The sequence below is a fragment of the Coptis chinensis genome, chromosome 6, assembly GCF_015680905.1.
Source record: "Coptis chinensis isolate HL-2020 chromosome 6, ASM1568090v1, whole genome shotgun sequence".
Lineage (NCBI taxonomy): Eukaryota > Viridiplantae > Streptophyta > Magnoliopsida > Ranunculales > Ranunculaceae > Coptis > Coptis chinensis.
Genome location: NC_141461.1, coordinates 42,092,822 through 42,237,000, shown reverse-complemented (window position 1 = coordinate 42,237,000; position 144,179 = coordinate 42,092,822). Strand labels below are relative to the sequence as shown.

Here is a 144,179-nt window from a genome sequence, read left to right as displayed (position 1 = left end):
TGCAGTACATCTTGGAGCAATACACACGGACCCTTGTCTGATGAGTGGCCTCGATTGACATACACACGTACAGCCTGCGCACATTAGATTTTTGTATTATTTATTTGTGGAAGAAATTGGCAGTTACAAATAAAGGGGTAAAAAGAGAAATAAAAAGTTTTAAAAACAGTTAATACACCCAAAAAGTGACGTGTTGCTAAAATTGGAGTAGAATCAAAAGATAATATTGGTCTTTCTCTAAACAAAAAACACACCAAAGAAAGTGTCTAGAACCCAATTTCTAGTTTTTGTTTGTCTTCAATCAAGAAAAAAAGCTCAAAAATGGTGAAACTTCCGCACTTTTATGACTTTGTTTTGGTTTATGGTGTTACATGGGGTGTTATGTGTTATTTAGGGCGAGGAAAAAAATAACAGAAGCAGTTCTGGAATTAAGTAAAACATAAACCAGATATTTAAGTCTAATGATTTAAACAATATGGGGTTTAATCTAAACGAATACATATTTTGGGGGGTTTAGTCTAATTAACCCCTGATCTTGCTTTTGGGTGGTTTAGTCTAATTAACCCCTGATCTTGCCAATTTAGAAGTAGATGGATCACCGCTTGTAGAAAAAATTAGGAATACTGGTTGCACACAAGTTTGCTGTAGGCATGGATCAAGGAGAATCCTACAGGAGTACTGGCAAACCTGATTTTGATCACAGGCTTGAATTGCCATATAGGATTTACCATCACTTTCATTGATACTTCTATTTCAAGATGTAACGGGTGGAGGCTTCAATGCCGCACAAACTCTTGTTTTTAAGGTCAAAATACTTTATATTGGACTTCACCACAGAGGGAACTCGAATAGCACGAGTGTTCTGTACTTCAGGTGGGTCATTCTACTGGCAAATATAGTGAAAACAAGAAGCAATACAGCGCAAACCAAGTATATGAGATACCCAAAAATGTACTAATGACAGTGATGCTTTTTATGCCAAATAACTCTCGGAACCTTATGAACCACTCTGTTTTTTGTCCAGGCATATAAGATGTAAATTCTACACCCAAATGGATGCTGTAGTGGTAAATGGGTATGAAGTTAAGCTCTTTCATCCCACGTACCCACAAAGACATTCAGAGGGATTAGTAAATGCAACTTTCGTATTTCAGAACAAATAGCTCTCCACAAATAAGTCTCTAGGTTCAAAAGACAATCCAACCGGTTTCACATCTCAAATGAACGAGTTGCTACATTCCTGTTTGTTGTATGTCTGATCTGTCTTGAAAACTATATCAAACTCTTTTCTCGCTTCTACTACCCTCCGTACACCTGATTTTTCTTGCTAGAAGAGAAGGTTTTTATCATTATTCTTTCTTCCATTTCAAATTTGTGGAGAAATCTCTTAAGTTTCGGCTTTATTTTCTTCCTTTACATCCTTATTGCTCTTTTGTTCCCTCTCTTCTCCTCCACCTGGTCGATTACCACTTTCCAGTGACGTACTATCCGTGATGAGTTCACTCCAGGTATACTTTTGTTCAGATTGGTCAAGAAATATCTGCTACCAAACCTCTAAACGATTAGATCACTATGACATTGGTATTACATCCTATAAATCTGCCTCCATAGGGAATCCTCCTAGACTGCCTTCACAAACCAAATTTATCAATGGCGATATAGTCTTCGTGGTTACACACACCAATACCATTAGACAATCCCAACAATAGAATACATTTACCACAAAGCTTTTTCACGTCATGATTAACTCTACGGACACTTAGTACCTTCCAAGTGCTTTGTCCAGGTTATGAGGGTTTAAACAGCATATGATTGTTCAGGTTACCATATCCGTACTTGCATTAACTCAAGATGTTGAATATCTTGCGAAAGCAATTAGAACTGCAGTTTTATTTTCTCACAAGACAAGGGGAAAATACTCCTTTGTTCATGCCCTCAAAAGCACTGCAAATGTTCTCCCTCAATCTGAAAATCTTTGTGTACATTCAAATTCCTAGAATAGGAAACATAATGAAATAGATGCATAGCTCTAATTTTGCTTACAATCTATTGGTACCTGAAGCTTTAAGAACCTCATAGCATAAGGATATGGTTGAAGAAGAACGTGTTGAGTTGGTTGTTAGTCAAAAAGCAGTCATCCCCAAGACTGATAAGACTGATAGTATAAGATTTAGTTAAAAGTGAAGTGACCAAGACCTGAAATAACAGAACATTCCCTTAGGAATCGACTTTTCAGACACCATAGAGTGGGAGTAAACGAGTTGCTAAGAGCATATATTAGAAATGGGAACAAGCAATCCACAGTCAAAATAAATCAGTGTTGTTAAAAGCTTTAACTAGAAATGCAACAGATTGAGTTTTATAAAGATTAAGAGATCAAGCTCTCCTTCATGTATAATGTGAGAAAACGGGTCAAGAACAAAAGGATGTGTAATCACTTCACAACATATTATTCCAAGGATATACCTCTTACAGAAGGGCACAAGTGACGATCAAACAAACCAAAAATTTATAATGCACACTGCACAGTTGAATAAATTGGTAGGTTAACACACAAGGTATTTATGAAACTCCCTGACTGCAGCTTCTAGAATGCAAATTTAAGATAGTGCACTTATCTTTAATTGCTTCAGCCTCATTCCCATACTCTTTGAAGCTATACTCAACCAACTTGATGGCAGACGGCACCTTCCCTTCACTGTAGCATTTACTACATAGATTGAAGTGAGATTTTGTTTCCTTGAAGCAGGACCCAGTAATAGGGTAGTGGCACACAGAGCAAGAAAAGTTGCAGTAACGGATTCTGTCTCCATTTTCAAGATTCACCAGGGTGTCCATGATCCCAAATCCACAATCCGGATTATCAAACATCTCCAGGAACTTGGAAAAAGAAACTGTTGAAACATCAACTTCTCCATAAAATTCCGACATTCTATTGGTCGACTGAGAAGGAAGGTAAACTGCTCTAAGCAATTCGATATATCTCATGGCATCTACTTTCTTAACCACTGAACTACCTTCACCAACATATCGCCACAGGAGAGCATCAAAAACTGTCCGCTTGCGCTGCTCTGGGGGACCACTGCAAATGGGAGCAAGAAGAGCACATAACATGCCCAAGTCCACCTTACTTGATTCCCAACTATTCAATACAGATAGAATTCTCTTGTTAATAGCTTTTACTGCCCCTTGGAACGTTTCAGGCTTCAAAAAATGAAGCAGATTGCGGAGGATTGCCTCCAGTGCAGACTCCCGGACATATTTCTCAAGGCCAACGGTGCGAGCATAGGAAACTGGAACCTTCATTTCGCTTATTTCCTTCATCAAAAAATCTACATGGCAGAAACCCAATCTGGTGAGCCTCTGAAAGGCTCTGATCTCAAGGGCATTGGCCAAGTCTTCCCTACTTGTAGTCTCTTCATTCCCCCTCTTAAAATTTGATGGCTCCACAACAACAAAATCCTTCCCCTTGGCAGGCTTCTTCTGCATTTGCTTCATATGAGCAATTGCATCATGCAACTCAACCCTGTTAGTCATCTTAAAAGCCTCTTTCAAGGCTTTTTCCGCTTCCTTCACCTCATTAGCCCCTAACAAAGCTACAGCTTTGTTAAGCTGTGCCCGCCAATGATTCGGCAAAACAGCTAGAACCCTGGTATACATCTCGGAAGCTCTTTGATACCTCCCCATATCCATATAAAGTCCACCCAAATTGTACAATGCGTCAATATGCCCAGGCTTCAAATCAATTGCCTTCTGAAGCTCCTGAATGGCTCTCTCATCTTCTCCGATTGCATGCAAAGTAGACCCTAGATCACAGTGTGCATCGGCATAATCTGACTTCAAGAAAATAGCCTCTTCCAAAGCCTTTTCAGCTGCCTTATACTCCCCTACTCCAAAAAGCGCACTACCTAAAAGCTTCATAGCCCTGAAATGAGTTGGACAAAGAGCTACAGCCTCTCTATAATGCTCACAAGCACTTAAAGCCATACCTTCCCCTTCCAGCGAAATCCCGAGATTAACATGAATTTGAGGAAGAAGGTAAGATGAGTGATTACCACCGCTTTGCGCCGCTTCTAAAGCCAACAGAAATTCCTCCTTTCCTTCTCCACACTTCCCAAGAATATACAAACAATTCCCAGCACGAAAATGCGGTCTAAAGTTCTCCAGTTGAAGCTCACAAGACCTCTTGAAACTCACTAAAGCATCTTTAAACAAATGGTGCTCATACAAAACCCTGCCAATTGCCATATGCCCATCAAACATCTCATCTTCCGACTTTGCGTCTTCTGCTCTCCCTCTCAAAACCACCAGCTTCTTCATAAAACCACTATAATCCTTCCCAGATTCATCCCAAACAACCCCTATATCTGAAAATTCAGTAGATGGTCTAAATTCAGAAGACCAACCTGGTTCAGAAAATGTATCAAAATCATCCCCTTTCACTTTCAACCTCCCATCTTTTAACTGTTTCCCTTTTAACCTCTTGATCAAAATTTCCAATTCCTCAACTATCTTCCTTGTACTCCCAAACACAACTTCCTGATCCGGCGACACGCCCCACTTATACTTCTTAGGCTGTTCTGCAACTGTAACACAATCCTCGTTTACCAACGACGAAGAAGAAGAGGCTTGCCCAGTGCCAGATAAGTCTTGAACATCAAGTTTAAGCTCAAGGGCATCAAAATCTCTATCGACATCGCCGGCCCCATCATCATAAGTTCTAAGAAGACCTTCAAATGAAAGTCCTTTATTAACATCAATGAACTCATGATATGTTCTAAAAACTTCTTCAAGGATGGCAGTGATTTGTTCATCACTGAATTGAACTCTTGGGTTTACAGAGATTACCAGAGATGACATTTCTTTTGTGTTGAGTCCTCCGTCTTTGTTCTTGTCAAACTTTTGGAATATCTTCTTCACTTTCTCCACTCTCATTTCTCTTAAAGCCATTGTTACTATAACAGTTTGTAAAGCAACAAAAGTGGAGAAAATGAGGCAATATAAAGAGTGAGTTTGCTTCTGGTTGAAAGATTCATGTTTTTGAAAGAAGACTGAACAGAGAGAGAGAAGTTGTTTGGGTTGTTTGTTATGGTTGTTTGGAAATGAGTTACTTGGTTAGTTAGTTACGTTTCTATTGGCCAATTGTTATTTTTTTGGTTAGCTCAAATTATTTTAATTTTGTTTTGGACTTGAAAACAACTTTGTTCTATCATTACTGAATGATTGTGTTTTTTTTTATCATTTCATTACTGTACTTCGTTTCCCCATACTTGAAGGTTGTCTGTTCCTTGTGGATTATTCAAGTTGATAGACAAATTATGAGCTGGTTGGTATGGACTTTGACTGTTTCCTAGAAAGCATTACATATGTTTTATCTACAGTATAAACCTAACATTGATTATTTGTATTAGTTAACTAACTTAGAGTACTAATTTAAATTCGATCGCAAAGCGGCCGAAATATAGTCAGGCAGATATAGTTTGTATTTGACTGTTGTCAAAATCCCAATTAGCTAGTCTAAAAGTTCTTTAGTTACGTTCCAATTAATTTTTATATGCTCTATAAAAATTATCCATGTCCATTGTGTTGGAGGTTTGGAGCTTGTCTTCCTTGTAGTATATGGAGATAATTCCACCTGTTAAGTGTTTTAAAATGATACTCCATCTGCTGGTGATATTAGATGATGACTGCTAGTTCTGCACTTCTACTGCCTTTAGTCTTGTTTCTATTAGGAATATACAATTTAATTGTACTTACTCTTTACCAATTACCAAACTATACAAACTTTTTGTCTTGTAATTGTCTTGTACTTCTTAATTAAATCCGCGCCTAGTGTATATACACTATATCTTTAAGACAGATTTTTCCCCTCACGGTGCTTGAAGGTTGATGGGAAACAGTCTCCCAAGATAGAATGGATTTCATTCTATAGAAAGCTAGCACTTCAATTTTATAGAATCAGCAAACACAACATAGTATTTGACTAAGAACAGAGGGAGAAGAGAAAGATCGAGGAACTCGTGATGATCGGTTTTTTTTCTCTCCAAATTCATCCACTATTTATAGGTGAGTGGTGCTTCTTGAAACAATACGGTGACTCTTGAAAAAAGTAAACAACTCTTTGAAAAGTCACATGTTTGAAAAAGACACACCATTTCGGCATAAAGATCTTTGTTTCGAACCGGTGCCTATTTGAAAGGTCACACCTTTTCGGCATGATACTAATTGTTTTGAACCCGGTGCACATTTGAAAAGGTCGCACCTTTTCGGCATAATGCAATTGTTTGAACAAGTGCATCATTTTTAAAAGGTTTTTTTCTCACATTACGTCATTGTTTCAAGAAAAACTCATTTCATCTCAAGTGGGGTAACTTGGGAGACAAACTACTCATTCATATTTTAATGGATTTGTGCAAATTCATTTTTTTTTTCTAACAATCCCCCACATGAATGAAAATTTGGCTTCTTCTATCATAAACATCGGATTTCTGTTCTTTTACAAATGAAAAGATACCGCATCAGGTCAAGTAGTATGGGAGGCCTTGAACTTGCCTTAGTGAAAGACGATCGGATTTAATTGGACGATCAGTAGACTTCAATTAATGTCCTTAAACTGTCAGCCGTTTGTATAAACCTAGACAATCATCTTCACGCAATATCTTCTCGAATACTGTTGGTTCTCACGTTTGTGTTCATTTTGGCCTTGAACACTTCTTGGTTTCAGATAGTGCTTTTGAGACATTTGCTTTTAAAATTCTCATAGAAGCAGCCCCACTTCGCACTAACATAGGTGATTTCTATAAAGAGTATCCTGCAATACTCCACTTGGATAACATAACTTTCCACTTGGATAACATAACTTTCTATCATAAACATCGGATTTCTATTACTTTTACAAATGAAAAGATACCGCATCAGGTCAAGTAGCATGGGAGGCCTTGAACTTGCCTTAGTGAAATATGATCGGATTTAATTGGACGATCAGTAGACTTCAATTAATGTTCTTGAACTGTAAGCCGTTTGTATAAACCTAGACAATCATCTTCACGCAATACCTTCTCGAATATTGTTGGTTCTCACGTTTGTGTTCATTTTGGCCTTGAACACTTATTGGTTTCAGATAGTGCTTTTGAGACATTTGCCTTTAAAATTCTCATAGAAGCGGCCCCACTTCGTACTAACATAGGTGATTTCTATAAAGAGTATCCTGCAATACTCCACTTGGATAACATAACTTTCCAAGATATAGTAAATCATTAAAAGCTTGACTTATCACGGTTCTCACGGCCGGATATGTTTGTCTTATATAGGAATGGGTTAGAGTATAATATTACTCTCCAGTGCTAACTGAGTCACAAACATAATTTAGTTGGCCCATTGAACCTAGATCTTGGGATCTCCAGTCAACTAGGTTGGTTTTTCTATTATGAGGACTCTTGGTTGATTATCTTAAAGGCTTTAAGCACATTCCCCTTGATAATCTTTCTACTTGCTCTCTTGTTAAACCTTTTGTAAGCGGATCCGCAATGTTATCTTTTGACCTTACATAGTCGATTGAGATAACTCCATTTGAGAGCAATTGTCTAACGGCATTATGTCTACGACGTATGTGTCGAGACTTCCCGTTATACATGCTATTCTGTGCTCTACTAATAGCAAATTGGCTGTCACAGTGTATGCGCACTGCTGGCACAGGTTGAGCCCAGTTTGGAATACCCTCTAAGAAATTTCGAAGCCACTCAGCTTCTTCTCCAGCCTTGTCCAACGCTATGAATTTTGATTCCATAGTGGACCTTGCTATGCACGTTTGCTTTGAGGATTTCCAAGAAATTTATGCATCTCTCCTAGAGTAAAACACCACATTTGATGTTTTTTGAGTAATGCTTCAACAAATTTCCAATTTTGAATTAATTAATTCAAGGAGATTCATAATCCCCCACATTTTCCCAATTTCTCATGACAAAGTCAATAAATTGGAAAACCATTTAAATATATGTTTAGCAAGTGAGGCGTCTTGTTAAAGAATGTCACATATCATTCATATAATGTCGAAACACTTCTAAGACCTCAATTTTGCTTATAAGTATGCTTACAGAACAATATCTTAAACAATCTTTTTATTGGCACTCTTTGGTACAATAGTAAAATGCATACATCTTACAAATAATATAATATTTTTAGAACCCTTTTAGCACCAGTCATTCCTAACATCTGGAATGAAGCAAGGATTCTCGGAATCTTAAATCATAATTCTCTCCAAGTGTGGCATTACCACCACCTTGTTTGCTTTCAAGAAGTCCATTCCAAGAATGACTTGAAAATGGTCTAAGCGAGCTACCATCAGGTCCACCTTTCCTCGCCAGTTGTGCATCTTAATGTCAACTTCCAAAGCGGAGTCCTTTCACGGTTCACTTCTTGGTTCAAGCCTCTCATAGAGCACAGTACATTCTACGAAGTTTCAATCCAATAGCCTCGGATACATACTCAGAGATTAACGTATGAGTTGAACCAGTATCCACCATTGCTAGTAGACACCCGTAGTTGTTGAGTTCCACTTCTACGAACATAAGGTCATCATCGGGGACCAAAATGTTCATACCATTCAACGAACTAGTAGGGATAACAAATGAAATAGGAACAACATGAATAGGAGAACCTGGTGGTATTGTCATTTCTATTCTGAAATAGAAACACACTTTGTTATTCTTTAAAACCAAAAAAATAAACAAATTATATTCACTAAAGAAGATACACTCACAAATTCAACGAACCTTATTTTCATTTGTTCTCAAGAGGCTTTCTTGTTATTTTGCTTTCGCAAAGAGGCTTGAACGTCCCTGTGTGTATAGACCAAGCGATTGTTTGCGTAAGTTATTAAAATAACAGTCAATTTTAAGCACCTTTTGCAAACCAAAATCATGAAAAGCCGCCACTTATATGTTTTTTTAAAAAAAAAAACTGGAACTTCAAGACACCAAGCACAAACATTTGCCTTGTGTACGTGTTTAAACCAAACGGTTTAAACCATTAACCATTTCTTGCCAACAGGTGGTACCGTGTTTTGCCTTTTAAATATCCGCTTCTTGCCAACTGATGCCTTATATAAGATATAACTACCATATACTCCATGCACTGATTCAAACATTAATTCTCCAAAGTCAATATTTTACCAAATGACCAGGTGTCAATCCAAAAAACATATATCTAAAAATCTTGAAAAATCAAATTGAGTCCTAAACAGGCCCAATAAGTAATTGAAATCTTCTTGACCATGCTTCGGAATCTACTTGACCATGCTTTGAAATCTCTAAATGTGCACTTGACCATGCGTTGATTCCCTATCCCACCTTTTTCTTCACCAATAAAATCGTGCGACTTCAGTGACCAACATATCTATATTAACCCATTGCGTTTTTGATTCCTCCGCTTTTTTAATGAGATGTGAACAAAAATTCTTTTCAAAATTGTTAGTGCATTTGTATTAAACAATAAGTATAACAAAAATTAATTCAACCAAATTAATTCAAGGAAAAAGAAATCTGTCTTAAGTTGTTAGTGTATTTACACTAGGCTCGGATTTAATTAAGAAGTACAAGACACTTACAAGACAAAATGTTTGTATAGTTTGGTAATTGGTAAAGAGTAAGTACAATTAAGTTGTATATTCCTAAGTTGAAAAAAAAATCTGTCTTAAGTTTGTAGGAAACTTATTCCAAAAATATACTTATTGTTAAGTAAAACAAGAAATCAAATTGATATAACAAATATATCATGAACAAACCTTCGAAACATGTGACTTTTCAAAGAGTTGCTTACTTTTTTCCAAGAGTCACTTTGTTGTTTCGAAGAGGAACCACTCACCTATAAATAGTGGATGAATTTGGAGAGAAAAATACACCAGATCACACAGAGTTCTGATCTTTCTCTTCTCCCTCTGTTCTTAGTCAAATACTATGTTGTGTTGACTGATTCTATAGAATTGAAGTGCTAGCTTTCTACAGAAGGAAATCCGTTCTATCTTGGGAGACAGTTTCCCATCAACCTTCAAGCACCGTGAGGGGGAAAATCTGTCTTAAGGACATAGTGATCATCACTAGGCTCGAATTTAATCATTAGTAAATTAAGTTCCTTTGTTGAACTAAAATGTTTGTTTGTTTGTTGAAATTAAAGGTTTGTTCATGATATATTTTTTATATCAATTTGATTTCTTGTTTTACTTAACAATAAGTATATTTTTGGAATAAGTTTCCTACAAACTTAAGACAGATTTTTTTGATTGCCTTATATTAATTTGGTTGAATTAATTTTGGCTATACTTATTTTAATGAACTAACATTTTTAAAAGTGTTTTGTTCACGTTTCGTTGAAAAGCGGTGGTCCAAATATTGATATGTCGCAGACACGTTTTTTGTAACTGGGGCAGGTATGTATTATTGTATTTCTAGTTAATTGCATGCCCTTGGAGCGCACCCATAGACCAAAAGGCAAAGACAAGTAAGCAAACAGTTTTAATTATGGCTTGGGCCCTTCTGAGGCAGTAACATCGAAAAGGTTCGTATGTTCGGAATAACGCATGTTCGAAAGGACACATGCCTTTATTGTACACATGTTCTAAAAATTAATTGATATTGATTCGAACGGACATTGTACACAGTAAAGCCAAAATTATCCCATATTGATATGACGAAAGGACACATGTTCGAAAAGTGAATTTGAAAAGGCAAAACACGGTACCACCTGTTGGCAAGAAATGGTTAATGGTTTAAACCGTTTGGTTTAAACACGTACACAAGGCAACTGTTGGTGCTTGGTGTCTTGAAGTTCAGTTTTTTTTTTTTTTTTAAACATATAAGTGGCGGCTTTTCATGATTTTGGTTTGCAAAAGGTGCTTAAAATTGACTGTGTTATTTTAATAACTTACGCAAACAATCACTTGGTCTATACACAGAGGGAAGTTCAAGCCTCTTGAGAGCAGCGAATAGTAAAGCCTCTTGAGAACAGCAAACAACGAAGGTTCGTTGAATTTGTGAGTGTATCCTCTTTAGTGAATATAATTTGTTTATGCTTTTTGGTTTTCATGAATAACAAAGTGGGTTTCTATTTCAGAATAGAAATGACAACACCACCAGGTTCTCCTATTCATGTTGTTCCTATTTCATTTGCTTTACCTACTAGTTCGTTGAATGGTATGAACATTTTGGTCCCCGATGATGACCTTATGTTCGTAGAAGTGGAACTTAACAACTACGGGTGTCTACTTGCAATGGTGGATCTTGGTTCAACTCATCGTTAATCTCTCGAGTATGTATCCGAGGCTATTGGATTGAAACTCGCGAAAATGTACGCTCTAAAAGGCTTGAACCAAGTAGCCGAACCGGTGAAAGCTCGCTTTGGAAGTTGATGAGAGGAAAGGTTGCTTAGACCATTTTCAAGTCATTCTTGGAATGGACTTCTTGAAAGCAAACAAGGTGGTGGTAATGCCACACTTGAGGGAATTATGATCCAAGGATGTTAGGAATGGTCGGTGCTAAAAGGGTTCTAAAAAATATTGTATTATTTGTAAGATGTATGCATTTTACTATTGCGCCAAAGAGTGCCAATAAAGAAAATTGTTTAAGATATTGTTCTGTAAGCATACTTATAAGCAAAATTGAGGTCTTAGAAGTGTTTCGACACTATATGAATGATATGTGACATTCTTTAACAAGACGTCTCACTTGCTAAACATATATCTAAATGGTTTTCCAATTTATTGACTTTGTCATGAGAAATTGGGAAAAATGTGGGGGATTATGTATCTTATTGAATTAATCAATTCAAAATTGGAAATTTGTTGAAGCATTATTCAAAAGACATCAAATGTGGTGTTTTGCTCTAGGAGAGATGCATAAATTTCAAGGAAATCCTTATAGCAAACGTGCATAGCAAAGTCCACTATGGAATTAGAATTCATAGCGTTGGACAAGGCTGTAGACGAAACTGAGTGACTTCGAAATTTCTTAGAGGATATTCCAAACTGGGCTCAACTGTGCCAGCAGTGTGTATACACTGTGACATCAATCTGCTATTGGTAGAGCACAGAGTAGCATGTATAACGGGAAGTCTCGACACATACGTCGTAGACATAATACCGTTAGACAATTGCTCTCAAATAGAGTTATCTCAATCGACTATGTAAAGTCAAAAGATAACATTGCGGATCCGCTTACAAAAGGTTTAACAAGAGAGCAAGTAGAAATATTATCAAGGGGAATGGGCTTAAAGCCTTTGAGATAATCAACCAAGAGTCATCATAATGGAAAAACCAACCTAGTTGACTGGAGATCCCAAGATCTAGGTTCAATGGGCCAACTAAATTATGTTTGTGACTCAGTTAGCACTGGAGAGTAATATTATACTCTAACCCATTCCTATATAAAGAAAAGTGCATATCCGGGCCGCGGAGAACGAGGATAAGTCAAGCTTTAAATGATTTACTATATCTTGGAAAGTTATGTTATCCAAGTAGAGTATTGCAGGATACTCTTTATAGAAATCACCTATGTTAGTGCGAAGTGGGGTCGCTTCTATGAAAATTTTAAAGGCAAATGTCTCAAAAGCACTATCTGAAACCAAGAAGTGTTCAAGGCCAAAATGAACACAAACGTGAGAACCAACAGTATTCGAGAAGGTATTGCGTGAAGATGATTGTCTAGGTTTATACAAACGGCTGACAGTTCAAGGACATTAATTGAAGTCTACTGATCGTCCAATTAAATTCGATCGTCCTTCACTAAGACAAGTTCAAGGCCTCCCATGCTACTTGACCTGATGCGGTATTTTTTCATTTGTAAAAGAGCAGAAATCTAATGTTTATGATAGAAGAAGCCAAATTTTCATTCATGTGGGGGATTGTTAAAAAAAAAATGAATTTGCACAAATCCATTAAAATATGAATGAGTAGTTTGTCTCCTAAGTTACCCCACTTGAGATAAAATGGGTTTTTTCTTGAAACAGTACGTAATGTGAGAAAAACCTTTTAAAAATGATGCACTTGTTCGAAACAGTGCATTATGCCAAAAAGGTGCAACCTTTCGAAATGTGCACTGGTTCGAAACAGTGCATCATACCAAAAAGGTGTGACTTTTCGAAATAGGCACTGGTTCGAAACAATGCTTTATGCCAAAATGGTGGGTCTTTTCGAAACATGTGACTTTTCAAAGAGTTGCTTACTTTTTTCCAAGAGTCACTGTGTTGTTTCGAAGAGGCACCACTCACCTATAAATAGTGGATGAATTTGGAGAGAAAAATACACCAGATCACACAGAGTTCTGATCTTTCTCTTCTCCCTCTGTTCTTAGTCAAATACTATGTTGTGTTCGCTGATTCTATAGAATTGAAGTGCTAGCTTTCTATAGAAGGAAATCCGTTCTATCTTGGGAGACAGTTTCCCATCAACCTTTGTATCTTCCTAGCTTTCAAAGCATAGGAATAAGGTTTGTTCTAATGAACTGGTTCGCTTAGACCTCTATCTTAAGTTTGTACGAAACTTATTCCAAAAAAATATACTTATTGTTAAGTAAACAAGAAAATCAAATTGATATAACAAATATATCATGAACAAACCTTTAGTTCAACTAATGAACTTAATTTACCAATTATTAAATCCGAGCCTAGTGAAGATTCACTATGTCCTTAAGACAGATTTTCCCCCTCACGGTGCTTGAAGGTTGATGGAAAACTATCTCCCAAGATAGAATGGATTTCCTTCTATAGAAAGCTAGCACTTCAATTCTATACACTCAGCGAACACAACATAGTATTTGACTAGGAACAGGGGGAGAAAAGAAAGATCAGAACTCTGTGTGATCTGGTGTATTTTTCTCTCCAAATTCATCCATATTTATAGGTGAGTGGTGCCTCTTCGAAACAACACAGTGACTCTTGGGAAAAAATAAGCAACTCTTTGAAAAGGCACATGTTTCGAAATGACACACCATTTCGGCATAAAGCACTGTTTCGAACCAGTGCCTATTTCGAAAGGTCACACATTTTCGGCATGATGCACTGTTTCGAACCAGTGCACATTTCGAAAGGTCGCACCTTTTCAGCATAATGCACTCTTTCGAACAAGTGCATCATTTTTAAATGGTTTTTCTCACATTACGTACTGTTTCAAGAAAAAACTCATTTCATCTCAAGTGGGGTAACTTGGGAGACAAACTACTCATTCATATTTTAATGGATTTGTGCAAATTAATTTTTTTTTCTAACAATCCCCCACATGAATGAAAATATGGCTTCTTCTATCATAAACATCGGATTTTTGTTCTTTTACAAATGAAAAGATACCGCATCAGGTCAAGTAGCATGGGAGGCCTTGAACTTGCCTTAGTGAAAGACGATCGGATTTAATTGGACGATCAGTAGACTTCAATTAATGTCTTTGAATTGTCAGCCGTTTGTATAAACCTAGACAATCATCTTCACGCAATACCTTCTCGAATACTGTTGGTTCTCACGTTTATGTTCATTTTGGCCTTGAACACTTCTTGGTTTCAGATAGTGCTTTTGAGACATTTGCCTTTAATTTTGCGTAAGTTATTAAAATAACAGTCAATTTTAAGCACCTTTTGCAAACCAAAATCATGAAAAGCCGCCGCTTATATGTTTTTTTTTAAAAAAAAAACTGGAACTTCAAGACATCAACCACCAACAGTTGCCTTGTGTACGTGTTTAAACCAAACGGTTTAAACCATTAACCATTTCTTGCCAACAGGTGGTACCGTGTTTTGCCTTTTCAAATATCCGCTTCTTGCCAACTGATGCCTTATATAAGATATAACTATCATATACTCCATGCACCGATTCAAACATTTCTCCAAAGTCAATATTTTACCAAATGACCAGGTGTCAATCCAAAAAACATATATCTAAAAATCTTGAAAAATCAAATTGAGTCCTAAATAGGCCCAATAAGTAATTGAAATCTTCTTGACCATGCTTCGGAATCTACTTGACCATGCTTTGAAATCTCTAAATGTGCACTTGACCATGCTTTGATTCCCTATCCCACCTTTTTCTTCACCAATAAAACCGTGCGACTTCAGTGACCAACATATCTATATTAACCCTTTGCGTTTTTGATTCCTCCACTTTTTTAATGAGATGTGAACAAAAATTCTTTTCAAAATTGTTAGTGCATTTGTACTAAACAATAAGTATAACCAAAATTAATTCAAGGAAAAAGAAATCTGGCTTAAGTTGTTAGGAATATACAACTTAATTGTACTTACTCTTTACCAATTACCAAACTATACAAACCTTTTGTCTTGTAAGTGTCTTGTACTTCTTAATTAAATCCGAGCCTAGTGTAGATACATTATGTCCTTAAGACAAATTTTCCCCCTCACGGTGCTTGAAGGTTGATGGGAAACTGTCTCCCAAGATAGAACATATTTCCTTTTATAGAAAGCTAGCACTTCAATTCTATAGAATCAGCGAACACAACATATTATTTGACTAAGAACAGAGGGAGAAGAGAAAGATCAGAACTCTGTGTGATCTGGTGTTTTTTTCTCTCCAAATTCATCCACTATTTATAGGTGAGTGGTGCCTCTTCGAAACAACACAGTGACTCTTGGGAAAAAGTAAGCAACTCTTTAAAAAGTCACATGTTTCGAAAAGACACCATTTCGGCATAAAGCACTGTTTCGAACTAGTGCCTATTTCGAAAGGTCACACCTTTTCGGCATGATGCACTGTTTCGAACCAGTGCACATTTCGAAAGGTCGTACCTTTTTGGCATAATGCACTATTTCGAACAAGTGCATCATTTTTAAAAAGTTTTTCTCACATTACGTACTGTTTTAAGAAAAAACCCATTTCATCTCAAGTGGGGTAACTTGGGAGACAAACTACTCATTCATATTTTAATGGATTTGTGCAAATTCATTTTTTTTTCTAACAGTTTCTGCCACGTGAGTTTGCTCCTCCTCTCTCAGTTGCCGCAATTTCCACTTCTCCTTAATGATTCATGAGAGTATGAGCCGGCACATGAGTCACCACACCCAAGTAAGCAATTTTCACTATTTTTTTGTTTTTTAAACACTACTTTCTAGTAATGGAAGACCCTATATTAATTTTTGGATTTTTTGTATTTTGGTCTTACTAATAATAGTGATATTAGGATTTGGTTTACAATTACAGGGAACGACTCTAGAGGACAAATCGGCTGAAAGAGAAACTCTAGAGGACACGTTATTTTTGTAATCATTCACAAGAACTGGGTGGATGAAAGTTCAAGTTTACCCTTGACGCGAAATAAGAACGGCTCGAGTAGATGAAAAGTCAAGTATACCCCTAAAGAAAAAAAAAACGGCCCGACCCAACTGAAATAACCCGGTTATGAACATTGATTGTTCATACCCATAATAGGTATGTTCATACCTATCCATGTATGAACAATAGCTATAAACATTGATTGTTCATACCCGCAATTATGAACATTAGCTATGAACAATGAGTGTTCATACCTATTTGAGCTATGAACAAGCATTGTTCATACCTATCCATGTATGAACATTGATCCAGTTATGAACATTGATTGTTCATATCTACCCATGTTGAACATCAGCTATGAATATTGATTGTGGCTATGAAAACATGAACCCAAAACAGATATGAACAATAACTGTTCATACCCCAAATTATGAACATTAGTTATGAACAATAGGTATGAACAAAATAGATATGAACAATAAATGTTCACACTCAAAACAGATATGAACATTGATTGTTCATACCTTCTTATACCTTCTTTAGGTATGAACAATCCGTGTTCATATCCAAAAAAAACATGAACCCAAAACAGATATGAACATTGATTGTTCATACCCAAAACATATATGAACAATAAATGCTCATACCCAAAATAGACATGAACATTGATTGTTCATACCCAAAACATATATGAACAATAAATGTTCATACCCAAAACATATATGAACATTGATTGTTCATACCTACTTAAAAAAAACATGAACCCAAAACAGATATGAATATTGATTATTCATATCCAAAACATATATGAACATTGATTGTTCATACCCAAAACAGATATGAAAAATACGTGTTCATACCAACAAAAAAACATGAACCCAAAGTAGATATAAACAATAAATGTTTATTTCCAAAACAGATATGAACAATACGTATTCATACTTAAAGTAGGTATGAACAATACGTGTTTAACAGTAAAAAATGAGCAATCATTGTTTGATTAACATTAAAATTTTAGAGAATCTTGGTGGAATCGAACCACCATCACCTTTGGATATAACTTTTACCCAAATTTGAATAAGTTATTCACATTAGCTATGAACATTGATTGTTCATACCCCCAATTATGAACATTAGCTATGAACAATGAATGTTCATACCTATTGGAGCTATGAATACTATTTTGTTTGATAATTAGTCTAGTGCCGCTATCTCTAGCTTTGTTTGATAATTAGCCATTGATATTATCGTATAAAAAGGGTTATTCTTCGCAAGGAGGTGTTATTATCGTCTAAAAAGGGTTTGGTTGGTTGGAGAAGAAGGAGTTTTGGCCTTTTGGGTTTTCTCTCTCATAGTTTTGTTTTATTCACATAAGGGTAAAAGGGGAAATAAAATAAAAAATTAAAAACCGGGCCAACTTATTTTGTCTTTGAGGGTTATTTTAATTAAAAGACTGAGTCCGTAAGTGATTAAAACATGGAATTTGGTTTTGTGAGTGGTTTCTAAAATAGGTTGTCCTCTATCGTGATTTTGGCTCAAAATTGGTCCTCTGGACCAATTTCTTGTTACAATCGTTTAGTGCACTTTGATCTAAAATTACCGTTAGCCTATATCTATTTTAGCCTATCTATTTGTCCTAACACGTGTACTGCACATGAATAAATCAATGGTCATCAATTAATCACCTGCTTTGAATCTAATAGTTCATTTTCAACCACTTGCATGCATTTCGATCAATTGATGATATCACCTCCAACATAACAAATAAGAACACTACTACTCTTTTTATGAGATTTGTATGTTCTCATCTTCGTCAGGGCCGGCCCTTTGTTTCAAAGGCCCGATGCAAAATATGAAAAATTGGGCTTTTGTTTGGGTTTCTAACACTATAGTGGGTTTTTAAGAGCTTCACGGGGGCCTTTTTCTTTTGTTTATATTGGGGGCCCTATGCAAAGCCTTAGACAACATAGGCCTAGGCCCGCCCTTGATCTTTGTCAACCAATAATCCTACAAAACATCCTTTCAACACGGAGAAATCAACAAAAAGAGATTTGAGTTCCAATTTAAACTTACGATTGTTAGCAAGGTTGGCTCAACCCTATAGCAAAATATGCAATTGTTTAGAGCTCTGCTTGAAAAATGGCCCCGTACTACTCTTCCCAAATAAATCTTATGGATAAAAATTATAGATAAAAAAGGGTGCGGTATTGACAACCCACTTTATGGGATTGACACCCCTTTGACAAAAAGTATAACAATAATGGTTATTCCTTATATGTCTTTTTATACCCCCATATGCCTGATGGTTCTACGACATCGGGTTACCGCGAGATCCTATATCCCATGGTAGGCAGTTGCTGCGAGATCGCACATTCCACGGCATCGGGTTGCCACGGAGGATTTTTTTGTGTTTTTTGTTTTTTTTTCTACTCACGACATATGGATACCTCATTTTCTTCTTTAAAATTTCTTTATACACTCCAAGACACAACACCAAAATCATGAAAAAAAAAAAGTACAATCGAAGTATAATTTTACTATCTCGCGACAAATATTTTCATATGCTATAAGAGAAAATTTGTGATCAAATTAATGAAGAAAAGTTTTGATAATTAACACAAGCAAAGACTCCATTTTAGTGAACACAACCATCTCGCGACAACTAACTTTTTTTATGGTGGCTATTAAAAAAAATTTAAAACAAAAAAAGACTCACGGCAACAACCTTCCTTGGGATATGGGATCTCGCAGCAACCCGATGTCGTGGATTATGTGATATCACGGCAAATTTCTTGCCGTGAGTTTTTTTTTTTGTAATTAATAGAGGGGTGCCAATACCTTGAAATTGGTCAAAGGGGTGCCAATCCCATAAACTGCGAGTGTCAATACTGCGACCCGATAAAAAAGACCATGTGTTGCTATTATAAAAAAAATGAAAAAGTCCAATCCAAATTATACATAGTTAACCAAACTAAAGATCCACTTAGTTCTATTTGTTTTGGGCCTTTGTGAATTGTGATTACTCCAAAGTCTCCAATTCATTTGAGTTTAACATAAAAACAACAAGATAAATTTACAATAAATACCATTACTCCGTGCTGCTATGTTTTTCTTCATAAAAATAAAAGAAATGCACATGAATTTGCGTACAAAATATAATTAAGTCCTTTATACATATTTATCCATAATTTTATTTTCAATATGATTGGCAAAGTTTTACGTTTCCATAGAAAAAATTGATACGCACAGTGCATACAAAATTTAATTTATTGATATGAGAAGTCTATTTTTAACTTTCGCTTAGGGCCACGGATTGGCTTGAGCCGCCTAATTGTTAGTACTTAGTAGTGAGTCTTTGAATGAACGCCTAATTGTTAATCGTGTACCAAGTCCTAATTTCAGTATTAATAGTAGGACCAAAATGTAAAAATCCTGAAGTTGATAGAGTCTAAACAAATGGCATTACGAGCCAAAAATTACATGTGGGCTAGCTGCTGAGCCGGTCTGCAAGTTTTTGTTTGTCCTATTCATCAACTAGTGAATGCCCGTGCCAGTCGGCACTCTAGACACATTGCTTTTGAACAACACCCCAAGAGAGACCATCTCTATGGTAGCATTGTATCGATGATATAACCATTTCCAACAGTTTTATACTTCATAATCATTTCATACGCATACTCAAGTGAGTTTAATTATTGCAATTCTATGCATTTCATTTCTCACAAACCAACTCATTACACATACTCTTATACATTCATTAATTTAATACATATCAGAATGAGAATGATGAAAATAAAGGGAGAGAGTCTTCAATTAAGAGCATCATCATTTTTTAAAAAAAAAATAAAAAAATCCAACAGAGTCTCCTTTGTATTTTCAACATTTCAAAAACCTAAATCCTGTCATAACCTGAAAATCAAACAATACAATTCTCATAGATCAACCATACCAAAATATATAACTTCATATTTATACATAACACAAATTACTTCTAAAACTAAAAGACAACTCATTAAACATTAAAGAAGACTTTGCATAATTTTTTTCACGGGGCTAATTCTAGTGAAAAATAAAATAAAATAAATACTCCACGCCCACTTATCGAGTTCCTCATTTCTCTCATTCTCCTCTCTATGCATACTGTTCACACCATTCTGCTACCATATGGATAAATCCGCCATGGAGCAAAGACTACAATCATGTCGCTGAAAAATTATGGCAATTTAACTTGGTACCGCAAAACAAACCACATACACATGATGATTTTTAGACTTGATACATTTAGCACAAAAGAGATGGTTTTCAAAATAAAATAATCTCTATTCTTATTTTTTGAGTATCCACGCTTATCATCAACAAAAAAACTATCATAAAACTTACATAGCATATATATGGATACAATATATTATTTATTTTCTAAATCAATAAAAGTAACATTCTTTAATTTCTCACTTGCCTTTTCTCATTGGTATCGATGTCCTTAGAGAAGAACTTCGGGTATCGACATTTGTAGTACAATTTCTTGCATTAGGTGGAAGAAAACGGATATTCTTTTTGAAGAAGTACATCTGGACATGGCCACATAGAGTTGCCCATGACTGAAAACCGGTGTCCTCAAATCAATGCCAACATATTTCACTGACTGGCCTTGCGACTTATTAATTGTCATGGTATAAGCTAGTCGAACAGGGAATTGTCGTCTTGATAGTTTGAAAGGCAACTCTGCATTTGAGGGAGCCAGAGATATTCTTGGGATGAGTACCGGATTTCCAGCTTTCTCTCCAGTCAAAATTTTGGCTTGAAGGACTTTACTCGCACATTGAAGCACCATAAGTCGTGTCCCATTGCAAAGCCCATCTTTAGGTGCTATGTTCCTGAGCAACATTATAGGGCATCCAGGTTTTAACTTGAGATTGAAAGGTGGTAAGCTAGAAGGGTCGAGGGAGTTCAGAAACTCGGTGGGATAGTGAGCCCCACTTGGATTATCAATATCATCTTCGATGATTTTATCTGCCGCCAAATACTCAAGCGCTTCACCAGGAAACAAATTCAGTGCAACCTCATTAATTGCACTCACATCATCATTACAGGCAGCAAGAATAGTGCGATCAGTTAAGAAATTTGGAGACGGTGTGTCCATAACATCCAATTGGGGATAGACAGAGAAGATGAGTTCTTGGATATTGGTACACTTGCGTATTCCATTCGGCAATTGTACGCATTCTTTGGGATTTGAACCAATCTAAATGAATCAAAGCAAAAAATGAATTCATTAGTTTCTAAAATAGTTCGTTTATATATGGAACTAATGGAGAAAAAAACATTCTAATTAGAAGGCATTAGTAGCACACCTCCAACAAAAAATCGGCGAATTCGACATTCTTGGACTCTGCCATTTCAAGCCGCATGTTCTCGTATCAAGTGCAAAACTTCTAAATAACTCCAAAGGAAAGAGCGCGTAGTGATGCACCAACAAATTGCTCTCTCCGCCTAACGTATATAGCAAGTAGGTGTTTGTCGAAAATCACCACCAAGAACCTGTAGTGATACCACCAAATATCTTCTTGTTTCCACAAATATCTTGAAGTGTTCTATCCACGGCCTCAACACAAGTATCTATGTTGCATGGGCACCTCGTCCCCAAACAATTAGTTTTGTTTCTTTAAATAGGTCGACAAAGGTCGAAGAATGTTTAGTGAAGCCGCAAAAAGTGGTATCCATCACATCAATTGGAATTTTAAATGTAGAATGAGCAAAGGTCGTCCACCGCATAATAACAGAGATGCAATTCGATGATGCCACCATGATGACAATAAGACCCGTCTTTGCGGCAAGCCTTTGCAATTGTATTATACAAAAAGTTTTCCCTGCACAATTTTGCTCCATTCAAAAAGAAAAGTTTGCCCTTGTCACCATATCTTGAATCGATCCGCAGCAGATAAGCATGAAGTTGTTAGGCATTAAGGCGACTCACATCAACTGCAGCCTCTTCTCCTATGCCTTCATCTTTGAAGTTGGCGTTGCTCCCAAATGAGCCTATTGCCAACAATTTTGCTCCAATCCTCCTTTTGCTTTGGCATGGGCGGAAATCTTCCAATGTCTTCCCCATTCTAAAAGGATTTGTTCCACGGATATAAGCCGTAATCTGTTATTTGCTCATCGGTTGGATCTCGGGATGTCGTGGCTTTGTTGAAGCCGATTGTCCAAGATCATCACATATACTCGATGCAAATTTGCTCCAAAGTATATCTGGTCGTAACGGATGACACTCTAAAAGAATTACACAAAACAACCTCCGTGAGTTGATATCCGGTTTTCATTATCGCCTCTTCTAGGCATTGTATCCACTCATCATCAGCTTCCAACAGCCCACGGGCAATACATGCTTCTTTGTATGTGCTGTACACGGTATCACCGACTTTATAAAGATATGCAAAGGAGGTAGGCCCTTTTACAACAGTAAGTAGCAAGCGTAGATAAAACCGCTCCCCGGCATTAGGGCTTGCAAAATACATCCTACCAATGGAAGGTCCCTGAGTCCTAGGAGTCCACTCTTGAGAGTCTTTGTGGAAAACATAGTGTCGTGGAAACTCTTGATAGGTATATGCACGTGCATCTAGATCTTCAGCACAACGCTTAAAGAAAGCTGTCAGTGTTGAAGTTTGCTCTCTTGCTCGGGCAAGAATTGCATCCATGGGCTCTTTGCTATTGAAAACAACCCTATGCATACCTTCCAAATGAAGCGCCAATCGTTGGACACTTGGAAACTCTTTATGCATTGGATTTTGAAATAGATGCCATGCAGCTTCTGTTGGTCCAATGTACCTTGCATCGATATATTGCTGAATCTCATCATTTGTTCCTGCCGCTACCACTGTTGCTTTGTCATAGCCTTTGTAGATGTACTTGTTAATATATTTAACAGCTTGACACGATGCACAAACTTCAACATTGATATGGCAGTCAAACATTTCAGACAGATATGCATTGTAGGGAACAACATCTCCATTATCAACTTTAACCATTTTATTCTTCCTCTTCACAAAATATTTATTGCCAGTGTCGCGCCTTCGGTAAATGGAGTACCCTTTTTTATCCATAATTGTTTCCTCCACAAACTCTTTTGGATAGCTTTTAGTGCATCGACCATTTTCCATACATGAAGCACTCGGATCTCGATCACCACAGGGGCCATGAACCATGCACTTCTTCCTTTGTTTCAAACAATGCGGGGTGGGTGTCGAGTGCGGGAATCAAGCACATACAAATTCATCAACTTGCTCATCTGTTTGGGATCTTGTCATCATGCTAAAGAAATAAAAGGCAATGCATGTGTGGAAGACCGCTCTGAAATTCAATGGTATAGACATATGCAACCACCGACCCGAAGATATCATTCTTCAAGATTTCTTTCATAATTGCTTTTCGTTTTATTTCGAATACCCGTGCAACTATTTCAGGCCGGTGTCAAGTTTGGTGTTCCTTGAGCGCATCTTTAATTTCCTCGCCAATTAGGATTTGCGATCCACCGTAAGAAAAATATCCGGGTGCTTATAGTGCCGGGTGATAGCCATTGAATCTGAAAAATCTCGTGACATGTGCCTTGGACTTCCAACATGCGAGGAAGGCAAAATGAACCGTTGGCCAATTTGATCAGGACTTAATCCCTCAAGTGCAACATCTGTCAAGCACTTGTACACATCCGAACGGATGGTGTCTTGATTTAGTCTAATGTATCGCAGACGGTTATGCTCATATGCAGCCCAAGCATCAACTAAAAATTCATGCAACAATTTACACCCCAGCAAGATGGATGAGTACTCTGTGGGTCGTTCAAACAAACGGTAGGCGTAATACAATAATTGGGTGAGTCTTGCATTGCTTGGAGCATTTCTCTTGACGTCCCACAACTTCAAATCAGGTGACCAACCCAAATCCCCATAAGGAAACAGAAGAACATAATGCAAAGGCAAATAAGCGGGATGACATTCGCTTATCCGTTCCAACTCATGCCCTCCTCTCAAGCGAAGTACAATATCACGCATGGCATCAACCTTACTCCCATCTCCAGGCAATATCACTGCAATCTCATCAGTTGTCGGAAGGTTGTACCTTCGTCTATCCGAACGCGGATCATAGTGTAGATGGACCGGAACATTGTTATTCTCAAAAGCATTTTCAGTTAAAACCTCAAATGCTTGCTTATAGATATCACAAAACTTGTGGGTCTGTAGAAGAGTTTCTTGTACAGTTTTCAACACTTCCCTTGACAAATTCGGATTACGATTGTGGCGGTGATCCAAAGCAGCTAGGGGATCATAAATATAAAGTTGTGAAAACTTAGGTTCCATCCCTGGATCAGGCAACAATGAACCGATTTGATGCCGCAACTCTCCATGAACAGTGAATGAGGTAGGACCACGTCCATGTAACACACGATCGTTAAATTTACAACCAAGACTGGTAAAGGCATTACACACATTGTATTGCCGAATGCGCTCCACGGAATAATCTTGCACGCGTTTATTAGATCCTTGAATAAAGATTTAAGTGCGAGGCAGTGGAGAAAGAAGCGGTAGCTTAACTTTTCCTTGTAAACAGCAAGTTCCAAATAAAGGTCGGTTGCGCCTTGATTTCGATAACTGTTCATCTTTCCAATGAAGGGCCGAACAAAATGGACAAAGAACATCCATCTTTCCCAAAAAGTGACGGCGATTTGGAACTGGAAGCGCATGACCTCTATGAGGATTAAGAATTTCTTCTTCACTTTCGTCAAATCCAATCATATCATGATCACTGCAAAAATAGACCTATGATATATCACGCTTTACGGTATGTTGAAATTTAACATAAGAGTGAGAATTTAAGTACTTGACTTACATAGTGTTATTCTCACAACTTTGCATTGTTACATCTTTTGTGAATGGAGGCTGGTTTTCTCTGTGAGAGATATCATACATTGATGAAGAGGACCCAACTTCGTACGTTGACCTCGTCTTCTTAAAGGAATCTGCTGTGTAATCAGACATAACATCTTTTTCTCTCTGTCTCCGATTTTGTTGTGCTATAGTCATTTGATCGTGATCTAGAGGCACTTGCATTTCCCTTTCTCTTCGAAGACGTTGTGCAACAGATCTCCGATTAGGAGGTGCAATAGATCTTTGACTGGGAGGCACAACAGATAACATATTGGGAACCGCAATAGAACTTCGATTAGGAGGTATAACAGATAGCCTAGTGGGAACTGCAGTGGATCTTCGATTAGGAAGCACAACAGATAGCCTATTGTGAGCTGCAGTAAATTTTCGATTAGGAGGCACAACAGATAGCCTATTAGGAGCTGCATTACATCTTCGATTAGGAGGCACAACAGATGGAGAAGGAGTAGATCTTCGATTATGAGGCACAACAGATGGAGAAGGAGTAGACCTTCGATTATGAAGCACATCAGATGGAGGAGTAGATCTTCGATTAGGAGGCACATATACCAGATTCGGGGGCGTAGCATATCTTCGATGGGGAGGCACATATATCGGATTGGGAGGCGTAATAGGATGTCGTGCTATGGAATTGACTGTGTGAATTAACGACTCCTTTCCCCTCTCTTTCATTTCTCCAGTTTGTGGTAATGAAGTCGCGACCTAAGATACTCCCGTTAATATGTTGATATAGTTGTACTCGTAAATAACAAACAATCAATATAATAATATATATGGAACTATGGAACTGGACAAATATATATATGTGTGTAGGTGTGTGTAAATCTATGTAAAAAAAAAATCAATTTCGTTACTCGGGACTATGTTCAAGTGATATTTAAAAGTGGTTATGACACAAAGTGAAATCACATAATAGTATTTCATCTTGTCAAGGTAATTTGCTCTTGCACAGCCTGAATTCGCTCTTTCACCATGATTGCCTAGAAAAGAAATTATGCAGAAAGTTAAATGGTATCATAACTGAAATGATGGTTTAATAAGGAGAGTTTTAAGAACAAAAGCGGGTGAAATATTATACCTAGAATATTGGTTTAGGGGAGCTCTGACCAACTTCTTGGAAACTCAAGAGAAGCTCATGAATATCCTCTGAACAAAAATGGGATTTGAAATACTACAAATCCTTATTGTAAGCTATTGACTCCAATCCTCTCACTTGGAAGTAAAAAATAAATTTCAAATACTACCTAAAATAACATGAAGTAAACCCGGTTTGCCAAATATCTAACTTAAAGGCACCAATATCATACAATACATCATACAAAATAAAGCAACAGTAAATAGGAAAATGGTATATGGAGATTGCAAAGCTGTCGTGAGAAGAAGAAAAGTGATGGAAGGAGTACTTTCGGTTAAAGCTTTCCTATTTCACAAGAAGTCTCAGGAATCACATCGTAACTTCCCACCATTCACTTACCTCAAGTTTACCCGAGTTGACATAAAGTAGCAAAAATTACTAAAATTCTTGCCTAAAGACATCAAAACTGAACCTAGACAAAAAGTATAAAACCTTCTCCCAATTCAGAATTGTAAACCATGGGAGTGAGTTATCGATGTTCACCAGTAAATGGTCTACCAGAGACAAAAGTCTACCAGAGTTTACATAAAGTAGCATAAATTACTAAAATTATTCATCAAAAGGTAGCAATACTCTGAAACATAAGTTTAGTATTAGAAGTGACCGATGGAAAAAACTATTACTGCTAAGGCTTTGACTGTTACCAAAAGTGACCGATGAATGTGTATAAACAAATAAAATAGAGGCCAGCCCACATGATACTTGAAGTACATTAACTAAACATAGAGCGATATAACCAAAATTGCATTATACACACCATCTATGATGTATAAACTAAGGAAAGAAAAAAGGCATGCACCAAAGGATCATACTGCCTTACTGTTTATGGCTTTCAATCATCAAAGTATAAAAACCAAAATGTATAAGGAGAAAACAGTCTGAAGCAGTCTCGAGACTAATAAAGTCAGTGAAGTTCTTAACTATGAAAGCTCAATATGTTTCCATCAAAGTATAAAAACCAAAATGTATAAGGAGAAAACAGTCTGAAGCAGTCTCGAGACTATGAAAGCTCAATGTTTCCAAAACTAAACTATTTAAACTCCAACCAATAAATTCAAATCAAACAACAGGAGCCATTACACCATTAAATATAACTCTACAATCAAAAACAACAGGCCAATTGATCAAAAACAACTTTGCGCCATTATACAATCAAAAGTCAAAACTCTACAACTCTAAATCAAACCAATGGCACTTCGTAGATGGCACTTCGTATACAAAAGTCAAAACTCTACAACTCTAAATCAATGTTAGATATGTAACTCTAAATCAAACCAATGGCAATCATAGGACAGAGAATTACCTGTATATTGAGATAATCAAGACAGCTCAAACATTCTTTGCTGCCTTCTTTGCTGTTAGGATTTGGGGATTTTGGAGTTCGAGTGCTCGACGTTGAGGTGAGAACCCAGCGACAATGAGGTGAGAAGTTCCCCAGCAATGAGGTGAGAAGTTTTTTTTTGGTAAGAAAAATCGAAACTAAAAAATCAATCAAGACAGCTCAAACATTCTTTGCTGCCTTCTTTGCTGTTAGGATTTGGGGATTTTGGAGTTCGAGTGCTCGACGTTGAGGTGAGAAGATGGGTAAACCCAGCGACAATGAGGTGAGAAGTTCCCCAGCGATGAGGTGAGAAGTTTTTTTTTGGTAAGAAAAATCGAAACTAAAAAATCGAAACTAATGTTTCTTGGGTTCAAACTCAACAGCCGTTAGATTTTCTCAAAATAGATCTAGACCGTCCTTTGTTTGTAATTTTGTCTTTTAGTGCTAAAAAAAACCTTAGCTTATTATATAGATACGTTCATCCTGATACGGGGTAATTTTCTTTTTTGATCTATTTCTCTATATTGAATTATTCTTCCATAAAACCCATGCCATTTGATAGTAGATTAGTATTATGAAACACACTAAACACGATCACCTTCTTATTTCTTCCATATATCTTTTAGTAATGTGTTTATTCATGTTTCTCGTTTTGAAATGTCTTGTGTAGGACAACAAAGATAATTAGTAATTAAATAACCAAGAACTGGGTAGCACTAATAAGGGACAGATCTTACCAACCATTGATTAGGAAAGTGTAAAGTTGCTTCTTTTGCTAGAAGGGGGATTTCTATATAAGAAATGCCAAGGTGAGATTGGCTGTTGAGGACAAACAATTTACTATTATTTGACACAGAATGACTTGAAAATTATTTGGATTTTGGAGTGCCTTTGGATTCATGGTAGAGAGATCAGAAGGAAGGGCATCTTAGTGGTGTTATATTGTTAATGTATCCTTGCTCCCCCCTCTCTCCAAACCTCTGGTATCATCACCCAAAGATTTTACCGAATTTGTTCGGCACCTGCAATTGAAGCTTGCTTTAAGGGACCACTTATCACATCACATATCTTCCCATAATAGGATCTTCTCTCCATTCCCAATTTTGAACTTGATGAGCGTAGAAATGTCTTTCTTGTGCCACATTATCCCATTCTGCAGAGGTCAGAAACTTGTGGTGGAATCACCTACTTAGTGTACCAGCCTAAGCCCATAGTCCTTCCAAGACCTCTTCATTACCAATATTGCCATGGCCTTTTACAAGAAAAGTATTTGTTCACATCTTTGATTTTCTAAGTTCAAAGACCAGGCCAAAAAAATAACAAAAAGAGAAAATCTTTTGTAGAATGCACTTTATCACGTCAGACGAGGTGATATCTTCTAGCCTCAGTAGAAGATACGAAGTGAGAGCTCGTATGAATTTCTCTAAGGTGTTGGGTATGCTTATAGGAATAGTGGTGAGGGAAAGGTGAAAGAGAGGGAGGTTAGCTAGAACGGTTTCATAAGTGCAGTTCTTCCTTCTTAGAAAGATATTTCTTTTTCCAAAGGTCCAATCTCTTGTTAAAATTTTCACTAATGGATACCAAATGGACTTGAGCAGTTGAGCTGAGCTTGTACGATGTATCAAGAGGAAGTCCGAGGTAATTAGGCGGAAGCTTGTGAGTTTTGCATCCAAAATCAGCCATGTGTAGGAAGCTTGGGATGTAGCTGAGTCCAAATGCCATTCTTTTCCGGTAATTCACTTCCAGCTCTGTAATGGCCTCAAACCGCATACAGACTGCCTTGATAATCGGCATGCATTCATCTTTAAGTTCCACAAAGAGAGTGTATCATCAGCATATTGAAGAATTGGATTGAGGTGTTTCCAATTTTGTAACAGTTAATGTAATTTTTTTTTTATCAGTAAAAATAAAATTTTATTAGATCCACCAACTTAAATTGAAACAGGTAATGTAACCCTTTGCTTCCCGAGATCCACCAACTTTTGAAGGCTTTCTCAACAGGCCCATTATTATGAACAACTATGATCTACCAAGTCATAATTATCGAGCTTAATCCAACTTTTAATGGATCCATTGCAAATGTGAAAAATCTATGGTACATCAAGTTCCACCACATATATATATATATATATATATATATATATATATATATATATATATCGGTTTTTGTCTAGGTGCCACTCTTTATAGTGACACCCTTATCTCACTCTTCTCTTGAGCCGTCGGATCCGACCTCTAGATCTGAAGATCTCAATGAGGGTAAATATGTATTTTCCTCATCATCTTCTCAAAAAAGAAAAAAAAAACCGATCTAACAAAAAAAACCAACCGATCTAACAAAAAAAAAACCGAAATTCAAGTTCTCTCTCTCTACGGCTCTCTCGGCTTCTTCTTCTCATCATTTGGCAATTAGGTTTCTTCATTTGGTTTCTTCTTCTCCTGCGACGGTATCATTTGGCACTTCAACTATAGTGCACTTTTGGTTATGGTGCTTGCCTATTGAACGCGTTTTAATTGACACTTGGATTGTCATTATACCATAAAACTTGAATTTTGATTTAATTTAGGTTGCTATGATTATAGTTATGATTAATACCCTCGTTTAAAGGCGGCGACAATTTCGGTGAACTACGATTCTTCATGCAAGATTTTGTCGAGTTTTGAACTCATCGAGTTCGTGAACTCGTCAGATTCTTCGCCGTTCGAGTTGATATTTAAGGAGTTTTGAACTCTTTCGGAGTTTTGAACTCTTTTCAGAGTTTTGAACTCTGTCGAGTTCGTTGAAGTAGCATATTCGGTGAACTTCGAGGAGTTTTGAACTGAATTTCGCCGTAGAGTTCAAAACTCTTTCGAGTTCGGTGAACTCTGTCGATTCTTCATTTGAGTTTTGAACTCTCGAGGAGTTCGATGAACTCTATCGAGTTTTGAACTCTGTCGAGTTCGTTGAAATAGCATATTCGGTAAACTCGCCGAATTTGGTGAACTCTGTCAAAGTTTTGAACTCGTCGTGATTCGGGCCGAGTTCAAAACTCTTCGAGTTCGGTGAACTCGTCAGATTCTTCATGCCGTATTCTCGTCAGAGTTTTGAACTCGGTCGGAGTTCGATGAACTTTATCGAGTTTTGAACTCGTCGGAGTTCGTGAAGTATCATATTCGGTGAACTTTGACTGGCGTCGAAGTTTTTGAACTCTCGTCGTATTCTTCATGCGTTCATCCGAGTTCATTGAACTCTGTCGAGTTTTGAACTCTTCGAGTTGGTGAACTCTGTCCAGATTCTTCATGAGATCTCGCCGGGAGTTTGAACTCTGTCGAGTTTTGAACTCTTTTAGAGTTCGTGAACTCGTCGTATTCTTCATGTCGTGATTCGTCAGAGTTTTGAACTCTGTCGAGTTTGGTGAACTCTATCGAGTTTTGAACTCTTTTCGAGTTTTGAACTCTGTCGAGTTCGTTGAAGTAGCATATTCGGTGAACTTTGTCGAGTTTTGAACTCGCTGTATTGATATTCGCCGAGTTCAAAACTCTTCCAGAGTTCGGTGAACTCGTCGTATTCTTCATCCGTATTCTTCGTCGAGTTTTGAACTCGCCGAGTTCGATGAACTCTATCGAGTTTTGAACTCTTCGAGTTTTGAACTTTTCGAGTTCGTTGAAGTAGCATATTCGGTGAATCTTGCCGAGTTTTGAACTCATTCTCGCCGAGTTCAAAACTCTTTCGAGTTCGTGAACTGTCGTATTTCTTCATGCCGTGATACGTCGAGTTTTGAACTCGTCGAGTTCGTGAACTATCGAGTTTTGAACTCTTTCGAGTTTTGAACTCTGTCGAGTTCGTTGAAGTAGCATATTCGTAAACTCGTCGAGTTTGGTGAACTGTCAAAGTTTTGAACTCGTCATGAGTATTTTGTCGGAGTTCAAAACTTTTCGAGAAGTCGGTGAACTCGCCTTTATTCTTCATGCCGATGATACGTCCGAGTTTTGAACTCTGTCGAGTTCGATGAACTTTATCGAGTTTTGAACTCGAAGTTGATGAAGTATCATATTCGGTGAACTTTGACTCTGTCAGAGTTTTGAACTCTGTCGTATTCTTCATGCCGTATTCTGTCAAAGTTCGTTGAACTCTGTCAGAGTTTTGAACTCTTTCAGAGTTCGGTGAACTCTGTCATTATTCTTCATGCCGTGATTCGTGGGAGTTTTGAACTCTGTCGAGTTTTGAACTCTTCGAGTTCGGTGAACTCGCCGTATTCTTCATGCCGTGTATTCTCGTCGGGGTTGTGAACTTTCGAGTTCGTGAACTCTATCGAGTTTGGTGAAGCATATTCGTGAACTTTATTCTTCATGCCGTGATACATCGGGAGTTCGGTGAACTCTGTCGAGTTTTGAACTCTTTCGAGTTCGTGAACTGTCGTATTCTTCATAAAGTATTCTTTTCGGAGTTTATTCTTTCGGAGTTTTGAACTCTGTTAGAGTTCGGTGAACTCTATCAGAGTTTTGAACTCTGTCAGAGTTCGGTGAACTAACATATTCGGTGAACTTTGTCAGAGTTTTGAACTCTGTCAGAGTTCGGTGAACTTACAGAGTTCGGTGAACTAGCATATTCGAGTTTTGAACTCGGCCGAGTTGATTGAAGTAGCATATTTGGTTAACTCTGTCGAGTTCGATGTTTAAGTTATTTACCTTTGTTTATGTACATTGGGATTTTGATTTGTTTAAGTTATTTATATTTTTAATTTTTCGATTTATAGAAATGGAGACAGAGACATCAATCAATATCGAAGAAGGCGTGGTTGGGTCTTCGTCTACTAAAGCCCTCGTTCAAGGCACGCAAACATTAGTTGCTCCTTATATAGGAATGACTTTTACAAGTGTTGTGAGGCAAAGACTTATTACAAAGAGTATGGTCAACAAGAGGGATTTGAGACTCATGTTGGATGACTTCTAAGCAACAAAATCAGGTGGATTTGGTTAGTGGTTGTTTTCTTGGTTTGCTCCGTGAAGGGGGTTAAGACTCTAAGAGATGAAGTCCGATCAAGAAATACATCAACTATCGGTGTGGTTGCCAAGCTAGAATTAAGTATTAAGAAAAGAATACATGAAGAGATATATGAGGTCGGCGTTGCTCATAATGACCATAGTTACGGTCACGGTGACCCCATCGAAGAGAATTTGCATGAAAACTAACAAACATATGCACGAAGCGGTGAAGTGCTTGACCGAGATATTTAGTGATAACGGTTTATCCGTTGGGAAAGTGGCATCTGTTTTCCATGGAGAGGAAGTTGGGTTTACATAGAAAGATTGTTGGAACCATTATTATGGTTTGATTTAAAGATGCCTAAAGAAGGTGATGCAACCGCCGTCTTTGCAATATTTTATGCAAGAAGAGTCTTTGAGGATCCCCGGTTCTATTACGCTATTGATTTAGATGAAAATGGGATCATGCGGTGAACTTTTTCCGGGTTCATGGGAGGTCTCGATGCCGGTATGAATATTTGAGGAGATGTTGTGTCTTTTGATACCACATATCGTACCAATGCATATTCCATGCCTTTTGCCCCTTTTTATTGGAGTCAACCATCATTATCGGTCGATTCAGTTTGGTTTGCGATTGTTGCTTGATGAGACGAGAAGATACATTCATATGGCTATTTAAGGCGGCTTGCGACCATGGGTGGTCGTCGTTTAACCGCAATCATCATCGACCGGGATAGAAGCGATGGCAGCAGCCATTGCCAAAGTGTTTCCTAATACTCGTCATCGTTCTTGTCTTTGGCATATTATGCAGAAATTCAAGAGAAGATGTCATTTACCAAATTTGAGACATTGGTGGCGAGTTGAAGAACACTATTTCTTTTTAGTATAGGATTGTTGATTTTGAGAGAAGATGGTGTACAATCATTGAGAAGTATGAGTTGTCCGAAAATCCTTGGTTGACAGAGATATATTCAATCGCGGGAGAAATGGGTTCCTTGTTATCTCGGTGGCACCTTTTTCTTTGGTATGCACCACCGAAGTGAAGTGAATCGATGAATGCTCATTATGACCCGGTTTGTCAATTCGACGACTACGCTTTATCACGTTTGTACATGGTAATGAGAAGTCTTTGGCTTTGCTTGCTAGGAAAAAAAAGAGATTCGATTACGCACCGAGCATAGTTCACGGATTGTGCCTAACGATGCTTTCATCCTTATGCATGCCTTGAAGGTCTATCGATCTCAATATTCAATAAATTTAAAGAGCAACTAGAAAAGGCAAAGATGGAGTACAAAATTGATGGGGAACAAATTGGCGTGTATGGAACCGGAAGCTACATGGTGAAATGGAGAGACCCCTGAAGAATTCAGTTTGGAGAGTGAGTTTCGATAGAGGAACCTTAGAGGAGATGCGAATGCAAGTACTTTCAGTTTATGGGTTTGCTTTGTGGTCATATCTTAAAAAGGTTTTATGCTTCTGAGATTGAAGAGATTCCAAACCATTTTAGATTGACGGTGGATGCAAAAGTCTAACACTTATAGAGCCGGAGTTTGATCTTTGGATTTGTGGTTGGGAATGTCTCAAATGAACCTTTGAGAGTGGCTCATTCTATCAAGGTTGCTTCTCAAGTGAAACTACGATCGTCGCATACTTTTGAGGGTTATTCATATTTTATTGAAAAGATTGGTGAAATGGCTATTGAAATTTCAAAGTTTAATAAGACTTCCTACAAAGGAGACCTTGAAGTTCTTGAGCCTCCAATTCAGAGCCGATACCTTCGGTTAATACATCCACGAGTTTTTTATTTGAATGTTTAATTTGATATAAATTTAGTGTTTAATTGGTGTTTAATTTGATATAAATATTTATTTTAATTAGGTCTTTATTTCAGCTATTGATTTTGAATCCCAACATTTCTCAAACAAAAGGGAGGGAAGAAGAAAGCGGATAGATGGAAATCCCCAAAGAGATAGCCCTAAACAATTCGGGAAGAAAGTGTCACGGATGTGGAATGATTGCTAACCATGACTCGAGAAATTGTGGGAGAAAAAAATATCGTAATCATGTCGATTGTAAGTATAGATTTATTCAAAACTCTTTGATTCTAAATGTTCACTAGTTCTAATGATTTTTTTATCTCAAGCGTCATGGACTTCATTGATGTCCGGACTTGTTAAGAGTGGTTTAGATATGGCAGCCTTGTTAGAGTTTTATCAAGTGTTGTTAAGTTGAACTGTGGTCGAGGGTTGTGTTCCATTGCATCATTATGTCCATTGGATAGTATCTAATGTTGTCCGCTAGCTAGGCTCTAGATAGGAAACATCATAATGATAGACCCGGTGCTTTTTTGATAACTTCTTTTCTCCTTTTTATTTTCAAATTTTAATATTCTTTGGTTTAGGTTACATTTGGGGAGTTTAATTAGACTGAGTTCTAATCTCATTGATATTGTAGAAAAAGAAGTATGGCTCAAGGAGAAATGGAGAATCTGGAGGCAAAGCTTTGCTTTAGGTAAAAATCTCGCCTACTCATCCGTTCGTTTCCAGCCCCTCGACTTTGCATCAATCGATCTTGATCTTTTCATCATTTCTGCGGTTATGTTTACGACCGCTACAGTTCCACAAGATGCCCGCGAGTATCACCGCCACCTTGACTATGCATCATTGAAGAAAGTGCGTCAAAATTGAGTTATTAGCTATAAGCGGGAGAAATTGTCGTGAAAAGAGCGAGAGAAGAAGCGAAGTGTTGAAAGAAGGTGGAGAAGTTGAAGAGAGCTGAAACTTGAGTGAAAGGCTTGAACAAGCCAAAGCTAGGTCTTGGCGAGGCTATACTTGTTGCTAATTCATTCGATGTGCTTAAATGTTTAATCTGAGAACAATAATATTTGGGATTGCATAAAGCATTTTGATGTGCTTATTATAAATGTTCTTGTTGTTACACAAGTGTGCCCACTTGCAATTTTGTTAAAGTAAGTTGATATGATGTATTGATGCGAGATACTATACCACCCGATTATAATGCCAACGTTTGTCAACAACAAATTTACCTCAACTCATATGATCATCAATGAACATCAACACAAACAAACCAAACCGATAAATTGCCAAAACATCAACATCAACGATATGGACTTAATGCGGCGATATCGTTTGGATTTGAATTTGGATAAAAAAAATGGCGTGTGTCTGTTTGGACTTTGTCCCAAAGCGGCATGGCCAAACCGTTTGGACTTAGTCCCAAAGCGGCATATTACCGTTTGGACCGTTGGGACTAAGTCCAAACGTTTGGGACTAAGTCCGTTTGGGGACATGCCGTTTGGGACAAAGTCCAAACAGACTCCATTTTTTGCAAGTTCAAAGTCCAAACGACATGGCGAACCGTTTGGCCTTAGTCTCCAAAGCGGCATGGCCACACCGTTTGGAACTAAGGCCAAGCGATGCGGCCATGCCGTTTGGACTTTGAACTTGCAAAAATGGTGTGTCTGTTTGGACTTTGTCCTTTTTGGACCGTTTGGACTTAAAACGGCGGCATGGCCACACCGTTTGGGACTAAGTCCAAGCGGTTTGGCCATGCCGTTTGGGACAAAGTCCAAACAGACCGCCATTTTTGCAAGTTCAAAGTCCAACGGCATGGCCGCGCCGTCCGACTTTGACTTTGTCCCAAACGGCATGGCCACCGTTTGGCCTTAGTTCCAAAGCGGTGTGGCCATGCCGTTTGGGACAAACTCCAAACGATGCGCCATGCCGCGTTTTGGGACAAAGTCTAAACAAACACACGCCATTTTTTGCAAGTTCAAAGTCCAAACGGCATGGCGGAACCGTTTGGGACCGTTTGGACTTTGTCCCCAACGGCATGGCCACACCGTTTGGCCTTACTTTGGCCATGCCGTTTGGGACAAAGCGGTGTGGCCACGCCATTTTTTTGCAAGTTCAAAGTCCAAACGGCATGGCGGGCCGTTTTGGACTTTTTCAAAAATGGCCCACCGTTTGGCCTTAGTTCCAAGCGGTGTGGCCATGCCGTTTGGGACAAAGTCCAAATTGAAGTTCAATTTTCAAGCCAGTTCAAAGTCAAACGGCATGGCGGCATGGACCGTTTGGCCTTAGTCTCAAACGGCATGGCCACACCGTTTTGGAACTAAAGGCCAAGCGTTTGCAGTTTCCATGCAAATTTTGAATTTTTTTGCAACTTTTTTCTGTTTGACTTTGTCCCAACGGCATGGCCAGACCGTTTGGACTTTGTCCATGGCGGGCCACACCGTTTGGAACTAAGGCCAAACGGTGTGGCTATGCCGTTTGGGACAAAGTCCAAACGGTTTGGCCATGCCGTTTGGGACAAAGTCCAAACAGACACCATTTTTTTTTGCAAGTTCAAAGTCCAAACGGCATGGCCTACGAGTCTGACCTACGAGTCTCGAGTGAAGCTCGACTGCTCGAGCTCGAGACTCGTAGGTCATGAGCTTGCATCTGGAAACAGTGGCCATGCCGTTTGGGACTAAGTCCAAACGGTTTGGCCATGCCGTTTGGGACAAAGTCCAAACAGACACGCCATTTTTGACGCAAGTTCAAAGTCCAAACAGACACGCCATGCCGTTTGGGACAAAGTCTGAACAGACACGCCATTTTTTTTGCAAGTTCAAATCCAAACGATATGGCCACACCGTTTTGGTGTGACCACCGTTCAAGAGGCAAAAAAACAGATCTTTTGTGTTTTGGCAAAAACATTGCGTACTGCATTAGATTTTTGTGTTTTGGTAAATAACATTGGGATTTTTGTGTTCTGCATTAGAGATACTAATAGAGATAACATTGGGACATTAGAGATAACATTGGGACAATGTTCTGCATTAGATTATTAATAGAGATACTTCGATGTGACAAATTAAAATGCGCAAATTGTCGGAGAGCACAAGAAGAGCCATTGAATGGGTATAAACTGAGATCTAAGCAATGCACATACGCGCAGCCCTGGTAAGTAGTATAACTGTTTACTCCACTGACAGCAGACATCCTATTAAAATCAATGCCTGCTAATAGCAGAAACATAACCAAAGGCAATGTGACATGAAATACATGAAACCCTAGGATCTTAGGTGAACATGAAAAGAATGACAAGTCCAAAGCAAGATCACTATCATTTCATATTTCAACAATGTGAAATACATTGTCTGAATTACATTGTCTGAATTACTGAACATAAAGCTATACATTGCCATGTGAAATACATTGTCTGAATTACTGAACATAAAGCTAAGTTGCTACATATCAACAACTTGCACTTACAAAAGAGTCCTAACATAACATTTTTTTACTACAAAGAGATTTCCAATCTAACTTTCTGACTTTATCTCCTTCCTGCAAAACAAAAAAAATTGAATAAACAGATCAGTCAAGCAAAGTTAAATCAAACCTGCTTTATTAAGGTATGACAGAAAAACTAACCTCTCCACTTGCTTCCTCATGTTCACCATCTTCCGCCACCACCATTTGCCTAATTACCCCCAATAAAACACATGAATCAAGTATAAATAGTACCACATATGTCAAATCCAACACCAAATCTAGAAACCTCATTGGTGGAAAACTCTTGAACTTAAGTCATGATCAATCAAAAGAACAAAGAAAGACAAATGCCAATAAACACTCCCGCATCATCTCAACTAACACAAACTGAAAAGTAAAGCAAAACCCGCGATCATCTCAAATGCCAATAAACACTCCCCCGCATCATCTCAACTAACACAAACAAACCATTTCCATTTCCAACACTCGTCCCCAACACAAGATAAAAGGAGGTAAACTAACCAAACTAACCACTAAACCCTAAACCCTAAACTAACCAAACTCAACATACCTAAATCCTATGCTCCTTCGCGATATCGTCGCCAATGAACTTGCACGGGTCAAATTGTATGCCTCCATGAAACTCGTTTCGTGCATCCTCGGAATCGCATGATCCCACCCAATTGCGGGCCTTGATTGAGCAAGCGAGAAATTTCATCGACGACGGTCTTTGTCAAAATTAAAACACAAAACTACATTAGTATATACATTTACATTTATAAAATACCAAAACAAAACAAAACAAAACAAAATTAACGTTGTAAGATATTAACTCACGGATTATGATATGGAAGACTCGTAGGGAGTAGTGACTAAGATGATCGGGGTTTATCATTGAATATGACTATTGTTTTTCGTACCAACTCATGTATCTACTAACACACTCCCATGGATAAGACGGAATGGGTCCGCGTTGTTCAAGTTGAATCAAGTGATTTACGCCAATTACTCGATGGGAAGGCCAATATTAAATTTCACATCATACCAGCGTCCGAAGTAGTTGGCGTCGAGGTCTTTGGTTTTGGGGGATCCGAGGGGTACAAACTGCATATGACCTTAACCGATGCGACAACCCTCGTAACATTTATCTCGCTTTCGACATTATCAAGAAAGCATATAAATCCCTCGAAAAATGCTATTTCATCCACCGCCGTGTAGCTCGGACTTCAACATAGGGATACCATTCAACCTGTCAAATAGCATATGATCGAGGAAATTAATCATTAATCACATACTAATAATATTAATTAATAAATAAAACTATTTACATACAAAAATGCTTACATCGGTACAAGTCATATTATCAATGGTGGCTCGGGTATACTTCAATGTTTGTTATTGCTAGCATAAAAAAAAAATGGCGAGTACCTATTAGCGGGACATGCTCAAATGATAGTCCTCATTTGGGTATGGCCTGAATTTCTTAAGGAAGTACTCATAAATCCATGCCTACATTAATATAGACACCGAAGTTAATATTGTAATAGATAGATAAAATTGACATTGAAAAGAAAAAAAAAAAACTAATACGTAGGAGAGTGAAATAGCACGAAACACCCTTCACCTTGGCACTTGTGGCAGTCCAAGAACCCCTGCATACAAGTAAGCGGTAAAGAAGGCTGCACCCACGCGTAGTCTCGATCTCGGCAAATTTCGAAAAGCGATCTCGGATAACAAAGCGGAACTGCAGTTCAGGGCGATGTCGGTGAAGGCGGTACATCAAAGAAAAATAACGGATAAGCTCTCACAAAGAAACTGCACCTCTTTTTGGGTTGGCGCCTTCTTCACAACAACCCCATTTTCATCACGTAAATCTTCATCTCTTACCTTCCCAAAGACAAAACTGCTTCATCAAGAAATCCATCCTAACTTTGGAAGTGAACTTATTGGATTTCATCTCCAAGATCTATCTTATCCATGGGTATGCCAAGATTTTTGTGGAGAGTCTTTTTGTTCTGTTCAAGGTCAAATCGGTGTCCCCGATCCACCGCTTTGCCTGATCGGAACTCCTAAGAGTTGGGAAACATCGTCAACGTGATTGTCATCTCGCCCACGACATATGAAACGTGTTGGTCTCACGGATGCCACCTCTCCACAAACGCAGAGACCAACACGGGATCGATGCCTCATATACACCTAAGACCCGAGCACATAAGCCGGTCCTTTGAAGCTCCACGTGAAAAGTAGAACAAGATGAACACTCTCCTCTAATATCCCATTGTACCAACTTGTTGAGGTGCCCATGGCACTTCAACACCCTCGCCCTAAAAAACAACAAAAACTTAGTATTAATGTATGCACAAGTTTAAGTAATACAAAATTTAAATACTAATAGACACTATATGATAATATTACCCTCTCCCAAACATCGCGAGCCGCGTGCCTTTGCATAGTCATACAATAGATGTGACACACAAGGGCCACCTCCATAAACACCTCTCTTGAACTCCAAGTCATTGTTAGACTTTCTCACAATATTCACTGGAGGTACAGGTACATGGACTTCCTCGTCATCCTCCTCCTCCTCCGCGTCCTCCGCGTCCTCTTCCTCCTCGTCAGTCTCCTCTTCTGCATCATCAACACCCTCTTCTTCACTATCAGCATGACTTAGAACTACACTCTTCCCACGATCCATATTTCGTCATGGTCATGGTCATCTACATCTACATCTACATCTAAATCTACATCTACATCTACATCTCACATCATCATCTCTCCCCTTTCTTCTCTTTTGATTTCCTAACTCTACACCACTTACAACATTCTTTGGGATCATCCGCTTTCCGATCCCCTCTACTTAACTGATGCGAAGTGGTTGTTCTCCTTCCTCTCTTTTTTCGGGCTCCTCATCGCGACCGAACTACTACTCCCCCTACCTAACAACTTCTTAGCACCCATGAAAACACTTTTCTTTGCATTCTTCACATTCAGATTCTTTGTTCGAGGCATTGCTACAAAATAAATAGGAGTTAAAAATAAGACATTCAACTAATTCAAATTGTTGCAATACCAACGTGAAAAACAAAAGAACGAAATAAAGGCGGTGTGCATGCCAATCTATATCTAAGGTGTGCATGTATCTAGGCAAACTATACTCCTCTATTAAATCCCCCTCCACACACTAACAAAAAACCCAATCTAATTCAAGCATCACGAAATCGACTAGGAAAACTTTGCGAGAACGACTCATGTAAAACTTTAAAGCCGCCATGGAGATAATGAACATCGAAAAAAGAAGCACATTTGTAAAATGAAAATAGTCGACGTAGCGCATAAGAGAAAGACAATATAAGACATCGTGATTCGGAAAACTAGCAAGTCGGGTAACCTTTTAGTTTGTATGCGGCGTGTGAGTTGAAATTTTACAACATCTAAACTTAAAAGAATTTCTTAGGCCATAAGCTTTTATTAAGGGGTGGGACTTTTCAAAGCCTTTAAAGCTTTGTGGAATATCGCTGCTAGCAATCAAGGTATGTCATCAAGCATCAATAAACCAACTTTGAAAAGCTGCGGCGAAGTTCAGTTATTTCTTTGAAAGCCTGCCTAATCACTTGAGATCTTTGGGGGTGCCCTTAGAATAGAATTCTAAACCAGCGTGGCGCTTTTGATCAATAGGAAGAGGATCACTCCGCCATGGTGAGCGTAACTCTTGGCAACTTCCATCTGCGTGAAGCAAATGACCTTCCAAGACAAGATAAGAAATAGGGTCCGGCCAACATCGTCATTCCTCTTAATTGAATGGGACTATACTTGGTCATTGCCGTACAAAATCCGGATGGATGGAACATTTGTCTACCCGACTCATAAGTTTAAAGTGATAAATGTTAAAGCGGAATCTCAGATTCCTAGATAACATAGGCGCACAGTAAATAGGCGCGTTGACTCAGTCTAAGAAGCATGGCGACGGTCGAGCGCTCTCTCCAACACGAACAACTGGCCTCGCCGCCTTATAGTGACACCCTTATGATACTACTGAATGAGAAACCAGGGCTATTTGAATCTGAAAGCACTCGCAGTTAGCTACTTGCCTCAGGTTTCACTATCGAGCTATCAAAAGAAAAAGTAGATCATACTCTTAGACGTTACGCTCCTCCCTCTAGATAGAGGGGGACCTCGCTTCACTCCTTAGAGAACGCAAGCTAGTTACGGAAGTGAGGCTACATCCTACTTCCCAAAAGGGAAAGCCCAATCTAATACATTCTTGTCTTTCCTTATCTGTTATAAACTTAAAAAGAGAAACTACAGCAAACTCAAGGAAGTTAATCTAAGTACTACAACTCACTAGGAACATCCATTTAAGAAGGAATAACCACCTTAGAGAGCTTCTGGGCAATATAACTAAGGAGGAAAGAAGAAGCGAAAATCCATAGGAAGATAGGTTGCATCTCCTTCTAGAATAGATGCAGGAAGGAAATGAAGCTACAAACTACACAGACTATAGGGAAGATAGAGAGATTCTCCTTCCCTATAGTCTCTCTATATAGTTTTGTAGTTGTTCAAGTGTGTCAAAACCCATCCTCCCACATCCTTTGCATAAATTTAACTTACTACAAAACTTCGAATTTTTCAAATCACCCACAGATTAAAACCCCTCAGCTTTGCAATTTTTTTTTTTTTTAAACTTATTTTAGGGTTATGCAGGACCATGACCATCATTAAAATCTAACATATATCTTGCCTTCTTTGTCCTCCATTACATATTGAGCACAAGACTAGCTAAAGCAACTCTGCTAGTCTCTCTATATACATGGGTAAACTGAATTTGGTAATGTCATTTAAGTTCAGACACACATTGATAGCAATGGGAGTGGACAACAAAATTCTGAATGGAAACACATTGGGGAGAGATATAAAAAATAGGACAAAAAAACCCATCAAAGCTAGCTTGAAACAAAGATATGACCACTAGATCTACAATTCAGTAGAACATCAAAATTGCTAAATTATTTGAAACATCAATTTTTTTATAAACACAGTATGAATCCTAACTTAACAAGGTCTAACCACAAAATCAGAATGGACGTAATAGTAGCACACTTATTGGATCCATAAAAAATTGCAAAATGCATTATATAAAATTGCTTGCATACCCTTTCTTACTTCTTTTCCTTTCTTACGCTCTTCGATAGCTGCAATCTTGGATTACAGGAAGAACCAGATGGCTACATCTAATAGGTTAGAATCTATCCTAGCTTCCTATAAACCTACCTATAGGAGGAAGATCTTGCTCTCTCCTAGGGTGAGGAAGCAGGGAAGAAGTCTGTCAACAAGAAGAGATTCGATCCTTCATGCGCCTAGCTACGAGGACCTGCGCCCAACCAATTCTACAAGGACCTGCGCCCTATCTCAATCAGTACTTATCTCTCCAAGGAGGAGCCTACTAGGCCCTTCACTCCTGAATGGGTATAGAGATGTCTTCAACAAAGTATGTCCCGAAAGACGACTTTCTGCACCTACCCCGCCCCTGCCTAAATTAGATATAAGTTGGTGCGGGTTGGGGGTAAAAGCTAAGCCAAACTACCACCTACCCTCGCTTGAGGGATGTTGTGAAGGTAGTACCCCTTCTTGGCGAGAGCGTACATAAATGATGTGGTCCCCGGATTACGAATATTAGTAACAAGAGATTGGTCTTTTGTAGTGTGATGAGTAACTATAGAGATCGAGGTTGAGATCAAATCACATATCTTGTTTTACTAAGGCTTGGCGCTTCAACCCGTAAAGCAGCTCTTTCCCTCTTTTGTTTTCATCCCGCATCTTTGGTATGTCCGCAAGACCTAGCTAAAAGCGAATATAATCCTAATCAAGTTCATCAGGGGACTCTCTCTTTACTTGTAGTTAAGTAACTTTTAAGGCAAGCGACAAACCGCCGGTGTAAGCACCGGTTCTAATGTGACTTAGAATCAGACCTTGGTTACATTTTTAGGAATTTTTGTACTTAAATCATACAAAAATGGGGTTTATTCAACAATTTTGAGTATATATGCCACTATTTCTAGATGCAAGCTCATGACCTACGAGTCTCGAGCTCGAGCAGTCGAGCTTCACTCGAGCTCGTTTTGTAAAATGAGTTGAGCTCGAGCTCGAGCTAATTATAATTCAAATCGAGTCGAGTTTGAGCACAAAGTGGAGCTCGACATTGAGTTTGACCTCGGCTCGAACTCGACTCGAAAACTCACGAGCCGAATCTGAGCATGCCAATACTCGGCTCGCTCGACTCGATGACCACCCCTAATCAAAGGGGAACAACTGTCGATACTCGATCTTAAGTCTCTAACTCAAAAACTAAATTGAATCAAACATAACATTATATATATAAAAAAAAAAAGATAGAAAGATATAACAGTTACCTGAAACAGAGCTATATATTTATTTTGAATCAAGCAAGCAGTACTCCAGTCGATATGGCCTCAAATAAAAATCTAGTGATACACATACACACACAAAAGAGAAAAAGGAAACTGAATAACTCTTCTATTAATTAGTGTATTTAGCTTCTGACTTTGGAAAACTCAATTTTCTGCACTTTGTTGCTAAATAGTGGGATATTATGTATCAAGATTGTATTGTGTGGATAAGATTTTTGGGGTGTTTGCTTAGTTGGATCTGCTATTGGATTTTCTCTTGTTTCTCTATGTGTGAGTTACCTAAATCTACTTTGCTTAACAAACGTTTTCTTTACTAATAATGTACTAACATAAAAGAATGAGTGTTTACATTTGGTGTGTGAAAAGGATCTTTGTTCCATGATATCCTTCCTCGCCATGAATGCCGACCTATAACTGTCAGTGCGCTTTGCTAGAATGCTACCCTACATTACTGAAAATATCCCAAATAAATAATATATGTGATGTCGAATTAGTGCTCAAGTGGTGTCTTGTCATCTTTTCACCTTTGATCGATCTGTATGAACTCTATGTTGAATTTGGTATCGTTTCTACATTTCTCTTGATCGCATCTTTGTTGGAAGATTTAGACTTTGGATTCGGTTAGCTTTTTGAGAAATATTTCGGAATAAGGTTTGTGACTTTGTACAACTTAAAGATTTAATTTAGTTGACTGAGATCGGTACCATAAACTAGTAATCTGATGAGAATTTGAAGAGTAGTAACTTCTGATTAGTTACCTTTGAGAGTTTATCGGCGTTGAAGTGTTCGATTTACTATGTATTGGTGCCGATCGGTTAACTGAAACACAATAAGCATCTAAGTATATTGGTTGTATATAAAGCACAGACGCTTTGGCTTGATTCAGGACAATGAATTGGTCATTAGTTCACATAAGGGTTTGTTGTACTCGTAGTACCTAGCTTTATTCACCGTTCCTGAGAAGGAAGTACGCCCAAGTAGCAGGATTGACTCCTCACGATAAGCCAAAGTGATGACGAAACATTCAATCGAAAGTCCAAGATATAGCCCAAATAAGTCTAATTTGGATTGGCAGTTCAGTTTGACAACATACGACAAAATGATCATAACTTTCTCTAGAAACCTTTGTTTTGCGAACCGTAAATTTGGTTGGAAACTAGACTTCATGAGCTTTCTAGTGGTGTGTGTTATGTATGGAGAAACGTCCTGTTCAGATTCAAGTTTGACTTTGAACTTAGAAGAAAATCAGGAATAGTTTTAATGCTTGTCTCTTCGCATCCGAAGTTTGTATTTAGCTATAAATTCTCTAAGACTTGTAATGGAAGTAGAGCAGTATTTGAATGAAGATATAGGACTTTTATTGAGAAGAAGTGGTTCTTCTTGGTGAAACAACTCTTATCTCTTTGGTGGATTCCATAGAGTGGTGAGTTCTAGTAACACAACTCTTATCCCTTTGGTGGATTTCCATAGGCGTGAGTTCTTTGTTTTCTCTTAGTTTGTGCTTGTATTTACTTCCTATTACACCATTCTAAATGGTGTCACAAAGAGCTTGTCTAACTTCACTTCTCGATTATCAACTGATTTATCCTTCCGAGTTTGGTGAATGCAAAACTTCGATATCATTTGATGTGGATCTTACGGAACGTATCTATATATATATCGCTATACTTGAAAATATAAATTTTGTTATACTTTCGAAATCTTGTGAAACTTGTGTTAGATGGATGACCACTAGCTAGGTTCAGCTTTATTTTTGGTTTTCATGCATTCTTAACTTCATTTTAAGAATGGGTGATATCAACGAGAATGGGTGATATCAACGAGGGAAAGTACAAAATGGGTGTCTAGAATTCAAAAGAATTGAATCAAACATAACATTATATATATAAAAAAAAAAGATAGAAAGATAGAACAGTTACTCAAAAAGCGAGCTATATATTTATTTTGAATCAAGCAAAAGCAAATTACTCGGTCGATATGGCCTCAAATAAAAATCTAGTGATATCAACAGGAGAGACAATAAGTTCATAAGTTCATTGTTTGATTTAATGATTTATTTATTTTGAACTTGGATAAACATAACATTGATGTCTCTGTTTCCATTTCTATAAATCGAAAAAATTAAAAATATAAATAACTTAAACAGTCAAAAATCCCAATGTACATAAACGGTGTAAATAACTTAAACATCGAAACTCGACAGAGTTTCAAAACTCGGACGAGTTAACCAAATATGCTACTTCACCGAACTTAAGTTTTTAGTTCACCGAACTTCACAGAAATTTAGAACTCGACAGAGTTCAAAACTCTCGACAATTCACCGAACTCGGAATTTAGAACTCGACAGAGTTCAAAACTCGACAGAAATTCAATCGAACTCTCCGGAGAGTTCAAAACTCGACGACAATTCAAAACTCGACGAGTTCACCGAACTTCTCGACAGAATTTAGAACTCGACGAGAGTTCAAAAACTCGACAATTCAAAACTCGACAGAGTTCACCGAACTCGGCAGAATTTAGAACTCGGCGAGTTCAAAACTCGACAGAATTCAAAACTCGACGAAGTTCACCAAACTCGACAGAGTTCAGAACTCGACAAAGTTCAAAACTCGACGAGAATTCAAAACTCGACGAAATTCACGAACTTCGGCGAATTTAAATTTAGAACGAAATTCATTCGAACTTCGGCGAATAATTTAGAACTCGACGAGAATTCACGAACTCGACGAGTTCAAAACTCGGCAATTCAAAACTTCGCGAAATTCACGAACTTCGACAGAATTTAGAACTCAAAGAATTTAAAACTCGACAAATTCACCGAACTTCGACAGAGTTCAAAACTCCGACGAAATCAAAAAACTCGACGAATTTTAAACTCTCGACAGAGTTCAGAACTCGACAGAATTTAGAACTCGAGCTCAAAACTCGACGAAATTCAAAACTTTGACCGAGTTCACCGAACTCGACGAATTCAAAACTCGACGAGAATTCAAAACTCGACAGAGTTCAAAAAGAACTCGACAGAGAATTCAAAACTCGATTGAATTCACCGAAACTCGACAGAATTTAGAACTCGACGAATTCACCGAACTCGATAGAGTTCAAAACTCGACAATTCACCGAACTCGACAGAGTTCATCAAATATGCTAACACCTAATTAAACACATTTAGCTCCTTGAACGGACTTGCACCAACACCTAATTAAACACATTTAGCTCCTTGAACCGCTAAGACGCGATTTGAAGTTAAAACGACTCTAAAGCTAATACAAATAGGGGTGGTGTTGAAAGTATTCAAGGATATTGGATAGGTTAGTTGTTGCTTCTAGTCATATTGCATTTGGATCTTCCAAATAATCGAAGAAGCAAAATGCTCGAATCCAATATTTCTATCGGTTATTAGTTGTTGCTTCTAGTCATATGACATAGATGCAAGTTAAATCACATCCACTTCATAAGCAAATTTTCATTCTTAAAACAAAAAGAATATTACCGGGTTTAATTTTATTACGAATAAGGTTCAGTTTAATATAAGTTAAAGATATATGAAATGCTATCAGAAAAAGGAAGTATCAGTACCGCTTCTATCCTTTTGATTTCAACGCGAGCATACTGAGCCACCAAATATACCGCTGCAACAAAAAATAACCTTTTTAGAACCTAACAACATAAACGGAAAACATTTCTTAAATTAGATGTGGTGAATTAGACCAGTAAGTTCACATACCCAGTGAAGGCATGCAGCAAAAGAAGAGTCGCACGAGATGGAAATCAAATCTGACAAAGCAATATATGTATTCTTGCTTGCTTGAATACCACCACAACACCAAAGATTAATAACCGGTACTAAACAAATCCACGACCAAACCTTAATAACAATTCCGGGGTGGAAAGCTTAAGGAACTGATTTATATTTGTAGATCTGGTTTTTTTTCTTTTGTTTTTGAGAAAATGAGATGTAACGACACTCCAAAAGCAAAGTCAGGTTGGTTGTTTTTGTAGATCCCTCAGATTAGTCGATCCCTCTCTTTTTTTGGTAGATCTGTTTTTTTTTCTTTTTTTGAGAAGATGAGAAAGAAAAGACGTTTTTACCCCCACTTGATTGGTTAGAATTTGAAGTGTTAGATCATGAGATCTTGAGGTGGATCCGACGGCTCAAGAGGAGAGTGAGATAAGGGTGGCACTCTAAGAGTGGCACCCTAGACAAACGTATATATATATATATATATATATATATATATATATATATATATATATATATATATATATATATATATATATATATATATATATATAAGAACATATATATATTTGTCTTGTTGATTGCAATGAATCTCAGATTTTGAAACTTTTCTTACTCTTAAATCTTTTTGTAACATATCTTATTCGTCTTATACTTCATTTATGAAATAGAAATGATGTATCTTCACAAATCATTTTGTCTTATATGCACGCTATGCGTCTTTTGATAGGTGGCCTGGTCGATGTGAGCAGATTGCTGAAGTACACCCCAGTGGAGATGCCGTCAGTAAAGATGACCACTTCAAAGGAGATGCAAATGGTGATTTCTTTATCATGTTATCATTTTTTCAATAAACATTGGGTTTTAATTATCTTGAGTGGAAATTATAAAGCTAAGTCACATTGACACGGATACGCGTGTTGGTATCCGACACGGACGCGGAGTGTTTGACACGACAACCTATATGAAATAGATACCGGGACACAACTATTCAAAACAAAACTATTATTGTTCTTTAGTTATACAACTAATTTTTGGGCTCAAGACCTTACAAAGTGCCTCCTTACAAATAAATAACTATGAAAGTGACATATCATAGGGTTGTAACTGTATTAATAGATCATTTTCTTCGTCTTTTTGGGTATAAAAAATTCTAGTTTGAAACCGTTTGCACAATGTGTCGTGTTCAACAAGAGTGTTTGTGTGTCTGACACTGATTTTTACAATGATATGAAGTGTCCATGTTATTTAGATAAAAAATAAACTCAACCAACAACATGCACACTATGCACTTTTGATAGGTGGTAATTGTTAACAGATTTTTAAAGTACGCCCTAGAGGAGACGCCGTCATTAAAGCTGACCACTTCAGAGGAGATGAACATGGTGATTTCTTTATCATTTTATCATCTTTTGCTATACACATTGGTTTCACTTACCTAGAGCAGAAATATAAAGTAAACTCAACCAACATAACACCTAAGTGTATTAACTCGAAGTTTTTAGTGGATACGTAATGATGACCCCTAAATATCAAGTTATTGTAAAAGCTTCCAATGCTTCACTTATCTTCCAGATGCATAAATAATATAACCGAAAGATGCACTAATTACAACAGGTGGGTGGGGTTATTCAATAATAAGTTTGTTAATGAAAACTACTATAGACATGCATCTTGATGTTATTGTTGTGGTTTTGGTTCCTTTTTAAGCTCTTATACTTTTGGGGGCTAGAACTTGGCAGATTTTATATGTAGTTTTACTAAATAAGTAGATTAAACTTTGTTGGGAAGAAGCTAAGGCTAACAATTTTCTAGTGATAAAAATGGTGGGATTGAACATAAACCTTATGTGCTCCCAGGCTCCCACATATTGATTATATTTCCCATTTTACAACATTTTAATGCTGAACTTGATGAAATGGTAAAACCAACTTTTTCATGTGTTATAGTTAACCCGATGCCTTGCTAGTCACATTGATTGTTTTGGAGAGTGGATATGACGCTAGAACACTAATCCCCTTGAAGTTCGAGTTGATGTGGTTTGAGGGTCCTAATTTTATTGACTATGTTAAAAATTCGTGGAATTTGCCTTTCAAATTTGAAATGATGTGGTTAAGAGATGATAGTTTTCTTCCTTTGATTGAGGATTAGTGGGATATTTTTCAATTTCATTCAAAATGCGGGTTTCATGCTATGGAAAAAAATGAATAGCCTTAAAGAAAAATTTAAGGTGTGGAACAAGGAGATCTTTGAAAGGTGGACATAAAAATAAGAGTGACGTTGGAAGAGTTGGCCGAGATTGGTCCTTAAGGTGAATCCATTATCTAGTGAGGAGGTTGAGAAAAATTTATCTTAAGAAAGAGCTTGATAGTCTTCTTGATTGTCACATATGATCAAGATATGACTTTGAAACCAAATTCCAAAGTATGGGTTTGACAATCTTATTCCTCAAGAAGAACACAAAGAAATTAACACAAAGAATTTAACTGAGAAAACCTTTTTCTAAACTCTCTAAACTTTATCAATTTTCAACTTTGAATAATTGGCCAACGGTGTACAACTCTATTTATAGACTCCAACAACAATTGAATTATGAAGTTAGACTTCTAATTCGATTAGGAAACTAAAACACCTAATTTTCGGAGTTAAAATTCAACCTAAAAGTAGCCTACGCCTAAAAACATAAAAATAGCAATCAAACATGCTTCTAACAATCACTTAATGTATAGACCAATATGAATAAAAGTTTAGAATATTATATGCATCACATTTTCTTATGGAGGAGACTTGTTGGAGGCAAAAGTTAAGGGTGGAGGATGTGAAGGAAGGAGAGAAAAATACTAAATATTTTCACGACATGGCCAAGGAAAAAAGGGGAGAATACACTATTTATCTAATCTTCTTTTTGAGTTGTGGAGGATGGTACGACCATTGCTTGTCATGTTGTGGACTATTATAAAAAATTGTACCACGAACCAAATAGATGGAGACCAATAGTGGATGGGGTACACTTTGATAGAGTTTCAAGTGAAGAGTGGAAGCTCCTATACTTGAAGAAAAGGTGCAGGAGGCGGTGGATATAACAAGGGTGACAAGGCGCTGGGACCAAACAGTTTTCCTATTTCTTCTTTTCAAAAGATGTTGTCATTTTTGTTAGAGTTGAGGTAATAAGAGTATTGGAGGAATTATTTGACCAAGGCTTTCTTGATTGGCGGGTTAATACAGCTTTTGTCACTTTAATCCCCAAAAGGAAGGCGCCGAAGATCTCAAGGATTATAGACCTATTAGTCTCCTTGGGTCTATTTATAATATTATTACTAAAGTGCTAGCTTTGAGATTGAAAGGCGTAATGGGAGGCATTATATCCAATTTTCAAAATGCTATTGTGAGGAAAAGGCAAAGTCTTGATTGTTGCTTAATTGCAAATGAGCTAGTGGACGCACAGAGGAAAATGGGTGGTGGAGGCATGTTATTCAAAGCGGTCTTCACGAAGTTATATGATGTTTACTGAAGTGGTCTTCACGAAGTTATATTATGTTTATTGAAGTTTCCTTGATTTCGTGATGGAGAAGATGGGTTTTGGAGTAGTATGGAGAAAATGGGTTAGGGTTTGCATCTCGATGGCTCTTATCAATGGTGTCCCACATGGTTTCTTCGTAGCTCAAGAAGATTAAGACAAGGAGATCCTCTTTCACCTTTCTTGTTCATTATGGGTACTGAAATTTTTAGTCGGATGATTAATTGCTTGGTGGATGAGGGTCTTCTTAATGGGTTTAAGGCTGCAAATAGGGAAGATCTCCTTGGGAATGCCTTTGGGAGGTAAAAGTAGGTCTGAAGCAATTTGGAGGAAGGTGATTGAGAAGGTCGCTTCAAGGCTTACAGGGAGGAAACCTAAGTGCCTTTATATGGGTAGAATATGTACTTTGGTCAAATCCACTTTGAGTGACTTTCCTAATTATTCCATCTCTTTGTTTTCAATTCCTATGTGAGTGGTAAAAAAACTTGAGAAGTTGTTTAGGGGTTTCATTTGGGGGAGTGTGGGAGAGAAGAGAAAAATGCACCTTGTCAAGTGGGATAGACTTTCCATTTGAAGGAGTGTTAGAATGTAAACATCTTTCGCCCATTAATAAATATGGAGAAGTGGTTGTCAAGGTATGGGGAGGAAGAGGAGAAATTATCTTTATTGTCTATATCCATTGCCTTGGTGTACCTGTGCTTCAATCAAATCTGAACCAACAACAAATGAAAGTTTTATATCTTAAAATTTATTTGTTGCTTTTCACCCACAAACAAATAATAGCCACACAGAGGTTGTTAGTTATAGTCTCGGCGATTTATTTCGTTGTTTAGCAGGTGATAACTTTAAAACTAGGGATGTTAGACATATTGAGATTGCATATAACAACTCTGTAAATCGATCTAGACGGTTGTCACCATTTGTGATAGTTCAAGGTGTTGGACTCTTGAATGAAACTGTGTCCTCATGGGTTTGAACCCATGACCTTACGTCTCTACTACTCTCTAATGTGGGGGGCTTTAGTCCCACATTGGTTACTAAACTTAAGTCACTTGAGTTTATATTGCTTTGTGCCCTTATGGAGGGATAGTGTAGAGAGATATAAGGAGGTGCTCGCGTGCACACAAGGCCACCTTGGTTTGGGGGCTCTCGGGAGGTGGGAGCTCCAGAAAACCTTAGTGCGCGTGTGCCCACACACGTCGTGCGCAGGGTGGGGGGTGCAAATCCACCCATTTGGGGTGCGAGTGGGCTTGTTTTTGCAAATCTCTTTTTGTTGGTTTCACGCTTTTCTTGCCCTAGGATAATGCGTGCGTGATTCTTGCCTTGCCTTCAGTTGCGCAGTTGCAACTTCAAGTTTCTATAAACCAAAACGTTTTTCCGTTTTCAAAGCATGAAAAATAGATCTGATTTCTCTTCTCAAAAAACCATGTCTGGAGTACTAAGAGTTCCAAGGGTTGTCATTTGATGGTGACTTACCCTTCCATTGTTGTATCCTGGGAGGCGTGCGCTTGAGGCTTGGCAGCTACGTTACCGGCGGCGTTTTTAGTCTTAAGGAAATTGTGCCGAGCACAATCCTCAGTGATAAGTTTTATTTGAATTCTTATTACTTTTTTGCTTTACTAGTTAATACAATCGTAAGACAAAAAAACTATTATCTAGTATTGTATTTGTGCTCGTTTGTTCTTTATACTGCTGAAATGGAGAAACCCAGTGGTAAGTCTGTCAAACCTGAGATTTTTGATGGCAGAAATTTCAAGCGATGGCAAATGAAAATGTGCTTTTATCTGACTACTCTGAAACTGGTTGAATGGATTTCGATTGAGAAACCCATTTCAAATGACGATGAAGAAGAACCTGGTCGTTCTGGTGGTGTGGAAAGATGGGAAAATAAGGATTATTTATGTCAAAATTACATACTTGACTGTCTTTCTCTTGAATTATATGATGTCTATGCTGTGTGTCCGACTGCTATAGAGTTATGGAATTTGCTTGATAAAAAATATGCTACTGAAGATGCAGGTTCGAAAAAATTTCTTGTAGGAAAGTTTATGGACTTCAAAATGGAAGATGGGAAATCTGTTGTTTCTCAAGTGGAGGAGCTGCAAATCATTGTTCATGAGATTTTGCAGGAAGGGTATAAAATCTATAAAGGTTTCCAGGTTACTGCTATCATTGAGAAACTCCCTTCTTCGTGGAAGGAGTACAAAAACAGTCTTAAACATAAGAGGAAAGAAACGGCCTTAGAAGATCTGATCGTCAACCTTCGTCATCGAGGAGGATAACAGGAAGGCTGAACTCAATGTGGAGACTTCAGAAATGAAGGCTAAGGCTAACTTGGTTGAAAGTAACGCTGCTAGCTCTTCTAAGTCTAAATCATCTAAATTCCAAGCCAAAAAGAAACCATATGTGAACAAGAATAAACAGTCCCAACCTCACTTTAAAAAGAAAACTTACAATTATGAAATTCATTGCTATGTGTGCGGATCACGAGGTCATATAGCCCCGGACTGTAAATTCAAAAAAGGTCCAAATGATGGGAAGAAAGATAAGGCACAAGCAAATGTAGTTCAGGATGGTAACTTTTCTGCTATGGTTACTGAGGTTAACTTGGTGAGTAACATGATATTTGGTGGGTGAACCTTTGGGGCTACCAAACACATCTGTGGCACTAAAAGTGCATTTGCGTCCTTCACTCCTTTGGGAGAAGGAGAAAGTCTGTTCATGGGTAACTCATCTGCTTCTAAAGTTGAAGGAAAAGGGACTGTTAATTTGAAGTTCACTTCTAGAAATGTTCTTAATTTGAAGGATGTTTTTTATGTTCTTGATATTAGGAAAATCTGGTTTCTGGTTCCCTTTTAAGTAAGAAGGGGTTCAAACTTGTCTTTGAGTCAGACAAATTTGTTCTGACTAAGGGGGGAACTTTTGTGGGTAAAGGTTATTTAGATGAAGGCTTGTTTAAGCTCAATGTAACTGATTTTGAATTTAATAAAGCATCTTCTTCCATCTTCTTATATGGTTGAGTCCTTTGATCTGTGGCATAGTAGACTTGGACACGTTAATAATGTTTCGATTAAAAAACTGATGCATCTAGACAACATATCAAAGAATACTATTTCTGAAAACAAGAGATGTGAAGTATGTGTAGAATCTAAATATGCTAGGAAACCTTTTAAAAAGGTAGAAAGAGACACTGAGTTGTTGGCATTGATTCACACTGACTTATGTGATTTTAAAGGTTACATGACTAGAAGAGGTAATAAATATTTTGTTACATTCATTGATGATGCTTCAAGTTTCTGCCATGTTTATCTTCTTAAAAGTAAGGATGATAGCTTAGCTAGATTTATTTCCTTTAAAACTGAAGTTGAGAACCAGTCAGACAAGAAAATAAAAATAGTTAGGTCCGATATAGGAGGTGAATATTCTGGTCCTTTCAATAAATTTTGTGAAGATAATGGTATTGTACATGAGACCACTGCCCCTTATGCTCCCCAATCAAATGGGATAGTAGAGAGGAAAAATAGGACTCTCAAAGATATGATCAATAGCTCTAGAGCTTCTATGAACCTATGGGGGGAGGCTTTGCCAACGGCCTGTTATATTCTGAATAAGATACCTTTTAAAGAAACAGATAAAACTCCATATGAGATGTGGAAAAATAGGACACCGTCTTATAAATATTTTAAAGTGTGGGGGTGTTTGGCTAAGGTGTCTATACCAACACCCAAGAGGACTAAACTTGGCCTTAAAACTGTAGATTGTGTCTTTATTGGGTATGCACAGAATAGAAGCGCCTACAGGTTTTTAGTTTTCAAATCTAAAAATAAATTTGTTGATGATAATACCATTATTGAGTCTAGGGATGCTGTCTTTTTTTAGGATAAATTTCCATTTATTGAGAGATCTGGAGGGACTCCGAGTTCTTTAAGACTTGCTCCTAGAGTTCGAGAAGATTCTTCTGCTGAAGATGAAATTGAACTCAGGAGGAGCAAGAGACCTAGGACTAACACCTCTTTTGGACCTGATTTCCTTACTTTCTTGGTAGAGGATGATCCTCAAACCTATTCAGAGGCCATGTCATCTTCTGATGCTATATTTTGGAGGGAGGCCATTCTAAGTGAATATGAGTCCATTATAACCAATAACACTTGGGAGCTAGTTGAGTTGCCCCCTGGTTGTAAAACTATTGGAAATAAATGGTTATTTAGAAAGAAACTTAAGGCAGATGGATCTATTGATAAATATAAAGCGAGATTAGTAGCAAAAGGCTATAAACAGAGAGAAGGGTTTGATTTCTTTGATACTTACTCTTCTGTGACAAGGATTAAACCTATATGAGTGAGGAAGTAAAGCCGCTTCCTATGAGAACTTATAGGTTTGTTCTCTAGAACACTCATGAAACCTGGGAAGCTCATGGCTATACGAGCACAACTGAGGGAACTCTATGATGATTTTTGAAGTTATGTGTGTTACCTGTTGACTTGGATTACATATATGTTGAACAGTTCAAGACTAAGGTCACTGGTCAACTAGTAATCCTGACAGACAAACACCAAGCGAAGGTTCAAGTTGTATGACACCTTCAGCCCATTCATAACTTCTTCATACTCTAGGCATTCTTGTTTTTTTTTTTTTTTATAATTTCATTCATGTGGAGGATTGTTGGACTCTTGAATGAAACTGTGTCCTCATGGGTTTGAACCCATGACCTTATGTCTCTACTACTCTCTAATGTGGGGGCTTTAGTCCTACATTGGTTACTAAACTTAAGTCACTTGAGTTTATATTGCTTTGTGTCTTTATGGAGGGATAGTGTAGAGAAATATAAGGAGGTGCTCGCGCGCACACAAGGCCACCTTGGTTTGGGGGCTCTCGGGAGGTGGGAGCTCCAGAAAACCTTAGTGTACGACGCGCGCAGGGGGGGTGGGGGTGCAAATCCACCCATTTGGGCTTCGCGTGGGTGCGAGTATTGGGCTCGTTTTTGCAAATCTCTTTTTGTTGGTTTCAAAAACAGTTGTTTCAAGAAAAACCACGCTTTTCTTGCCTTAGGATAGTGCGTGCGTGATTCTTGCCTTGCCTTCAGTTGCGCAGTTGCGACTTCAAATTTCTATAAACCAAAACGTTTTCCCGTTTTCAAACCATGAAAAATAGATCTGATTTCTCTTCTAAAAAAACTATGTCTGGAGTACTAAGAGTTCCAAGGGTTGTCATTTGCTGGTGACTTACCCTTTCACTGTTGTATCCTGGGAGGCGTGCGCTTGAGGCTGGCAGCTACGTTACCGGCGGTGTTTTTCGTCTTAAGGAAATTGTGCCGAGCACAATCCTCAGTGATAAGTTTTATTTGAATTCTTATTACTTTTTTGCTTTACTAGTTAATACACAAGGTTGTCCTCCTACAGTTAGATTTGTCATCTTTTTCGTCAACAACAGCTTTTGCTAAACATTTTCTTTCTCCTTGTGAGGAAGTTGCAAGCAACTTTTCAGAAATTATGCTAACCAACACACCTCATTTTCACTTATCACCATTATCACGGTATAGCTTATCAACATCATCATATCAAGAATTCAAGACTTTTGGAGTTGGTAATTTTATCATGGTTTACTATTTTCATCTTCTTTGAAAAGGAAAATTACATATGCGCTAAACTAGACCTCTCCCTCTAGATCAATGTTTGAATGATGCTTATGAGGTTCTACAAAGCATTTTTTTATGGACAGCGTTGAGGGTACACAGTGTAGAGTGACTTTTAGTTTGGATCTGTAAGCCATATTGCATTTAGTGAAATGGAAGGTAAGCCTCATTCTAATGTGAATCAACTTTTCATAACGTCATTTCTCTTCTCTGAATTCAATGGTTATAACTGAAAGAATCAGATCGACGTTTTAAGATATGAAAATTAGACCGTTGGAGCAAAAAAATTCACAACAAATACTGGCTTTGTCCTTCTTCAGCAATGCTAGTTCTATCTGAACTGCCTCCTGCTTGTGACCACCATTATTGCTCATGTTAGGCGAGACGAATAGCTGTGACAACCATTACTGGTTGAATCCAGTGAGATTAGAAGTACCACGAAGAAGACGTAATCTTCAAATCACCATATCAGTTTTTCAACCTCATTCTGGCAAATTAAAGTAATGGGTCGTATCTAAACCTTTTTTTGGCTGGTATGTTGTATCTAAAACTTGTTTGTGGCTTTAACGTGCTTTTAAGAGGATAATTTGAAAAGGTGACAGGGGGGGCGGGGGGTGGTGTTATTTCAATCGTTATAAATGTCAAGTGTGTAGTTAGTGTTGTGTTATTCCATTAATGACCTACCATGGTATTTTTCTTTCTCAGGTTAAATGTCAAATTTGTGAGCAACTTGGACACTCAGCTATTGAGTGTGAGTTTGTGTACAGTTCTTGCAAACAACCTAACTGTGATGGGTTGCGAATGCTCGGAATCTCACATACAACAGCCAATCCTGGAAGGAAGTACCTAAAGTGCCAACATGAATCATGTCCAAGTGTCCAAGTGATTTGCAATGGCTGGATCAAGCTATTTCTGAAAACCTATATGGTGTTGGATCAAGCTCATCCACCAATACATGATTTAAGTGGTGGAACTGGACATTGCATGAGAGAATGCCCTTGGGTGGAATGCCAATGCATAACCAAGGATTTTGGGGAAGGAGGACAGTTGAGACTTGAGAGTACTAAGAATGGGGGGAATTCTGGGAGAAAATGCTTAAGGCTCTGTTTGGCAGTAACAACTTATGCTGTACTAGGTGGTACTTAGCCAAATTTGGAGTATCCAATTCTCGTGGTTCATGTCCCAGAGATGATCAATAACACAAGTTGTTTGGTTCTTTTGCCTACTCTTCCTCAAAACTTATTGCACCAGAAACACACAAAATAATCATGAAAAACTTCAAATAGAAAACCCAATACAATGTAATCTTAAAACATATTGTTAATCAAACTCCCAAATTAATATACCAAAACAACCACATATATATTTCTATTTTCTTGAAAGAAATTTACAAAGAAATATTACATAAACTTCTTTAGTAGCAACAATTTGGAAATCGCAAAAATCAAGTGGGTTTCATTTTGTATCTTCAAAATTGGAGAAATCAAGAGATGATATGAGTAGAGAGATGTTCAAATTTGAGAAAATAGAGATTTTGTGTGATGAAAACGGTGGGTTTTGCTTTGAGATATTGCACTTTTCTTTTTTGTTTAAGTAAGAGAAACAAGGTGTGGAGAGAAGATGGGGAATAAATTGTTGAAGTGGTGAAGAAGAAGAGAGTACGGCTGTGTTTTCTCATTTTTTTTTTTATTTGTCGGTCCTTTTCTTATTTAGTATGATGTAGATTGAAATCCAACCTTTTCCAATGGATACCGTTATTCATACTTTTGTGGTTGGGCCAACCAACTAGTAGCTTAAGGTCTACAGGCTTGGGCTCAAAAAATAGGAACCAAACATAAAAATCGGGATAGTGCACCCTAACCCATGAATGGGTTGGGCAATACAGGCTACCAAACAGGGCCTAAAGGAAGAACTACGTATGGCTTGATCCCTAAAAGGGTATGTAGGCAGCCACCTGGCACAGCCGCTTCCATAGGTAGATACCCACCCCATAGAGTTCTTTGTTTCTAATGTTCGATCGTTATTTTATTTTGTAACCATATATGTTAGAGTGTGTTTAGTGTAGTGTGATATGTTTAATATCGAATCCTTACGTATTTTGCTTAGATGAACTAAAATTTAGCGATTCAATTTTAATGTTTTACGTATGTCATTTGGTTACAAATAGACAGATGCGGAAATGGCACTGAGAGTAAGTTTTATTATAACTTAAACATTTATTGCTATGAGTGTCATTATTTCTAGTTGTGTTTGTGTTTACCCGGTTGGTATATTAGAGATATCTTTATTTGTTTAGGTTGTTTAGTCGATATTAGTTTGGTAATCCAGTGATCTGACACTTGTCAAGATGCCTTAGTATCTTTCTCTTTTAGAAAGTTTTATAGTAAGTACTTATTGTTAAGGGCGTAAACTTTTTGATGGTTATAGGACTTGGATGTATTTATTAAACTTGTGTTTTCGATAATGACTTGGTACGAGGTGCTTGGATGATCTGGCATTAGTCGAGACATTCAAGTACTTTGGCGTACTAAGTCTCAATGTTAAAGTGATCTCATTTTTGTAAGCCGATTACTTAATTTCTCTGGCATTGGTCAAGATGGTTAAGTAGTTGGGTTAACCAATGTGAAATATATTATTGTGATTTTTAGGTCATGACAGGTTATTGTATTTATGAAATGTTGAAAATACAGAGGAGACTCTGCCGAAATTTTTTTCCAGAAAGGTCACGAATCCTAGGTATATAATTGTCTTGGATTTAGGGCATTACAAAGTGGTATCAGAGCTTTAAGTTCAAGTGTCCTAGCAAGCTTGGGTATCCTAAATATCTCCTAACCACATTTAGGTTTAAACTTTGGGTTAATAAATGAGTGAGGACGTTTAACTATATTGTTGGTTTATAAAGTTGTTAATGATTTATTGGTTTGCATTTTATCCGTGTTTGTTAAATGTATTTAAATTGGAGGGTGACGATCACCTCTTTTATGTCTGACAGTAGACATTTGATTTGTTTGTGCTTATTGTGCAAAATTTGTTTATATGATAAGTTTGTAAATACTTTTTCTACATAGGTTGTGTGGATGAGATTTGTAGTGTGTATTGTAATGTGGGCTTATGAATGAAATGAAATGTTTTTATTATGGTTGATATGTTGTTGGTCATTGGATCCCAACTTGTTGATAATGATAGTCATTAAGATGTTGATTTTATTTTTCAAATTTTATCGAATTAGAATTTTATTGAATAGTGCATTCCTTAAGAGTTTTTGATCATTTTATAATTCTGGTTGTATAATTGTGGGTAGATTTAATTCACCTTGCCTCGAGGGATTAATTTGTGTGGTTGTATGATAGTTTTAAGTTGAAGGATTGTGATATATATGGTTAGTTGTGTGTTGAGTCTCTTGTATTATTTTGACTTGTTTGTGTCGTAGCTATTCTATACGCGTTTTTCGTAATTGTTCTTCATGTTGAACCCATGTCGCTCAAGGGGCGTACCACTTTAACGAAAGTGGCACCTTCGATCATGTTGAACCCATGGGTTAGAGTGGCGGTAGGTTTGGGACTACCATGTTGAACCCACTGCTAAATGTGGTGATTGATGCCTTGAGTGAATGGTGAAGAACTTATCATGTGACTAGTGGAGTTATGACCACGTTGAACCCATGATGTTGGAATGGCGGTTGATGTACTTAACCATGTTGAACCCATGATGTTGGCATGGCAGTTAAGGCATGCAACCACATTGAACCCATAATCCACATGGCGGTCAAACTCATTGAGTACATGACGAATAACTTATAGGGTGTCATAAAATTGAATTGTGGAGCACTGGTAGTTGAAAGGACTTTTGCTTGAACTTGAGTATGTTGGATTCTTCGATTGACTCGTATTGATTGTTCTTTTCAATTTGTTTGTTGTTGTGATGTTTTAAACATCTCCTTTGAGATGGTATGCCTTGGTGCAAGAGCAAGATATGTGATTAATTATGTGCCTTAGTGAGTATTGTGTGTTGATTCTACCTTGGTGCTAGATAATTGTAGCTAATTGTGGGTGGTAATTACGATGACTGTCCTTGTGCTCTGTTAGATAGAGTTTGAATGGCAGGGTTTTTAATATGGTTTGATTGTTAAGCTTAGTGAAATTAGTTCGTAGAAATGAATTCATGAGAAACTCATTATTAATTTAAGGCCTAACGGCAATTATGCTTTACCTCGTGTTTATTATGTTTTGAAGAAATTAATTACTTGTCTAACTCTCACTTTAAGTTTTGTTTTATTGAATTATCGTTTTCTCTCAAAATTGAGTATATGGCTTGCAAATGGAAGTTTATGCTAGGGAAAGAAGTAGTTTCCCAATATTTTTGGTGTTATTACATTTGCTGTGTTTATGGTATGTTCCACCCTCGAGTATATATATGGGTGTTTCTTTATATGGTTGGTTTCCTTCTGCGCTAATAAGTTACTAATTCTCTTAGTGTAATCTTTAATACGTGTTTGTGTTTTAAACTTTGGGCCTCATGTCGCATGTCTCGTTTGGTAACTCGAAGTTATTGAATTTCGGGACGAAATTCTTTTAAGAGTAGAAGTAATATGTAAAACCCCATACTATGGGCTTTTTAGTGTATGGCCCAGGATCTCTCAAAAGAAAAAAGAGAAAGGAGAGGATGGGAAGAATTAAGAAGGGGTTCGGAAAGGAATCTCGCCCTTTCAGCTCTTGGTTCTCAGTGGCACCTAGTGGATCTCTTTTTCTGGGTGAAATGGAAATTAGTGTGAGAGCCAAATTTAATGAGGAGAATTAGGGGTTTTGGCAACCTACACTTTTCAGAATCATCTTGGAACGTCAAAGGAAAGAGAGATTCCTCTTGGAGGATGAATTCTATTTAAAGCATTCTTATTTAAGGGAATTCATGTGCAAATTGAAAGTGAGTAAATCTTATCTCTATCCCTCAAGTCTAATTTAGGTTTGGTCATTGAATTTTACTGATTTGGTGTGTGTCTAAACCTTTTGAGTTGCTAGAGTGTTTGATTATGTTATTAAGATGGGATGATAGATTAAGTTGCTTTATGTATTTAGCTAACTATTTGGAAGACAGAGGACCTTGGTGATTATTTTATGTATGACCATAACTAGTTTAATCTTATAATTTGATTCTTCAAAGGTATTCAAGTGTGTGTAATCTCGAGTACGTTGAATTTTGAGGGCGAAATTCTTTTCAGGGTGGAAGAATGTAAAACCCCACATTTTTGGGCTTTGATATGAGTTGGGCCATTACTTCCAGTAATGGGCCTAAGGTGGATTTCTAGCATGCAATAGAACCCACGGGATTATGGGGGGATTGGGGCTGGAAAATAGAGACACGGTATGGGGTTTTCTCTCTCGGTCTACCTCTCTCAATTGGGGGATTCATCTCGTTCTTCCCAATTAGCAAACCAAGGTTACCAAGGAGGTTAATAAATCATCTTGTTCATCGACTTTGAGTTTAGTAGCCCCATTTATTTGAGGAAAATCAGTTAGGACTCCATTGATTGGAGCTATCATCTATGGTGGAGGAATAGCCAACCAAAGATGGGTCGCTGGAATTCGATACCAAGAGTGCTAAATGCAAGTACATCTACCCCTCCTCTTCACTAGTTTAAGTGAATGTTTGTAGTTTGAGTAGAAATTGTAGTTTATGTGAAAATTGGACTTTCTATCATGTGTATATGTTCCCTTACTCTCTCCTCACTATGAATTGCATGTTTAGTGTAGCAATTACCTTCTAGAGATTGTTAGTATGTTGTGATATCACTCTCTACGACTTTTCTAGCGAATTGGAATGGTTTTGTTTCATTATTTGTGGTATTTGCTGTTATTATATATTGGGAGTTGAAGCCGTAACCTTGTGTTCCATGAGGTACACTTTCGAGTAAACCTTGTTGCAGGAAATCTGGATATGTCATGCACGTTGATAAAACGTAAAAATGATATTTCTACCTATGAATAAATGATAAAACTTAAACGCAAGTAAAACTAAAACTTTACGAAGACTAATTTATCAAAGATTATTATACTCTCGAATCTATCGAAATAGAGTGGAGTAAAAGATTTGTTCCACTCCTAGTTCTTTAGCATTCAAAGTTTTCTATATATTATCAATCCTAGCCAAAGTTAATGAGAGTAATGGTGGGATTATACTATGATGCAAATTCAAATAACAAGATACTAACTATAATAATTCAACTACGAAATGCTACGGAATACTAAGGTTTGAATCTAGATAAAGAATTAGGGGGGATTGAATCCACCTTAACCCTAATTTAATCAACTAACAAAGATTCGTAAGTGATCCAAATTTCAATGTTTCAAGATATCAAAATGGTAATTCTAATCCCTAATTATATATGGCATCTCTACCAATTAATAACTAGCATGTGAAGCAACCAAACCCATTCTCATAGTGAACTAATTACTTTCTAGAATTGAATAGATTATCACGACGATTTCTAAGTTAACAAAGATTAAGCTTCATCAAGGCTTCTTCAACCCCCTCTAATGGAGGTTTAGCCTAGAATCATTATGTTATCATTTCCATATGAAATTGAATTACACATAATATAAAGATTCTAACTTTATTAAATTCAACTAAACAATAATTGAAATCTAAATTAGCAACTAAGAAATCATTAAATAACAAGAATTTAAATTAGATCTAAGCAATTTTAAATAACAAAATTGAAATTATCAAGAACTAACTATTTTATTTATCTAATGAATGATAAACAATGATTCCAATAACTAATCTAAGATAAGGAATGAAACTAATTAATGGAATGAAAACTAATTAATTAACTAATTCAAAAACTCAAAACTAGATCTAGATTATTCTATAATGGCTACTTTATATCCTCACCTAATTCATACTTAATAGCTAAGTCTTGTGTGTGGAAATGGAGGAGACCAGATCCACATTTTCGTGCATAAGCTGAGGATCCATGTTTTGGGCCAGAAAATCGAGCCCAAAGCCCAATTTCTTCAGTCCACAGGGCCCTTTTCAGCTGGCTTTGATTTCAACAGACTTTTCGTCCACTTTTTCTTCTCTGATTGGGTCAAGGTTTGAACGATTGTAAAACTCTTTCCGAGCCGGTTGTTTTGACATAAAGATGCGACAATTCGAGGCTTGAGTCCAAAGATACGGTCTTCGGAAGTTTTACTGACTTTTGTATGATGTTTCTGCCCGCGTTGACTTTGACTTTTCAGTTTTTGACCGGGCTTTACAAAGGCTTTTTCTCCTTGAATTTTGGCCTTTAATCACAGAACTTCTTAGCAACCAACCCTTGCTCCTTTATCTCGCCAAAGTGGCATATTTCTGCATATAATAAAAGCACGTAATCAGCATTAACTCTTATTTATTACTCGCATAATTGGTCTAAAAGTATTATTGTTAAAGGGTTAAAACTACAGTTTTTGGCTCTTATCACACGTACTTTTTAATAATTTTGTAAAGCTTGATAAACAATTCAACTATAATGCTTGTATGCATTATTTGTGTGTTTTATGGTGTGATCCTAATGGACGTTGTATTTGATGAATGAATGGAGTTTTGAGTGTTGTCACAGTAAAAGACAGTCCTTTTGTTAGATGTTGCATGGTAAAGCAGGTTTGTCCTACGCTTAATTAATTAGCGATAATACTTTCTTGGTTTACACTAGTGCTCTTATTCCATATATAATGCTTACTGTCATAGATAGTATCCAATGGCAGAGATGGGTTACGTACTTGATAATGTCTTACGTGTTTGGTATGGTTAGTATTGAACTGTTTAGTTCTAATGTTGAACTGTCGAGCTCTAAAGGAAGAACTATGTATGGCTTGATCCCAAAAAAGGTACATAGGCAGCCACTTGGCATAGCCGCTTCCATAGAGTTTTTTGTTTCTAATGTTCGATCGTTATTTTATTTCGTAACCATATATGTTAGAGCGTGTTTAGTGTAGTGTGATCTGTTTAATATCGAATCCTTACGTATTTTGCTTAGATAAACTAAAATTTAGCGATTCAAGTTTAATGTTTTACGTATGTCATTTGGTTGCAAATAGACAGATGCAGAAATGGCACTGAGAGTAAGTTTTATTATAACTTAAACATCTATTGCTATGAGTGTCATTATTTCTAATTGTGTTTGTGTCTACCCGGTTGGTATATTAGAGATATCTTTATTTGTTTAGATTGTTTAGTCGATATTCGTTTGGTAATCCGGTGATCGACAACTTGTCAAGACGCCTTTAGTATCTTTCTCTTTTAGAAAGTTTTATAGTAAGTACTTATTGTTAAGGGCGTAAACCTTTTGATGGTTATGGGACTTGGATGTATGTATTAAACTTGTGTTTTCGATAATGACTTGGTACGAGGTGCTTGGATGATCTGGCATTAGTCGAGACATTCAAGTACTTTGGCGTACTAGGTCTCAATGTTGAAGTGATCTCAATTTTGTAAGTCGGTTACTTAACTGCTTTGGCATTGGTTGAGACGGTTAAGTAGTTGGGTTAACCAATGTGAAATATATTATTGTGATTTTCAGGTCATGACAAAAGGTTATTGTATTTATGAAATGTTGAAAATCTGAGAGGAGACTCTGCCGAAAAAAAAATTTCGGAAAGGTCACGGATCCTAGGTATATAATTGTCTTGGATTTGGGCGTAAAGATTATAAGTACCCTCCGTTCTACATTACATATCACTACAGCACACATGTCCACAACCCAGGTCGTACCAATCCATCAACTCATACCTATCCATCAGAGCATACCAACGACCTAAACTCTCAGTCGCCCCCAACATCGATTCTGACCATTTAAGAAAGCAAATCAACTAGCGCAATCCTGGAGCTCAATCAACACAACAATCAAAGAGACATTTATTTTGTAACATCAGGGTAATGGCGAATCATCAAGATAGCACACAAGGTGGATCTACACTTCATAATGGCCTAGAGCGAATAAAAAGTCAGCTCAAACATCTATAAGTAGAGAGAGATGAACTACGTAAGGCTTGATTCAAGTTTACCCGTAGAAACTTGATACGTAGGCAACTCTTGTCCCAAGGAGAGTGCAGCTATTCCCAACCATCCACAACATCAGGTCATAGACCCAAAACACCAAACCTCTACAAGGATCATGGGAGATGGAGGTGCAAGCCTCTCTTCAATGCTTATACTGAAGTTATCAACAACACCTTTTCAATGACTCTCAAACACATGTTAATTAGTTCACCGCCAAATGTACCAAAGAAATCATTAATTCGATCTTTCACATGAATCGGCCTAGAAGGTTTTTGCTTATAGAGAAGTTGAAATCCATTCACACCATTAGAGTGTACGTTATTGTTCAGAAGCACTTAGATTACGCAGATGTACCATACAATGCAAACCAGTGAAGTCCCATTTATGCAGTGTGTATCCCCATACTTTTTTTTTACATGCAAGTAGGGAGTATATTAAAGAATAAAGTTTTGTTACAGAGATGTCAAGAGATTACATTAAGACTAGCTTAACAAAACCTGTAATATGTCCTAACTGGTGATTCCAATCTAGAAATAAAATCAGGTTTTGTAGTACTCCAAAGCACTTGATCCCTATCCAAAGTTGAGGCCTTCCTTCCTGCTGCATCCGCTCCAAAGTTGGCTTCTTGACTTATGTGAGTTAGCTTCCACCGCATAAGCTTAGATGTAATTCGTTTCCATCTGGACCTTAAATTCCAAGGTGTATTGTTCCCATTAAGACTATGCACAACTGCATTTGAGTCACATTCTATCCAAATGCATAGCCAATTGTTCTCTACTGCCTTCTCCTTTGCTAGTAGAACCGCCAAGTATTCCGTGATCATAGTTAGTTGCAACACCAGCCTTGAGCGATTATCTAACCCGATTTGTCGCCCCCGAATATTACTCCGGCACCACCATGTTGCACGGGTTTCCAATTGACGAACCATCGGTGTTCGCCTTGATCTCTTCTCGCTTTAGGTGGCGTCCGGTGTACCTCCTTAATGATAGGTTTGGCCTTGGTCTACAAGTAACTCCAAGTCTATGAAGCACTCGCAAGTCCAAGACATTATTGTGCATAGTGGCTTTGCTCAACATAGCAGCAACTATGATACCTTGAAGAACAGATGTCTGGATGTGTACCTTGTTGTATGCTAGTCCTTCGAAGAATCTTTTATTCCTAGTTTTCCATACCTGTACCAAGACATGTATGACGGTAGCATTCCAAAGAGCCTTGATAATAGGGCTTCTAGACTTTGTTGCAATGATCAATTCTTTGAAGTTATAACACCTAATGGTAACTTCAAAAACTGATGCAATCCAGTCCCATATCTCTCGTAGTCTTGGGCATTCCCAAAGCAAGTGGTCGATGGTTTCCTCGTTGCATTTACACAGACAACATCTAGATGCTAGACTGACGCCGACTTTCTTCACTCTATCATCTGTGAGAACAGCTCTCTGGATGAGTTTCCACGCGATACAAACCGGCCGCTTCTAGGATGTATATGATCAGCCCATATCCATTTGTACCATCCCACCTTATTGTTCGTCTTCCTTATAGAGTCGTGAGTAGAGTGCACAGTAAAGAGGCCATTTTTATCTGGCTTCCATATTCTCTGGTCGTGTTCATCTCTAGTTGGCTGCTGAAGCTCCATAAGATTTATGCCCAGCCTGTTGAATACTTCTAAGACTTGTGCAGGGAAGTCCCAATGGTTATTAGAAATCAAATCTTCCACCTTGGCTTTGAAACCTCTCCAATTTACATGAGGCAGGCAATCCGCAACAGACTTCCCGGCCCATGGATCTCTCCATAAGTCGATGTTCTTGCCTTGGCCTACCACCCATCCCATGTTTGTTCTAATTTCAGAGAGAGCCCACCTGATCCCAGGCCAGACAGAAGACATTTTGTGATAAGTGAGCCATTGCCCATCCTTCATTCTGTATTTTTGAAGCATAAATTTGCTCCAATCATTGTCCATGGTGAGAACTTGCCACACCGCCTTCATAAGGAGAGCCCGAGATTGATATCCCTAAGTCTTCTCGGACTCCAAGCCCCTTCTTCTTTAGGTTTGCAAACACTCTCCCATTTTAAAGTTATTTTTTACTTATCGAAGCGGTCACCCGACCGGATGAAATTTCTAATTACTGCTTCTCCTTCCTTTATATACTTGGTTGGCCATTTGTACACGACATATTGTGTCTTCGGTAGGCTATTAAGAATGGACTGAGCTAGCACCACTCAACCTTGAAAGGACAACATCTTTCCAGCCCACCCAGTAGCCCTCTTTCTAATCTTGTCCACCAATACTTGAATGTGCCGCCAAGAGACCTTGCCCTTAAACAAAGGAACTCCCAAATACTTTTTTAGGCAGCTGCCCTTCTTTAATGCCAAACAGTTCTTCAACTCGCCTTTTTTCCCTATATTCATGCTTCCCAAGAAAAGTTTACTCTTGGATGCATTAAAGAATTGCCCTGCAGATCCTTGGTAGACTAGTAACATGTTCCACATTCTCCTCAATCCCCTGATGTCACCATTGGCGAAGAGAAAAATATCATCTGCAAATAACAAATGAGATGGGCCTGGGCATCCCCCAATATATGTCATATGGTTAACATGCCCTCGAGAGTACAACCAGTTCAAACCCCTGCTCAATACATCTTCAGCCAAATCAAAAAGAATAGGAGAGAGCGGGTCCTCTTATTTGAGCCCTCGCTACGCTTCAAAACCCACACGGACCTCCATTGATCATAAGCGATATTTTAGCACTGCTAAGGAGAGTTTTTATCCAATTGCACCACTTTTGATTAAACCCAAGCCTTCGCAGTACCTCAATAAGGAATTCCCAGCTTAAAGAATCAAAAGCCTGAGCTACATCAAGCTTAAGCCCTAGGTTTCCTCCTCTTCTTTTGGTGTCCAATTCGTTAACCATCTCGGAAGCAAGTGCCTTTTGTGATTCCCTGTCCTTCCTTTGACAAAGGCTAGCTGTTCTTTACTAATCAACTTGTCAACAATAAGTTTAATACGCATAGAAAGAATCTTAGTAATAATTTTGAACAGGAAATTGCTTAGACAGAGAGGTCTGAATTGATGTATCGCTCTTACATTAGCTATCTTAGGAATAAGAACTAGAAAATTGGAGTTCATACCTTGAGGCAGCTTGGTATCCTTAAAGAAAGAGATGATGGCTTTTCTTACATCGCCACCAATCAAGTACCGAAAAAGTGGTAGAATGCTCCTTGGAAGCCATCGGGCCCCGGAGAGTCGTTTGCATCCATACTAAAAAACGGCATCTTTCACCTCACTTGGAGAAGGAATTGAGGTCAGCTGGTCATTGTCACCATCAGTAATCAGATGAGGAATTAAGTTCATGAGGTGGTAATCCATATCCACTTCTTGGAACTTATACTTATTTTCATAAGCTTTGACCAAATATTGTTTTATCCCATGTTGGTCCTTTATAATGGTACCTTGGTCATCCTCTATTTCCACTATTTGAGACCTGTTAAGACTGCTTTTCACGAGTGCATGAAAATAAGTGGTATTTCTTTCCCCCTCAAGAGCTTCGGTAGTTCTAGCCTTTTGCTTCCAAATGCTAATTTCCATACTCTTCAGTTCTGAAATTTCCATCTCCTTTTCACTCTTCTTGCTGTTGTAGAATGGCGTTGAAAGGGTCTTGTTCTAGGCTTTCTCAGTATCTATCCTCGTTCTTCGTCCATCTGTTTTAGATTTCTGCTCATACTACCATAAGTTTCCCAACTCCATTTCTTCAAATCTGCTTTCAGTCTCTTGAGTTTTTTTGTGACGGTTCTGATAGGAACGTCAAGAAGTGGTTGCTTCCAGCTAGTTTCGACAACCTTTTTTATATCCAAATGTTGCAGCCATACATTTTTAAACCGAAAAGGTATGTTTCCCGGCTTTGGAATTCTTGCATTCCACCCAATGATTGGAGAGTGGTCAGAGAATTTCCTTTTTGCTATCTTGCTCTTCCAATTTGATGCTGCATTCAACCAGTGATGGTTGACTAGAGCCCTATCAATCTTCTGTATCATTCTTTTATTACCACATCTTCTATTCGACCAAGAGTACCTATGACCGAGAGTTGTAGAGTCCACTAGACAATTAGAGTTGATGAAGTCATTGAAGTCAAGAACAGCAATCTGACAAGGCAGTCTCCCACCCTTTCTTTCTGCATTCCTTGTGACAATGTTAAAATCCCTTATAATCATCCATGCCTCCACACTAAGGCCAAAGTGAGACAGCTCATCCCATAATACTCTTCTTTGAACATAATAGGAGCTAGCATGCACCATAGAGATAGTGAATTTCTCTATCTTAATAGATATTTGCTGACATGAAATGTCCACAATAGTGGCATTAATTCCCTCCTTCAAAAATACCCAGATATTACCTCGCTTAGAAGGTATATTATTGTGAATAAAGTTACTACTGAAGCCTAACCTACTAAGAGCAGCAGGACAAAAGATAGGTGGAGCAATTAAAGGCTCTACGACACCAACAATTTCAGGCTTGTATTCATTAACTAGATCTACAAGGTAGGATAAGGACTGTTCTTTATTGATCCCCCTTATATTCCAGAGAATGCAATTCATTAATCGCCTGAGGTAGTGTTTCTGGCCCTTGTGTGTGGAGGTGACAAAATCTGCTCCATCCACTTGGAGTTGGGATTCTTCTTTTTCTGAACTTGCCATTCCCCTTCTTCCACTTGTTCAGCCCAGCTACTTGATCCTAGTAGTTTGTCTGCCTCTTGTAGAGCTGGAAGCTGGTTTGGAGTTCGAGGGCTAGATGCTTTCGGTTACCAACCGAGAGTCGGACATCACCACTAAGGCCTCGTGAAACAACTAAATCAGGTGGTATCACGCCATTATCGACCTCCCCTTCAACCGAAATAGTCTCACCAAGTGGAGTCATGATCCTTATATGAGAAGGTAGATCACTACAATCCAAGTGCACCACCAACGCCCCCGGCTCAACCGTGCGGGTTGTATGAACAATACCCTCAACATGGTTAGTTTGTACTTCCTCCGGAATTGGCTGGCTGAACCGCACCCTCTTGTCTTTGTAGAGTTAGGTTGTCCTTGTGTGTCCTTAGTCCCACTAGGGCCTGCCTCCAAAGTAGTACCTCTGTTTTTGTTCCGATTCCTCTTTTTCTTCTTTTTTTGCGTCTGTGTGTCTTTTGCTTCTGAGCTTCATTAGCTTCGTTATTATTAGCTTCCTCCTCAACTCGGATCTTCTTGAGAACCTTCCATTCAGCCATGACATGACCAACTGCTTTACAGTGAGGACAATATTTAGGCATCTTCACCACTTCCACCTCTTGTATGAAAGATATACCATCCTCTTCCTCGACCCAGATTTGAGGTGGAATAGGTTTGGACAGATCTATCTCCACCAGCACACTGACAAAGAACCCAAAATCTCGATCAATAGTATGCCTATCGACACCAACAGGCGCACCCAATGCTTTTCCCATAGCCATTAGCCGTTCGTAGTCCCAATATTGTTGACTCAATTTTGGAAATTTCTCCCAAATAAGCGCATTTGATGCACTTTGAGCTTCTGGGTTGAAGTCCGGTGTCCATTTGGTAAGTCTGAGAGTTTGATCTCCAAATTTCCATGGCTCTCCTCCCCAAATAAGCCTCAAGTCCTCTTCACTCACTAGGCGGATCATGAAGAATCCTTTGCCTAGTGGTATGAGTTTCCAATCCCCTCTAGGTTTCCATTTTTCTGTAGCAATTCTTCGTACTTCATCAATTTTGATTTTATGAAAATCTAGCCTACCGACCAAGCAAAATTTGCAGTACTGCAACCGTCGGTGCAAAGCACGTTTGGGCAGTTTAATGGAAGGCATACCCACTTTCATTTCCGGTGTAGGAAGGTCAACAATGGCCATGTGTTGTGGTTGTTCTCCTCGCACCTTATCGGCGAAAGAGATCATCCGTGACCCATTTGAAGCTTCTCTTGGGTCCACGGCAGTAACTCTTGGAAGAGAGGGCTGATTCCTACTAGCAACTGGAAGAGTGGTAGCAGGATAAAAGGATTGATTCCTTCCATTACCGAAGCCAAAAGCAGTTGACATGGTTGTTCGGTGGAGAAGGTTGGATCGAAGTTTGCTTCTTCTTTTCTTTTTTATTTGCTAAAAAAGGAAAGTTCTAATCAGGCGAACGGATAGTCTATCTATGGGCCTTTCAAACCTTACTAGAAAAGGCCTTAAAAAGATAAGACAAAGACTCTAAGTTTTCTCTAGTAGAGAAAACGGGAGCTTCTCTCTCTAAACATCTCTCTCTCGGCATTTAACCAATGTATCCCATACATTGGTTAAAGCCAGCCAATGTTAGTTGAAGTTCATTTCTTTAATTTTGTGTGTGTTTTCGTGCTTGTGTGAGCTCTACGCGTATTTGAAGTATACGTCAATCTCTCACCAAATTGTCAAAGTTACATTATATTCCATTGAGAAGTTGAACATTTAGCACAGGCTGCACAGACATGGGAGAAATCAATGCATATATGGGAGTCTCTACACATGTTAATTAATTTACTTTCCATCTTGCTAGAGTTTTATGAAAAACTCTGTAGATGATATAATTGTCCTGAAAAATGTTGGCCTTTCCTAGAAAACCAGGTCTAATAGTGCTAACTACGACAGATCAAGACAATGGGTGTTAGGCAGATCCCTACCGGCCCCGTCAATTAGATAACACAGCACATCGTACACATGTACAGTGGACATAGAGGAGCATAAAGAGGGTAAGCCCTCAAGAATATCCATATATAATGAACGCGTAGACCTAGGTGCTAAATGCATATGATATGAAATAAAACAGTACGTAAAACATGGAAATATATAAGCATATACATAGAACTGACTATTCACGCTTCAGAATAGGTAGAGTATATCATGTTTCACATTTTGAGATGAGGCAATCACAATCACATCACACAAAGATTTCAGCCTCAGTAGCATACCCCCTATGACATTTATCGTGATCACAATGGTAAGCTTGTATATGAACATACTCACTAACAACCACCAAATAAAATGTTAGCCAACTTCTTCATTATTGTCCTTGATTGGGATGCTGAGATGCATGATTCTATACCGGCTGTAAGTCAACTGAAAGCTGAAATCTATTATTGCATTAAAGGCACTAAATCTATTATTGAATTTCAAACAAAGGTCAAGGGATGTGTACCTCATTGTTGGCTCCACATATCCCTGTTTATCCCATGCCAATGCAAACCATATATAGGAGAGTTATTGATCAAAGTAGTTCCCATGCCAGAAAATTAAAAAAAAGAATAGGAAGGCGGAGAATTTCTGAAATCATGCAATATAACCATATATCTTTTTACAAATATATATTAAACCCCTAGTATCGCTAGAACATACAATAAGCAATGGAGACACCTGTATCCTTTTCTTCGCCCTTTATTTCTCAAATGCAAATGCCAATATCAGCATCTGAACCCAAACTCAACAGCCCATCATATTTATCCCTACTACTATCTGATAACAACCATCCCGTATCTGTGTTATATTGAGTTCCAAAGTTGGAGATCCCTTCACTTTTATTTCGATCTTCTTCTGGACTCAATTGAGATGCAACAAACTTGTCAAGGGCCCTCCAATCAGTCACTTTCCGGCGTGTCAAGAGCATCTTTTATTGCCTCGTCATCTTCTTTATAATTCTCGATAACAATGACACTAAGATTGGGTGTTTTATTAGAGGTGGAGAAAGGGCTCTCTAGCTGAGGGCCGCATAAAGGGATCATGAATGGAAGAAATTCACATTATTGAACTCTATTTCACGCTTCTGGACTAAATCTTTGAGGCTTTCTCCTAGTAGTATGTATTGGATCCATGATGGAGTTTATACCATTTATTTCTTCATAGAAATAACTTGAATCCCACCTTTCATCGGTTCTTGTTTGCATGCTTGGTCGCTTTCTGAATGCTCGGCAAACCACCCATCCTTCTTCCTGCAAAAACTTCCATGAATCTAGTAAGACACAGAGACATATGAAAGACGAATTTTCCTTTCTCTAAATACAAAGTCTCATGCATTGAGAATTCCTTATTGTGCTACTCATTTTTTGCTGCCTAAAGGGTCAGTAGAACTGGATTTCTTTAGCATTAGGATCGAATGCACATATGCAGATTGGGCTCGGTGATCTTAACTTCTTAAGCATTGATGTTCCTCATAAATTTTTAGTTGCAATGAGCAAATTATGCTCTTTGTTTGATAAAGAGCTAGGGAGTTGACATTCTAATAGAAAGTTAGTCAACACTGAAAAGGGAAGTAAAAAATTCAACTTACAGTAGGCTTACAGCCACTATATTAAATAATGGTGGGAAATCACTTCAGTTTTTCGAAAAGATTATGGAGTTAGGCAGACCCCCACTTGTATATTAGACCAAAGCATAAAATCTTACAAGCTCCCCAAAGACTATGTTCTTTAAAGAGAGTACATTTCAACAAAGCAATGCTACATTGCTACACTCCTCCCTAAGAGTGTGGTCATTAGAGGGAAGCTCACATGCAAAGACATATTACCCCATCGTCGAGATAGGGACTATACCAAACCTCCACTCCCCAAGAGCTATCATACTAGGGGATGGTTATATGAACTCCACTTACAAAAAAACTCCACCACTAAATATAATGAATTAGAATCTAATTTTTTGTGTAAATGTTCTCCACACAATAGAGATCATCCTCACAAAAAATTAATTCATTTGAAGATGTACAATCTTGCCAAAAATCGTTTATAATGTTATAAAGTTATCCAACGGCCAATATTCTTTTAATTTTGGTACAACTTTTGACAATGTTAAATGTATTCAATTGAGCTGATTTTTTGTGAAGGTGTTCTCTATCATGTAATGTATATCCTCTTAAAAAATTAGCTCTCAATTCATCTTGTAAGTCCACTATTATGAGTGGAGTAACTTTAGAGTCACCATAAGGTGGAGTTCATATAACCATCCCCATCATACTAAGCTCCAAACCCCGGCCCCAAACCTAAACAACAGTTAAATTATGTGCAGCTAAGATTCCCAATAATAAACATCCCAATAATAAACCAAACTGCTCAAGAAAGACAACCGACCAACACACAATTCTGATATGAAGCACTCAAAAAGGTGGTGAACCGTGGTGTTAGAAGGTTCTCTACCATCACAAAAAGATTATCATTGATCTCTTAGTGACAATGTTTGTATGTCTAATTCCTTTATAAATAATGGGTGAAGTGGTAAGCGTCAACTTAGATGATTCCAATATCATCAAATGAATTTGTCGAGGAATCTCTCTGGAAAAGAAAATAAAAGAATGAAAAGTCTAATACTTGCTGCAAAGAGAAACAAAAACCTTGGGAGATGCTGGACTTCAAGAGGATAAGAAAAAGGAAAAAAAGTATTCACAAGTTGAGAATGTGCAATTTTGACCTGCTCAAGCACTATATTTCAACATCCTGTATTTTCAGGTCCCCGTTCTGCTAACATGCCTGCTTTTGAGGTTTCATGTTTTTAGGCTTTCCCAGCTTTCACTTTAGTGTCCGAAATTGAAATAATGGTGCTTTAGAAATAGAAAACAAAAAACATGCGCATTTTAATGTTGGGTCACAAAACACAAACCATATAGTCTCTGGCTATTGGTAGTCCAAGAATTCAAGGCTAATTAGGAAGATAATATACCCAAAAAATTTGTTTCAATAAATTTTCCTATAAGTGTCAAATCTAATTCCCACAGCAAAAAGAAAATATTCCGACAAATATTTAGGTATGGTACTTGCCTGAGGAGGTCCACTTTCTTCAGACTCGAGCCTGTATTCGTGCATGATCCAATCAGATTTCAGTCCATTAGGTGCCCTCCCCTTGTAGAAGACGAGCGTCTTCCTCATGCCTATAACCCTTGCCTTCTCATAGATCGCTTTGTCGCGGCCTGTAGCCTTCCAAAAACCTGCCATGGTTGCCCTATTCGTTCGAGTACCTGTTGGATACTTCTTGTCTTTGTGACTAAAGAAGTACCATTCTTTCTGTTCTTCAGAGCCGATCCGACATATTTCTGTCCAATTCATGACAGATAGAGACCGATCGTCAGACAAATACACACACTAGATTTTTGCTAACGCAGATGTAAGCAGGACTACTGAACATGTAAAAGTAGCTAGCATATATAGAGTAGGCTGAGTAGTTCATCTTTCTGGTTCATTTTCTGTTAATAACCACTGCTAAAAAGCACGTACACTCAAGCATGGACATGAAAACAAAGGGTTAATAGATCATTGTAAGTATTAAAGGCTATACAGTTGGTATTACACCCACTGCTCACACTAGATTTTTGGTAACGCAGTTTCTAGCTTGCTCATCCTGCATCCAGCATCCTTAACTGAAGCCATGAGATCAGGTAGCTAGAATAACCAAATCAGAATGGACTAATATGCAGTTCAGATTCTTTGTTAATTATGAGCATACACAAATAACTGGGAAATACATAGAAACCCTAAAACGTAAGTTAGAGACCATAACCAAGAAGCTGTACTGTGGCCTGTAGAGTCTAGAAGATTTTGTGGTCTACCTTGAATATCCCATGGTTCAATCCTGTAGAGATCAAGATCCTTAATAACATCAAGATCTATTTTCTGTGATGCGAACTTCTTCCTTAGATAGTATCCAACTAATTCCTCATCCGTAGGGTGAAATCTAAAGCCCGGTGGAACACAACTTTGGATCGAGGACATTGCAGAACCACAGCTTTGGATAGACCACTGCCACAAGTAAAACCGCGTGCCACTTCGACTACTTTTTTCTTTTTATATAGTGAAACCACTTCGACTACAACTACCACTACCTCATCAAATTTAGTAGCACCACGCACAATACTACATACCCTAGCTTTACACCATGCATCATCTCAGAATCATAACAACAACAAAGAAAGAAGAATGATGAATACTGAAAGTAAGGATCGACTTCAGAGAAGAAAGAGAAATGAAACGGAACGGGGACATGAGTTGTGAAAGACAATCATCAACTCATTTGGTGCACCATATATCTCTGAAGGGAAATAAGCGCGTGTTATAAACAACACTCTTTTTTTTTCTCTTGCAATCATTCCTAGTGTAAAAGGAGTTGAGATGATAAAGAGAAGAAAACTGCATTCTGTATCATGGCGGTTGTTGGTTACTTGGTTTAGTGAAATATAAGTGAAGAAGCTGGAGTGTTTTAGAGAGCTAGGGCTTTCATTGCAGTGGGTGCCATTGTAAGGTCTAGTTAAACTGACAAGTGGACGTAAGTGTTAATGATATGATGTTGTCTACTGATAGTGAATGCTTGAAATGATTCTTCAAGAATTGGCTCTTGTTTAAAGTGTAAGTATAATTTACGAAAAAATGGTGACATTTGTTTAGAGGCTAGACCAATGTTTTGAAAACCGAATCGGTGATCCAACCGATTTTTTGTTGAAATGGTTCAAGGTTCCATCATAATTCGACTTGGGCGAAATGGTTCGACTTGGCCGATCAAGATTGATGCTTATTTAGCAATTTATTTTAATAATTACAATAATAAAATAAATAAATTTTTGTATGTTGGTTCAGAGCTTGGACTATTTTGTGTAAGTGTTAGGTCGGTTCAACTCCCCACATTATCAATTTTTCAAAAAAAAAAAATTATAATAAGGTGGTCCGGTTTTTTTTTTTTTTTATGTTTAGAACTTCACCAGTTTAACGAAGGTTTAGTTTAGACCAAGGGTCTAACCAAAAACTCTAATTTTCTCCGACCCAAACAGAAAATTTACCGGTTCAACCACTGGTCCGGTCCAGTTCTAGACTATTGCAAATGATATGATTAAACATAAATTTTTGGGTTAACTAGTATTACTCCCCCACTAGATGAACCAATTAGGATTTCCTTCCCACTAGATGGGAAATTAGGGTCTCCCCCCTAAATACACACACACAAAAAGTCAAAGTGGGTTGACCAAATTTTTTTTGTGTGTATTTAGGGGGAAGACTCTAATTTCCCATCTAGTGGGGGGAATCCTAATTGGCTCATCTAGTAGGGGGGTAACACTAGTTCACCCTAAATTTTTTTCCAGCTCTGCTTGTTTAATGTTTATATAATATTTACATGTTTTTTCAAAAATTATAAAAGATCGTAATATTATAGAATTGTATGAATTTCTTTGGTAAAACCGTAAAAGGAATTCTTTATAGTACTTAGAAGTTTTTTTTCGGTGTTATTTATTATTATTTTTCTCGGTGAACAAGCTAGCTAATTGGAGTTCATTTCAAATTTTACTCTTTCCATCAGTAGAATGAGTTAAAGAAATGTGTCCCCTAATTATGAAATTGTGCTTAGGCGTGTTGTTTGTATTTTCAGTGCTGCTAGATGCTGAATGTTAAGTACATATGCGTGCTGTTTTCAGTAGTAGTAAGCATTGATCAGTGATAGAATTAACGCTGAATGTAGAACGCTCTGTGACTCGAAACTGGTGTTATAAATTAATTGACCTTCATAAAAGTATCAGGCTAAATGCCGAATCATTTATATTCAGCACTCTTGATTGTTGAATACAGAAAACTGGAAAAACACTTGCAATGCATAATATTTAGAAGGATTTTCAGATCGATGTATTCAGTCTGGATGAAACATGTGAGTTAATTTGTTGCAAGCAAACCATGTTGCTCTATATACTGATGACAAAGAACGAAAATGATCTCACTGTTGAAATAATAATTTTCCTTTTTCCATCTTATACGGGTAAAAATTATTAATAATAAACAATATTTTAGAAAAGTAAAGAAACAAGATATACTTATGCATAACATCTAGTCGAAATGTGATTTGGTAATAAAAAAACAACTGCGCTTGTGAATGATGGTCTAAGATTTTTAGGCTCAATATAAGAGTGAATGATGAAATGATATTTGTTTGCCGACAAATGAATATGGAGCGTAGATGAAGATTTAATTTGTTGGTTTCACTCTTTCGAAGGGGAAAAATAAATTTGAAATAAAGTTACTTCACATAAATTGAGAGGCCGCCACCTAGACACCTAACGATAGCCCCACAATGGTGACATCCATGCCTTATGGACCATCCATATCGTTCAACTTCTTGAGGTAGGCGAGGATGATGGTAATTATAGCCATATGTTAGAAAGAATAGATAACTTATGTGATCGACGAAGAAATATGTTAAGAAACTGCTCTGAGTTGCATACATTTTGCTTTTGAGTTGAGATTAGATGGTCGATTTTAGGAATATAAAAAAATGGAAAATGAACTCTGTGTCTTGTTTAGCAAGAACGCAGAGACCAGCTATCTCTTTCGCTAAAAAAAAAAAAAAAAAAAAAAAAAAAACATATATTTATATTTGAAACATTAAGAAATAGAACACCATCACTTTCTTCCTGATAAGAAAAGAGAAATGGACTTCCAACTTTCCAAGAGATAAAGGTACAAAGAGTGCATCAAAAAATAAGACTTCAAACTAACATTCGAAACCCACAAAGTGGGTGACGGCAACATAATAGAGCACGCGTTAAATCGGATTAGGCCTGCCAGAGAAGGGAAAAGAGAGGGAGACAATAAAGATATAGAGCTGCACATGTTTCTCTGACCCTCTTGTTTTTGACCTTCTTTTTCCTTTTTGTCTAGTGTTTACATGGCACATCTGACATCTTAGTATGATTGATAGAATGTAGTACAACTGCTGACTTAGGAAACAGAGTGTTGGAAAGGCCCCTTTTTTAATATTTAATCTAATGCATGCTATTGCTATATCATATCAAATGTGAATTTTGAAGGTGTGTTTTACTGTAAAACTTTTACGCTTGATCTGATTAAGTACGGCAAGGATGATAAGAAATTGAAAGTAAGAACAATGGGAATTAATTTGCTAAAGAGAATTCACAAATGGCATAGATAGAATTAATGATCCGAAAACGGTTGGTATGTTTTAAGCATACTTAATTTTCTTTGGCTTCTAAATTTAAACATTTATAATCCATACCTTCAAATATTAGTCTCTGCTCCTCTCTTTCTCCCTCTGTCGAAGCTGGAAAATAAAAAATAACCAAATATCTCTCCCTAAGTTAGTATACATTGTGTGCTTCTGTATGGTTTATATTTCAGTTGGAGACACATGCATATACGCGGCGCATGCTATTCTATAAATCTGTTACATTTGTACTTCAATTGATCCTCTAGCTTCATACATTGAGTTGGCTCAGCAAAATATCAATACTTAGAAGCAGCATATACCAGTTTTCATTCTCTTATGAAGAATGAAAAATGTCCGGACTGAAATTCATTTTTCAGATAATTAAGTGGTCTGGCTATAAACATAAATCCCTCCCTATAGGTCGGTATAACAATACCAGTTTGTTCCAGCATCACCAAAAAAAAACTTGACTGAAATGGAACTTAAACGTTGAACCTAGGCCAACCGAAATAGTGGCATTCAACATAGAACAAGTGCGTTTCGGCCTCCAAAGGCAAACTGCATAATTGGACTCCTGAGACTTATATTGGCCCACAAGGAAAATGACATAAAGGTAGTGGTCGTAAGCCGTATATTTCACACAAAAATTCGATCTTTCAATGCATTCGATGACAATTACAAAAACTTAAGGTAAGCACCACAAGGGGCGTTCCTTAGAGGGTCCAGTAAGAATCTGAACCTTTGAAATGGACTCTCTCTAAACACTTTTTCCTCATCAAGCAACAAGCCAACAACACATCACCAATTATCCATTTTAAGCTCACTTTAGTTTTACTTTATGCATTATACATTTTTCTGGCTAAGCATTTGTTGATTAGTTAGTGTAAATAATACATTAACATGTTATTCGAGTTATAGAACATACCTCTTGTCTAGTGGAAGAAACCCGAAGTCAAAGAATGATAACCTTGTTGTTGTTACTAGCCTTGTCTCTTGAGAAGGATTGTTACTAGAATCAATCCCCTTTGTATCCACACCTTAAGCCCACCCCTTCAGTGAATGGAGAAAGAAGAGAGTCGAGAATTGTTTCTTTTTTTCCTTGACTTGTCTTTTTCTAATACCTTCGTAAGATATATAAAACCAACCAAGCATATAGCTAACTCCCACAACTCTTGCGCAACAAGAGATTCATGATAGATTATATTCTATCCAGTGTATATTCTATCCAGTAGGACTACGATCCTACGGTCCAGGGAGTAGCTTAAATAGGGGATGGATCCTTGATCCATGTGGGCGGACCTAAGTGGTCGAACCCACATAGGGCAAATCTCAATATCTCTATTACTCATCTTTGCATATAGGGAATAAGGTGTGCGACCTCACGAGAAGAACAAAGAGCAACAGGAGCGATATTATTAAGTTTTCACCCAACTAATAAAAACGCATCACCCAGAAGCATCTCGTATATGCCTTAGACATTGTTGATTACACTAGAATCAGCACTCTTAATCCCTCGTTTAAAGCAGTGTTACATCCCCTCCTTGTTTTGTACTCATGACATATTAAAATATGGTCGCGGGCCCGCTATGAGTCACAAAATAGATGTAATATCAAAAAAATCTTCCCTAAACATTCATGTCATTTCAATTATATTCAGTCGCTTTCCTAGAAATGCCCCGTATCACGGTAAATCTCGTCGTGCTTAGGAAGCACACTAAAGTAAGCGTCACCAAATATTCTCTTCATGACATAACCTTAGGTTAAGAAAGGCATAAGATGGGAAAAATTTCAATTATCGATTGGCTCACATAACAATGAAGAAGGGATTCATTCATTGTTCTCACTATTGGTCGGCAAAACACATACAATATGTTATGTATGCTATGGTGTTATCCCATAAAATGGATATGTCACTTGCAAAACTGTAACACCATCACGAATCTTAGTCTAGTCGCTAAACAAAGCCTAACTTGAGTTTTATCCAGTCACTTTCTAAGCGCTGTCAAAAAAAAAAACACTCATATTCGGCTTAACTCTGAGGGCTCCATAAAATTGTGGATAAATTTTATGTTCGACCTTTTATTTTTATAAGGTCTCATCTTAGTTCTAACTAAAGGCGACATTCAAGAATTTAAAAATATTCTTTTCGGCTCATCTAGCCAAGAATATAGATGTCTCATCTTGCTCGCTCTCTCAGCCAAGGTGAATCACCCATGTGAGTAGGTCGATTCAAGCCCGGTGACAAAACAAATCAAGAATGTGTAATTAAAAGAATATTCCAAAAAAAAAATCTGAATTAATGAAATATATCATAAACAATGTCAAGTACATAAAAGATGTCCAAACATATCAAATCCTACGAAGTCCCATACTACCTAACATGAGATTTAAGCATCTCGTGCAATAGGTTTAGTCATGGGATCACTAACATGTTAAGCGTGGAGATATGTTTCAAGACCACTTCTCTGTTGCAACCTTATCTCGAATGTAGTGAAAGCGAGTCTCTATGTGTTTGGCCTTCCCATGATACTTAGGATCCTTTGCAAATGCGAGGCTGCGGTGCTATCACTATAAAATATCGCATCCTCTGCATGAGCTGTGATATCTAAGTGTATCAAGAATTTCCTTAGCCAAACAGCTTCTTGGACTGCAGCTGAGCAAGCAACATACTCTGACTCCATTGTAGACAAAGAAACACATTTTTGCTTCTGACTACACCAAGTAATAATTCCACCTCCGAGCATAAAAGCATAACCCGAAGTGGACTTGCGCTCATCTTTATCACCAGCCCAGTCTGCATCGGTGTAACCTTTCAGTTTCAAGTCTCCACCATGGTAACTTAGGACAAAATCAGCAGTCCCTTGTAGATATCTGAGTATCCTTTTCACAGCTTTCAATGAGAACGGACGGGATTACTCGATAACGCCCGACTAACCCGACCGCAAAAACCGATATCCGGTCAAGTACACATCATGGCATACATCGGACTACCAATTGCGGCCGCGATATGGCACATTGGACATTTGATTCTTTTCTTCTTTAGTTTTGGGGACCGATCAAGGTTTAAGTCACATCCTTTTTCCAATGGGGTGTCTATTGGTTTGGAGTTTTGCATGCGGAAACGCTTCAAGAATTTTTCTAATGTAAGTCTCACGAGACAAACCAAGAAATTTCTTTTTCGCGATCTCTCATGATCTTAACTCCTAACACATAGTCTGCTTCACCCATATCCTTCATTTCAAAATTGGAGGACAACCACTTCTTAGTGGCAACAATGGAATCCATATCATTCTCGGCTAAAAAGAATGTCATCAACATACAACGAAAGGATAAGAAAACTCTTTTCGGATCGTTTAGTGTACCTTGATGATCTTCTTCAATCATCTCAAAACCAATTGAGGTAATTGAATTGTGAAATCTGAGATACCATTGCCTAGGCATTTGTTTTAAGGCCATATATAGAAGCGTTTTAGGCGGCAAACTTTCTTGCTCTTGTCCTTGGACCTCAAAACCAATCGGTTGAGCCATATAGATCTCTTCCTTTAATTCTCCATTGAGAAATGCGGTCTTAACATCCATTTGAAAAAGTTCTAAATCTGTTGTCGCGACAATAGCTAGAATGAGGCGAATTGAAGGCGAATCTCACCACGAGGGAGAATGTCTCTTCATAGTCTATACCCTGTTGTTGGGTATAACCTTTTGCCACAAGGCGTGCTTTATGCTTGTCAATTGAACCATCGCGCTTGCGTTTAACTTTAAAATCCATTTATTTTCAACGGTTTTTAGCCCGGTGAGGAAGATTAACTAACTCTCGGACCTCGTTTTTACCCATTGAGCTCATCTCATCTTGCATAGCAGCCATCCACTTGTCTCTAGCGAGGGAGAAGAAATTGCTTCTTTGAAAGAAGTAGGTTCTTCCTCATCTAATGGAGTACACATAAAAATATCCCTTCAATCTCGAAATGGCGACGGGGAATATTTCCGCGTTTACTCTACGCGCGAGGATCTTGTAGAGAATCTAGTGGTACCTCCACATGTGGTACACTCCCACTAGTTTGAAAACCACTCCCACTATCTTGGCGATTACGGGATGAGAAATTAATTCCCTTCGGCGAAGATGGTAGGATGTCTTCATACTCCTCTATCTCATAGAGGTCAAGATCTTTCTTTCGTTACTTATGCTAGGAAAATCATTCTCAATGAAATCTATATCGCGAGACTCTATTTCTGTCATTCCTCCATCGGGTGTTCACCATACATAACATAACCTTTTGAGCTATCGGAATACCTTACAAAGATACACTTTTTAGCTCTAGGGCCTAGTTTCCCATACTTATGGGAGATGTTGTGAACAAAACCTCTTGAACCCCATGGGCAAATGCTCCAAGCGGGGCTTTTAAGCCTTTCAAAGTTCATAAGGTGTTGAAGGAACGGTGAGAAGGCACTTTCGGTTAAGTATGTAGCGGCGATCAAAGTGCATCCCCAAAATGATATAGGGAGATTACTTTGCGCCATCATTGATCTAACCATATCTAAAAAGAGTTCTATTTCTTCTCTCCGCTACACCATTTTGTTTGTGGAGTATAAGGAATAGTTAATTGTCTGCGTATCCCCTTTTTCACATAATTCCTTGGCCCGTCGGATAAGTATTCCGTCACCGGTGGGTTCGAAGAGTTTTAAGCTCCTCTCTTTACGTGTCTCAACCTCTGCTATAAAGCGTTTAAAACAATTCAAAGCTTCATAGCGGTGAGCTATCGGATAGACATAACCATATCGTGAGTAATCATCTATAAGAGTGAGAAAAGAAGAGGAGCCATGACGTGCCTTAACATTCATAGGCCCACAAATATCTGAGTGGATTAGCTCAAGCGGTTGAGTAGCTCTTACTGCCTTTCCAAAAGGCTTTCTACATGCTTTACCAGCTAAACATGGTTCACATATAGGTAGGTCAACCTTGGCGAGTGGGCCAATAGGCCTTCTCTAGCTAGAATGCGGTCATCCTATCTTGTCCTATATGACCTAGTCTAGCATGCCAAGTAACAGAATCAATATTTCTACTTGCACTAGCCATGTAAGATAATGAAGAAACATAATCATTCAATTCAACTTTAAAGAAATTATTCATAAGAAATCCATGTCCAAAAACAATACCATCCAACTTAATATCCAACCTATCGACTTTAAAATCAAAAGAATATCCAAAGAAAGAAGTGCTAAAAGCGAGCCAGATTATCTTTGAATTCGGGGAACATAAAGCACATCATGTAGAAGAAATCTGGCCCGGTCGTAATGAGAGTTGGTATGTACCAATTCTAATGCATCTTCACTATTGCCATTTCCCATATAAAGCCTTTGGGTGTTTTACGGAATTCGATGATAATCTACAAACCTACTGGCTCTCGAGCTACATGCACTGGTTGCTCTGTATCTACAATACATTCGGGGAGAGAATGAGCAACTAAAACATGTGTACATACACTTATGTGATGAGAGTCGGGGAAATGGATACTGCGACCGGTGCAATCCGCGGCGAAGTGTCCCATCGCTTACGGTTGTAGCATTTCACTTTGGTCATATCAATTTCTTTCTTTCCACTGCGCTTGCCTCTATGGCGGCTTGGCTATATGCTTGCCTTAGGAGCCAACTTATTAGCCCCTCCTTGTTTCTTGGGTTTGTTATTACCCTTTAGCGGCTTAGACCCATTTGTCTTGCTTTCGCCGATCGCGATTAGGGGCGAAGCATTACGGTTAAGCATCTGGCGTTCGCCTCAAGCTCACAATGTAGAAATATCAAAAAATTCTTAATACTCTCATTGTGAGTCATGATTTGCTTCATGTGCATCCAAGAATCAGGGAGAGATCTTATCACAGCTTGGACTTTTTGCTTTCATCCCGATGGGACATTTCCTGCTGACCTTTAGCTCCGCGAATCATGCTTGATAACACCCTAAGGTGTTGGGGCATGGTTGCCTTAGGATCTTTCTGAACATCTCAAACTTTAAAACTAGACTTCTAAGTCTAGTAGTTGATGTTCCACGAAGCAAATTTCAGTTGATCCCACATGTCCTTAGGCTGTGGAGAATGTCTCATATTCTCAATCGGATCATCATGCATCTTTGCTTAACACAATGTAAGCGCCGCGACGATCCGACTTGGTCCATGCTTGATAAGTCTCAAGGTCCGCGGCGATTTTGAAACGTAGTCCGGTCCCAATCTCAAGTTGGGCCATCGAAATGGTTAAGTGTTCACTGGAGTTCTTGCTCATTCAAGAGGTATTGAATTTTCCTATGCCATATATCATAGTTTGTCCCATCAAGTTTAGTTCCATGGTTAAGGTGCCGCTACTCACGGTCTTGGTGGCCATCACTACATTCGATTTACAAGGATTGACATATGTCGGCAACTAAGTTTTCTGTATCCATTTTCTACATATATGCAATGGTGGATATAACATTAGTCTATACACATTCTTTTAAATTTATTCAAAAAAAAATCCAATCAAGAAAATATTATCTTATTCCACATATTGGGATCGAAAACTTGCAAAGCTCATAATCATCTCCCAATAATGTAAATATAGAGTATATCTTCCAATTGATTTTTGAACAAATTCCATATTAGGAGGAACAAAACCTCTACTAATCATATTCTCGTTAATCTGAAAAAAAAAAAATATGCCAAACATAAACAAAGAATAATATCTATCATTTTATGGCATAAATAATCATATAATTCTACTGTAACTATATGTTAAGCTCAGAATCATGACCTGGGATCTATCCCAATGGATTCAGAAGTGTCAAAACCCATGTATACAAAAAAGCGAGATCATTTGGCCGTCTCCAAAAGCTTTGAACCGGCTTATAAACATTATACCCGGTTCATCTAATATATACTGTCACAGCAACTTATACCTGGAATTTCTATCAACCCGATGATTTCAACAGATTCAGAAGGGTCAAAAACCCTTGGGTACGAAATTTCAGGTTAATTAGATGTCAATAAAGGCTGAACCGGACCAAAACTATAACCGGTTCACACTCAACCGGATAGAACCGGGTTGATGTCGGGTTGGTTTAGGTGCAGGAAACGAGTAAAAAAAAAACGAAGAACTGAGTCAACTCAACCTTTTACACTGATTTTAAAAGCTCGACCGAGTCAACTCATGAGCTAACTTTCGGTCATCTTCTTGATAAACTTCAAAAAAATTATGGCAAGGTAAGCATGTTTAGAGGCGTGTATCTATCACATTATAGATCCAAGCGAAACATGCTTTATCACGATTACAAAGATCTCACAACATAGATTACTAACATGCAAATATTAAGCATTAATAAGATCTGTAAATCAATCAAAAACAGTTCAAAGTTCTGAAAAAACCACAAAAACAGTTTTTATCAAAAACTTTGATTTTAGTTTTCTCTCATTCTACTCAGCGGTTTTCCATGAAATTTTGGGGAAAGCGTTCCTCTCACTAAGAGCAACAAACCCTAGTAATTAGTTTTTAAAAATCATGACATGTAGAAATCGAAAATCAACAGATTGTTTATTAATGGTTTTTGAGAAAAACTAACAAAACTAGATTTTTTTATCAATGCATGTTACAATGGCGATTCAACAAACATAAACAGCTCTGATACCAATGTAAATAATACATTAACATGTTATTCGAGTTATAGAACATACCTCTTGTCTAGCGGAAGAAACCCGAAGTCAAAGAATGATAACCTTGTTGTTGTTACTAGCCTTGTCTCTTGAGAAGGATTGTTACTAGAATCAATCCCCTTTGTATCCACACCTTAAGCCCACCCCTTCAGTGAATGGAGAAAGAAGAGAGTCGAGAATTGTTTCCTTTTTCCTTCAGCTTGTCTTTTTCTAATACCGCCCGTAAGATATATAAAACCAACCAAGCATATAGCTAACTCCCCGACTCTTGCAACAAGAGATTCATGATAGATTATATTCTATAGATGTATATTCTATCCGGTAGGACTACGATCCTACGGTCGGGGAGTAGCTTAAATAGGGATGGATCCTTGATCCATGTGGGTGGACCTAAGTGAATTGAACCCACTTACGAGTTAGTGTTATTGCATATCATCTTTGGGTAAGTGATTGATAATAAAAGAAAAAGCAATAAGACTTTCTTGTTTTAAAAATGTCGTGCTCCCCTATATATACTCTTTTTTTTGTTTATTGGCACAATAGTCATTTGAGCACCTTAAGAGATTGCATAAAGTTATGGACTCCAAGCGTAATGACAAATTTGGTTCTACTTGAGTTTGTCTTTAAGAGGATAGGATTTGCTATTGAAAGAACTTGTTTAGCATGACTTATTACACGTTTGTCCTAATTATTTGTAAAATTCGTTATCATTATCAATAAAATTTCCACATTAAAAATAATAATAATAAAAGAACAACAACAACAACTTACATTTGTAAGCCTCTATGAACTTTGGCACCGCGAAGTGGGTTCATGGAACAAATAAATCAACTCCGCATTCTTCTAGTCTCATAAGATATATATTAATCAAATGAGGTGAGGTCGATCTTCTTTCATGGAGTTTACAAATTGATGCAACGATGACCAACGGCTGGTGAGTGGCCAAAGAATGTAGCAACAATGATAAAAGTGGCGACCTTGGAAGCAAAACATAACCCTTTATACACAACAACAAATCTTTGTAACAGAAATTATGCGATGGCTCTTTTGCAGCTTCCTGCTAAAAACGTTGAGCCCCAAATTGAAACAATGGGCCTTTGCTAGAGCTCAGTGACTGCACCCATCTTAATTCATGAGGCCGAAATAGAGGCCCGTTTGAATGGGAGCCCTGGACCTTTGCTTCTTATGGACTTGAAACTTTCAAAACTTCATCTTGTGGGCTTGTACCTTCTTATTGTCCTCAGCGCCTCATAGAAATGTTTTAAAGGTCTTAATGCCTTAGAGCATCATTAAGCGTTAAAATTTTTGTGACACATCGGTTTTTTTTTCGTCGATCCAAATTGCTAAAAAAATGTGTCAAGTACCAACTCATTTGGACAAAATTTGGGGTTTTATTTTGGGCCGGGAATAGTTGTCTCGTTCAATTTAAATATATCCGTTGGGCCCAAAAAAAAATCCAACCATTTTAATTTGTTATTTTAATTTTTTATTAAAAAATTGAAAATGTTCTAAATGGCAAAACTTGTCTCATTCAATTTCTTGGGCCCCACATCCAAAATCGAGCCATTTTAATTTTTAATTACAAAAATAAAAAAAATTATGGGCGGCAAAACTTGTCTGTCCCAACTTTGTGAGACACTACAACATATAAGATTTTTAGCTCTGAAAAAAAGTGTCGAAAAAAGTAATAAAAGCGTCGATAATTGTTAGTGGCGGCGTTTATTTAAATCGTCGCTCAATCGTCGCAAGAGATATAGTCGTTAAAGATCACGAACCTACAAAAAAGCGTCGGGAGAATGTACCATATCAGCGACATTTTATAATGTCGGTAGTGCCCATAAAAACATCGGTATATATATTTTTATTTGATTATTTAAAAGCGTGGCAAAAACTATGTTTTGTCGACAATTTAAAGAAAACGTTGGTAGTGATGAGCACCCGGCGTTCTATATCGTGGCAAAAACACCTATTTTTTCGTTACTAAAATTAGTATTGCGGCGTTATGTATCGTTGCTAAAGATGGATTGGTAGCGGCGTTTCCAAAATCGTCAATAATACTCGGAACTACCGGCGTTCGGTTTCATCGCCAAGAACACCAATTTTTAGTTACTTAAATTACTATTGCGGCGTTATTTACTGTTGCTAAAGATTAACTTTAACAGCGTTGTGCATCTCGTCGTTGTAAAGCTTATACTACCGATGTTTTGTTTCAGTAGCAACAACACCAAACTTTTGGTTACTAAATCCATACAGGCGATAATATTTACAATCGCTGAAAATGAACTCGTAATGGCGACACTTTTTAAATTTATGCGCAAATTATATGCACTGCCAGGGCGGCTTGTTTGCACACTATAAATTTATTTTTAACGGCGGCTTTGACAAAGCACCGATTTGTTTTTTTCTTTTAACCTGTTTTGTTCAATTACATATTTACATTATTTCGTTTCTTTCAATCACAAAACCTAAAATAATCATATAAATAACTTCAATTCAACCACATTAAATTTAACCAACAACATTCCTAAAAGTAATTTATAAAAATCGCTCTCTCCATATTTAAGAGTAATATGATTCATTACATATATATAATAGTCTTATAAACAACAAAATATCAAAAGAAATTGTCTGAACATCCAACATCTATCGCATAGTATTTTATATCCCAAAAAAGAAGTATGCCCAAAACAAACTCATATAAATTGTCTCTTCCAAACCGCATGAGAACCTATAAACAAAATATGACAACATTTAGTTCACATCCACTGAAATGTCAAACCAAGATATGGCAACATGTATTTAAAGATAATCCAAATAATCCAACACGGACATGTAATCCAAATAACAACTATACCCCTCGTTGGCTCCTAGAATTCACATACACATAATTAAAATCTAAGAATTAATCACTTATAATGATATTTATTTAATGTAAAATTATGGAATATGTTAATATGTACAGCGATAAAAAATGAGATACTAAATGCTAACACTAATCTAGCATTAGAAATATGGAATATATCATATGTCAAAAGAATTTTGTTTGATGTAAATTATGTAAGTATGTAATTATGTAAGCATGAAGAGACACCCAAAAAGCACATATGGCAAGGTCACTTTGTCTTTGAAGGCTGATTTTGGTCGTTTGAACTCATTCCAACCTCAACTCACTCAATCAATTGTAAAGTCTGAGGGGCACAACAATTATATTAAGGGATCCCTTCTATTAATTCCAAAGAAAAAGCATTTACAGCGGAGTAATGAAGCATATAAAAGGGGGGTTCAAATTTGTGAAATATGTTTTTCACAATATATATATACTTATAGATTAGATGTCCTTGTACTTAAGAAACACTAAGCTCTCTCCAAAACAGCATGAACAAGAAAAATCAAACAAAGAAGCATCCGACTCTTTCAACATATTAGACAAACTCAGTGACACCCTCTTGAACTTGCACCTCCTTCCATTTCAAAACTTATCTTAAGCCCGATTTCAGATGAGGTAAACAACACAAATCCTCAAAAGGTAAAGACGGCCGAGTGAAAGCGCCAATGGATTTGCTTGATGGTCGCCGGACTCATTGGGGGAAGTTCACACTTTCTCCTCCCATGGTTTGTAAACAAGATTGCTCATCAAAGGGGTAAGTGTGGCAGAGATAAATTATAGGACTAAAAAAACTAAAAAATCTTAAAAAGCCAAATCCATTTTAGTAGTAGTAAAGCAGGCTACTTGAGCCATGGCTATGAAATGCAACAACCACAGCAACAATTCAAAGACTCATTAGTGGCCACCACAAATCATACAATGTAGGTATGATTGGGTCTCCATACCAAGTTTAACATTAGGTATGTAGATCGTTATAAAATGAACCATGTAATCAAACCCCCATCATATATAAGTCTTGAAGTCTATTCTCATCATCTAATCAAAACTAATTCCTTGTTGTGCTAGTATTTTGTCCAACACCCTTAGCCCTAAGATCACTCGTATCTAAGTACTCTACTTGGGTGGGTCTCCATATCAACATTAACATTAGATAAACCCATGGTTATAAACTTCCTACATACAAAATCATAGCAATTCCATTCCATACTCAAGTCATCTCCATTAACACCCCCTTACTCCATAGTTTGTTACAAAATTTAGCACAACTAAGCGAGCAAGCATATTCACCTCCAACATTTGCTACAAGCTAAAAATATCTTCATTCACCAAACTAAAAAGAATTTCTTACCAATTCGACAAGGTAACTCCATTATTGCACCCTCTCCCTTAATTCTTCAAACCATGACTTATCATATACCTACTACCACATAATACCCAATTTAAGTTCTACACAACATCTCACATTCAACAAATTTTAAATGCAAAATCTATTTAATTAACTAACTAATTAATGAAAGTTAGAAGAAGAAATCGAACTTCAATTTAAACAAATTCGAAATGATAGCGCCTTCGATCGCGCCACATCTAGTGTGTATCTCGATTCTATCACTCTGTCCCAAATACTTTAAAATTCGGTTTGTTTAATAAAAAGGTGAAGTGAAAAAGATATGGGGTAAAGTTTGTTCTGACCTTGTACAGGCACAAGCTAGGCATGAAGGAAGAAGATAATTTATCTTCTTATTCTTTTTTTTTTTATGATAAGTATGCTAGAAAGGAAAAAAAAAATAAAAAGAGGATAAATAGAGTTGACACTGGACAGTGGACACACAACAAGCTTAACTAAACTACTAGCTTGACAAAACCGTTGCAGTACTTTGTACTTGAAAGCAAGTTCACCAACTCTGGATATAGGAGATGCGTGTTCTCCTCATTTCTCAAGCAGCTCACTTCCAACCTAGAATGAACTCATTCCTATAAACACACCAAAACTTCAACCAACCAAAATGCCTACAACCTCAAATAAAACAACTAGGAAACATGGATAGTTATTCAAAATCATGGCAGCAAGAAAACTAATTTCAAACTTGCACCTTACCGTGTGAATACTTCAACAAACTTTCACCTAATGATAGTGTACTTCATTACAAAACAATGGAAGGACCGGACTCACGACTAAGCAATGTATTTTAAGTTGGTATTGTACCTCTAAAACTACAATCTCGGTATGTTTATATTAGAGCAGGACCCTAATGAAGCACCATTTAATGTAAACACTAGGCTAATTAAAAGCGTACGTAATGGTTTCAATACTAGAGCTAGGAGTGGATTTTATATGGACTAGATATATCGCCAATTAATGATCGAAACCACAACTAGCCAAAATAATACCAACAACACATACGTATATCCACTCCTTAAATATTACCAAAAAACTCACCAATCCATGTAAAATCTCAACTATTAAACCACAAATGATAAAGGGGCAAAAGTTGTTAGGTACCACAATTAAGGAGCATTATGGAACCCGACATAAGGAAGTCAATGCACGATGTTGCTCATCGATTCTTGCCTTTTGGGCATCCATTTCATGTTGTTGGGCATTCATTCTCTCTTGTGTAAACCACGCCCAACTCCTCCAAGGTGGCTCTCATCTGCTGCCCTCCTCTGCATTCACATATCCACCTCCGCTCTGCTTGATGGAGCTACCTATCCGTGACCAAGGCCTATATTGTAACCCGTCTTACACCCAATATTTGTTGCTCGTGTCAAGGGTGAGCCTTCTTGTGGAGGTTCATTTCGGGAGTTCACACATTCTTTCCTATATTATTGTTAGTTAGTTAGAAATAAATATCAAACAAATAGTGGGCATTTCAAAGTACATATTACCTACATAGTTTTCTTGACGAAGAAATCCAACCTTTTTTCATTATTATAGTGGGTATTTTTATCAGTTCAATCGATTAGGCTCTTGTTGGCTCGAGGATCATTTTGTACCATTTCCAAAGAGAGACGGGTTATACCATTTGTTTAAGAAACAAAAACATAATTATCTAAGTAATAAGAAATCCTATATACATACCATATCTGCAAGAGCCGGATAAAGACTTTGAACCACCACGGTGGCGGTTATTGAAATCACGGTGACTATACTTGTTCTTCCTTGACATTCTACATCAAACAAATGCATTTTAATTTGTATTAGGAATCGAATGAATGCAAGTACTTATTATCCTATCTTGTAGGCTAGCAAGAAGGGAAGCAAGGAAGAAGGGAGTTCCTCCATAGTATGTTTTTCCTCTTGAAAAGTCTTCAAGTAGTTAATAAAGAAAGTTAAGATTTGCAATGAAGCTAATCCTTATAGTTCGGATCGGATAGACCATTAAAGGCAGATCGTTACCACAACCTAAGTCCCCTTGGGGAGACATAAAAAAATACCCCTTTAGTGAATAGTCACCATTAAGTCTAGCCCTCTGGAAAGCTTGTATCCTTCAACCCGCCCTTCCTTTTACCTTTTTGCATGCTTCTAACTTATGAATTCCCTTTCGTTTAGCTTGTTATTCACTCCTATTTCCCTTTCTTACCTTCTGACTTTCCTTATTAGCAAGATTAGCAAGGAACTACTAACCAAAGGGCATACCCTTATGTATACTAGAATGAAGCACACCCTTATGTAACCGACAAAGACCAATGAGACACGGGCACACATATCTAGCTAGTTCAATATAAAATTTATACATTTAGTTCAATATAAGATTTCTCCTTTAAAATTCTAAATTACCTTGAACTTTTCAGTTTCCCAGAAATCACACCAACTTTTCCACGCATCTTGTGAAATACTACTGTTTGGGTGTTCGCGTTTGTTTACATTATTGGGTAGGTTCACATAGTGCATGTGAAGGATGCACCTGTAATCCTTAAAGCGGTCCTTTAAATATCCATTTACAGCTGACACCACATGTGGTTGACTCATATCCATATCAAACTTATCCTTAAAAATAATAATAATAAATAAATAAATAAGTTGGACAAAATAAACAACTTAACTAACACAAGTTTTTAACCAATGAAATTGTCATTTTATACAGACAATTTAAATTAACTAATACAAGGCATCTACCAATCAGTTAGTAAGCAATAATCTCACTCATAATTAACTCATTTGAAAAACATACCACATTTTTTTAAATAGTAGTAATATAATAAACTTCGTGGAGCTAAGTAAGAGATGAAATTCAATAATTAATATGTATTACTACTCATTTACCAAAGCGTTTTCATGAAGAAGCGTTCTTGCATCATCATCCACATCCTTCCACTTATGGGCAAAAGGAGGCATGTCATCCTTAGCTATCATGCTAAGCTCATTAATCCATTCTTGGCCCCAATCGCCTATAGGCCTCGCTTTCCCAAGAAGAATCTCTATTCTTGGTTTCCCGCCACCCCGCTTGATGTGTTTTGTAAGATATTTATTTTTTGCCCTTCCTCTAACCCTTTTACGATTGGCTGCAGAAGCTATCTAGAACACAAAAAAATAGTCACAAGGAAGGTTAGGTATTTGTACGTAATAAAAAAGTAAAACAAATTAAAAGAATGAGTTTATCTCCCATACAAGAACCACCCTGACTGGATTGAGGCTGCTCAATAGCATATGGGCATCGAGGACAACCAGGTGCCATAACTACACAAGAGACATGAAGGGTTAATCACAAATAATAAAACCACAATGTTAAATATAACAAAAAATTAGGGCGAGAAATATAGATTAGTTCAATAAGTGTCAGTAATGCAATCCCATAATATCAATAAGCAATAAATTGACAAATAACAATGATATACATTTAAAATAGATAATTATTTATTGAAAACCATAAATGATAAATAAAAAGAAGATAACTAAAAGAAAATTAATATTATAAGAAAAATTAGAATGAATACTATACTCATTCATGATTTATAATGTTATTACATGAACTTCTAATCAATGTCAGTATCACTATCACTAGAAGCATTCCCTTCTTCTTCACTGTAATAGTTTAGTAATGTATCATCTTCTTCAACCTCAGAATCATTATCAATGAAGTCATTGCCCACAACCATCAGATTTTGATTTACCACATTCTCATCAACTTCATCGGGCTCCATCCTCCACGTTTAATTGTACAAAGTGCAATATCTTCGCTTTGGATTTCTTCCTTCCAAAGTTGCTCTTCTTGTTGATAAGCCTCATCATCATTATCTAGAGTAGTCACTTCATCTTTCTCTAGAGCGTCATACACATTTCAATAAGTTACCTTTTGCACAACTTGCCAAGTACCATGCAATTTGGTATCTTCCAAATAGAAAACTTGAGTTGCTTTGGGTGCCAACACAAATGATTCATCACTATACCACTTCTTTGAGACATTAACACTAGTGAAATTGTCATCTATATTTATTCCCATCCCTATTTCCAACATCCCACCAATCACATTTGAAAAGAAAAAGCTTCGAAAGAGGTAATTTAACCCAAAAACATCTGTTAGGACACCTACAAAAGTCCATTTTCTTTTCTTTGGTGTTAGCCATTTACAACCACGCCCACTATTAGGGTTCTAGTGTCAGCTTTCGGATCCTTGGTATGAAATCTAACTCCGCTAACAATGCAGCCACTATAATCGAGTCACACGACGCATCGTGCCCACATGCTAATGAATACAGCTCGCTGTTTGCTTTTAGAAGATTTCTACAATTAATGTAAAAGCAGTTAACAAAACCACAAGACACAAATATATCAAGGTTTGGCAATTTTACTTTCACGCCCATTAAGGAGTTCCAAGCTTTACTAGATGTCCAAAGTAATAGATTACAAAAACTCTCAATTCACTCATAAAAGAATGAACACTTAACTCACTAAAATTTCTCCCGTACAATCTCTTTCTTTCTTTTTTTTGGTTGGGTTAAGTTTTTCCAAAAAATAAAACTTATGTTTTTAATCGCTACGTTTCGAAAACGACCCGGGAGTCATTTGTGTATCTGGGTAGAAGCCTTGGCCATAAGCATTAAAAAGCTTGTTTGAGTCGTCGTCGCCTAAAAAATTTTGGTGAGAAAAGTCCAAGACTTTTTCTCGCCGACCCAAAATTTGACTAAGTAAAAAACTTTTTTCTCGCAAGCACCCCTTTTTCTACATTCTCCCACCTCGGTGAGGTTTTAACACATAAAACCGGGCGAACACATCCATCAAGAAGCGACTAGTCTTCAAAACAACATCTCGAACTCGCCGTTGTCTACCCCGAAGGGCCATGCCTACCAGGGCTCTAATCAAACATAAGGATTTGGAGTAAGTCCAAAAAGTGTTAGAACTTAACTCGGTGACAACCTTCATCAACGTGTCGTGAGGATTGTCATGGGTGTCCACTTTCTCAAGTACTACATCACCATCCTCAGCGACATCCCGCATGTAAAATGGTAACGGACATCAATATGCTTATCCGAGCATGATGAACACGGTTTTTCGCCAAATGAATAGCACTTTGACTATCACAATACAAAACAACACTAAATCGCTCAATACCCATATCATCCAAAAGACCTCAAAGCCATAGTGCCTCTTTCACGCCTGCGCCCACCTATATATACTGCGCCTCATTAGTAGATAGAGCAATTGTAGCCTTGTAACATAGACCTCCAACTAACCGTTTTTATGCATCATAAACATATAACCAATAGTCGATCATCGTCTATCTAGATCACCCTACATAATCTGAATCCACATAACCATCACATAATAAGTGCATCCACCATAAACTAATTCCACATCCAAGTACCGCCCAACTACCTCAATACCCATTTCATCATTGCCTCAATGCCGCTTCCGGGATTTGCCATATACCTGCTTACAATACTAATCGCACGTGAAATGTCTCATGTGCACACCATAGCATACATCAAATAGCCCATTGTACTAGCATACGGAACATGAGCCATATGCTTTTGTTCCACCACCGAACTAGGAGAGAACTTAGATGAAAGCCTAAAATGCCCAAAAAGGAGTAGAAACCGACTTTGCATTCTCCATACCAAAATGAGAAATTACTTTCTGAAGGTATTTCTTCTGAGATACAACTATCTGTCGCTTCTTCCTATCTCTGTCAATCTCTATGCCCAATATCTTCTTGGCTCCACCTAAGTTTTTCATCTCAAACTCGAGCTAAGTTGAGATTTCAACTTGTCTATCTCCACCATGCTTTTTGGAAACAATAAGCATGTCATCCACATAAAGCGAGAGATAGATGAAGTCATTACCACAAAGCCTACAAAGTAAACACAACGGTCATACTTACTTGGTGTACTCATATTGCATCATGAACGTGTCAAAGCACTTTGTAGCCTTGGCAATTGCTTTAAAACCATCGGGACCGATTCAACTTGCACACATGATCTTCTTTCTTAGCAACAAAAAAACCCTTAGGTTGTCTCATATAGATATCTTCCTCCAAGTCCCCACAAGAAAGCGGTTTTCATCAAGTTGCTCTAAGCAACTAAACTCAATAACACACCTAATGGAAGTATGTTTGACCACCGGGGAAAATACCTCATCAGAGTCGACTCCTTCCTTCGTGAGAAACCCTTTGCTACCACTCTTGCCTTGTACCCAATCTTGTCCGGACTCAAGAAGGACCTCTTTCTTTACGAACACCCATTTATCTGGCGATAGTCCTTTTGCCTTTTGGCAATAAAACTAGGTTCCATGTGTGATTTTTATCAAGAGATTCTATCTCTTATTGCATAAAGAACCAACCAATCTCTATAATGAGCATCTCTAACAGCTTCCTTGAAGCTATCCGCTCATCATCTTCAATATTCAATGCATATGCCACTAAATCCACGACCATAGTGTTGCACGGCCGCCGTGCATATATACTTGTGCACTTCTTTAACTTGTCTCTTTGGCTTAGGTCAACCACTACAAGTTGTGGATGCTCATGCTCTTCTTCCTGTTATTGTGTGGTTCCATGATCCGGTACCTCATCATGAACCAACCGAAGTCATCTACTATATCGCACAACTCAAGCTCGGTAGAGCTTGAACTTCTATGGACTCACCATTCGCCCGACTTTTTTAACTTCTTGAAAGATAACACGGAAGTCTCATCAAAGTTAACATCTCTGGCTGACCCAGGGAATTTGTGGTCTTCTAGACACCACAATTTGTATCCACTTTACCCCATTTCTTGAAGCCTAAGAATATGGCCTTCTTAGTTCTGGGATCTAACTTGTTTTCCCTCACATGGTAGTAAGCGGTCGATCCAAACACTCATCAAAAATACTATAATCAGTGGGTTACGACCACCTCATAAGGTGTCTTGCAATCTATAAGGGCTGGAACGGTGACCTATTATCACGGTAACACCGCGTCATGGACACTGCATCTGCCCAATACTCTTTCCCCGGACTAGCATTAGACAACAAACATCTCACTCTTTCAAGCAAGGTTCTATTCATCCTCTCGACCATCCCATTTTGGCTTTTGTATGCCCAATAAGCGTCCGGTGTCAGCAATACTGTTCTTAGCATAAAACTCTTGAAAGTCCTATAAGTATACTCAATACCATTGTCGGGGTAGAGTCTTCACCTTTCTATCTATGTGATTCTCAACCCTTGCCTTCCACTTCTTAAATGTCTCAAATACTTCATCTTTTATTTTCATCATATACACCCACACATAGCGAGTATGATCATCAATGAAGGAGACATAATAATGATTACCTCCTTTTGAAGCCACTCTGGAGGGTCCCCAAACATCCATATGCACATAATCAAGGATGTTTGTTGTTGTGTGCTTGCTTGAATTGAACTTGACTCTGCACTGCTTCCCATAGATACAATGCTCACATAACCCCATACTTGGCTTCTTCAAGAACCCTCACTTTCATAACTCAGACAAACCCTTTTCACGTATATGCCCTAGACGCACATGTCATATTTAGTGCACTCAGAATCATCACTACATGCACCCACTGCTACATTACCAGTCACCGGACTACCCATCAAAGTATACAAAATTCCATGTCTTTAACCCTTCATAAACAACTAAAAAGCCACTAACAATCTTTAGGACTCCACCTTCTCCCACAAACTTGTGGCCTTTGGAATCAAGGTACCAAGAGAAATAAGGTTCTTCTTTAGCTTCGGGAACATGTCTCACATCGGTTAAAGTCCTCACTACACCATCATGCATCTTGACCCATATAGTTCCAATTCCTACCGTTTTACAAGCAATGTCATTACCCATCAAAATGGAACCACCATTAATGCTCTCATAAAGAAGTAAACCACTTTCTATTCGGGATATGGGAGGAACATCCGAAATCAAGAATCCACCTTTTCGGCCATATAGTGCTTGTGTGGACACCGCGAGGACTCACATTGTCCCCTTCAGTCGGAAAACAAAACTTGCCTCAACTTTAGCCTTGCCTTTCTTTTATCATTGTTCTTATCTTTCTTTCTGAGGACAATTACTTGCGTAATGTCTTTTTTTTTTCACAATTGTAGCACTTTACATGTTTCAACGGCTTCTTTGACTTGGACCTAGACCTCTCATTGCTTGTAGAGGCATGTTCATCACGACCTTCCTCTTGCCACTAGCCCTTGTCATGCATCAATGTTATTCTCGACTTCGTGTCTTCTTCATCAACTCATAAGAATGAAGAACATTTTAAACTTCGTCAAGATCAACATCTCTCTATTCATAAAAGTAGTTATTAATTAGATGTTCATAGCTTTTGGGCAAAGAGAATATTAAACATGCCGGCTTGATCTTCATCATCCATCTTCATACCAACATTCAAATAATCCGCTTAGGGCGTCGGCGGAACTCACTAACGTGCTCTTGCATCATTGAACCATCCACCATCATGTATCGATAAATACGCTTCTTTAGATACATCTTCTTCATCATGCTCTTGGTCATATATATAAATTCTAGCTTGGAGCCAAATACCGGCATGATTGGTATTCTCTCCCATCACATTATATATGACCTCATTTGCAAGACATAACCGGATTGATGAACAAGCATGTAGATCGAACTCTTCCCAATCATCATCACTCATATTCGCCGCCTTTAATTTAATCCCTTTTAAAGCCTTATGCAAATCTTGTTGGATGAGGATGTCCTTTACTTGGACTTGCCAAATCCCAAAGTTATTCTTCCCATTAAATTTCTCTACTTCAAATCTAGCATTTGACATCTTGGGAGCCATTTTTCAAGTCACACACAATAACCAAAAAAATATCTCACTCAGGAATTTTATCGAACACCTTGTCTACGCAAAATCCGAGCATTATGGTTCTTTTAAAACTCAAAATCTTAAGTCCTATACCTAAGCTCGATACAATTTATGTGAATAACTAATGCGGAAACAATGTTATTCACTACAAATAAATCAACCACCGCACAAGGATTGATCTTTCTCACTAGACAAGACTTGAACCCTCCAAGTACTATCCCAACACTTCAATGTCAATTAAACAAGCATATAAAGTAAAACAATTAATGTAAAAGAAGAACAAACCACAAGACACGGATATATCGTGGTTTAGCAATTTTACTACGCCCACACTACGAGTTCCAAGCTTTACTAGATGTCCAAAGTAACAGATTACAAGAGCTCTCAATTCACTCACAAAGAATGAACACTCCAACTCACTAAGAATTTTTCTCTTACAATCTCTCTTTCTTTCTTTTTGGTTAGTTTAAGTTTTTCCAAAAAACTTATGCTTTGTATTGTTTTTAAAACGATCGGTTGCTATGAATCTGGATTGGAGGAGCGCTAAGCATTAGGCTTGTTTGAGCATGTCTTGGCGACAAAATTTTGGTGAAAAAGTCCAATACCTTTTTTCCTTTGACCCAAAATTTGACTAAGTAAAAAAAACTTATTTTTTTCTCAAAACAGCCCTTTTTCTCTACACAAGTTATTTGTGTAGTGGGGATCGATTAGTATCGTTATCCCCAACACTTAGTTCTGTGTATCTACATATTGGATCAACACAGCAACTCCTCAACTATGGTGATTTTGTTGCTCAAACATGCGTCCAACTAATACTGTTTAGGTCCATTTCCAGTCATATCTAGTTTACTTGTTGCACTGGCCTTCTTAACTTGAACTGAACGAATAATAAATACCTAAATCGAAACTTGGGATTTAACGTTCGTTAGTTCTGCATTTCATGTCTTAATTTAGATCCTTCATTGCTCATGGTTGTTTTGACTGACATTCTGTAAGATAACAGGAATTGATGGTAATTAAACCTGAATTTCTTCACTCTTCTTGCTTGTGGGAAGTGTGATCAGTACAAGATCACCATATGCAGCTCCTCAGTCATCGTGGACTCGTGGTTGGATCTAGTTCATTTGATTCAGTGCACTCTTACTTACTCTGTTTCCTTATTGTTATTGGTGATTGTCATTGTATGTAGGGTTGATCGCTTTCTTTGTGTGTGTCCAGTTTTTATATGTAACTATTCATTTGTTCCTGTAAAAGCTGCTTTAGTAGTTCCCTTCGCTGTAGGTCTGGTGATAGAGCGCGTGTTAATCGTAAGTTACTAGAACCGTACCACCCCTAGCTTGAGATATATACCTCTGTGTATTTCAAGTTTTGGCTTGTATGTTAAAGCAGCACGGGTGGATGAATGAGGGGGGTTCGATTCTATGAACTTTTGATCAGGGCGACTGTTTCAAAGTGCTTCTCCCGTTAAGGCATGTATTAGTTGGGTGATAGTTTTATATGGTTTCACAGAGTTTGGAAAAGAATCACACTAACAATTAAAGATAATAAATGAAAAAATTATATATTATAAAATTGTAAATAAAGAACGTGATAAACAATCAAGCTCGATAGATGAATCAACAGAAATAAAACAATGAAAATCGAATTCGAAATAGCTCAAGGCAAGCAAAAATCGGCACAACGGTAATTAATGAAATATATAACGCATTCTAAAAGGTTAAGTTCAGTACACCAATGCTAAGAAATTTTCACGGGCTTGCAGTTGAAGGTGGAGGGAGAAAAATGGGAATGAGGGAATTGCTGTGGGCAGTGTAGGGATTGAGGGATTGTGGTTGGGATAGTGGGCAATGGTACCGCAGACAATGGAGGCAATGCGACATTTGGAATACTGGGCAATGTAGGCATTGTAGGGAATGTAGGCAAGTTAGTACTAGGCAATGGTGGCATTGTAAGCTTCGGTAAAGATGGAATGCTTGGGAGAGAAGGCATTTGGCTTGTCGGCAATGGTGGCAATGTCGCTGTAGGGAGAGTTGGAATTGCAGGCAGAGGAGGTAATGTAGGCATAGGCATACTGGGAATACTAGGCAAGGTTGGTGCAGGTGGTGTGTCCAATAAATGGCGTGCTGCGATACTGACATTGATGCTAGAAAATGTCAAAGCAACAAACAAAAACAGGATGAAATCCTTGAATGAAGCCATTAAACTTGATCGAGCTAGCGTAAACTGAAAAATGTGGATATGCTTTTATGTAGACTGAAGAGGTTGAATTGTGTTGTTTGTGAGGAGTTACAATCCCTGATTGGGATTTTATAGTTAATTTCGGGGAGAGAGATGCAGTTGGTAGCAGGAAGAACCGAAGAACTAACAGTTGGGCTGTTAGTTCACCTCCCCACCCACGAACCATCTGTCCCCAAGCCCCAAGGTGTACTCGTATTATCGTTATTTTCAGATCAAAGTAGATTATTATATTAAAACACAAATACGTATGTAACCCGGCCCAATGTTAATTTGGTTTCAAGTTTCAACTACCTTCTTGTAATTTAAAACTATTTATGTTTGCGTATGCGCTCTCTAGTTAAATCAGCATTCTATTAAACTGGAAATCACTATTTTCTCATCATATGTTAGCTAGCCAACATATTTTTGACCCAATAGTTTGAAAATATCTAACCTATTCATGCAAAAACGAATGAAACATAGAAAACAATTGATATTTTCTTGAAAGAAGCTTAGGGTGGTGAACTAAGTCACTAACACGACAAGATCTCGAAACATTTCCTTGCTTTATTGAAAGTCAAATTACAAACCTTTAGACTAAGTTGCACACCCCTGCTAATACAATGATACCTTCACTAAAGCTTTCTTAGAACTTCAAAGAAAGAGAAGCCTTGTATATGTATAAGCTTGGCTTCATGAAATCAGCTCCTCTAGTTCTATCAATTGCAATTGTTCTTGTCGAGCTCATGATTTCTTGGGCACCCTGTACCAGCAGGGTTCCCCTTCCCAGAAATTCTAACTTTAGCAAATTCTGTGTTGCCAGACAATAAGACTGTGTCCTGATTGCCTAAGCCTGTATATAGAAAGCATTGTAAAACACCTGAGCGCCTCACAGATTTTGGCCCGTTTTCTAAAATACTGAAAGGTGCATAAAGGTAGTTACCAGAGGCGAATCACTTGAATTGCAAGCAGCATAGAGTGAGTATAGGACCGATATACACATGGATCGATCAACGAGTTGTAAGTACCCTCCATTCTACATTACATATCACTACAGCACACATGTCCACAACCCAGGTCATACCAATCCCATCAGCACGTACCTATCCATCAGAGCGTACCAACGACCTAAACTCGGTGGTCCCCAACATCAGTTACAGCCATTTAAGGAAGCAAATCAACTAGCTCAATCAACGCAACAATTAAAGAGACATTTACTTTGTAACATCATAGTAATGGCGAATCACCAAGATAGCACACAAGGTGGATCTACACTTCATAATGGCCTGGAGCAAATAAGGAAAGTCAGCTCAAACATCTATAAGTAAATAGAGATGAACTACATAAGGCTTTATTCAAGTTTTACCCATAGAAACTTGATCGTAGGCAACTCTTGTCCCAAGGAGAGTGCGACCATTTCCAACCATCCACAATATCGGTCGTGAACCCAAAACACAAACATCTACATTGGCGTCATCTGCGCGGTTCGTTTCCTTAAGAAAAAACACACTCTTTTCAAGCTCGAAAACCGGTAAGAAAACCACCATGGACCCCTCACTTCAGATGTTAGCGGTCGGATGAAGACGCCTCGAGGCCCCTTTATCCGCGTTACAACAAGAAAACCAAGCGATCGCGGGCAAGCCACCTCCAGCGCCAACAACGGCACTCTCGGGCGCAATGGAGAACCATCGCCGTCCGCAGCCCTCACCACCACCAATCAAAGGTTAGAAGACTTACGCACAAAGATTGGAGAGTCGAACGACAAGACAAAGCGCGATCGGATCGCTCGAGAAGATACTCCGGACATACAAGGCATCACCATTCACAACTGAAATCGAGGGACAAAGCAACCTCCTTCAGAGTTCATCCAACCAAAGTTCTCGGGCAGACGGTAGCTCATGTCGAGGGCCGCGTAGCTTCGTTTCAACCCGGACTCCCACACTCTACGGCACTCTACAGAGTGCGACTACGAAGTGCAAGCTCTTTCTAGCCAGCTAGAAGAAAGGCGGGCTTTAGAATAGTTCTACATGTTCACTCGACTTAATCCCGGCCAACCCGACAAGCTAGCCGAGGCGTTAAGCGGCGAGTTAAATCCCAACAAGGAAGAAACAAGCCGACTGGACTCCTTGTTTCAACTAAAGCAAGCACATGGCGAGACGATCCACGTTTTCCTAGGACGTTTCAAAAAGGAGCTCCTCTTAATGGAGCCAGGCTTAAAGGATAGTTTTGCAACTTCTGCATTCACCAACGTTCTCTTGGATGACTCCGACCTAGCAAGATCTCGATCGCAACAAACCGAGCAGCTTTTTAGGCGACACGTATCCGCGAAATTGACAAAATACATCAAGTACAAAGAGTGGTGGCCAAGCCTGAGGGCAAAGAAGTTCTCGCATGATAAGCAACAAGCGAGAACCCAAAGAAAACAAACACTACTCGGGCAAAGAACAACAACAACAACAACAACAACAAAGGGCTCGGGACAACTCCCACAAGCCCTCTTTACACAAAAGGGAATTCTCCAACTTCTCTGGGGCCGAGCGGATCACGAAGAAAATATATATAGCACCATACTTCAAAACCCAACATCAACAAGGTGATCACCATACCAAAACGTCCATATTGCCATTTTCACAAGCTCCACCACCATGACACCAATGAATGTTGGAGCCCGAAGCACTACCTCCAGACTTAATCGAGGAGGGCAAATTGAAAGAGTTCCTACCGAGGAAAGCAACCTCGGGCATAAACTGGATGTGTGCCACGCGTATGCGGGGAGCATCCCCGAGCGACGCGATAATTGAAAGCGAGGAGCGGAACAATCCGGCGATCTAAATCTCCGGGTCGGTCGAGGCCTGACAGGGAGACAACACTTCTCCGACCCACGGCGAGGAAAAAGTAATCAACATGATTCGGACACCTCGATAGACGAAAACATCAGTCGAGAAAAACAGGACGGGTAGAAGCGCTACAAAGAAATCTATCACCTCTCCCACAAAGTTGAAGTCATCACTCCTACCCGGCTCTCGGCGGCGACTCCATAGAATTCCGCGGAGGAGGACGATCTAGCCAAGGTGTGCCTACCCACAATAATGCCCTAGTAGTGCCGCGTCAAAATCAAAGGGTGGGCCGATCAAAGAGTCCTCATCGATCCGGTAGCTCTTGAGACATACTTTTCTATCAAACATACAAGGACATGCACTTGCGGACTTCGGTGATAATAGAATCAAATGCACCGCTCTATGGTTCAATCCGAGATTGCACATATGCCATTGGAGGCGTCATCTACCGGTCTCCATTGGAGAAAAGGAGGACATGGTCAAAATTTCAACACCAAGCCAGGTGATGATCGATGTCAAGTCGTCTACACTACCATTCTAGGATGTCGATGGATTCACATGATCTAAGCAATTCCATCAACCTACACGAGTCCTGCGATTCCCCGGACCACGAGGCATCATAGAGCTCCAAAGCAACCAACTAGAAGCCCACCGATGCAATCACATCAGCATAACAACCCACCCGAGCCTCGGTGCGTTGAAAGCAAGGGCGTCCCAAAGAAACAAGATCCTCAAGCTTCCAGCCCTCCACCGTGCAACAGGATACAAGTTCAAAGGGAAACAAGCACAAATAGAACCGGGGAGAAAAAGTCGATTTGGGCACAAATGATGACCCAAAGTTCATCTATGTCGGGACGAAAAAGTCTCGCTTTGCTTGCTTTGCTTATGGTATATATACCCCAAACTTCGAGGAGCGATGATAAGAGCCCAAAACTGTAGTTTAACCCCTTAACAATATTGCTTTTTAGACCAATTATGTGATTAATAAATAAGAGTTAGTGTTGTTTACGTACTTTTATGTATTTCAGCCATTGGAGTCAATTATGTGCAGAAATGTGTCCCTTTTGCGAGATAAAGGAACAAAGGTTGGTTGCTAAGAAGTTCTATGATTAAAGGCTAAGATTCAAGGAGAAAAAGCCTTTTTAAAGCCCGGTCAAAGTTGAAAAGTCAAAATCAACGCGGGCAGAAATAGCGCATAAAAGTCAACAGAACTTCCAAAAGTTGTATCTTTGGACTCAGACCTCGGAATTGGGCCTACCATATGTCAAAACGACCGGCTCAAAAAGAGCTTTCTAATGGTCTAAGCCTTGACCCAATCAGAAGAGCAAAAGTGGACAAAAGTATGTTGCAATAATTTCCAATGAGAGAAACCCCTTTTGGACGGAAGTAATCAAGTTATGGGCTCGATTTTATGGCCCAAAAACATGGTTCTAAAGCCCATGCACGAATTTGTAGACCTAGCCCTCTTCTATATAAAGAGGACTAAGCATCACTCTAAAATATGTAGTTAGTTATCCATAAATTTAGATTATACTTAATTAATTAGTCAAGATTACTTAGTTTTAATACAATTTTTGAATCATTAGACTCTTTTTCATTAAATTAAATAAAATGAATTTTACATTTCTTCAAGATGTCTTCTTCTTATTCATTTATTAAGGATAGTTTGATGAATCGAAGCTAAAACCTCCATTAGAGGGTTTAAAGGAAGCTTCGATGAAAACTTGATTGTGTTAGCGTAGAAATAGTTGTAATAATCTATTCCACTCTAGAAAGTAGTTAATTCGCCATGAGAATGGGTTTAAATTGCTTCACATGCTAATTATTAGTTGGCAGAGATTGTCATGAATAATTAGAGATTAGAAAAAGCCAATCTTTATATGAAAACATAAAGATTAGAATTACAACAAATCTATGTTAGTTTATTAAGTTTAATTCAAGTGGAATCAAATCCCCATAATTCCTTCCCATATTCACATCGTAGTATTGAATTGCCATAGTTTAAATTATAACATCTAAATTAGTTAAATCACCGTCTTAGCATAATTTCATTTCATTACTATCTTCGATTTTGTTAGAATTACATAAACTAGAAAACGTTACATCTAAACGAGCTAAGAAGCGGAACAAATTCTCTACTCGATAATATTTTGATTCACGAGAGTAGAACTTTGATCATATAGCGTAAACATCATTTAGTTTTACTTATTCATATCATAACTAGTTAAGAGTAGGTAAAACTATCATTTTTATAGTTATCAAGCAACTTGTCAAATTTTTATCTCTCAATAAAGATGTTTTTGCTTGGTGGTATATCGATATGCCGGGAATCGACCCTCGAATTAAAACACCACAAATTGAATGTCAATCCAAATGTAAAGCCTATCAAACAGCGACCTAGAAAACTTGCACTCAAATTTCAAAATCCATCAATAAAGAAATAGAAAAGCTCAAAAATATTGGTTTCATCGGTGAAGTCGAATACCGCACTGGCTAGCTAACATCGTAGCCGTTCTCAATAAGAACAGCCCCGAAATGCGACTCTACATAGACTTCACCAAGCGTCAACAAGCATTGCCCCGGACAACTTCCCCACGCCAAGAATTGACATCTTGGTAGATCAAACTTGTAGTCCACGAACTCCTATCGTTCATGGATGCATCACGGTGGATACAATCAAATACCACTTGCGGAGGAAGACCAAAAAAAGGCGTCCTTCATAACCCGAATAGGGAGCGTTACGCTTCAACGCGTCCTACCATTAGGCTTGAAGAAAGAAGCGGTAGCGACCTACCAAAAGACTGGTCACAAAGATGTTCAAAGACTTGGCCGGGCGACACTATGGAAGTTTATATAGGCGATATGGTAGTCAAAGCGAAAAGGCTAAAGATCACATTTCCCACTACGGGGAAGCCTTTGAAAGATCTGCGCCAAAACAAAATGAAGCTCAACCCGGCAAAATGTGTCTTTGGGGTAGCTTCGAAATTCCTAGGATACCTCGTTTCCGCAAAGGCACATCGAAACCGAGAGCGGTCTGAGCTCTCCTCGAGATGCGAGCCAACTTCAAATAACAAATCTACAAGTTATCTGGCATGGTCTCAACCCTTAACAGATTCATCTCACATGCATCTAACAAGTGCAGACCATTCCTACAAATACTAAAAAAGGGTGCAACATTCATATGGACAGACGAATGCCACAAAGCTTTTAACGACTTGAAAGCTTACCTGTCAACTCCGCTCGTCCTGTCCAAACCAACTAAAAGAGAGACACTGGGGCTTTACCTTGCAACTACCGACTTCGCTATCAGCTCGGTTCTCTTTCGCGAACACGAAGGAATCGAAAAGCCAGTCTACTTCACCAGCAAGATGTTAGCAGATTTAGAAAAGCATTACTCTCCAATGGAGAAAACGATGTTGTCTTTGTTGTACTTAGCTCGAAAGTTCCAACCTTACTTCCAAGCTCATAGCATCAAAGTCATCACAGGTGTACCAATCAAACAGGTCTTGAGTTCTAGCAACAAAACAACCCGCATGGCCAAATGGGCTGAAGAACTCGGCGAGCACCACATCGACTTCGTTCCCAGAATGTTTCGAAAAGGACATGTCATTGCTGATTTCTTGGTAGACTTCCCGTCGAAGATGTCAAACTCGGGAACCCGAGCCAATCACTTCATTTCATCAACCAAACACCCCAAACACATAACACCTCTACATAGATAGAGGCATGCAACAATAGTGGTAGTGGGTGGGGGGCTTGTTAACTTCACGGAAAAAACACATTTACAAAAGTTAATCAAGATCAACTTTGCAACATCCAACAATGAAGCCGTCTGAAGCATTAATCACAAAGCCTCCACATGGCACAATGCTAAAGTCTAGAAGCTCAAAGCTCATAGTGACTCCACGACTAATCGTCAAACAAATCACCAAAGAGTATGTAACAAAGCGGAGCAAATCTTGCCAAATACACTAAGGTTGTCAATGACATCATCATTTCGTTCAAAACATTCTCATTGGAACATATTCCTCAAAGGGACCAATGGACATCACCGAACGACCCTAGCTTTCTTAGCCTCGAAGACACAAGAAACATGTCCAACCACAGTCTACATTGACATCCTAGAGAGGCCCGCATGCGAGTAAGAAAGTGTCAACAGCCTCACAGACTTTTAGCCATCATCCAAAGAAGAGATCACTTAATCTTAGATGGGCCCATTTCTGCGGTTCATCCTACATGGGGAGCTCAGTGAGAAGAAAAAATGCTTCGTGCCATAAAGTTCGAGCTCCCGGATACACCGTAATCAACAGACAATTGTTCCCCAAATCCACAGGAGGACCTCACCTAAGGTGCATAACTCCACTCGAAGGCCAGCTCATCTTTGACGAGATTCACAAAGGCGAATGTGGCAACCATGCAGGAGCAAGATCTACGGTTCACAAAGCAATCGACCAAAGGGTATTATTGGCGGGCATTCATATCAAGGCAAAGACATATGTTCTCAAATGCCACCAATGTTAAACATTTAGACCTGACCATCCGAGTCCAAGCCCCATACGAGAGTTGATCAACATAGCCAACCCATGGCCCTTCCATATGTGGGGCTAGACATCATGGGACCATTCATCCCACAAAAAAAAATAGGACTCAAATCGTCTTAGCGACCACAGATTACTTCACCAAATGGATGGAAGCAATCCCACTAGTCCAAGTCAAAAAGAAGTCCACATCATCAACTTCATATGGACCAATATCATCACAAGATTTGGTCTCCCCACACTCTTGTCATGAATTAACCGAACTCGATTTGCTGGCTCACAAGTCAAGGCATTTTACTTGCAAAAATGGTGCATCATTCAAGCATTTTCTACACCTAGATATGCACAACGATGGTCAAGCGAGGCTACCAATAAAGCAATCAAGGAAAATCTCCAAAAGAAGCCGGAGAGCAAGAAAAGCCAATGGCGGACAACTCAACAACATTCTATGGGCATACGGAACAACGGCCCGAGCCGGTTACCAATGAATCTCCTTTCACACTTTACTTGAACGAGGCGGTCATACCATCAAAACTCACAATCCACAACCACACATTTCGACATCGTCAAATCGGGAGAAAATGACACCATCTTGGCAAAAAGTCGATCTCTTAGAAGAGAAGGAAACGGTACCAATATCCCTAGCTCGGTACCACCAAACAATCCAATGATCTTATAACAAGAAGGTCATCCCAAGATCTTTCAAGGCCGGGCGACCTAGTCCTCAAAAGACTCTAGCTCGGTAAGCTCGACCCAACATGGAAAGGCCCCTACATCGTTGACAAAATCGTTGGAAATGGAGCATATTGGATCAAAACTCAACTTCGGTGATATGCTTCCCGACCTTGGAATCTGACTCTCCTCGAAACGATTTTATTATCAATAATTTTTCTCCAAGTGTATCAGTCAATATGAATAAAATTTCATCAACATTTCAAGTACAAATGTCATCTATTGCATTACATGAGTACCATACATCTCACACTACGCAATCCGACCTAGGATGTCACAATGTCAGGTCATACATCAAAGACGGAGTCAAAAATGACTCAACTACAATTACCACGCAGTGGTTAATTATCAATCAATCCAACCCAAGGTCCCCCAAAAGGACCCTAAATCAATTTAACACCAACGCCAGGGTTAAGCATGATTCAACTGTAAATTTTATGCAATTATTAGTCAAATTCAAACATATGGGACCCCAAAGGACCCACAATCAACATAAGGCCTTTGAACAAGGTTAAGCTTGGCTCAACTATAACTACAAATCAAAGGCTAGTTATCGGTCAATTGGAGTTCCCCAAAAGGAATCGACCCAATCTAACACACAAAGGAAACCTAGGTGATTACTATAATCATCTAGCCAGGTTGTGAGTCAAACAATTATGACCTTCGAACATTAGACGATCTACCATAGCCCAACAAATCATCAAGACTACTACTATGCAGCACAGGTCGTCATACAACGAATCAAAACAGCAATAAGGCAATCACATCCATGCAAAAATTCAAACACAATCTCAACAAGTAAGTAATTTAAATATTTCTACTTATATACAAATTTGGTTAGATACTAGAGGCCCCCAGGTTATCCTGAGCAAACGACCTCAGTACCCCCATCAAAAATCAAAATTGTCAATATCAATTATCAGTATCAAACACAACAAGTAAAAAAATATATAGTTCATCCATCATCAAAACAACTGACAAGAAAAGCAAGATCAATTGACACAAGGAAGATTCTCCACATTCAAAGGATCCAGTTGGCAGCCCTCTTCACCAACAGAGTTGTTGGCCGGATCACCACTTGCATCCAACACTTCGGGAGCAACATCTTCAGTGGGCTAAGCAGCAGGAGCAGCACCCAGGTCGACTGGTAGATCAGGTCGTCTACTAGCATCTACAACAGCACTATCCACAGCTATTGTTGCAGCCCCACTTTCGACCGACCTCTTGAGGGTTTTGTATTTACGTTCTAGTTCCATGAAGTCATCCACTAGAACATAAACATCCCCACTCTCTACCAAATTGACCAGGTCGTTGTATTTTTTTAGCTCTTTTAGCAACGTCCTGTGCTCGCTTGCTCTCATTAACCTAATGCTGAACCTCCACCCTAGAAGCATCAAGTGTTGGTTGCAGCAAGGCCACCTTCCCAGCCATATCCCTGACTTGCGACCTCAGCCCCGTCACTTCAGCCCTCTCCACCTCCTGCACAGCCACCAACTTGTCATAAGCCTCCTTGGTCGCATCCAACTCCTTCTTGTATAGATCGGAGATGGTGGCCATCTCCCTCAGCTTCTTGTACATGACCAGAACCTGACAAAACCAACAAAATGAGTCAGATCAAAAAGATACTAACAAAGCACAAACAGAGATCGGATGGACACTTACGAAGCACAAGAAGTGATCCATATCTCTGGGTTTGCCCCGGATCCTTCCGGTCTCCAGTGGAGCCCTGTCCCCATCGAGCTGACACTTCTCCGGCCAAAAATGAAAACTTGAAACTACAATCAAGTTCTTCACCCGGCTTGGTCAACCAATCAACAGTTAGTGTAATGTAACCCACCACCCGATCCAAGACATCATCAACACTCTTCTCACTTGGGGCGCGCTCCCGACCCCCGCATTTTTAGGCGGCGGGCTCATTCTCACTAGCCTTTTTTCTTTGCCCCCGGCATCGTGAAAGCTCCTTCATATCCGCTCTTCTTCAATGGAGCCCAACCTCTGAAGAAAACGACCTCCCCGGTACTAGGTCGTTCCTCGGTTCAGTCCGATTCGGGGACTTCTTTACCCCCTCGGTCTCAACCACCTCGGGCCCTCTTGGTGAGGCCTCCTCCGAAAAGTTACATCACCACTACCACCAAGATTCTCCCACCGCGTGACCCGACCACCATCACCCACTTCCGGGCGTTTGGATCGCGAGCGCTCACGAAGCTCTAAGCTGTCGCCCCTGCAAGCGGAACAACTATCGGCGGCTCCTCGACCATTCTCACTCAAGAACCGGGTGCTCTCATTTAGCTCTCCTTCTCTATCTCACGGTCCAGAGCTAGAATCGAGAGATATCAAGAACAAGCTTACAAGCCGCTTTTCTTCATTCGGCTTTCTTCTTGTTAATCTTCACACCACCACACTTCTTAAAGTAGTAGGCAACCTCCCCAAGATAGCTCGTTTCTCCTCCCAACTCGAACAAGCAAAACTTTTCTATAACGCGTCAAGGCGAGGGGGCGACCCCAAATGGAAACCTCGCACAAAAGGAAACAAAATATCATAACATACAACATATCAAACCACCAAAGATTTACATACAACCTACAAAATAGTTACCTACCGACCCACTTTCTGGAGGGGTATTCAGCTCACACCCGGAGGGGGTGTAATTACCACAACCAACAATGGCCTCGCCCCGTTCCTCTTTACTCAACCCCACAATCACAGTAGACTTCCCCCTTATGACCTGTAAACTACAGTTCATTGCAGACGATCTCTTCACAGAAAAATGCTCCAACACATCCCCTAAGAGGATATTATAACCCCATTCATTCAATAAATCCAACACATGGAAAATCCTCCAACTATTCCCTACGAACTGGCATGGGGCTTTTTCATAATAGTTCAAAACCTCAATAGTAAGACGGGAAAATAGCAACCTCATCCCAGGCTTCAACTGCCCATAACAAACCACCACTCCCCCATCCCGAAGAACATAATCATTGTTATATATCCTCCTCTCCTCACTTTCAAGTCGGACTCTACCCACCAAACTCCTCCTCCGAAAGAAGAATAACAACCTCTAGACCTGGACTCCACCTCCTCGGTTATCGTCTCTAATAGAAGGCGGCGGCGGTGACTCCACTACAAGCCCTAACTTCAACATCTTCTTAAACTACGGTTCTCTCTCCTCCGGGTCAATCTCCACTTCACCACTTCAAACTATCACGGTCTTAGACATTGCAAAAACAATATAAACGAAAGATCAAATTTTTTAGATCAAGAACACGCGTAAAGGCGAAAGGTTGGAAAAGTTTTTCTTTCTTTAAGCTCTGCTTTTCTTGACTCTGGCGATAGAATGAAAATGAGAAGCCACCAAGAAACTCTAAACCCTTCCGGTTTGCACAAAACCTCGAGAATAGAAAAATGTTTCATATTCCCAAAAACACAATCATAACTTCGCCCAAACCGCCCGATTTTGGGGCTCATGGTCATATCCAACTGTTCCCACACATTTTTCCAAAATACAAAAACACATCATCTGGGACATATGTTAAAAGCTTTGTTTTAACTTTTAGTTTCACACCACTTTGTCCAAGCGGTTGAGTAAAACAAAAAGGGGTTATGTATGTAAAACCACATTTTTGGGCTTTGATATGAGTTGGGCCATTACTTCTAATAATAGGCCTAAGGTGAATTTCTAGCATGCAATAGAACCCACGGGATTAAGGGGGGATTGGGGCTGGAAAATAGAGACACGGTATGGGGTTTTCTCTCTCGGTCTCCCTCTTTCGAATTTGGGGGGGATTCATCTCATTCTTCCTAATTAGCAAACCAAGGTTACCAAGGAGGTTAATAAATCATCTTGTTCATCGCACTTTGAGTTTAGTATCCCCATTTATTTGAGGAAAATCAGTTATGATGTCATTGATTGGAGCTATTATCTATGGTGGAGGAATAGCCAACCAAAGATGGGTCGCTGGAATTCGATACCAAGAGTGCTAAATGCAAGTACATCTACCCCTCCTCTTCACTAGTTTAAGTGAATGTTTGTAGTTTGAGTAGAAATCATAGTTTATGTGAAAATTGGACTTTCTATCATGTGTATATGTTCCCTTACTCTCTCCTCACTACGAATTGCATGTTTAGTGTAGCAATTATCTTCTAAAGATTGTTAGTATGATGTGATCACTCCCTATGACTCTTCTAGCAAATTGGAATGGTTTTGTATCATTATTTGTGGTATTTGATGTTATTATATATTGGGAGTTGGAGCTGTAACCTTGTACTCCAGGAGGTACATACACTTTCGAGTAAACCTTGTTCGCGAGAAATCTAGATATGTCATGCAATTTAACTTTTAATAATTTTGTAAAGCTTGATAAAATGGTTCATTTGTAATGCTTGTATGGAATATTTGTGTGTTTTATGGTGTGATCCTAATGGGCGTTGTATTTGATGAATGAATGGAGTTTTGAGTGTTGTCCCGCGGTAAAAACGATCCTTTTTGCTAGATGTTGCATGGTAAAAGCGAGGTTTGTCCTACACTTAATTAATTAGCAATAATACTTTCTTGGTTTTACACACTAGTGCTCTTATTCCATATATAATGCTTCTTTATCAGAGATAGTATCCAATGGCAGAGAGAAGGGCGTACTTGATAATGTCTTATGTGTTTGGTATGGTTAGTATTGAACTATTTAATTCTAATGTTGAACTGTCGAACTTTAAGGCTCTGTTTGGCAGTAACAACTTATGCTGTACTAGGTGGTACTTAGCCAAATTTGGAGTATCCAATTCTCGTGGTTCATGTCCCAGAGATGATCAATAACACAAGTTGTTTGGTTCTTGCCTACTCTTCCTCAAAACTTATTGCACCAGAAACACACAAAATAATCATGAAAAACTTCAAATAGAAAACCCAATACAATGTAATCTTAAAACATATTGTTAATCAAACTCCCAAATTAATATACCAAAACAACCACATATATATTTCTATTTTCTTGAAAGAAATTTACAAAGAAATATTACATAAACTTCTTTAGTAGCAACAATTTGGAAATCATAAAAATCAAGTGGGTTTCATTTTGTATCTTCAAAATGGAGAAAATCAAGAGATGATATGAGTAGAGATGTTCAAATTTGAGAAAATAGAGATTTTGTGTGATGAAAAACGCTGGGTTTTGCTTTGAGATATTGCACTTTTTCTTTTGTTTAAGTAAGAGAAACAAGGTGTGGAGGAAGATGGGGGGGAATAAATTGTTGAAGTGGTGAAGAAGAAGAGAATGCGGTGTGTTTTTTCTCATTTTTTTTTTTTTATTTGTCGGTCCTTTTCTTATTTAGTATGATGTAGATTGAAATCCAACCTTTTCCAATGGATACCGTTATTCATACTTTTGTGGTTGGGCCAACCAACTAGTAGCTTAAGGTCTACAGGCTTGGGCTCAAAAAATAGGAACCAAACATAAAAATCGGGATAGTGCACCCTAACCCATGAATGGGTTGGGCAATACAGGCTACCAAACAGGGCCTTAAAGTGTTTTGAATGGGGCAGCGTTGAATGACTTAATGATGGAATAAAGGAGGCATCAAGAAAGAAAAAGTACGCAACAACATTGATTGGGGAACCCACAAAGAAGTTTCATGAAAGGAGAACACTAAAACAACTTCCATAAAAAGGTGACGGTGTAAGCTAATTCCATTTGTCTGGGTCGTGTTTTATGTTTTTCTGAATCTAATTATTTATCATAATCAAAACCTTCTTACAGTAGTACTGAGTGGAACATACCAACATGGTGTATGAAATGGGATTTGAGAATTTTTTTGTCTGCGAGGATTACAGTGGTGCGACCATGCATAGTAGAAATATTTCATGATGGAGAAATTTGCAAACTTTGCAGCAATTATATTGGGGTTATATTGCAACGTTTTGGCTTCATTATTCTGGTGGTTTTCGGGGTGTATTTTCTACCAGGTGCAGGTGTCCTTCCAAGTGTTTGTTCATTAACGTAACTAATTCAAGTTGAATTTATTTATTAGAATTATGATGGTTAAACTTGTCTGGCGATCGTCAATCTACCTTCCCAATTTCCCATGAAGACCCAAGACTGAGCGTAGAATCTCCGCACAGCTGAAGTGTACGTGCAACCTAGGAGCGCCACATTCTAATCGTCACTGAGCTTATAATAGGACATCAGCACTCTGATTTTAACGTAATTAATTGGTTGTGGGGTCAACATTACAAGTGAATAAGTGAAGGTGTCAATTCGATGTTGGGGTGAGCTCTGTACCGTCCATAGGGCTATTAACATATGATTATACCCTACCTCTAATCAAGGTAAGATCACAACCTCACATTCATTCAAGAATCTTTGCAGAAACTCCAAATTTGATTTCTCGTAGACAGTCTTATTTTTGTCTATTTCCATCAATTTAACAGTTAACACCAAAACGTTGCAACTCCGCACTTTTATGTTTTTGGTTTTGCAAATTTTGAAAAACAGAACTGGTATTTTTTTTTGTCTTTCAATTCTTAACGTGAGGGTACTTTCTCCCTATCCACCACGTAGTCAAGTGCCATTTCATCCATATATGGCAATCAATGATTGGTATACAACTTTCAGCCTCAAAAGTTACATCTTTTAACAAACTATACAGTACTATAAGTAAAATGATAAGAGAAAGATTGGCTGCTAAAGAGTGGCACAGAGAGCTTGTGAAGCTTTGGCAATCTATCTTAAGTGAAAAATGGCATCAGCTTCTCTATTCAAGGCGTCTGCTGTTGTCGAAAAGTCAGAATGGGTAAAGGGACAGACTCTTCCACAGCCAACGACTTCTGTTGTTAGATGCACCCCTGTTGCTCGTTCAGCTGTCACCATTCGTGCTGGTCCTTACGCCGATGAGCTTGTTAAAACAGCGGTATGTTAAGCTTCACATCATTTTACGCGTAAACATGCATGAACATTTTAGTCTCCTGCTTATTAGTCCTTTGATAGGAGACCAACAACAATTGTGGACATTTTAGTAATCAGTCTCTTAAATACAATTTAGCTTAAATAAGTCAGGGCAAGGTAATAAACGAATAGGATGCTTACAAGTTACAACAGTAATCTGAGCTCAAACTTTAAGGAAAAGTTAGTTCAATGGACACTTATGTAGGTTATTTGCCCCTTAATACATACAGAAATCTGTGGCATCTCCTGGTCGTGGAATCTTGGCCATGGATGAGTCAAACGCAACTTGTGGAAAGCGTCTAGCCTCAATTGGACTAGAGAACACTGAAGCCAACCGCCAGGCATACAGGACCCTCCTTGTCAGTGCTCCTGGCCTTGGCAACTACATCTCCGGTGCTATCCTCTTTGAGGAGACACTATACCAGTCTACTGTTGATGGTAAGAAGATCGTTGACGTCCTTGTTGAGCAGAACATTGTTCCTGGTATCAAGACTGACAAGGTGAGGCAGTAGTCCTAATGGAAGAAATTGTTAGTACTTTGTCCTCTGAGCTACTTGTTCCTTTTGCACTAGATTCCTGTAGTTAAGTTACATTAACATCTTTGTTGGATTATGCTTACAACAGGGTCTAGTCCCCTTGGCTGGTTCAAATGATGAATCATGGTGCCAGGGTCTCGATGGTCTTGCTTCTCGAAGTGCTGCTTACTACCAGCAGGGAGCTCGTTTTTGCAAATGGTAAAACATAAGCAAACATCTTGTGAAATCAATAAACTATTTATATGTGGAGTTCTTTATTTGAATGCGACGATTAGGGTAAGGCCTAGCTAATAATTGAAATGAATCGGTTTCAATGGAACAACAGGCGTACTGTTGTGAGCATCCCCAATGGTCCATCAGCACTGGCAGTGAAAGAAGCAGCTTGGGGTCTTGCTCGATATGCTGCCATTTCTCAAGTAAGCAAAATATGTCAAAGAAATTATGTAACTACGTCCAACCTTCTGCATATCGTTACTTGAATTAACTTCTTGGGAGTGATGTTGCAGGACAACGGGTTGGTTCCAATTGTAGAGCCAGAGATCTTGCTTGACGGTGAACACAGGATTGACAGGACATTTGAAGTTGCCCAACAGGTCTGGGCCGAGGTCTTCTTCTACCTAGCACAGAACAATGTCCTGTTTGAAGGCATTCTCCTAAAGCCAAGCATGGTTACTCCTGGAGCTGAGTGCAAAGAGAGGGCCACACCTGAAAAGGTTGCTGAGTACACCCTCAATCTTCTCAAAAGAAGAATCCCTCCAGCGGTCCCTGGAATTATGGCAAGTTTTAGGATTAATGCTCATCTCTTAGTTTTATTTGTTACTAAAGTTTTTACTAAATTGTAAACTAGTTGAACAAGCAGTTTTTGTCTGGTGGGCAATCTGAAGTCGAAGCAACCCTGAACCTGAATGCGATGAACCAATCTCCTAACCCATGGCATGTGTCGTTCTCATATGCAAGAGCTCTTCAAAACACTTGCCTCAAGACATGGGGAGGACTTCCCGAGAACGTAAAGGCAGCTCAAGAAGCCCTGCTAACCCGTGCCAAAGCGAACTCTTTGGCTCAGCTTGGAAAATACACTGGAGAGGGAGAGTCTGCGGAGTCCAAGGAAGGGATGTTCGTTAAGGGCTACACTTACTAAGTATCTCTTTGGAACCTTATGATGACGATGAACATGATGAAGTAATTGAGGAATGCTCTCCCAATCTTATGCTTAAAGCCATAGGGACTATATTTGTTCATTACTTGTGTACTTTTAGCCAATAAATATATCTCTTCCAGGTGAGGTTAGTCAGTAGTGTTTGTATGTAACATATGACATTATGCTTCAACTAATTCATATTGCATTTACACGCCTTAAATTGTTGCTTCTTGAAGAGTCTGATAAATTGTATGGCTGATGCTTAATAGAGATGTAGCTACTTCCCTTCATGGTTGTCTGTCTACATTCCTGTGAATGTCCAAATGACTTATTAAGTTATTATGTACGTTAGTCTGCAAAACACTGGCCTTGAGTTCAAGTCTGCAAGACTTGAATCCCTACCTATACTCATCATGCATTAATTTTCTCTATATATAAACCGAATATAAACTTAGCTTGAGCACATCCATGGATCATGGATGTAACACCATGACCTGCAACTCATGCTCCTTCTGGATGAATCTGCATCCTTGATGTTGAAATTCATTTCAAAACGATCAACATGGATGTCAGTAAATTTTGATTATTAAGTTTAAAAGTTACTCTTCGAAATTTCTATTCCACAAAAGTTTCCTTCTGTATATTCAGCAGCATTCAAAGTTGTACATAACTAGTAAGAATATAAGTACGCTAAATTCATAAGCCTTTTGTACTTCAATCTGAGGCGGACACCAATTAACACTTATTATAATGCAAGTTAGAAATGAACAAGGAAGAAAGAAGTCATACATGGGGATGACCATAGCGCAATCAAAGATTTGATGCCAACCTGTAGCATAACCAGTATTTAGTAATTGAAAATAAATTAGTATCAAGGAGAAGTTTCAGAACCCAAGATATGGCTTCAAATGACTCTTTCCTTTAAGTTTGCTCGACTTGCTTCCCAACGTTCTTAGCTTGTCATGCTTCTTGAAAATGAGAACTAAGGCTATGTTTGGTTCACATATAGACTTGCAAGAAGGCAAACATGGCGGAGGGACTGCAAATGATTACTGAGCTTAGGCTATATTTGTTTCATAAGCTGCTGGATGCTGATGGTTTGGATGAAAATTAAAGTTCCGTGGCTGAAACATCTTCCGTTCACCACTTCTGGACGAGATCTAAATGCTGAATTTAGGCTTTTTAGCAACCTAATCAGCATTCAGAAGTTGCAACCATCTTGTTTGGCGAAAGAAGGGTAAGAACGTTTAATATTTGTTTGCTGGTTGAAGCAAACAAACAAGTTTATGAATGATGATCTATGGTCGCTAGTTTCTGGGGATGGTCCACTTCTGAACCTTGAAAATATAACTTCCAGGTCCAAGTAAAGTGATCAAGTGAATTTGATGACCTGATAAGCTATATATCGCCCAGATGGAAACAAAACCAAGTAGGAATACTCTAATGCTCCAATTTGAACTTTCAAAAGACAGTCTTATATTTCGGTTTTTATGGTTTTGCATAAATTAAAAAACCAACTGTTACATTGAGATTTTAAATTTTACATGGTGAGCAAACTCCACTGAATATCCACCACCCACAAAAAAAAAATGCCATTTCAGCAAAAGTTATCATCCATTTGGCAATTATTGGTTGGTCAAGAGTTTCCAGCCTCAAATATTACATCTTAACAGAATGTAGAACTATAAGTACAAAGATGAGATGACAAAGAGAGGCAGAGAAGAGCTTGTGAGGAAGATAAGGGAAGCACTAGCAATCTAAACTCAAGTGAGAAATGGCATCAGCTTCTCTCTTCAAAGCGTCTTCTGTTATCGACAAGTCAGAATGGGTGAAGGGTCAGACTCTTCGACAGACTTCAGCTAGCACTGTAAGATGCAGGGCTGCTGCTCCTTCAGCTCTCACCATTCGCGCTGGGCCTTATTACGATGAGCTTGTCAAAACTGCGGTATGTTTTACATGTAAACTTGCATCAACATTTAGTCTCCAGTTGGTTTCTCTTTCAATATGTAGGACCCCAATTACTGTCATCGTTGAAGTAATCGTCTATGTAAGTAGTGAAAATTGAGCTTCATGATTCAGTAGTTGGTATAAACCAGGATAAGATGCTTAGTACAGTACACCAAATAGAGCTCAAACTTGAGGAAACAATTATATAGTTCAATAAACACTAATGTAGGTTTATTTCCCCTTAAAACATACAGAAAACTGTGGCATCTCCTGGGCGTGGAATCTTGGCCATGGATGAGTCAAACGCAACTTGTGGAAAGCGTCTAGCCTCAATTGGACTAGAAAACACCGAGGCCAACCGCCAGGCATACAGAACACTCCTTGTCAGTGTTCCAGGCCTTGGCAACTACATCTCCGGTGCTATCCTCTTCGAGGAGACACTCTACCAGTCTACAGTTGATGGTAAGAAGATCGTTGACGTCCTCAATGAGCAGAACATTGTTCCTGGTATCAAGACTGACAAGGTGAGCCAGTAGTCATAATGGATGAAATTGTTAATTCGTTTTCCTCTAAGCTACATGTACCTCCTCAGCCTCAGTAGATGTTAGTAGTTAAATTACATTAACATCTTTTTTGGATCATGGTTACAACAGGGTCTAGTCCCCTTGGTTGGTTCAAATGATGAATCATGGTGCCAGGGTCTCGATGGTCTTGCTTCTCGAAGTGCTGCTTACTACCAGCAGGGAGCTCGGTTTTGTAAATGGTAAAACATAAGCAAACATCTTGCCAAATCAGTAAACTATTATATGTGAACTTATTTATTTGAACGCCGATGATTATGGTAACGCCTAGCTAATAATGGAAATAAATTGCTTTCAATGGAACAGGCGTACTGTTGTGAGCATCCCCAATGGTCCATCAGCACTGGCAGTAAAAGAAGCAGCTTGGGGTCTTGCTCGCTATGCTGCCATCTCTCAAGTAAGAAAAATATGTCAAAGAAATTACGTAACTACGTCCATCCTTCTGTATATCTTTACTTGAATTAACTTCTGGGACATGATGTTGCAGGACAACGGGTTGGTTCCAATTGTAGAGCCAGAGATCTTGCTTGACGGCGAACACGGGATTGACAGGACATTTGAAGTTGCCCAACAGGTCTGGGCCGAGGTCTTCTTCTACCTTGCACAGAACAATGTCCTGTTTGAAGGCATTCTCCTAAAGCCAAGCATGGTTACTCCTGGAGCTGAGTGCAAAGAGAGGGCCACACCTGAAAAGGTTGCTGAGTACACCCTCAATCTCCTCAAAAGAAGAATCCCTCCAGCGGTCCCTGGAATTATGGTAAGTTTTAGGATTAATATTCAATATTGTTCATATCTTAGTTTTATTTTCTACAAATTTGTTTACTAATTTGTTAAACTGGTTGAACAAGCAGTTTTTGTCTGGTGGGCAATCTGAAATTGAAGCAACCCTGAACCTGAACGCGATGAACCAAGCTCCTAACCCATGGCATGTGTCCTTCTCATATGCAAGAGCTCTTCAAAACACTTGCCTCAAGACATGGGGTGGACTTCCCGAGAACGTAAAGGTAGCTCAAGAAGCCCTGCTAACCCGTGCCAAAGCAAACTCTTTGGCTCAGCTTGGAAAATACACTGGAGAGGGAGAGTCCGAGGAGTCCAAGCAAGGAATGTTCGTTAAGGGCTACACTTACTAAGTAGTTCTACTGAAACTTAAGATGAAAATGGAATGATGAAGGAACTGAGGAATGCTCCTTTACAGTCTTATGCTTATAGCCATGGACTATTTTTGTTCATTACTTGTGTACTTTTTGCAAGTTAAAGGATTTCTTGGCGATGAGATTAGTCGGTTAGTGTTTTGATGTAACAATACTATCCTGCTTCAACTCATTTATTTTGCATGTAGCTTGGTACTTAATAAAGATGTAGCTAAGTTTACCAAAAAAAGAAGAAGAAGATGTAGCTAAGTAACTGCAATTTCACTGTTTCTGTGTTCAACTATCCATTAAAACGAGCTGCAGTATTAGTATGAACTCTGAAACATATACTACTACTCTTCAATCGATTTGTTTTGCATCTGGATACTTAACTTCCCCTTTCTCACAGCCTGTGAATTTCTCTTTTTAAAATTTATCATTTCATTTCTTTTCTCCTACTTCAGATGTATCCAACTCCACTTTCTCATCATCAACATTGGTAAAACATCTGTCAGCTGCAACTACTACACTGTTGAAGTATGTAGTGTCGGTCTCACACATTCTATAAGTGTGAGACCGTACCTTATTTAGCTTGTTGCTATTTAGGTTATTCCATCTCTAGGGTAAATATACTCTAAACCCTACCTTCTTCTTGTGCCTCCATCCTTTCTTCTTCTTCTTCTTCTACACACTCAATCCCTTTAACCTAACAAGCTAACCACCATATGTATCTCCTAGCATAAATAACATGGTATCGGAGCCGACTCTGTTTAGAGAATGCTAGGAGAGAGATCCTCAGTTCCAAGGTTCCAGTTTTAGTATTAGTTGGTGTCTTAGTATTGTTTCGCTTCCGCAATCTCTCGGTATTGATAAAGAGGAGACGTCTGTCTCGCAGTTTTGCATTTTGTATTCGTTTTCATCAAGTGAGTTTTTCTTCTCTTTACAATGACTGATGTTGTTCCAAAATCCGATGAATTCGGTAATACGTCTGTTTTCTCTGTTGGTATGACCTCTGTCAAATTGGAGGGTGTTGCCAATTACCTTCAATGGGCAGAGGCAGTTACTGTTTATCTTACTGGAAAAGGTAAGGAAAATCATTTGACAGATCCCCCAGATGATAAAGGAAAGACAACCTGGACAAAAGATGACGCCTTGGTTAAGAATTTCCTGTGGAATACTATGGAGAAAGATGTTTGTAATACTGTGCGGTTTTTTAAAACCTCGAAGGAGATTTGGGAGTATCTACAAGAATCATACTCTCAATCTCAGAATACTTCTCGTATCTTTCAGTTGTATGAGAACATCTTTGATCTCACTCAAGGAGATATGTCTATCTCTGAATATTACAATTCTCTTCGTAGCAAGTGGGAAGAACTGAATATATATCACCCACTTACTACAGACATAAATTAGTTGAAGAAACAAAGGGAGGAATTTCGAGTCTCCAAATTCCTATCTGGGCTACGTCCCGAGTTTGCTAATGTGAAAGCCCAAGTTCAAGCTGAATCTAAGCTCCCTACTCAATGCGAGGCTTACTCTCGTTTGTCTCAGATATCTTGCACCTCCTCCAAGGCACAATGACAAGTCGCGGCTTTATTGATCCCTCCAAGCAAGTAATAACAACCCTCTTACGGGTCGTGGTAATGGCGGTAGAGGAGGTAGGGGGGTCGTGGTCGGGGGTGGTCGTACCCAAGGGAGTGGCCGTGGCCGTGGTATTGGCAGTTTTGAGCTTTGTGAGCATTGTGGGCGCACAAATCATAGTGCTGATTTTTGTTGGGATATAACAGGACGCCCACCTCACAAAGCCAACAATGCCACAGTAGTTGATCAGAAAGTGACTGATTTTCAACGAGTTCAAGAAGACTTTGCAGCCCTGATGAAGCGGATACAAGCTATTCCCAATTCATCAAGTTTGTCCGACTACCCCACTGCGACCCTAGCCGATTCAGGTAAAACATGTCTTCATACAAGTGGTAACAACTCTTGGGTTATTGACTCAGGAGCTTCGATCATATGACGTAATCCCCATTGTTTTCTAGTCTTTATGTATACTCACACACCATCATATGTCACATTAGCAAATGGGGCTAAGGCTAGTATTCTTGGTCGGGTTACTATTCAGTTAACTTCGTAATATATCACTTGTCTCAGTCTTGCTTATTCAAATTTCCCTTTAATCTATTAATCCGTTCATTGTCTCACCCAATCTCTTCAATTGTAATGTCATGTTTTCTTCCACTCATGTTGTGTTTCGGATCTACGCAGACAAAGACACTAGTTGGTGGGGGTATGAGCATGGGGCATCTATTACTTTCAAGATGATTATGGGCACTCTCACCGAAGCGGAGCTCTTCTGATCTCGATCTCTCTGTTCGATGGCATAGACGCGTCTTGGTCATCTTCCTCTGGCTAGTTTGCGAAGTTTAGTTCCCAGTATTTCTTCTAGTATTCAGTCTTTAGGTTGTGAGGTTTGTGAGTTAGCTAAACATCGTCGTGCTACTTACAAAAATAGGTTAAATAAGTGTTCTAGTGCTCCTTTTCAGTTAGTCCATTCAGATGTCTGGGGTCCTTGTAGAACCACTGGCCTTTTTGGAGCCAAGTATTTTATTACATTTATAGATGATTTTTCTCGTGTTTGTTGGGTTTATATTATGGAAAATCGTTCTCAAGTATTCTCTGTTTTTCAAAAATTATATGCTAAGATTACTAATCAGTATTCTGCACACATGCATGTTTTTCGAACTGATAATGCCAAAGACTATACCTCTACAATATTCCAGAGTTTTTTAGATGACCATGAAATTACACATCAAACCTCCTGTGTGGATACACCTCAACAAAATGGGGTTCTTTGAGAAAGAAACGGACCCATTCTTGAAGTCGCCACCACGCTTAATGTTTCAAACAAATCTCCCAAAGTTTTATTGGGCGAGTCCCCTTACGCCACATACTTGATTAATCGTATGCCTCTTCAAGATTAGGAGGCAAAACACCATACTCGTTTTTTTCCCCCAATCTTCTTTCCATCTTCCCCTCGGATTTTTGGTTGTGTCTGCTTTGTTCATAATCTTAAGCCAGGTCGTGATAAGTTAGACTCTCGTGCTATTAAGTGTGTTTTCCTTGGGTATTCACGTACACAGAAAGGGTACAAGTGTTATAGTCCTCATCTGCGCAAATCATTTGTCTGTGCTGATGTTACCTTTTTTGAAGATGTCCCGTTTTACTCTTCAGAGGGGAAGATGTCCTCTGAACCATTTGAGGATTGTGTTATGCCATCTGGTGGTGCTGGATATGATCTTGGTGAAAATGAGGGAGTGAGTGAAGAAGGGCTACCTACCACCGCGCCCAATCGATAGCCTTCGGGAGAGCACGGGCGCCCAAGACCTTCGAGTTGCCATTCGAGTTTGAGGCGAAAGTTCAATTTGCTCCGCTGCCCTCACCTCTTCCCACCGTGGTGTCGTGGATCCTATTGCCATTCCATCGACCTTGATGTTCCAATTGCACTCCGAAACTTGAACGCCCACCGCCAAGATATCGTCTTCCTAGTAAGTATGCTCGGTATTCTATTTCTAAGTATGTTTCCACCGATCATTTACCACCATCCGTCAAGTCTTTTTGCTACGTCCTTGTTGTCTGTCTCGTCCGCCTAACTACTGGGGATGCTCTATCTCATCCTCGGCCGGAAGCAAGCAATGGACGAGGAGTTGAGTGCCTTGTATTCTAATGACACTTGGGTTCTACGGATCTTCCTTCCGGAAGAAAGCGGTTTGCTTGTAAGTGGGTTTTCACTATTAAGCATAATCCGGATGGTACTATTTCTCGTTTAAAGGCTCGTCTGGTTGCAAAAGGCTTTACCGAGACATATGGTATTGATTACTCCGAGACGTTTTCTCCGGTTGCAAAGCTCGCCTCTGTGCGTATTGTGATTTCTCTTGCCGTTCATCATCACTGGCCTCTGTTTCAGTTGGATGTTAAGAATGCCTTTTTACATGACGATCTTCTGGAGGAAATCTATATGGTTCAACCTCCTGGTTTTGTTGCTCAAGGGGAAAGTCCGGCCGATTAAAGAAGTCTCTTTATGGGCTCAGCGGTCTCCTAGAGCTTGGTTTGCGAAAGTTTAGTCGGGTTTTGATGGCTAATGGAATGACTAGGTGTGAATATGATCATTCCGTGTTTTCTGCGAAAAGACCCGACAAGTGATTATTGTCTTAGTTGTGTATGTTGATGATATCATTGTCACGTGGTCGACAAATGAGGGGTATTGATCGACTTAAAAGTCAATCTCTCAAGACAGTTCGGACCAAAGATCTAGGAGAACTGAAGTATTTCTTAGGCATTGAAGTTACCAGGTTCCCTGGTGAAATTCATCTCTCACAGAGAAAGTATGTATTAGACCTGCTCAGTGAAACAGGTAATTTAGGAGCTCGCCCAGTAGAGACTCCTATGGATTCGAACGACAAACTCCAGTCGGATGTTGGAGAGATGTATGCCGATATTGAGGGATACCGTAGATTGGTGGGAAAGCTGATCTATGCTACTATTACTCGCCCCGATATCTCCTTTGCAGTCAGTGTAGTATCTCAGTATATGCATGCACCACGGATTCCTCACTACCAGGCAGTTATTCGTATTCTGAGGTATTTGAAAGGTTCTCCTGGTCGTGGATTGGTCTATCGTTCTAATGGAAATTTTGATGTTGTTGGATATTCGGATCTTTGATTATGCGGGGATCGGTTCGGATAGACGTTCCACCACTGGGTATTGTACTTTCCTTTGTGGAAATTTGGTGACATGAAAGAGTAAAAAGCAAACAGGTTGTGTCAAAGTCTAGTCACGGTGAGTATAGAGCTATGGCTCAAGGGGATGAGTGAGTTAATGTGGATTAAATGTCTGCTACATGAGTTAGGTTTCGAGGTACGACTACCGATCCCTCTTCATTGTGACAATCGGTGACCATTCATATCGGCTTCTAATCCAAGTATTTCATGAGAGAACTAAGCACATAGAGGTAGATTGTCATTATGTCAGACATAAGGTTGAAACAAAGGAGATAAGTACTCCTTATGTGGCTTCTCGAAATCAGTTAGCTGATATCTTCACCAAACCAGTGATTCGTCCAGTTCTGAGTTATATTGGTAACAAGTTGGGCATGAGCGATATCTATGCTCAAGCTTGAAGGGGGGGGTGTTGAAGTATGTAGTGTCGGTCTCACACATTCTATAAGTGTGAGACCGTACCTTATTTAGCTTGTTGCTATTTAGGTTATTCCATCTCTAGTATAAATATATGCATTGTAGGTTAGGGTAAATATACTCTAAACCCTACCTTCTTCTTGTGCCTCCATCCTTTCTTCTTCTTCTTCTTCTACACACTCAATCCCTTTAACCTAACAAGCTAACCACCATATGTATCTCCTAGCATAAATAACATACACCTCCTGTCTTCTTGTTTCAGTCCCTAATATTGACTCCAATTTGTCACTCAACATTGACCCTGTTCCTAAATCCTAATAGACTTCAGGTTTCCAATGAAATTCCTTCAACCCCAGCAATACCATCTTCTACTTTAATTACCGCAGCCATAAGCCATCTTAGTCTACCTTTGATGCCTCTTTACCAGTCCCAAGTACACATCCTGAGCAAACAAGATCAAAGTCTGTCATGTCATACCTAAACGAAAAAATTTCTCAGCCAACAAAATCCTTTACCGAAGTTTCTTTTTAACAGCAATTCTACTACAGATGTTCCTACTTCCTACACCCACGCTGTAGGAGTCACACACAGGCACAAAGCCACGGCTGAAGAATTTGATGCCTTGCAGAAAAAACACATGTAGGTTGCAGTTGGGTTTTTAGGATCAAATATAAACAAGATGGGATTATGCAATGTAAAACTCCAGGCTGGTAGCCAAGGGCTGTCACCAGAATCATGACAAATATGATACGTTCAGCCCAGTCGCTAAACGAGCAACAAATCATCCATTCTAATTATTCTATTTGTCACAACCAATTTCCAATGGGTAATAGATTAGCTGGATGTCAGCACGACCTTCTTACAATGGACTCTTCTTACAATGGACTCTAAAAGATGATATTGTACTCACTGGATGTTCATCCTCCTACATCAATCATTGGTTAGTTTGAATTTCTGTATGAAAGACCTGGGCTCCTTACATTATTTCTTGGGCCTTGAACTCAAAGAACACCTACCACTATCTACTTGACCAAGTAAAGTTCAAAACGAAGGAACTAAAATTTGTACAGCACCTGCTTCACCGGGTCAAAAGCTCAACAAGATTTATGGAGAACCATTTGCTGATGTCAGTACCTAAAGACCTCTTGTAGGAGCTCCTCCGTATCTCACTTTGATTCGTCCTAATATAGCCTTCCCTGCGAACAAAGTTTGTCAGTTTATGCATTGCCCTACCACAACTCATTTTGCTGCAGTCGAGCGCATATTGAGATACTTGAAAAGAACTATAACTAATGGCTTAAGGTTCACTAAAGGAACTTTTCATATTACTGCTTTAGTGCTTTCTGTGAGAATGATTGGGCAGGGGTACCCTGTAGATAGGAGATCCACAAGTGGTTTTTGTACATTTCTGGGTCTAATCCTATTTGCTGGAGTGCTAAGAAACAACCAACAGTTGGAATATCCTCAACAGAATTATAAAACTTTTTAGCATGAACAACAGCAGAGATCACTTGGCTGTGCCATTTGCTTCGTGACTGGCATATTCTGGGGACCCTACCACCTACTTTATAGGGTAATAACATCACTGCTCTATCATTTGCACCTAATTAGCTCTACTGGAGTTAGGTTTATCAGACCTTCCAAGGCTCCATATCTAAATCTGAATCATCCTGCTTCTATTCCCCCATTCCCACTGCCCATTGCTATTTACAGAAGGCCTTCTACAGAAGCACTGATACATTAAAGGCCTCTCATTATCTCAGCCAGAAGAAAATCTGTAGCAGAATGACAATCCTCATCAAGGATGCATCTCAGACAGACATACCGGCTATTCACGCTAGGACTAAAAACATTAAACTGGAGTACATTATATTAAAGCGGTTGTAACACAGAATGTCTACAGTTGAATTACATATATGCACACACAGCAAGGTTGCTAACGCTTTTAGTCTTAAACCAAGGGTTTATTAACTCTAGGGTTCAGACTCTCAAGCCCAATCTTTTGGTTACTTCTAATTGTCAGATTGAGGAGTAATGAAACTACAGTTCATTACACCCAACAAGAAATCAGTTGCACTGCTTTCTAAGTTAGTTATAGATGTTGTAACACAATTTGGTTAGTAGTTAGTTGCAGTTGTTAAAATCAGTTGTAAATCTATTATGTTTGTCACAGCTTTCTCTAAAGTGCAAAATACAATAAGAAATTGGGAAGAGTTAAACGGCGTTCAATGTGGCATAGGCAATCCCCGCTACCCATTGAGACGTAGACAGACTCCTGCAGGGACAATCCAGAGTGCCCATGCACTAAGCCCCAAAGATTACATTTGAGTCAGCATATGCCCAAACCAAAAGTGATGCCGAAAGGATACTCTCACCCTAAAGAGGTAAACAACTCACAAAATATTTCCTTAAGTAATTTGAATGGTAATGGTTGTTGACACCTCAGGAACCACAAAGGTGAAAGCTGATGAAAAAAAAAGGACTCGTAAGAAAATATGATAAGTAGCATTCTTAGAAAGGTAGAGTTGAGTTATGACCACTACCAAACGGCATTTACGATAATGCAAATGCTAGAAACCCTAACAATGACAAACAAAAAGTCCACAAGCCCGTACGTTGTACCAGTTATATATAACTTCCATCCCAAAGGTTACTGGGAACTCACTAATTAATAGCAGTACCACAAATCAGACATCTTCTTCTTCAAATGCTCATTTTGCCTAGCTAAGAGCCCCCGTCTCCTATTTAGTTGCAACCCCCGCCTCATATTTAGTTGCAACCCATAGGAAGAGCTCCAACTGTATTGTAACAAAGAAAAGTGCCAAATGTACAAGAATGCATTGACATTATTTGCAGTGATAACCGTTTCACTGTTTGACAAAACTCACTCTTCCTCTCCTTAATTACTCAGACCGCTACATGGATCCGTAACTAGTTTTTGAAACCAATATCTTCATGCTCCAAGAAAAGATATCTCAAAGACCACACAGTCACAAAAACAAAACCAAACAGGCAAGCATACTAATCGACATCTTCTATTTTGGGCTAGTGGAAGACGTCTGCCAGACTAGAATGTTTAACAGATTCATATTGGATGAAGTCTATTCTTTGTCGCTACATATAAAAAATCCCTTAGTGGATACACTACATGGACACATATTGAAGAGGAAAAACGCCAGGCAGCCATCTTCAGGCTGCAGTCTAACAATATCCCATTTTCTTAATACAAATACAACCAAAAAAAGGCTGTCAGTATGAAAGGACATACTCTCTAACCTCAGAAGATGTGCAAATGATACCTTGCGTCTTAATTATAATTTCTTACAGGTCAAAATGAGAAAGATACTAGAAATACAGGATATTCATTCTTGCATCTATAAATTATGCAGCTTCATACAATAGTCAAATCTCCAAATTGTTTAAAACCATCATTGGAGCAAGTCTTTAAAGTTTTGCCTTTTAGCTACCTAATGTTACAATTTCAAAGTTCCAAACTTTCAAAATGCTTAACAACACCACCATACAGTAACATTCAAATACAACATGTGCTACTAGTTAGGTATGATACTTCGAGAAATGATCTAAATTACCCAAGTTAATTGATAAACTGCCATATCACAGGACTCCAAAACCAGATTTATCATTATAGAAACAAACAAAAAAAATACACGAGGACACAGACCTGTTAACTAGCACCAGTACAGCAGATATACCTTAGTTTTATGGAAATCTCTCTAAAGGTCCTTCAGGAACAAGGCTCGAAGACTCTTCATAACAGCCATTTACTAAATTGATACCATGCACCGTGTGATTAAAAGGAATCTGTCAAAATGTAAATAGTTAATATTTGCTAATACTTAATTCTTATCCATTTCCAGATACTAAAAAGTTGGCCACCTTGCTATTTGACGTCTGCCCATTAACTCGGTTTGGCCTCGTGTTGAGATCAATCATGTCCATCTTTCTATGTTTGTCATTTTCAGCATCTAGCATATGATTTTGGAAATTCACTTTTGACGTCTGTTAAGGTGGCTGAATTTGTTGCCTCCCACCCTGAACCCTCACCTGGATTCATGCGTTGCAAGGCCAGGTCCTCGAGATGTCCAGGTTTATCTCCTGGAAACTAAAGAGCCAAACGGAATATAACTATATAAGCAAAACAGAAAGAAGATAGTACAATTTGACAAACCTCAACCCTCTGCCTGAACAATAGGTATCTACCATTACCTCCGACGTGTACAATCATATCACATTCCAACCAAAGTGAGGTCCCATCTACTTCACTGTAAAAGAAAGCTACATCCCATTTCCAAAAGAAAAACAACATGTTTTTAAGTCTCCTCACAAAATTTAAAAAAAAAAATAGAAAAAGAAAAGTGCCTTCTAAAAATATACCAGGTGCATTATTACATATGTCACAGAGAGAAACGTCAACGGGGTCAGCAAGCCCAACTCGGACACGTCGACTAGCAAGTTTGTTACACAAGTGTACTGTGTACCTGTCACTCCAATATTTAGAAAGGCCGCTATATAATGTTTCAAACCAAATGAATTATGGAAGCAAGCCAATATATAACACAATCACATCAAGAAGTTGCCACCGCAGTGAACAAATACAGTATTGCAAGAGAGAAGTAGAAAGTATACTTTGTCATCGCAATAGCGGCAAAGAGCAGCTTCATCAGCAGCACAGAAGTTTTTTTTTTGCTGGATAAGAAAGAATTGTATTAATGAAACTAGAAAAGACAGTTACAAGGAGATTGGGATGGTTGTATGCAATACACACCATCCTTAGATCATTCATTCCAGGAACCTCCCATTTATATAACCACGGGTCTCCCTTCATACACCATATAGAAATCCTTATCAAGAATCGCACCAAATTTTGCCGCCAAGTCTGCTGCAAAATTCCCTTCTCTCCAAGTGTGAGAGATCAAGCAATAATTCAGTCTAGTTTTGCATTGTTGCCATCTGGCAATAAGGTTCCATGGAATGTTGCCCAAGGCAAAGGCCTTCACTGCAGGCATCGAGTCCAACTCAATCCATAGAGAGCACTAACTCTGAGCAATGGCCACTTCCACTGATTCAACTATAGCGTTGCATTCAGCTGTAAAGTTTGTTGCCACCCCTATTCCCTTAGCCAGCACCAGAAGAATTAAGCAATTACTATTTCTGAAAACAGAACCTATGCCAGCGTTGCCTAGCTAGATTACCTCGTCAGAGTTAATCTTGATGATGCCTGGATTCTCTCATCTTTGGAGCTCTACCCAATTTGATCAGAACACCCAAGTTCATTGCAACTTCTTCGTTATATCCATTACTCCACATGTGACCTTTAGAAAATTGCCTTGCATAACTCACTTGACTTGTAATGAATATTTGACATTTATTTAAAGATACCGTCTCCTCTTCGAAACAAATTTTGTTCCTATGCTTCTATAATGCCACCATGCCTGCTACCACACTTGTATTCCACAATTCTTTTGTTAAACTACTCGTATTCCTCAACTGATTCACTGCCGCATTGAAGCTGTTGAAGTCTGCTCGTGTCTTAAACTTGGAGGCTACCCAGTTCCACATCTGTTTTGCAAATGGACAGTGCCAAAGAATGTGGTTTAAATTTTCTGCATTGCTTTTACAAAGGTAGCCGTTGTTCATCATGCAATTGCTGAATACTTGGATAAGCAGCACAGCACAGGATAGCAGCAGAACTCTCACACACGTCACAAAGTGTTCGCATACTTCGGTTCTCTCTTTCTTTTTCATTTTTCTTTTCTTCTTACTCTATTATTCGTTATCGTCATCATCAGTTCACACACATGCACACAGAGACCAAAGAAGAAAAAGACAGAGAGAATGGAATCAATTTATACGAGTCTTTCCTTTTTCATACATAAAGAAGTAGAAGTTGCGTCGTGGGCGGTATTAGATTTGGGTATCTTTTGTTTGTTGCTTTGCTGGCACTTTGGTTAGATTTTGCTTTCTAGATATTTTGGGTCCCACTAGGCCACCACGGTTCCAAATTTTTAGAGTTCCACTACTCTGCTACGCTTGGGTGTTATTAAATCAAGGAATGGGCCTTAGCCCCCTCATTTCAGTTCAGTTACATATAAACCCCGGGCCTTAGCCCCCTCGTTTCAGTTCAGTTACATATAAACCCCCTGCTTACGGACGTACCAATAAAACCTCTCTATTATTCATGTCCAACCAATTAACCATGGAAGCAAATCTCGATCTAATTTTTATCTCCACACTTATCTATTTCCTTTTTTGCCCTTCTCAATAAATAACCACCGTATATTCTTTCTTTGTTGAGTTCGCTCCAACGAAGAATCCAACGAAAATACTAATTTTAACTTCGTTTCTTTCGCTATTGAAAAAATGAACAAAATAGATTCCAAACGAGAGCCACTGGTATTTGATTTTTATGTGAAAATACTCTTTACCACATACATCTTCATGATGATATTTATAAGCCAATGAGACATTTTAGGGACTTTGAACCAGGGCGTTATTAGCACTTGATGATTGATGAGAGATCAGTAGATTGAATGAAATTTGTTTGATGAAATGTTTGTAGGAAATAAGTGGGTGTTTACTTTATTTGAAGAGGTTATTAGTGAAATAGGAGATCTTGTATAAGAGAGAACGATCGTTTTAATCTACTCAGAAGTGATGGGTAAGGAGAAACCAAAACAAATGCAGAGACAAAATTGGAGAGTTAAAATTGTCCGATGCCATGACAAAATATATGTAAATCTATATTTAAATAGTAACTTGACATATGTAAATACAAATTCACATGTGTAAATGACAATTCACATATTTAAATACAAATTTACATATGAAAATAGAAATTCACATAGTTTATTTAATTTACATTCAAATACAAATTTGACATGAAAATTTAAGTTTACAGAGTAGTTTGATATAAGAAAATTTAAGTTTACATATTAAATTGGTGAAACAAAACAAGCCTGATGAAAATATGTATGGAAATATATTCTTACATATTAGTTTTTGAAACTAAACATGTCGGTAAAAACTTAGATAATCTATGAAACTTTATATTTTCATAGTTGTTTAACCTATGCACATTTGTATTTACATATGAAAATTTAGATTTTTGTAGTAGATTACTAAAATAAAACAATTCTAATATCGGACATATGCTATGAAAATCTTAATTACACAGAAGATTAACCTATGAAAATTTTAATCCGCATAAGATGTAGGAGTTCTTTTTATTCAAGATGGATAATTGCTATTGAAAAAATGAAAAGGTTTACAATAACATTTTCTTTCTGACATTGGACTACATTTATTTTCACAAAGATGAATAACAAATACGACTCATGAATCACCATTGTAATCATACAACTTTCACCCAAACCAAATGCTCAAACCCTCACATTTTCTTTGTATGTGATGACCTTGGATTTTTGGTTGTCAATTTATCTTTTGTTAGTTTCCCAATAATTGGTTCTAGCTCAATTGGTTGTGTACCCTTCTCCTCATGGGAGAGGTTGCAAGTTCGAATCCCACCAAGTGTTGGTTGGGATTTATTTCTTGTGTAATTATGTGATGGGCCTTTGGGCCAAGTGAGCTTTCGGGCTAGAGACAAAGTGCTGCTATAATGGGTGGACCGAGGAGCAAAAGCAAGTTTTCATGGACAAAGTGGAGGTGGTTGGGTCTACTCAAAATAGCGCATCGGCGAGAGCCTTCAGGCTAGGTTCCCTTTGGGGTTGATGAGCCTACGGGCAATGTAAGCCTTCGAGCTAGGGTCCTTTTAATGTAACCGGTGTGGGTCTGCCTGAACCCTCTAAATATTTCAAAAAAAAAAGTTTCTCAATAATTTAAGCTTACGCAACATACCGAAAAAACTCAACATTAGCTAAACATTGGTACTATGCAAACTTCAAAATTTTCATAGACGTTTTTTCTGACATGAGTTTTGAAAGGTAACATAGGCTATGTGATGTAAATTCATATTTTCATATGCAAATATGAATTTACATATGAAAATGTGAAATTTCATATATATTTTTTCTGACATCTGACAGGTGACACAGGTTATGTAAATATGAATACAGATATGAAAATATTATCGAATTTACATATACACATGGATTTTCATAAACGTTTATTTTGTCATCTGACAGGTGACACGGTCTATACAAATCTGAATTTACATGTGCAAATATGAATTCTCATAAACTTTTTTCTGACATGGCTAGGGAAATCTGACAAACTGCCAAATGCATCAGACTCATTTTTTGCATTGCATCCATAATTCAAAGAACAAGAATTCAAACAAAATTAGTATCCAAAAGTTACATTAAGAATCCAAAAGTTTCATTCTTTTGAAATGGAGGAGATCACAACAAGCAACAGCCACACTATAGAGCTTCCTCCCCAAAACTTGAATTCCCAAGTCATATTCACTCTTACAAAACAATAAACAAGTAATTGGCTTGTTACATTCAGTATTTTTACAACTCTATTAATCTATCTCCATGCACACATCTATATACGACCAAGCTATAAAAAAAAACTTCGGCATGTTAATGACTTCAATGTAATTGCTTTTCTTACTGGAGCATCTTCTTTTGAAACTTTTAATTTCTTTGTTTTGTTGGTTCTCTCTCCTTTTTGGGTTGTTTTGCCATATTATATTCTATGTGAATTTAGTTTTACAGGATATCTAGGGTTTGCAAGAAGAGAGGAAGCGGCGAGAAAGAAAGAGAGAAGAGAAAATTTTGAGATAGGTTTCACGGGTCAATTATGTGTGGGGGTATTTTAGTCAGTTCGGGTATTTTAGAAAAAGATGGAGTTTTTATGGATTAGTCTGTAGTGAAGGGGTTTTTATGTAGGCTGTTCATGAGTCAGGGAGATTAAACCCAAAACCTAGTTATTAAATATTACTCATTGTTTCATCAAATCAAGATCATATCATAGATTTGTGTTCAATTGAGTATGCATACAAGAGGGAAGAGAAACGTAGGTTTGTCTAGCTTAAGGATGGATGTATAGAATTAGATGTCATTTGTATTAATAAAAGCTATATGAAATGGACAAATAAATTTCGCCTATCGATAGTTATCTATTGTTAAGAGATCACAAGAATATATATATATATATATATATATATATATATATATATATATATATATATATATATATATATATATATATATATAACGTTTTATACAATACCCCCACCGGACCCTTCAATTAGATGATTTAAGGGCTAATTTTTTGTGGATAAGATGTTCTCACCATGGGTATGACCTCCACAAAAAATAGGGTCCTTTGACCATTTCTAAGTTTGACAAAAAAGGGTTGCAAAATCGATATTTCTGGACCGTTGATAAAAATTCATAGATTGAGAGCAATTTTTCTCATGGTTAGGAGTTTTCAAATGAGTTGAATTTTTGTGGAGATGATCTCCATGGTGTGCAAATCATATCTACAAGGAATCAAGGCTTAATTCATATTTTCAAGGGGTATGGTATAAAATGTTATATAAAAAGTGTTGTAAACGGAACCTACTCCATATATATATAGGAGGGATACACCCACTCCCTATCTCACCCGCCCACTCCATCTCGAGATCTATGGGCCCAAATTAAAACAAAACTAAATAATGAAATTAAAGAAAACATAACAAAAAAACCCAAACCCTTCGTCTCTAGCAACCCCAGCAAAAACGAGATGAGTATAAAGTATATGATTGGTTGCCAATTTGTATCTAGGTTATGCCAATCTGTATCAAAGTTCAAACCCTTTCTTCATCCTCTATGTTTCCATTTTCCACAAAGGTCTTCTTTTTGGCCCTGAAGAAAAATGCACATACCTGAATGCTTAGTAGAGTATAATAGAACCATGCACAGAGGTTAGTTTTTTGTTTAGTTTGTATTTTCTTGACTCCATTTTATCCATTAGTTATTGTTCTAGAGTTTGATCTAGTTCTTTATAATAATATCAACACTGTCATTCCTAATTTGTTCTGATATTAAAGATAAAAGAGAAACAAGTCAACAACTCTTTGGTTGTGCTTGTATATTGCATATATTTAGGTAGCAACTATTAAGTAGATATGTGATAAATCCTACTAAACAATGAATATATATGGCTCATGACTTAGTAATGATATCTGACATTGGATTACTAAGATGTCACTTCTTGTTGATTTTCACTTAGGTATTCTTAGGATGCACCTAGTGTTATATCTGTGTGAAATCAAGTTTAAGTCGTCTGGACATGGTGAATGCAAATTGTTTGTGTTGTATATGGTGTGAATGTGGGTTTATAGACTATTTATGTATTTGTTATGTCCCCTACATGTATGTTCTGGAGCATGCATAAATATATGTTTGGCATGAGAGTATTGAACTTGTCGGTTGATTTGATTATCGATGGATTTTGTTTCAAGATCTAAAGCTAGAACATAATCAAGTTGATATGAGGAGAATGAATGCTTCATCTGGCAGAGCTATAGCTTGTCTGCGTCATAGTTAATAATCAAACACAAGAAAGAGAAAGATTGAAAGGAGAAGAAAGAAGCGAAGAATAGAAAGCTCTTTTGTAGCTGGTGATTGTTTGATAGTTTTGAAGAAGATCAAAGAAAAAGATAAGGTTAAATTTTCTTGTTTTTTAGCCTTTTTTCCCTGATTATTTTCTTGTTTTCTTCATACTTATGGCTATTCACATTTAGAGTATTTGGTAATATGGAGAATAGAATAGACACTTTTAATGCCACCTCTGCTATATGCTTGTATCTGCAAAACTGCAACACATATGTTGTAACGAAGTTACCTGACTAACTGAATTTTTGATTTTTTTTTATGTCAATATGATGAACGTGAGGTCGTCAATCATTCACTTACACTAAAAGGAATTGTTGTGGTCAAATATTCAACTTAGACTATCCTTGTAGGCAGTATCTAATACTAAATCACTATGAAATAATGTTTTATTATTTTGTTTTTAGTGTTTGGGAGTTGCTTGTGCCAGATATGGTGGGACTCTTAAGACATTTACTATGTATACGTTTCTTTGACATCCTTGATATGGGAAGTCTTAATCTTGGATACTTTATGTGCATTATATTAAAAGATACATATGTTTCATAATATTTGATGGAGAATCTAATCATGCGCTTATTTTGTTACAGGAACAAGTCAACAATGGGGGAGAAGATGATAAACAATGCAGGCATATGGGAACAACACTAATAACGAGATAAGGTCAACTCCCAAGATACTCAGGAGTTACAAGCAGTTAGTCACTACACCTCGGACTTTTAAAAGGCGCATGAATGGTCTTGGGAAGAAGAACGAACAGGATGAAGATTTAGAAGGAAACTATGTTTCTATGGAAGATCTTATAGAACCATCCTCTTTCCATTTTTTGTTGATAGAAAATTTAGAAAAGGACTTGTCTCCGTTGGCTATTGTTGATTTTGTCAAAAAGCATGTCTCTATTGAACCACGGTTTAACTGTCTATTGACCGTAAATATTGATGTTACTGAACTGTTTGAAGAGGTTTTTAATGCAATTTGTTTTAGAATTTGAAGTTATGTATAGTGGCGTTTTAATTTGGAATTTGAAGTTAGAATCATTTGTATATGAATTTGAATTTGAATATGGTTGTATGTATATGAAGTTGAAGTTGAAGTTATGTGCATATATGAATTTGGTTTGTATATGAAATGAACAAAATCAAATAAAAAAGTTGCTTGGATTTTGGTCCAGACGACCTAGCCAGGTCACACAAAAGCATCCAAAACGATCTCCAAATATCTTTCCCAGACAAATTTGGTCTTAACGACCTATGCAGATCGCTCGCCTATAGACCTAAACGACTTGTGCAGATCATTTAGGTATAGACATAAACAACCTCACCAGATTGTTCAGGTATATACCTAAACGACCTCACCAAATCGTTTAGGTCTAAAGCCAAGCGGTCTTAGTGGGTCGTCATGTCAAGGGCAAATGTCTCAAGCAAGGAATTCTTGGACGACATGGATGGGTCGCTTGGCTGGATACCTAAACAATTTGATGGGGTTGTTTAGGTCTAAAGCAAAGCGGTTTGCATGGGTCGTCAAAGGCAAATCTCTCGGGCAACGATTGCTTCAGACTGTTTTGAGCATTTCTATGCGACCTGACTAGGTCGTTTGGACAAAAAACTTGTAATTTTTTTATTTTTTATTTTCTTCATTTAATATCCAAACACCAGATCAAATTCACATAACTTACTTCGTATACATAACTTCAAATTCATATTCATATACATCAAACCATATTCAAATTCATGTTCAAATTTATATTCATATACATAAATCCATATTCAAATTCAAACTCAAACTCACGTTCAAATTCATATACATAACTTCAAATTCGAAATTCATACAAAATAACTTCAAACATATAAATTTCAACTTCAAACTTCAAATTCCAAGTTCAAACCCTAATGATAAGAGCCCAAAACTGTAGTTTTAACCCCTTAGCAGTCATACTTTTAGACCAATTATGTGAGTAATAAGTAAGAGTTAATACTGATTACGTGTTTTTATGTATTTCAGGCTTCAAAGTCAATTATGTGCAGGAATGTGCCACTTTGATGAGATAAAGGAGCAATGGTTGGTTACTAAGGAGTTCGGTGATTAAAGGCCAAGATTCAAGAAGACAAAGCCTTTGTAAAGCCCTGGTCAAAAGATGAAAAGTCAAAGTCCACGCAAAGCGTAAACAAAGCATTATGCAAAGGCAATGAGAACTTCCGAAGACCATATCTTTGGACTCAGACCTTGGAATTGGGCCTACCTTATGTCAAAACGACCGGCTCGGAAAGAGCTTTCCAATGGACCAAGCCTTGACCCAATCAAAGGAGCAGAAGTGGACGAAACATCTGTCGGAGCCAACTGCAGCTGAAGAGCCCATTTTGGACTAAAGAAATTGGGTTTTGGGCCCGATTTTCCGGCCGAAAACATGGCTCCAAGCCCATGGACGATTTTTGGATCTGGAAGTATAAAAACAAAAGCTTGACTCTTTGTTAATGGCAATTAGGTTAGGTAGCAAAAGTAGTTAGGTTAGGAAGCTAATGTTAATGGAGTTTAGGGTTAGAAAAAGTTAGATCTAGATTAGTTAATTACTTAGTTTTCATTCCATTAATTAGTTTTCATTTCCCTTGTTTTAATTTAAAGTATTAAAATATTGTTATTGCTTCATTAGATAAATAAAGTAGTTTATTATTGATCAAATTCGATTTTGTCATTTATCTATTGCTTAGATCTAATTTCATTTCTTGGTTGTTAGTCATTTCGTAGTTATTGATGTTAGATTTTAATTATTGTTTGTTAAATTTCATAAAGTTATAATCTTTAGATTTAGTTGTCTTAAATTTATAATTAGTTTTAGTTTAAACACCAAACACATCACTCTCACTGTTCCTTGTGTTTGAATAATTGAATTCTATTTAAGTCTTGAGGGTTTAAGAGTGGAACGAAATCCTTACTCGTTGTATTGCATGATTATGTTTTGAGAGTAAGAAGAATTGATTTAAACGTAAGAACGGTAGGATTACGTATTAGTGTTCTTGTAGCATTAATATTAAGGATTCTACTATTTTTACATTTATCAAATGGCGCCGCTGCCATCTTAATCTCGTTCATGACAAGAATTCAATTGCTTGAATCCAAGGGGCAATCCCCCATTCTCTACCCACCCACCCTTTTAATTTTTCATTCTTATTTCTTGATTTTCGGAACTGTTCCTTTGTTTTCGGGCATAGGGGCTGCGGATTCACTGAGAAAAACACTGCGGTGAAGGTATTTCTAAATTTTCGAAAATTCTGAAAATTTTCATACATATTATTGAATGTGTTGTTGATTTACTGGAATATTTTCAGATTTTTCAAAGTTGGTTTACCTTGTGAAACAAATACGATCTTTACAGTGCTGCATTTCAGATTTCACACCGTATGTTCTTGAAAAACAGACGAATAAGGTTACTTAGGGAGTTATAAAAATTCTATAATTTTTACAGGAGTATCTATCCTAAGTCAGAAGTTTTTAGTAAAAATTTGACAAGTTTTTGATTTGTTTTGACCTCCTAAATAGTAGAGTGTTTCCAGTGTGTTTCTGCAGTGTTGCAAACACTTAATATCTGAAACACCAGCCAATAAGGAGAGGTTGTAGGAGTCCAATTGCTCTAAATTTTTTACAGGAACAAGTAGGATCTGTCAGGAGTCTCCAGTAAAAATTTGGAAATTTTTGGATTTTTTTTGATGGGTTAACCATTCGGTTGTTTGTATTGTGTCCGAAAACCGTTTTGCAAACTTTGAAGGGCTGTAGAGGGACTTTCACAGCTCCGATTGATCTGAAATTTTACAGGATATTTGATAGACGTCTTAGCAAATTACTGTAAAAATTTCAGATTTTTTCGAGTACGATAAAAGGCCTAAAACTTGAAAACCCTGGAGCGCGACCCGCGCCCAAAACACCGGACATTCGACAAAGCGACCACTCGCGCCCAAAACCCACTCGCGCCCTCGACAAAAATTCAGTGTGAACAGCCCAATTTTCACCCAAAAATGCAAATTTTTATTCCTTAAAGTTATTTAGTGTTTCTAACTTGTTAAATACACTGAAATCAGCGTATACAAAGACGCTATTCAAACGCGTAGCAAGGAGGCATTCGGTACTCCTTCTTCCACTCCTCTCTTACGTCGGAGGAGTTTTAATTCTAGTATAATCGGGGCTTGTTTTTCAAGAAATAAATATAACACGCCTATCTAGAATTTCACACACTACACCTGCATCAATGGCTAAAGAACAAGAGACTCCTCTCTCGATTTTTATAAAGCCCTAAACGATGGCCCTAAGTGGGTGCATCGTTTCTTGCAGACCTAGTGGGGGATTTTGAATCCCCCTAATATATTTAACTTGTTACCGGTTTTCATGGTTTAGACCCACGAGAAGCCTTACCAGCACATCGTGGGATAGACCAAGTTCTCACTACATTCCATCATCCTAGCGTAAGTCGGATCAAGTTAAACTTAGGGTGTTTCCTTTCACCCTAGCCGACAAAGCGGCGTCTTGGTTAACTTGCAAACGCCAAACTCGTGGACTCATGGGCTCAACTTGTTCAATTGTTCATGGAACAATTTTACCCACCACTAAAGACAGATGAAATGCTTCACAAGATTCATTTCTTGATCGGAATCCTCATGAATCCTTTTCAGGAGGCACGGAATCGCTTCAGCGATCTTCTCATTGAATGCCCAAGATCATAATCTTGCGAAAAGACACGCTTGTTCGTTCTTTCTTCAAGGGGCTTTCACATTATCATAAGGAGGTTCTAGATATCATATGTGCGGGGT

The 144,179-nt window shown here is 38.2% G+C and overlaps 5 protein-coding genes, 2 long non-coding RNA genes and 1 pseudogene across 11 annotated transcripts; 3 read left to right on the top strand and 5 right to left on the bottom strand.

Annotated features, from left to right (window-relative positions):
• Nucleotides 1-2,352: 2,352 nt before the first annotated feature.
• On the bottom strand, nucleotides 2,353-5,275 carry LOC147493038 (putative TPR repeat-containing protein At1g05150 pseudogene; annotated as a pseudogene). The gene has a single exon (XR_015199592.1). The product of XR_015199592.1 is annotated as a putative TPR repeat-containing protein At1g05150 pseudogene (transcript).
• Nucleotides 5,276-20,740: 15,465 nt separating this feature from the next.
• Nucleotides 20,741-21,699, bottom strand: LOC147493037 (uncharacterized). Its single transcript, XM_086567727.1, has 2 exons — nucleotides 21,612-21,699; nucleotides 20,741-21,502 (listed from the first exon to the last, which is right to left on the bottom strand). Exons 1-2 carry the CDS (start codon nucleotides 21,666-21,668, stop codon nucleotides 20,741-20,743), a joined length of 819 nt encoding a protein of 272 aa, XP_086423853.1. The 5' UTR covers nucleotides 21,669-21,699.
• A 6,794-nt stretch (nucleotides 21,700-28,493) lies between these two features.
• On the top strand, nucleotides 28,494-58,059 carry LOC147493035 (uncharacterized). Of its 4 annotated transcripts, XR_015200218.1 has the most exons (5): nucleotides 28,494-29,750; nucleotides 48,797-48,885; nucleotides 49,385-49,451; nucleotides 53,624-53,927; nucleotides 57,921-58,058. XR_015200218.1 is itself a non-coding variant. In XM_086569292.1 (4 exons), exons 1-3 carry the CDS (start codon nucleotides 29,677-29,679, stop codon nucleotides 53,863-53,865), a joined length of 405 nt encoding a protein of 134 aa, XP_086425418.1. In that variant the 5' UTR covers nucleotides 28,494-29,676; the 3' UTR covers nucleotides 53,866-53,927; nucleotides 57,921-58,058. The 4 variants fall into 4 exon arrangements, 1 of the variants encoding a protein (XP_086425418.1); XR_015200220.1 differs by lacking the exon at nucleotides 53,624-53,927 and having other exon boundaries at nucleotides 57,921-58,052; XM_086569292.1 differs by lacking the exon at nucleotides 49,385-49,451.
• On the bottom strand, nucleotides 40,815-48,237 carry LOC147493036 (uncharacterized). Its single transcript, XR_015197845.1, has 4 exons — nucleotides 48,052-48,237; nucleotides 47,904-47,956; nucleotides 44,307-44,378; nucleotides 40,815-40,910 (listed from the first exon to the last, which is right to left on the bottom strand). It is a non-coding gene; the product is annotated as an uncharacterized LOC147493036 (long non-coding RNA).
• A 111-nt stretch (nucleotides 58,060-58,170) lies between the features above and the next one.
• On the bottom strand, nucleotides 58,171-129,048 carry LOC147493032 (uncharacterized). Its single transcript, XR_015200221.1, has 3 exons — nucleotides 129,034-129,048; nucleotides 116,851-124,129; nucleotides 58,171-58,309 (listed from the first exon to the last, which is right to left on the bottom strand). It is a non-coding gene; the product is annotated as an uncharacterized LOC147493032 (long non-coding RNA).
• Nucleotides 118,068-120,167, top strand: LOC147493034 (fructose-bisphosphate aldolase 1, chloroplastic-like). Its single transcript, XM_086569291.1, has 6 exons — nucleotides 118,068-118,238; nucleotides 118,504-118,773; nucleotides 118,898-119,007; nucleotides 119,135-119,225; nucleotides 119,316-119,585; nucleotides 119,669-120,167. Exons 1-6 carry the CDS (start codon nucleotides 118,068-118,070, stop codon nucleotides 119,945-119,947), a joined length of 1,191 nt encoding a protein of 396 aa, XP_086425417.1. The 3' UTR covers nucleotides 119,948-120,167.
• Nucleotides 121,722-123,864, top strand: LOC147493033 (fructose-bisphosphate aldolase 1, chloroplastic). Its single transcript, XM_086569290.1, has 6 exons — nucleotides 121,722-121,892; nucleotides 122,149-122,418; nucleotides 122,548-122,657; nucleotides 122,782-122,872; nucleotides 122,963-123,232; nucleotides 123,327-123,864. Exons 1-6 carry the CDS (start codon nucleotides 121,722-121,724, stop codon nucleotides 123,603-123,605), a joined length of 1,191 nt encoding a protein of 396 aa, XP_086425416.1. The 3' UTR covers nucleotides 123,606-123,864.
• Nucleotides 129,049-132,374: 3,326 nt separating the features above from the next.
• Nucleotides 132,375-133,824, bottom strand: LOC147493031 (B-box zinc finger protein 19-like). Its single transcript, XM_086567726.1, has 6 exons — nucleotides 133,646-133,824; nucleotides 133,415-133,504; nucleotides 133,193-133,296; nucleotides 132,930-133,093; nucleotides 132,695-132,817; nucleotides 132,375-132,619 (listed from the first exon to the last, which is right to left on the bottom strand). Exons 1-6 carry the CDS (start codon nucleotides 133,822-133,824, stop codon nucleotides 132,518-132,520), a joined length of 762 nt encoding a protein of 253 aa, XP_086423852.1. The 3' UTR covers nucleotides 132,375-132,517.
• Between the last annotated feature and the right edge of the window lie 10,355 nt (nucleotides 133,825-144,179).

Bases quoted from the DNA above. Each gene is read 5' to 3' on its own strand.
- LOC147493034 (XM_086569291.1), top strand. From the start codon at position 118,068: ATGGCATCAGCTTCTCTATTCAAGGCGTCTGCTGTTGTCGAAAAGTCA. The intron at 118,774-118,897 runs GTGAGGCAGTAG...TGCTTACAACAG, and splicing joins CTGGTATCAAGACTGACAAG to GGTCTAGTCCCCTTGGCTGG. The intron at 119,008-119,134 runs GTAAAACATAAG...ATGGAACAACAG, and splicing joins GGAGCTCGTTTTTGCAAATG to GCGTACTGTTGTGAGCATCC.
- LOC147493031 (XM_086567726.1), bottom strand. From the start codon at position 133,824: ATGCCTGCAGTGAAGGCCTTTGCCTTGGGCAACATTCCATGGAACCTT. The intron at 133,094-133,192 runs GTATATTTTTAG...AATGGGATGTAG, and splicing joins CATATGTAATAATGCACCTG to CTTTCTTTTACAGTGAAGTA. The intron at 132,818-132,929 runs GCTCTTTAGTTT...CCACCTTAACAG, and splicing joins ATATAGTTATATTCCGTTTG to ACGTCAAAAGTGAATTTCCA.
- LOC147493035 (XM_086569292.1), top strand. From the start codon at position 29,677: ATGATCTACCAAGTCATAATTATCGAGCTTAATCCAACTTTTAATGGA. The intron at 29,751-48,796 runs GTACATCAAGTT...GTCTTTTGATAG, and splicing joins GCAAATGTGAAAAATCTATG to GTGGCCTGGTCGATGTGAGC. The intron at 48,886-53,623 runs GTGATTTCTTTA...AATTTCTTGTAG, and splicing joins CTTCAAAGGAGATGCAAATG to GAAAGTTTATGGACTTCAAA.
- LOC147493033 (XM_086569290.1), top strand. From the start codon at position 121,722: ATGGCATCAGCTTCTCTCTTCAAAGCGTCTTCTGTTATCGACAAGTCA. The intron at 122,419-122,547 runs GTGAGCCAGTAG...TGGTTACAACAG, and splicing joins CTGGTATCAAGACTGACAAG to GGTCTAGTCCCCTTGGTTGG. The intron at 122,658-122,781 runs GTAAAACATAAG...TCAATGGAACAG, and splicing joins GGAGCTCGGTTTTGTAAATG to GCGTACTGTTGTGAGCATCC.
- LOC147493037 (XM_086567727.1), bottom strand. From the start codon at position 21,668: ATGCGGCTTGAAATGGCAGAGTCCAAGAATGTCGAATTCGCCGATTTT. The intron at 21,503-21,611 runs GTGTGCTACTAA...TGATTCATTTAG, and splicing joins TCGCCGATTTTTTGTTGGAG to ATTGGTTCAAATCCCAAAGA.